This window comes from Spermophilus citellus (assembly GCF_964194105.1).
Source record: "Spermophilus citellus genome assembly, chromosome: 10".
Lineage (NCBI taxonomy): Eukaryota > Metazoa > Chordata > Mammalia > Rodentia > Sciuridae > Spermophilus > Spermophilus citellus.
In genome coordinates, this window is record NC_138197.1 from 105,958,305 (window position 1) to 106,102,483 (window position 144,179).

At 36.6% G+C, this 144,179-nt stretch overlaps 1 protein-coding gene across 2 annotated transcripts; it reads right to left on the reverse strand.

The window, feature by feature from the left end:
* Nucleotides 1-23,914: 23,914 nt before the first annotated feature.
* On the reverse strand, nt 23,915-109,308 carry KITLG (KIT ligand). Of its 2 annotated transcripts, XM_081311062.1 has the most exons (10): nt 108,955-109,304; nt 74,145-74,258; nt 62,690-62,752; nt 49,348-49,518; nt 46,809-46,965; nt 46,025-46,108; nt 37,181-37,290; nt 36,462-36,529; nt 35,298-35,374; nt 23,915-28,360 (listed from the first exon to the last, which is right to left on the reverse strand). In XM_081311062.1, exons 1-9 carry the CDS (start codon nt 108,967-108,969, stop codon nt 35,335-35,337), a joined length of 822 nt encoding a protein of 273 aa, XP_081167188.1. In that variant the 5' UTR covers nt 108,970-109,304; the 3' UTR covers nt 23,915-28,360; nt 35,298-35,334. The 2 variants fall into 2 exon arrangements, with proteins under 2 accessions (XP_081167188.1, XP_081167189.1); XM_081311063.1 differs by lacking the exon at nt 46,025-46,108 and having other exon boundaries at nt 108,955-109,308.
* Between the last annotated feature and the right edge of the window lie 34,871 nt (nt 109,309-144,179).

Below are 144,179 nucleotides of genomic sequence, written 5' to 3' on the forward strand. Positions count from 1 at the left end.
GAAGGTTATGACTCAGGAAAAATGCTTAGCTTATGGCATCCAGGAAGGGGAAAGAGAGAGAGGGAAGAAAGGTACAGAGATGGATATGGTACAAGGGCACACCCCCAGTGACCTACTTCTTCCAATCATACCCCACCTGCCTATTGTTAACATCTAGTAGTCCATTCATATTATTAACCCATCAAGTGGACTCATCCAGTTATGAGATTATACCTTTTAGAAACCAATCTTTTCACCTCTGAACATTGTCATATTGCCTAACATACATCCTCTTGGGTGGACATTTTTAGCTAATAAACTGTAATACCAATAATCATCTATTTCACAAATCATTGCTAAGTTCCTGCATATGCCATGACTTCTCAATAAGTTTGGGATATGCAAAGGAAAAAAATAGTTTAAAACCCCTGTGCTAGGACACATTCTATTATGAGGGATGGTGATGGAGAAAGTACCTGATAATTCACCTAGTAAGTAAGTACATAATATGTTGATCCTTGGTTCCCAAACTATATGCCAAGATATCCTAATATATTGTAGCAAAATTACAAGATTATTTGAATTTTATTTAAATTTTCAGTGGTCTGAATGTTGGTGCCCTCCCCCAATTCATATTTGGGGTCTTTTGAGAAACTGTTAAGTCTTAAGAAGCCAACCCTCACAAATGGGGTCAGTGCCCTTATAAATGTAAATCAGTGTGTTTGTCCTTTTTGTTCTTTCCTCCATGTAAAGACACAGCTAGCAGGTACCATCTGAGAAGAATGGGCTGTCACCAGATACCAAATCTGCCAGTTCCTTGACCTTGAACTTCCTACTCTGTACAACTGTGAGCAAAAAAAAAAAAATCTGTTATTGATAAATTATCTAGACTAAGGTATTTTGTTATATATATATATATATATATATATATATATATATATATATATATAGCATATGGTATATTTGTCTCTCAGACAAACACAAAACTAACTAAACTAACTTAACTAAAATACCCATTCATTTCTAGTTGAGATGGCTCATACTTTCAACATTTGATTGTGCTGAATTTTTTTCAGCAACATCTTTTCAAAGCCTGTGTTTTAGTGCTTATGATAACAAGGAAGTACCACACAAAAATCAATGTGCATTAGGAAATGAAGAGTGTATTGTCTATTTTGATTCTAAGCATTGAAAAGCTATTCAGTGCCTAGCAGGCACATACATCCTATTAGTAAGCAATTGTCATCATTTCAGAATAAAGTATAGATATTATTTTCTTTCAAATATGTGTATTGTTTCTTCAAATGACTATTAAGTTGTTAGGACAAAAATGATTCTAAATTTGTATAGACCTAATTATTTAATAAATAGGATAGTTAGATATTTCTTTAAGCCAGAAGTAATGTGAAAAAAATTGAAAGAAAAGTGGCAGCATGATAAAATTTGAGATCATCCCTGCAGGAAGGTGATGAATATTGTGACCAAAAAAAAAAAAAAAAAAAACCCAAACTAGAACACAGTAAATTGGTCGGATAGGGGTTGTTTTGCTATTTTAAATTAGGTATATAGATTGGTCTTCACTAAGAAGATGACAAGATTTAGAGAAGTGAGAGAGCGAGTCATGTAGGTAGCTGGAGGGAGAATGTTCCCAGCTGAGAGCAGTTGGTGCAAATACCCCAAGATGGGAGCATATTACGACCCCCAAGGAGACCAACATAGCTAGAGCAGAGTGAGTCAAAGAGAAAGTGGAAGAAGGTGAAGTCAGACAGGTCATTAAAAGAACTTTGGCTTTTGGTCTGAGCAAAATACAGTCATATTTTAAAATAGTATTTTTTAGTGCATCAAAGTCTGAAATGATTGGATATTTAGTTAAAAACCACTGACATTTTAATATTCGGATAACTCAATAAATTTGATACCTTATAGACTTAAAATATAGAAAGTCTGAAGTACTATTGTATATATTTCAAAATGTACTTTTTATATAAATGACTGTGTTTGTTTTAGAATACTTAACCTTCTACCTTTGAAGTGCATCATTTAATGATTTCATTAGGACAAAGTGCTCCTTCAGAGTATTATAGGCTACAAACGAAAGCTTCATTGCTCTCTTTCTGTCCCTTCAAAAGAAGCACTTCCTGTAGGTTAGCTCAACCTTAAATTAAAAAAACAGTTGTGCATAAAGAGTAGAGGAAGACAATTTTATTTCACAGTAGTTTTCACCAGCAAATATCTGAAATATTATAGTGAGTGAGTTATTCTTAAACAGAGATATTTAAGGCTATATCATTTTCTAAAAGCATTTAGGAGGAATATGATATGAATATATTTTAAAAGATTTTGTAGGACAAGTATTTTACATTATATAAAATTATATGAAGTTGCTAATTGCATATGTAATTTCCTTTTCCTTGACATTAAAATCCTATAGAATATTCTTGATTCCACATAAGCATGGTACCTTGAGTGCTTTTCAGAATGAAAATTAGAATATTTGTAGATATACAAGTACTAAATTAACTATTTTCTGAAAAGATCATTATACCTTTAGATACACTTAAGTCACAGTACAAATATTGATTATTTGTATAAATATTTTACTGTTGAATAAATATTTTTTAAAGTTTATATGAGATGCACTTTAACTGATACATAAAAACATAAAAATTGTACATGTAATAAAAATATACCATGTGATATTTTGATACATATATATCTTGTGTAAAACTTAAATCAGGTTAAACACCTATTTCTTCAAACTTATTTCTTTATAGAAAAAACATTCAAGATCCTTTCTTCTAGAGTTTTGAAATTTATACTGCATTATTACTTACAGTTAACCTACTGTTCTGTACACTGAAACTTTTAGCTCCTAAGTAATTGTAGCTTAATACTCATTAATTGAGTTTTCCTTATCTCCCCATAAATAATTTTTAACTATAGAAATTAATACTAGCAATAGTATTTTTCAATTAGGAGAAGTGTATATCTAGGCTATAATTCTTAATATTTCAAGGATGTCATTTGGATAATTAGCATCAATTGACTCTAAGAAATTGAATCAAATAGGGGTTTTGTTCTTTCTTGGTTCACTTTTGGTTCTTTCACACTTCCGTCTGTTTTGGATGCTAAGTTTGAGGTAACACTCATGTTCAAGAGGAGAAGGTCTAGGCTAGATTGGGTGTACTCATCATATCTGTTTCATTCCAACACAACAGACTGAATATCACCAGGAAACATGTATGCTGAAAGCTGAAGAAAGTCAATAACTGAGTACCAAGCGCTCCAACACAGATAACTGAGGATAAGGAAGGAAACAAGGGACAGCCTGAAATTACTAAGTAAGATAAAGCAAGAATAAGAAAGTGTATCATGGAAAGCACAGGAACTGAACACACAGAATTGCCCACTGGAATTAATTACATGGAGATCTTGATGAACAGTTTCAAGAATAATGGAAATGAAAACTGGTTGGGTTTAACAAAGGATTTGAGATGGAGAGGATTTCAGTTCTAAAAATCCCAATAGATAAATTGTGTCAACCCTCTGGATAAAATGTTGCTGCCAACACATCTCTATAACAATCATTTTCTTCTTTGTGCCTGCATACTCTTTTATTATATCTAAATATGAAAATTACTTTATATCTTATATAGAAATATAATTCAATATTCCCATCATTGCACCACTAGCACTGATCAAGTTTTTTTTAAATTATCTGTTCTTTTTAGATATACATTATAGAAGAGTATATTTTGACATAATATAGACACATGGAGTATAACTTCCCATTCTTGTGGTTGTACAGGATGTGGAGTTACACTGGTTATGTACCATCTATGAACATAGGAAAGTTATGTCTAATTCATTCTATTGTCTTTCCTATTCCCATCCTCCTCCCTTTCCTTCTTTCCCCTTTGTTTATTCCAATGAACTTCTATTCCCGCCTTCCTGCTGTTGTGTGTTAGCATCTGCATAACACTGATCAACTTTTTTTTTAACTATTAGTAATGTAGAAAGTTTCATCTTCACAGTTCATTTTGTCACTGTTATAAGAATTTATAGAATTGTCGGATTGGTGGAAACCTCTGTAAAGTTTTGTCTTTCCTCTACATGTAAGTTGTAAGATTTTAGGACATTTATTCTTTTATTGTGATTAATTTCAAATATGTGTTGTATTGATGACACTCCTTAACCAGTTTAGAGCTGATACTTTTGTTGTGGAGATGCATTATGAGTTTATGTTGTTTTCCTTCAATGTAATATTTTGTATCATGTTAGTAAAAAATTTAAGATATTTGCCATTGTGTTCTAGTGATCCATTTTTTTCATTAATTTGATTGTAAATCAATTTAAATGTCTGCTCATAACTCCAACTGGAAAGTTCTCTTTTCCTGTTGGCAAATTATAGCTTTTGATGTGATATATTTTTTTGTTACTGTTTGATTCTTAGTGTAAGAATAATTTAATTTCCTCAATTATTTTTTACTGATTTTTTTCATATCTACTTATTTTTTATCTAAATATTATCTTGGCCCTTTAATAAATAAATATAAAGATGACATAGATTTATCCTTTTTATTCATTTTATAAGTTATAATCAGGAGTTTTTGTAATTTTTCAATTATTTTTATGAAACATTTCAAAATAGCTTTCCAAATTGTAGTTAAATGCATATGACTTTTGCCAACTTTTACTTCTCATGTGTTTTGGTTTTTTTGTTTTGTATCTTTAAAAATGTATTTTAGAAACTGAAAATGTCATTAGATTGCTGGGCTTTAAGAGCACAAAGCATCTCATCACACAAAAACTTGAAAATCCAACTTTGCAAGTGTTTGAATACTCTATCAACAAGGAAAAACAAAGAGGAAAATGGGGCAGGTGCAAAAATACAATAATCAAGTTCAGGTACTGTGGAAACTTTTTTCTTCAATGAGATTATGGAATGAATTAATAAGAGATGTACTCTGTTCTTACATGACATTTTTTTTTCCTTAATGCTTGCAGCTGCTCTGTGAAAACATTGTTAGGAGAATGAAAAGACAAGCCACAGACTGGGATAAAGTATGTGCAAAACACATATCTAACAATGAGCTTGTATTCAAAATATACAAAGAACTCTTAAAACTCAACCATGAGAAAACAAACTAGCAAATTTAAAAGTAGACAAAAGATTTGAACAGAAACCTTACCAAAGATATACAGATGGCAAATAAGCATATGAAAAGGTGCTCAACATCATTTGTCACTAAGGAATTGAAACAATAATGATATACTATTACCCACCTATTAGAATGGCTAAAATCCAAAAAATCGACAATAACAATTGCTGGCAAAGATGAGGAGCAGCAGGAACTCTCATTTACAGCTGCTGGATTACAAAATGGCACAGCCACTGGGGAAGACTGGCAGTCTCTATCAAACTTAAACATAGTCTTACCATGTAATCCAGCAATTATGCTTGATTTGGAAACATGTCCACACAAAAATCTTCACAGTAATGCTTAAAGCAGTTTTGTGACTATTCATCAAAAATTGGAGCTAACCAACATGTCCTTCACATAGGTGACTGTATGAACAAACTGTGATATACATTCAGAAATGAGCTACCCAGTCATAAAAGACAGATGAATCTTACATACATATTGTAAAATGAAATAAACCTCTTTGAAAAGGTTATATATTCTATGATTTCATTTATATAATATTCTGGAAAAAGTTAAAGCTATAAAGAGAAAAAAGTGAAAAACAGCAGCAACAACAAAAAACCCAAAACAAAAACAAACAACAACAACAACAAAAAACAACAAAAAACCCCAATGATTTCCAGAAGTTTGGGGGAAGTAAGATCATTGAGTATATGAACAAAAGATTTTTAGGGCAATTAAACAAGTCTATAGAATGCTACAATGATAGATAAACTTCATTATGATTTGTCAAGCTAGGACATTAAGAAGCATAAAACATATAAGCTCAGATACAGAGTTTCTGGCTCTACAAACAAAGCAATTTCATTAAATTTTTTTTCTTCACCATTAACAGAAAAAAAAGTATAGTTTGTTTATAAGTGTACATAATTGGCCCTTGTTTTAGTAAGTTTTTTCATTGCTGTGCCCCCCTAACAAAAAAATCTGACAAGAATAATTAGAGGAGGAAAACTTTTTCTGAGGCTCAGGGTTTCAGAGGTCCCAGTCTATAGATGGCTGACTCTATTGCTCTGGGCCCTAGATGAGGCAGACCATCATGGCAAAGGAAATGGCAAAGGAAAGCACTCAGCACATGGCAATCAGAACAAGCCCTGGGAACTTCTGGGCTTGAGGGTATAGCGCAGTGGTAGAGTGTGTACTTAACATGCACAGGGCCCTGGTTTTAATCCCCAGTGCTGCCACTCCTTCAAAATTTCTAAAAGCTTAGGGAAACTCTTTTATTATTTCAATTTTTGATGTAAAATAGCCATCAAGATTATTATCTCAGAGTAAGAATGGGGAATGAGGTTAATATTTTGGAAGAGGAAATAATGTATGAAATAGCTTTGAGAAGAAACAAATGAGCTAGGGAAATAAAATATAGTTGCTTAGTGGCAACAGTATTCCTTAAAATTCATAGGAAGTAACTTATAAAGAAATCAGTAGGCATGATGATGTATTGTGCTCCAAGTGTAGGCAAAGATAAATGGAAAGTTGAATTTGAGTAGGGGTACGGTTATTTGACAAGCAAAAATTAGGAAAGGAGAGGTATCAAGGGAGTAGAAGATGTATCCACGGGAATTATCATAATGCTGGATCATGGATTTTTTAACAGCTATCTAAGGAGAAAAAAGAGGACATCAAAGGTTGACAACTAGTGTGAAATGGTAGAATCAATCGATTGACAGGCCCAGTAGGTCAATGAATTGTTGGGGTAGAAAATGTTTGAAGGGGCAAACTGAAAAGATATAATTGGTGGTCAGAGATGGAATACGTGCAATTGAGATGTGAATGGGTTGCAGTTCATGGCAGTAATGTCGAAAGGATAGCCACAAAACAGACTGGCTAAAATAGGGTTGAGGAAAAGGAAAAGGAAAAGTTCAAAGACCTAAAAAGGGCAAGATTTTGAAAAGGTCGTTTATGTATGTATTAAAATTCCCAGGAATTAAGACAGAGTAAAATGAATCAAGAGGCAGTGATCTAGATGCCAAAACCAATAAGAAACCAGATGGGAAAACCTGGGAATTAGTACATGCAAGGAACAAGAAGTGACATTGGATATGGAATCTGATAATAGGAGATTCAAATCTACAAGGGTCTGAAGACCAGAAAAGATGACCCCCTGAATGGCAATGAGGAATGGAGACTCCATCTTCAGACCCAGTGATAGCCGTGTAGGGGAACATGGCCAACAAATGAGAGGGATAAGAGGCTCCTATGTCAGAGTCATTTTGTGAAGATGATGAAGAAGAAGTTCTTACTATGATGGATTTTTGCTGATTATGGGCTGGAATGCCAAAAGGCACACATCGTATTACAACTTTCATACCATCTATAATTTCCTAGTTGCTATGTTATAATGGATAAAGGTTTATCTGGACCAATGTTCCATATTCTTCTAAAAATTGGAAAACACAAAGTAGAGACTTAACAGTGCGTATATATGTATATATCGGGTTTTTTTTTAAAAAAAAAAAAACTTCTAGAAGATAGCAAGATACAGTTATCAGTGATGCCTATGTGCCTATGGCAGTAGTTAAATTTAATGTTGAAGGGAGAATTTTCCTGTACTTTATACCAGCTTTAGAGCAGTGTTGCAGTGTATAACATGAAACAACTAAAATACTGTTAGCCCTTATCAGCAGGTTCCACATTGGTGGATTCAACAAACTGTGAATGTAAAATATTAGGTGGGGGGGAAATTGTATCTGTACTGACCATGTGTTGAATTTTTTTCTTTGTTATTCCCTAGACAATATAGTTTAACAACGCTTCAAGGGGCATTTACATTGTATTAGATCAAATAATTTTAGATATTTTCCTAAAAATAATATGAAAGGGAAGTGGTAAAGAGGTAGAGATGCAAAATTTAGATTAAAAAAATATTATCCAGGAGCAGAGAAAAGTTGAAGCATAATGAGGTTTACAAGTGAATTTTTATATGGTCTTTTCTATTTCTGCATATATTTCAAATTGTCCATAATAACGTTTTAAGAAATAACTTTTAATTTATCAGGCAGTATAATCAGTGATTGCTATTTAGTTAGCTTGTTTCAATTCAATTCCACAAATTGTTTGCACTAATAAGTATTTATGGACCCAGACCTAATTTTGCTCATGGCTTAGAAGACAAACAGCAGTCCAAAAACAAGCCAAAAAGAAATTATGAGATGGACCAAGGAGGACCTTTTTAAGACATGTTGAGGAATTTGCATTTTATCCTGAAAATGGAAGCCATTTAAGTCTTTTAATTTGAGAAAACTGTCATTGGATTTCTTCATATTATTCACCACACATGAAAAAGAACTAAGGCAAAGGAGTATAATCAAGTAGGAGGCTATTGCAGTAGTCATCTGGGTTTATATTGGTGAAAGCTTGCAATATGAAGCAGGGAAAGAGGAAGAATCTGCAAGTAGCTCTAAAAAGAAATAGTGGATAAATAAGTATTGTGTCATAAAGGGTTTTCAAGATGGCGGAATACAAGATGGCAGAACAGAGAAGGTTGCTTTCCTGGCTACTCCATAGAGTGAAACCAAGGAAGCAGACAGGCAGCTTCTCAGTAAGATGGATGAACCAAAAAAAAAAAAAAAAAAAAAGGAGGGAAACATTACTGGAATTTAAAACTGGAACTGGACATTCAAAGAATACCTAGGATACAGGAGGTTGGATATAATAATATAAGGAAGAAATCCCTGACAGCATAATCACGTCCATGGCCAGACCAGAAGCTCTAGCCAGACCTGTTCCTCCATGAGTGAAGTAGAGGGATAAAGGAATTAAAGGAACCTTCATTTTTAGAAAAATTGAGGTGTTTCTGAGTTCAGAGCATTTAGAGATCTAGAACATTGTGTGACTAAACAGAAAGTCATGCTGAACAATATTCTTGTGCAGGAAAGAAGCTGCTGCCTCTCCAAGCAGGGTGTGGAAGAAAAAAGAAGGAACTATTTTGCAGGTGTGGAGAGTAGGCCGGCAGCTGAAGAAGCTAATTCCTGGAAAACCTGAGTTTGCACCAAAATACAGGCCCAGTAAACACACATTGTATGCTACACAGTGTGCTTAAGTGATGAGGAGAAAATCAAACATGGAGAGAATTGTACACAGGGGACAACTGGTCATGGAAACCCACCTAGCTCTACCCCTTCTCCTACAATCTGGCTGCTTGCAGGACCTGCTGGAGGAGACACATCTGGCCAGGAACTTAGAAGGGCAAGGGAAGGAGCGATTGAGTTTGAAGACTGAACACAAGACCAGGCAATGTGAGGGCTGCAGGTGACATAGGGGACTAAGAATGGCTCCTCCACCACATGAGTGGAACTCAGGAGAGATCCCTAGGGTACAGCCTTCTATCATGGACTAGCAATTACTGGACCTTGAAGATGCACTGATTTAAAATCTCCAGACTAACTGGCATTCAGCAAAAAGCCTGGAGGCCACCTAAGCCTAAACCCCACCTCTAGGAATTCTGCCTATGTGATTACCTCTCTCACTCCATCAATACAGAGGGTGGAGTATCACACTCCAGACAACCCCACCTAAAACTGCTGAAGAGAAGCTGAGAATCTTTTGAACTCCAGTGGAAAGAATTATTTAATTTTTCATTGAGTTTTTTTCTTTTCCTTTTCTCTGTTTAATTATGACCTTAATGGTACATGGACATTTATACATACTCACATTTATTTTGTTTCTCATTTCTAGCATTTTTGAAGCCAATTATTTTTCCTGGATCAGTGTTTTGCAGACTAGGATGTTTGATTAGCATATCTTAGTTTTTTTTGTATTCTTGTATTTTTATTTTTAATATTTTTTAAAATTTTCACTTTATACATATATTTTTTCTCTTGCCTGTTTTCTTTGATTCTCTTTCTCTTTTTCTTCCACTAACAGTCAATCTTTTTCTCTCTTTCACTCTTTCTTCTATCCGCCTCCCTCATAATCATCACATTCTATATCACTTCTATTCTCTCCCTGTCCACCATCTGAAATTGTAAACCCCTTTGCAAACTTGCTGTTCTTACTATAGGCAATAACTGATCACATCATTTCTGTTTATTATGATAATTAACATTATAGAAACCACAATATGAGCTATTTGATTTAATACCATATACTTTTTGCATTGGTTGTTATTATTTGTCTCTCCTTAACTGTCTCCCCCTAACTGGAAATCTTCAGGGACACCACAAGTCCATTGGATAAAACTCTACTACCTTAGATTATACTGCTAGATGGGTAGACACACAAATTACATGAAAAAGCAAAGAAACACATCATCTCAAACCAAGATACTTCAATAATAGAATCAAATGACACCACAAAAGAAATGTCAGAGAAGGAATTTAGAATGTACATAGTCAAACTGATCTGCAAAGTAAAGAACAACCTAAGGAGTGAAATCAGAAACAAAAAAAAATACAGGAAGTGAAAGATTTCTTCAATAAAGATATAGAGGTTCTGAAAACAAATCAAGCAAGAAATTCTTGCAGTGAAGAAATCAATAAGCCAAATTATGAATTCAATAAAAAGCATCACCAACAGACTAGACCACATGGAAGAGAGTTTCAGTCACTGAAGACAAAATATATAATCTTGAAAACAAAGTCAACCATGTAGAAAAGATGTTAAGAAACCATGAATGCAACTTTTTAGAAATATGTTTGTTTGTTTGGGGCATAAATATTTATGATTGTTATATCTTATTGGTGTATAATTCCCTTAGGCAGTATGAAATGTCCTTCTGTCCCTTCAAGTTACTCACCTTATAAGTAAAGACACCCCCAGACTAAAGGTGAAAGGATGGGAAAAAAAACATATTCACATGGATCTTGTAAACAAGCAAGGATTTCTATCCTCATATCAGATAAAGTGGACTTCAAGTCAGAGTTAATCAGAAGGGACAGAAGGACATTCTACATCCTTCCTGCCCCCATACCTTCTCCCCTCATTCACTCCTCACTACCTAATCTAAAGTAACTCTATTCTTCTCTAGCTTTTCACCATTATTGTTAATTAGCATCTGTATATTAGAGAAAAATATTTAGCTTTTTTATTGGCTTATTTTACTTAGCACGATATTCTCTGGCTCCATCCATTTGCTGGCAAATACCATAATTTCATTCTTCGTTAAGGCTCAGTAATATTCCATTGTGTATATATACCACATTTTCTTTATCCATTCGTCTGTTGAAGGGCACCTAGGTTGGCTTGTGACACAGTTTAGCTATTGTGAGTTGAGCTGTTATTAACATTGATGTGGCTGCATCACTGTAAAATGCTGATTTTAAGTCCTTCTGTTATAAACTGAAGAGTGGGATAACTGGGTCAAATGGTAGTTTAATTCCAAGTTTTCTGAGAAATTTCCAAACTGCTTTCCAGAGTGTTTGCACCAATCTTCAGTCCCTATCTCCTAAATAGCTCATGTCCTTCTCATAGAGAAAGATGAATTCGTTTATCTCCAAGAGTCTTATAGTCTCAACATCTCTGGAATTTCCCAAAAGTCCAGTCAAAGCCCAAGTCTTTCTTGAAACTCAAGACAAATTCTTGGATGTGATCCCCTGTAAAAATCAAAACACCATTTCATATATTCCAACTACAGTGGCACAGAATAATCATTATCATTTCAAAATGAAGAAATAGGGCACAGAAGAAGGACTGGGTCAAAAATAAGACCAAGATCCAGCTAGGCAAAGAGACCCCCTGAGTCCACCTATAGTAACCAGGACGCTTGACTCTGAGGTATTACTTCCTAAGGGCTTGGTTGCAGTGCACATGGTTTCTGTTTTGGCCTGGTGGTCTCTGCAGCCTCCAGCTTTGCTCAGCTGACACTCCATGTTACTGGCAACTTTTACTTTCGGGGGCCTCTGTCCTGGCTTCAGCTCCACCTTTACAACTTTAAGCACTGATCTCTCAGGGATAGCCCACAGGGAATTTCACCCAGCAACACTTTACCTGGCCTCCAGGTCTTCCTTTGAAATCTGGATGGAAGCCTTCATGACTCCTTATATATTTGTCAAAAAAGAGGCATGGGATCAAGCTCGCCTGAACATACACACACACACACACACACACACACACACACACACACACACACACCCCTTATATAATAGTAGAACAAAACTAAGAAATGAAGCTATCTTACCTAAAAGAACCTCAGCTCACTGGGATCTGTCAGTTTTGTAAGATCTTTCCCAAATATTTGTCTCTATTTTCATTCAATAAGATAGTACTTAAAGTTTGTCATGATTTTCTTACATTTTTCACTATTGACTGGTCTTAAATTTCTAGATTCTGTTCAAAAAGATTGTTGTAGTTGGCTCTGTTTCAGAATTTTCATGGCATGATGTAAGAAATAGGCAGAGCTGGTTGGGGAGAAACACCTACTAAGAGATGCAGCCTGGCAAGTGCCCACAGGCTTCCCCAGCTGCCATGAGTGATCACAGCCTCCCTAGGTATATGCAGGGTCTGGTGCTGATTTCCACATTCCCACATTCCATGTGTTAGTTTCTTTTATCCTTAAAGAACCTGTCAGCTAAGTCTCATTGTTTGACTCATTTTAGAGAAGAACATGTAACATGTGCAGTCAGATAACTGGCTTACATTCCCACACCATAACCTCAGGAACCTGGATTCAGAGGCAATTTAGCTTCATTGCCCCAACACCTAACCTCCACACATCTCCATCTCTGGGGAACTGAGCACCCACCTCCTTACTGAGGACTGCTGGGAGAGCTAACCCAGTCCACAATTAAACCCGTTTGCTGGTTCCTTGGAAGATACTCCCCTTGGAAGAACTTCATGCCCCATGGGCCAAGGAAGAGGAGAATTAATGATACAATTAAGTATTTTTTGAGCATGCTTAGGATGTGCTAGACACCATGCTGAGTACTTTATACCCAATAACTTGCAAATGCTTTTAACCCTAAATTTGATGTGGAAGTTGAGGCATAGATCATTCAGAAAGTTTTCTGAGTTTAGAAAGGCAGTAAGTGGCAGAATCAATACTCAAACTGAGGGAGTTTTGGTTTATAGTCTTCATGTTTAACCATTGTACAACACTGCCTTTTACTAGCCTGCTAGCTATTCTAGTTTATTAGTCTACTAAATTTACTAATATGTTAATTTTTGACACTTTTCTTATTTGTTATCACCTCTACATGGATAGATGTAAAAGTTCCCTCTATTTGTATTCATCCTTAACCACCTCCTAGACTAGTACTTTCCAACCTAGACTTGTACTTTCCAACCAAGCAATGGTTTTCTCTACACCCTAAAAATCACTCAAGATTCATCCCCCTCCCCCAAGGAGTCACCAGTGGTTCACAGGGGATTCCACAGTACTGGAATCTGTATTTTATATACAAATATGTTGTTGTCCTTGGTATTCTTTCTTACTACTGGTATTATCTTGGTATCTGTTATTACCATGCATTCTGTATTTGCTAAGTAGATGGTAATCTCTTCCAAGCAAGGCTCTGTGTTCTTCATTTATTTTACAATCCCTTCTTGGTTGTAACTGAGACTATGATGGTCTTTGCCCACTTAATATATTTAGATATATGCTTGCTGCATGAATTAACAAAAGAAAAAAAGAAATAAAAAACAACCTTTTTATTTCCTCTCAGAGTCAGAAGGCAGAAACCATGGCCACTGTGCTGGAAATGTCTGCTCTATGTGAGAATTTTTTTTATGACAGATATGATATTTCCAAACCAGAGAAGAAAACTAATTACTTATAAGGAAAATAATACTAAAAAATAAATTACAAATAAATACCTAAATGTTTTTAGATTTGTTTAAAAAATACAATAGTTTTATGTCCTTAGACTTAGAAGAAAAATGAAAATAGAAAAATGGTGTATTAAACTATGTCAAAACACAAAACTATCATATGAAAAAAGGCATCATAATGACAGCTAAAAAAACAGGGACAAATTTGAAAAGAAAATATTTATAATATATTATATAGAAATGAATATTATCTAGGACATGTAAAAATATGAATAAGTAAGAAACATTCTAGTTGGTGGGGATGTAAAATGGTATAGAGCACTATGGAAAACAGAATGAAGATAACTCAAAAAACTATTAATAGAATTACTGTATGGATCCAGTAATCCCACTTCTTGTTATATATTTTGAAGAATGGAAAGCAAGCTCTCAAAGTGCTAATTGTAGCACTAGTCATAATAGCCAAAAAGTGGGAGCAAACTAAATGTCCTCTGGTAGATGAATGGATGAAGAAAATATGGTGTATACATGTGGAATATTATTCCACCTTGAAAAATAAGAAAACCCTGTCCCATGCTACAACATAATGAACCTTGAGGATACTATGTCAAATAAAATAAGCTAGCCACAAAGAGAGATACTCCATGATTCCTCTTAGATCAGGCAACTAAAGTAATCAAATCCACAGAATCAAAAGGTTGGATGGTGGTCACTTAGGGGTAGAGATAGGGGGAATGGATGAGTTGTTGTTCAGTGTGTATAGAGTTTTAGTTTTAGTTTTGCAAGATTAAAAAGCTATGGAGCTCTGCTGCACAATAACACGAATATACTTAACAGTACAGGACTGTACAATTACAAAAGTTTAAGGGAAATAATCTGTGTTTTATATAACCATAAATTTTAAAAACCTAGAGCTTTAAATCTCAGCTGGAAGCTTTATATGTAAACATGCCAGGAAGAGGAAAACAATTGATTTAAATTCACTCATAGCTGAATTTAGGGGAAATGTAATGGTCGGCTCCTGAATTTATTCTACTAGCAGGTCTTCATAGCAGGATGGATTACTGAGACCTTGAAATTTCAGTGCTTTTGAAGGGGCAGAGTGGGTGCAACAAATGCAGATGAAGATGTAAGGTCCCTGGGGTTCTGTGATGGTACAGAGGTGTGTGAAAAGAGGCATTCACCAATATAAGTTTGATTGGCAGAACATGTGCAAACCAAATTTTTCAAGGAGTCCAAGCATGATTGGTAAATAAATTTCTAGTGGCATCCTATATTTATTTAATGAGGTGAGAAACTTCTTTTGAAGATTTATATTGTATATTTGTGCTGTGAAAAGCTAAAAACATAGGTATTCATCATGATGAAATTAGTAGCAATTGTTTTGTCCTGATTTTTAAAAAAAAAAAAAACCTGTAGTCGCCTGACTTGCCAAAAGCAAAAATTTTTTAAAAATCTTTTTATTTGTTATTGTTATACGTGAGAGAATGCATTTTGACACATGATACATAGAAGAAGTATAACTTCTCATTTTTCTGGTTGTGCATGATGTAGAATTATGAGATCAGAGAGTAGGAAGAGGACATTAGTGGAAGAACTGGGGCAATTCCAGTATTGCCCTTGTCTTAGTTAATGGTATTGCACCAAAGTTCACATCCTGGTCTGCTTATTGTGCTAGTTGTGTAAGATGTCAACATTGGAGCTGAGAGCTGTGGGATACATGAATTCCATGTGTATAACTTCCAAATTCTCTGGAAGTTTAAACTGAGTCAAGATAAAAAAGGTATAAGAAAAATACATTAAAAATGGAAAATGATATAATAAAAATTGAGATTGTCAGGCCCTAACATTTTGCCATATTTAATTCATTATTTTTTAATAAGAGTACATTATAGATAAAATCTAGGCCCATGTTTTCCCTCTTTGCTATTCCCTTTGTGTCTCACATCTCTCACAAGCATTATTCTCAACTTAATGTTTACTTTATGCATGCTTTAATGCTATTTTATATTAATATATTGCTTTGCTTTGGGGATAAAACATATGGACATAGGGATATAAACAATACATCTGAATTGCACACAAAAAATGATTGAAGTGGTAGGATTTATATGTATTTCTACAATAAAAGAATGCAGGGAAAAAAATACCAATATAATGGATTTTATGTGATGCTTTAGATGAAAACTTTCAAAATCAACCCTCCCATGTTGAATTATTCTTGACCTTCCTATACCTGCTACAGACTACTCTCACCCACAATCCATTACAGTCATGTTTACATGGATTTAACTCTTAATAAGGAACCCTTTGAGCCCAAAGATCCAGATATCTTTTTTGGTATGTTCAGCTAGTGAGGTTTCTATGTGCTCAATGTCTGTGGAAGGCAGGAAGGAGATAAGGAGAGTGAAACTGAGGAAAGGAAGATCTTTAAGACTAAATACTCAGGCTTTTCACAATATGAACAATGAAGGTCACCAGGGTATAGTACAAGCTGGAAGAGGAGCACCTTTAAGGGAACCTGTGGGTGAGTGAGGAAGATGATGGTGGCCATGGGAGGGGCATGAATTGGCAACACAGGGAGTCAGCAAAAAGGATGAGTCCAAGCTTCTTCAAAGAAGTTGACCTGTGGGGACAATTTTAATGATACTTGCAAAGGAATTTCAGAGAGCACAGTGCAATAGGTTGAGAGAAGACTTGGATAAATCAAGATCTTCTGAAAACCTTACGTTTTGGTCAAATGGCTTTAGTGCAGGAAATCGCTCCATGAGAGTTGACTCCAAATCTTTCTGTTGGCTACATCTTGATTTTTTTTTTGAAATTAAAATGCTGTTTATTGTTTTCAAACATAATTTAAGAGCATCTCCTACTGCTTCATTGCTCTTCTAATGTTACAAAGCTATTTTTATCTTCATGAATGACATTGTATTCATTCTGGTCTTAGTATTAGGTAATTCTTTAAATTCTTCCCCAAAGATAGGGAGTATTGGACTTTTTTTTTTTAATTGCTTTTATTTTTTAAATACACGACAGCAGAATGCATCACAATTCTTATTACACATATAGAACACAATTTTTCATATCTCTGTTTGTATATAAAATATGCTCACACCAATTCATGTCTTCATACATGTAAAGCTGCTTTTTCCTTTTTTTTTTTTGATAGAATGCTAGAATTCAATCTATATTAAGAAAAATCTGGATTACAGAGGTAACTTTCATCCTCTTAAATCAATAACTTATCATTATTTTTTTTGTTGGTTGTTCAAAACATTACATAGTTCTTGATATATCATATTTCACAGTTTGATTCAAGTGGGTTATGAACTCCCATTTTTACCCCGTATACAGATTGCTGAATCACATCATTTACACTTCCATTGATCTACACATTGCCATTCTAGTGTCTGTTGTATTCTGCTGCCTTTCCTATCCTCTACTATCCCCCCTCCCTTCCCCTCCCCTCCCCTCTTCTCTCTCTACCCCCTCTACTGTAAATCATTTCTTCCACTTGTATTATTCTTCCCTTACCCCTCACTTCCTCTTGTATGTAATTTTGTATAACCCTGAGGATCACCTTCCATTTCCATACAATTTCCCTTCTCTCTCCCTTTCCCTCCCACCTCTCATCCCTGTTTAATGTTAATCTTCTTCTCATGCTCTTCGTCCCTACTCTGTCCTTAGTTACTCCCCTTATATCAAAGCAGACATTTGGCATTTGTTTTTTAGGGATTGGCTAGCTTCACTTAGCATGATCTGCTCTAATGCCATCCATTTCCCTCCAAATTCTATGATTTTGTCATTTTTTAATGCAGAGTAATACTCCATTGTGTATAAATGCCACATTTTTTTTTTTATCCATTCGTCTATTGAAGGGCATCTAGGTTGGTTCCACAATCTTGCTATCGTGAATTGTGCTGCTATGAACATTGATGTAGCAGTGTCCCTGTAGCATGCTCTTATTAGGTCTTTAGGGAATAGACCGAGAAGGGGAATAGCTGGGTCAAATGGTGGTTCCATTCCCAGCTTTCCAAGAAATCTCCATACTGCTTTCCAAATTAGCTGCACCAATTTGCAGTCCCACCAACAATGAACAAGTGTACCCTTTTCCCCACATCCTCGCCAGCACTTGTTGTTTGACTGCATAATGGCTGCCAATCTTACTGGAGTGAGATGGTATCTTAGGGTGGTTTTGATTTGCATTTCTCTGACTGCTAGCGATGGTGAGCATTTTTTCATGTACTTGTTGATTGATTGTATGTCCTCCTCTGAGAAATGTCTGTTCAGGTCCTTGGCCCATTTGTTGATTGGGTTGTTTGTTATCTTATTGTCTAATTTTTTGAGTTCTTTGTATACTCTGGATATTAGGGCTCTATCTGAAGTGTGAGGAGTAAAGATTTGTTCCCAGGATGTAGGCTCCCTATTTACCTCTCTTATTGTTTCTTTTGCTGAGAAAAAACTTTTTAGTTTGAGTAAGTCCCATTTGTTGATTCTAGTTATTAACTCTTGCGCTATGGGTGTCCTATTGAGGAATTTGGAGCCCGACCCCACAGTATGTAGATCATAGCCTACTTTTTCTTCTATCAGACGCCATGTCTCTGATTTGATATCAAGCTCCTTGATCCATTTTGAGTTAACTTTTGTGCATGGGGAGAGAAAGGGATTCAGTTTCATTTTGATGCAAATGGATTTCCAGTTTTCCCAGCACCATTTGTTGAAGATGCTATCCTTCCTCCATTGCATGCTTTTATTGTTGGCTACATCTTGAATCACATCTTCCTGGGAGATCCTCAGGAACACCACCACCACAGCCAGAAACCACAGTATTTATCAAGGGCTTCCTTGATCTCATTCCTTCTCCCAACAACCCTCCGAGGTCTTGGGTACCATCTCCCTCATCTTAGGAAGGAAGAAAGCCAGACCTAGGGTGGTGCAGTAGCATCTACAGTCCTTACCTTCCTCCTCCATGGGCCACTTATGCCAGCCAACTTGCTAGAACCAATCAACATGCCAGAACATTTTAGAATAACATGCTAGAACCAGTCTGATTCCCCAGGGTCATCAGAACTGCTTTCTGAGAGTCTGAACACTATTGCTTCAAGTGAACTTCCCAGGGACTCACTACCTGCTGCCACTTGCTCAAGGCCCAGAAGTTCCACCAATACCATCCTGCCATGGGGGAGTCACAGTTGTCCTGCTCCCTTCTGGCAGTGTAGGTACGAGTTAATGATAAAAGAGGTTAAATGCATGAAATAATAGACCAAATGGGGGGAAATACAATAAGAAGGGGTACAGGGAGAAAGAAAAAAATCTTGCCTTCTGTTTAGGAAAAATAATACTACCTAAAATGTCCTGAGAATGAATTTCGATCTTCTAGACAACATACCTACTTTCAACCTGGGCCCAGATGTTATGCTAGAAGAGGAGGAAGAAAGGAATAACAAGAACACTTGTTGTGTTTATTGGGAAATCATAAAACCATGGTAATTGTACAGTAGGGGCTATCAAAAGGATTAAAATTCTGGGTATATAGGGTTTCCTAACTACAGAGATTCTTGAGATTGGACTTTATTGCCTCCAAATAAATGTCTTCTCTTTAGTGTCAGCAGAATGGGAGTGCTTTCTCCCTGGTAGGGAGGAGACCACTCGCTTCTTGAGCCAGTGGGAGCCAAACCCGAAATTCAGACAGCATGTTTTCTTCGTCTGAAGGCACGTCCCCCTCCTTCAAAGACTCTGATGAGACTGAGGAAGTCTCTGCAGTGCTGGTTACCTGGCTTTCCATCTGCCAAGACAAAGAGGATGAGTTAGAGACTTACAACAACAACAGCAATGGTGTGGGGAGCCATTCTGACACGTGATTGGGTGACTCCCGTTAAGGGCCTGAGGCGCTCTGGCTGTGTTGGAGCTTTCCCGACCCTTTCCTGATGAGAGAGCCCATCCGTGTGGGGGTGTGCGTGACCACTGACCCTGGAGACCCAATCACTGACCCTGACCTTGGAGTGCAGCCCCCCCTCAACCTTCATTGGATGGAATTCTCCCCTGAATCTCTTGTCCCCCAAATAAAAGGCTACTCCCCGGCGTGTTCTCTCTCTCTCTCTCCTGCTAGCCCAGAGTAATCCTCGCTGCCCTGCTGGGCGGCTGGAGGCGGGAATCAGGGAGGCGAGCCGTCTCGGACCTAGCAATATAAAATAAGGTACTGTCTGTGTGTTTTATTTTGATCTCTTCTAACTAACTTAATGCCAGAACCTCATTAATGAAACCACTGCGCAGGCCGCGTGGTAGACAATGGAATCAATATTGATTCATTTATGGATATCTGATTTATATTTTTAACAAAAGAGCCAACTGTAATTGCAAAGTTTCAGTACTCATTAATCATTAAACACACACACACACACACACACTCACACACGTTTGTGTTATCATTAGTCCTCCTCTTTGTTGCTCCCCTCTCTTTTCTCTCGCAGTGCTCCTTGGCATTTCCCCCACACTGCTGCTGTCCTTCTCCCACTGCTCATCTGCTCAGACACTGGGGTCCACCTCTGTCTCAGAGTAGGTACAGTGACTCCATGCTGTCCAGTCTGGCACCCCCACCAGGTCTAACCCTTGCTCTGCGGTGAGACAGCTCTGTGCTCACCTCAGCAATTTCATCATCTTCAATCCCAGGAGGCATTTCTAGGAACTGGTTCATGTTTCCATTTTCTGGTGGTTTACACTTGGGCAAGTTCTAACAAGCTTCAAGTTCCTGATGACTGACCTCACACATATGAGGAGAGACACTGCTGGACGGCTGGAGATCCTCCTCCTGAGGGGCACCAGAGAGCACAGGATCGTCATTGCCTTGGTCATCTTTCGGATTGTCCAGAATGCTTAAGATTTTTTATTAGATCATTCAGGTCCCGAGGGTCTGGATTATCCTCTTCTGGGGGAACTTGTCCACCTTCTGGTACTCTTCCTTTGGAGCCCAATTAGCTACTGAGTCTTCATGGTGCCAGACAGATAGGCATCCAAGACCTTGATGGCTTCTCTGCCAAGCTTCTCTGGGTTGTCCTGAATTTGATTTCGTCTCCCCAGGGGTCTCCTTACACTTTTGGTTCCCCTGACCCCTTGGACAGGAGGGAGGAAGTGGTAGGAAGAACCCTCAGAAGTCACATCTTCACAGGGTATGCTATCCTCATAGTCAATGCTGTCCTCATAGGGGAAACAGACTACAGAGAGGCTCTGGTTGGATTTGGATTCTGAAATGCATTGCTCCATGTCAGGGAAGTTGGTGCTGGAGGATGAGTCTTCCGTGGAGTCCAAGGACTCAAATGCCCAGTCTCTCTCAACACCGGAAACTTCAAAACAAAAACATTAGCAGGTGATATTGGGAAGAGAGTCAGGTACTTTAGCAAATCATATCTTTTCCTTTTTCCACTCATAACTATCCTATATTTGCACTCTCCAGTCAAGGGCAGAAAAAGCAGTTCTTCCCCTTTAAAAACTTATTTTATTGTATAATAACCCTCTGCACTGAGTATCACCAGCTGATACGTCTCTTGCTTTGTCTTCTTACTACAGTTGAAAGAAGTACCTATCATAAAAGATAGTTCTATAAAACATGAAAAATATCATTCCACCATCCAGGGGGAATGATAACCATCAGGAAAACAGTTTCATGAATTCATTTATAATCTTCTTTTTCTTTATATATACACATGTGTACAAATTATACATGTATGCCCACATCCATATATATATTGATGTCAAAGAAAGTGAGATATAACTTTTATGGCACAGCCTGCAGGAAACACTTATATGGCTATTTCATAATTCTTAATCACTTTCTCATGAATTCTTTTTGGTGAATACTTATTATTGATCATTAATTGAGGTGACCTATGACCCTTAGATTTTTAAGACCATTAACAATAGTCTCATTAATAATAGTAAACCCCCTTATGCTCAAATTTCTTCCTCTTTTAATAGTCCTATAGGCTGGGCTATTGAATTAAAAATTACAAATATATTAAAGTTATGATATTTGATACTAAATTACTTTCTAGAAAAGATGCAGCTGTTTAAATGTTTGTCCTCCCATCATCTGATGGCATCTTTAGTCCAGAATTTCCTATGATACACCAGTAGGTCACTGGGGAAGAGAATACACACAAATGACTCTCTCTCTCTCTCTCTCTCTCACACACACACACACACACACACACACACACACAAATTGGAGACTCTGTCAAGTCTGGCTTTTCTGACTTCCTGTGGGAAAGAGATGCTGCCAACTCCTGAGGCAGACACAGGCTACATCAAGTCCTTCAGATCCTGAGTCCAGTGACTAAGACGAACTGTCAGAAGTCTGTATTCTGAAACTGTTGGCTACCGTGGCAACAGAGGAACCAAATTAGAACCAGAAGTGTGCAAGGAGAAAAAGGGGATAGAAAACCAAAGAACCTCTGTCTTAGCCACGTTTTTAAAAATTTGTTTTAATTAGTTATACATAACAGATATTATGAGTTGAGCTGCTATAAACTTTAATGTGACCACATCACTGTAATATGCTGATTTTAAATCCTTTGGGTATAAACTGAATAGTGGGATAATTGAGTTAAATGGTAGTGCCATTTTTAGTTTCTCAAGAAATCTCCACACTGCTTTTCACAGTGGCTACACAAATTTGCAGTCCCACTAGCAATGTATAAGGGTTCCCTTTCCCCCACATCCTTGCCAACACTTTTTGTTGCTTATATTCTTGATAATTGCCATTCTGACTGGAGTGAGATAAAATCTCAAGTGTAGTTTTGATTTGCATTTCATTAATTGCTTAAGATGTTGAATATATTTTTCATATATTTGTTGATTGTATTTCTTCTTCTGTGAAGTGTCTGTTCAGTTTCTTAGCCCATTTGTTGATTGGGTTATCTGTTTTTTTTGGTGTTAAGTTTTTTTGAGTTCTTTTTGTATCCTGGAGATGAATGCTCTATCTGAGGTGCATGGGGTAAAGATTTCCTCCCATTCTGTAGACTCTCTCTCCATGCTATTGTTTCCTTTGCCAAGAAGATTTTTGTTTTGAATCCATCCCATTTATTGAAGGCGATGATTTCTAGTGTAATAAATCATGCAGGAAACAAAGGCCACATGATTTCAAATTCAAAAAAGTAATGGAAATTTTTTTTTTAATCTTGATTGTGTTGGTTACAGAGATGTCAAAACTGATTGGATTCTATACTTCAAATATGTGCATTTTATTGTACTTCAACTTTACTTCAATAATACTATGAAAAAAAAGTAAGTAAGGTGTCATAAAGATGCAGGATGTGGTCTTCAGAGTCATATACCAACTAGGGGTTAAGCAGGATGTTTACTGCCACAGAAGTCATAATGGGTTTTGGTCTTGCCATTCCTTTTCTCAGTAACACACATTCTTTTGAACCCTAAGATAGCGTCTGCATTTCTTTTTGTGGCATCCAAGGGTCTGCTCTTATCTCTTTATACAGTATATGCTCAAGACAGGGCTGTTTGAGGTGATGGAATAAGGTGAGAAATTTTACAAGTTTTGCTTTGGAAAATGCTACTAAGACTAGCGTTAATTTTCATTTTCTATCAAAATTTGTAGTTAGAGTTATCCTCATAAGACTGAGCCTGAACACCAACTTTGTCACATGTCTCCCCAATTCTGCATCGTTTTTCCTTCTTTTGTGTCCCCCGGCACATAAACTGGGTCTCAGTTTTGCATGTAAGTGGTCACTTCAGTGTGACCTCATTTGTATTACATTGATTTTCATATATTTTCCCCAATTGTTATAAAACTCTTGAGATCAAGTGTTAAAACACCTTTATCTTCCTGGATTACTTTTGTTTACTTTAATGACTTTATTGAATTACAATTTCTTATCCATATTTCTACAAGATGTAGATTGACGACAAAGATTTACACAGAAAATATGGAATTCAGTTTGTAAGCTGAATATAAGTGAGATACCCAGCCACGCTGTGAACATGTGTGATCTCCTTAAGATATTAAATGACAGGGCAAATTTACCATAGTGCATAAAATTCTTTATTTAGAACAATAAAGTATATGTATATATAATGTAATTTCAAAGTCAAACCTGTATAAAAAAGGGTCAGGACACATACCTATTTTAAAAAGTACACATACAGTATATACACATACACATCACATTTTACAACCTTTTTTATTTAATTAGACTTCAGTCATAATAAAACTATTTAGAATAGTGTTGACATACATTTACATTACAATATGCAAACTCCAATCTATGACTGAACTAGAGATACATCTGTGCATCCATCTAAATATCTGAATACTTTTCAAGTCCAATGATTTAGAAAACAGTGGCAAGTGGACACTATAATCACACATTGATCCTTAGAGTACAGGAAATAGGCTATTTCGATTGGAAAATTACATTAAGTCTTACAGGTCAGAAATCAAGTAAATGAAAACACCATGGTTTTTATTTTCAACAATTATTATCTTAATTTTATTAAAAAATAATATTATAAAATGTAGCTGGAGATGGCAGTTTTACATTTTTACAATGCTTAGCAAACATTTTAGGATCATAAGCATCCATTTTAATATGGATTATTTCTGAAACACCTTGCTATAAAATGAAAGTACCATTATTTGTCTTTAAAAAGGCATTTCAAGATTCGTTAATGGAAAGCAGCAACCCTATTAATTGTGTGATCAAACTCCACAAATAAAGCATTTTAAAGCCAATTTCAAAATAATGTTATTTCAAAGATAAGCTGGGTCACTTTAAAATTCTTGTCCCACCGTCCAAATCTAAAATGTAATTTATGGATTATCCTTTTATATATTGGTCCTAAAATATCTTTTGGCATGTATAAACTTTATGAGCATCTTACATCTTCTACTGTGAGCTTTCAGTAAAATAAGGACATTTAAAGGCTTAATTTGGTGTATTTCCAAAAGTTATATGCATCTCCTTTTATCTCTTCCTTACTAAAATGTACTACTTGTTTTCATTCCTCAGAGGTGATCCAAAATATTTATTTAAGCAAAGATAAAAGCCATCTCTCATGTAAATGGTTACCCAATTCACCCTACTTGAGACTGAATTTCACTTTTACTAATGGACCCTATTTACATTAGAAAAAAAAAAAAAAACAACAGCAATGACTTTTTAAGGTCAAGATGCTTACTCAGAGATTAGAGTTGGATGTTTTGTATGGGAGAGTTTCTGTTCTATTTTCTGCTTTGTCCATCATAAGCAATAAGGACTCACCCTCAGAGAAGAGAAGCAACCTCCAAGTTTACCGTACAGATGAATAGAAAAATGAGATCCAAAGAAGGAAGGTCATTTGCCACAAAGGCAGAGTGGAGGCTCCTGAAAACCTTTTCCAACATCCATACCACTATACCAAACTGCCTTTATGAAGAATCCATTTCTGAATGAAGAATAGATACGGAATGACTAGAAGCTCCATATTAGAATTAGATCTTGAAACCAAAACCTAGCTGCAGAAGGACATTAGGAAATATCCATTTATTTCAGAATAGATTTTTCCGTTCATTTCTAACCCCAATTAGAATTAGAATAGCAAAATAATGCCACAAAGTTTCTCTAGATACCTTAATGCTCAGTGAAATGTGTCTGTCTAGTTCTTACTAAAAGCAAATACTTCATTGTGGACATATACTTGTTCATATTTTCATTTTTTCACAAAAGTAATCCTTTTTAAAGAGCTAGTTTACTTGTTCTATTATTGTAATAAAAAATCAATTTGCCTTTGACTCATTAAAAGTGGCAGTGTGGCAAGCACATTAGATTATAAAACCATATCTAAGAAGATCACTTCACTAGCACTGGGCAGGCAGGCCCCATTTATCACAGAGCCTGTTTTACTACAGACGTGGTTTCTACCAAAGAGGTGCAGAGCTTTCAGTATAATTGAGAATCTGCAGACATATGAGATCATTTTAATTAAAAGACAATTTTGAAATATTACAAGAGAGAACTATTAGATACATGGCACCAATTTCAAAGGTGATTTCATGGTTTATCATCTCAGTGTAAGTTTTCCATAATTTATAATAAAGAATATTTGAACACATATGGGATAAAATAAGCAAAGATATATATATTTATATATCTACATATATGTAATTTTTAATCTCAAAGCAGATATGACATAGTTAATGTCCAAGCAGCTAGCATCCAAAATAATGTTGAGCATTTTTCTATTATTCATGCGTTTTATTATACTTTAGTGTTTCAAAAATTGGCAATCCATGTAACTCTCAATGAACCAACACATTTAATAGACAGGATACACTCTTCCCTCTTTACCATGTCAGATTTCATAACTTGCTAAGTTTGTTTACTTAGCTCTATTGATTACTACCATGTCCTTCAGTGTTTTAAAATCCAACTACTAGCTTTGAGAACAAAACTAGATTTAAGGAACTCTCAAGCTAGGAAATAGCATTTTCACATGCCCAAGAAAACTGAAACCACTGGATAAATAAATCAAGCTATTAGACTGAGAAGTATCAATCTTTTCCATCTATATACCACCTACACCTAAAACTCATGTTAACCTATGTTTATTTTCCTCAAAACAATCAATGCTACACACTGAGCTAGGTCCTTTCAGCAATTAAACTGATCTCTAATTTTATTACTAATCATTTGTACCACGGGGTATCTGAGGGCCTGAACAAGTTAATGCAGCTTCCCAATGCACTTGGATTGTATCTTAAAGAAATGGCCTGCACTTGAGGAAGCACAGCACGTTGGACAAGAAAGGGACCCTAGAAATCAGCTGAGCTCTTTGGTATAAAAAAAGAGCAAAGGCCACATACTGAAACTGCATGTAGATTAGCTGTGAAGACGAGCTAAAATCCAACTACACTAGAAATTCTTGGACCTTTGAAATCAAAGGAAAGCTAGCAGTTAATTTTTCATGCCCTTTTGTATAACTACATTGAAAATGGTCAGCTTATGGTTATAGTACATGGCACTGGTGTTATCACAAGGATTTAGAATGAAAAGCTTTGGATTCTTTTATGTATTTGTTCATGATCTGCTAGAAGAACCTTATCAAAGTAAAAACTCTAAGAAAAATCACTCTTTGACTTTAGTCAGAAGTTCTTTCAACTATTAAAAAATTGACCAGGAGAATTAACATAATGTCTTACAAATTCTGGCTTAAAAGTACAATTTACATATTGGGAATTCTGCCGATTTCACTCTTAACATGACAAACGCCATCACACATTTTAAATAGCAAACTGACATGCATAACTACATAAAGCTCTCTTTTTGTTTATTTTTAGTCCATAAACCTTAATGAATATAGAGTGCCTGATTTTAAATAAATGGTTCCTTTAAACAGATAATGGTGATTATACTATAAATAAAGTTTCCTGATTCCTTGCATTCTTGTAAAAGCCAAGTAACCTAGTTTTTCAATACCCATTTAGCATGTGGGTATGGTTTTCTAACCTTAGATGCTAAATATCATAATTTACTTTTTACTCTCTCCCATGGTGGAAATTGAAAATGGGACCTTCGTACATTCAGCATTTTCTCTCAAGTCCATTTACACAACTGTGTGATAGTTTTAGAATATAAGCCTGTCATAGTATATTTTGCAAACACAATTTACATGCTATAGAATGGTCAAGAGAAAAGGCCGACTTCATGAGGGGTGCCAAAGATCCTCCTGGGAACATTCTTCTGCTGGGCAGTGTTCATAGATTCTTCCTGGGGCGATGCTGAGAGTCTTCCCTATGCCAAGGCATTACGGTTCTAATTCAGCACTGGCTCCCCTGCATCGATAGAACCAGCCAGCCACCATGTCCGTGAATCTAGTGGGATATGGGTGTGCATGTCTGTGTCAGAAGAGATCAGGACCAGACCCTTCTTTTTCATCAGGAACTACAAGACTGATAACACCTGTTCCAACCCCTCTGTTCCCACGGCTTCCCACACCTGACTGTAGCTGATACTACTGAGATTTTACTCTTTTTTTTTTTAAGATAGTTTTCTAGATCCCTTTTAGAAAAAAAATGTATTCCCCCTACTATCCCGGCTGACATCTACTTGCAGAGACCAGAACGACTACAGGCTTCAGGTGGTAACTGTAGAGTAAAGCCGTGTGGTTTCTCAGCATTTCTGGAGCCTCGAAAATGGTGCCTGCAGTCTGGGACACATGCTTTCTTGCCCATCATCACTTGCAAGTTCTGAATGAGACCACAAGACCCCCAGGTCCTGAAATAAGAGTCCTGCTCCATGCAAGTTCTTCTTTATAGATGATTAATGCAGTGCCAGTTTCACAGTAAAACACTCTGTTCCAATTTCTGAATCATCCATATAAAGTCATGGGTAGCAAGAACAGATAAAGATGAGGTCTGTCACTTCAGACAGAATAGGAATTTGTTTAAAGCTGCTTCATTAATGAAGCAAACATGAACTGTTACCAGCCTAGAGGGAAAGGGAATAAAAAAGAGAGAGATTATGGTGTGTTTTCTTTCTGCCTTCTTTTTTCAATAGCTAAATTCATACAAAGCCCCAGAATGAATAACAGATTTATAATCTGTTACACTTCACCTTAAAGAAATGGATAAATTGTTTTCTTAGCTGTAGTGATCAGCCTACCCTCTCTGATCTCCCTGGGAACACTTAACATTATCTGAAATGATCTTATTTATTGCCTACATCCTTCCATTAGAATATAAACTCCATAAAGGCAGGGAACTGTCTATCTTTTTTTACTGTTTTGTCTCAACTTCTATTAACAGTGGCCTGATACATAGTATACACTCAGTAAATATTTGTTGAACATAAAAATGGATCCATGAGTTCCCTTTGGCTTTCTTACCACCAATTTATCTCAGGGACACCACCAGTTATCTCAGTTTGTGATGAGAGATTTATCAGTCTCTTTAGGTCGGAGTTTCTCTAGCAAGGCTACAAAAGGTAATAGACCAATGATGTGGGGAGAAGCAGTGAAGAACTAAGCAAAGTCTGGAGAATGAAGAGTGGAGAAGTCTAGATAGAGGAAATAGCATGAAACAGATACCTGGGACAGGTAGAGAAGCAGGTCAGAGGCCACCAACAACTAACAGCTTCATAGCCACTAAGCAGCTTCAGTATCCTGACCATCTAGTTAGGTTCTACAAATCATTTCTCCCAACAGAGGAAATATCAGCACCAATATCTCCTTTAATATTTCCACTCAAAAAAAAAAAGAAATCCTGGCACTACACACTGACAATGGCCCGGGAGAGTTTCATTTTGGCATCACTACAACCTATTATATTTAGGGAAGCACAAAATGACATACTGTGTTTTATCTGTTCAGTGGCGGGAAACCACTGAGCTTCCAGGATTTTCAATTTTCCAGTAAAGTTTTTGTACATCCTTATCTATTTTTTAAAAAATTTAGAGTGCCTTCATTTTTATCCTCAATCACATCTGCTAAATAAATTGTTTTGCATTTCTCTTCTGCCCTACATACTCTCTTTTCTTACTTTTGTGCTTATTAAGCAATTCTAAACCCAACGACCACTGGTTTCAAAATATTGCGATCATTACACAAAATATATACAAAATTTCATAGTGTGAAGAATAATAATTGCAGTACTTTTAGTATTTTTGTCATACATCTAAAAAGCTATATTATTTCATATTAATTTACCAGAGAGGTCTAGAAACTAGAGAAGTGGTATGTAAGAAAGCAGAATTCAATCCAAAGAGAAAAATTAAGAGACTTTAAAACTTCAGAAAATCAAAATATAGAAGATATTTTAAAAATAAAGCATGTTAGAAAAGCAAAAGGGAATCTAAAAAATCAAAAGACTATTTTTTAAAGGTCTAAAAAATTTTAGATTCTAGAGTTAATTAAATGTAAAGAAGTAAGATTGAAAATCTATTTTTGATTTTGTCCCTGGGTCCCCTAGTAAAGAAAACAAACTTCAAGGCTGAAAACTGCTTTCACATAGAACTAAACTACAATTTTTGTAATGATACCCTGAATTTTTTTATAACAACCTCATGCAATAAGCAGGATGAGTATTATTATCCTCTCATGATATAGTGATGTGTTGCTTAATGATGGGGATATGTTCCGAGAAATGAGTCATTAGGTGGTTTTGTTGTTGTGCAAATATCATAGAGCATATTTGTATCAACCAAGATGGCATAGCCTGCTGCACACCTAGGCTTATTATAATCTTATGGGACCACCATCAAATATGTGGTACATTGTTGACCAAATATCAAAGTGATCTCTGACCGCAGTTTGTAGGGTTTTTTTTTTTTTTTCTGATTTAGTTTATGCCATTTTTAGTATATGAGAAACCAAGGGTTAAAAGACATTGACTGGCTTACCTAAGATCCTATAATTAGTTAAGCTACAGATCCAAGACTTGGACTCAGGTCTAACCCTTTCTAATACTCTACTTTTTAATGTGGCTGTGAAAGAAAGCTCAAAAACAACATTCCCAAAGCTCAAGAAACTTTTAGAAAATCTCTGGTAAAGAGTCAGAGATCTTGATAACTGGGAATCTACCATTCCCAAGTCCTGTGACCTAAAGGTCCAGACTTGACTTGAGCTTGTCCTTATTCCATTTCTAAGATCTACTTTCTCATGTTAGCTTGCTTTTTTTTTTTTTTTTTAAATGAATCTCTCCACATGCCTTACCTACAATGAGAATGTATTTCTCCACTTACCAGGCTGTGTAAGTCAAGAAACTGCTAACTGAGTACATGCTGCATTTATTATAAACTGGACTGGACCTTTTCTGTAACCTGAGTTACAGAGACCTGAGTCCTACTCTCAAGGTCTCAAGAAATTTTGTAGATGATTCCCAAATTCCAAATCTCAACTGACACATTTGGCCACTGGTCAGTTTCAACAATATGTATCAACACCTTCTCCTGACCTCCCTTTTTCTTTTAATAACACTGCTAGCTGCTAGGACAGATCATTGTTGGATCCTGTCAAACTTCAAATACCATTTGAAGCTAGGATTTGTTTATGAATCATTTATTGCAATATCTCCAAAACTGTCTATACTTTCCTATGTCCACTCAGGTAGTCATTTTCTTACATCCAACTGGAAGACAGGGCCTCTTAGATAGTCTTCTATCCTCCACTTAAATATTCCCATCCTGGCTACACCTCTCAATTACTTTTCCTAAGCCTTTGCTGTGACTTCGTCACCTACCTCTTTTCTAACCCCTCAAACAACTCTTTAGATTGTCTGATGGAACATAAGCTATAGTACTAGAATTAAAGCCATCTTTCAAAATGATGCCCACCTTTTCTTCTCAGCATTTTAATCTTTTATGTGTGACCAGCTGTACAAAGTGACCTTTAAACACAGTTTGTACTTTTGGGCCTTCCTGACTTAGTTTATGCCATTTGCAGTATCTAGGTGAACCTTTCTTAGAACCAATAAAATCTTACCAATCATCCAAGACCTAATGCCACCTCCATCACTGACAAAACAAAGTCCTTTTGTTCCTCGTGATTTCTCTGTCCCTTTCAATAAGGTGAGCCATATATGCTTGTGTATGGCACAATTCTAAGGGATGCCATCCACACCAACATCTAGAGTTGAGTTCACACCGTGTACAACCATAGGCAGAAGCCCCAACTCTGATCTCTGGTGGCATTTTGTCAACTTCCTTAGTTATCTTCTAAACTTCATAATCTTATAGTTTACTTTTAGAACTGGTTAATATACATATGTCTTATTGCCTTTTGTAGGCTATACAATTTGACATAACTAGATCCCATTAAGCTTTGTGTCCACCAATACGCATATGAAAGTTTGTTATAATCACATTTGTGGAAGAATAAAGAGCGAAACTTTCCCAGAGCATACTAATATAAATGCAGCTTTTAATGTCAAGTTATTTAGATTTTCTTTCTTTTAAATTGTGCTACATACAACCGAATACATGAAGAGTTCTTGTACACAGCCACATATGGATATTGGCATTAGCCAGGTGAAAAAAGTAGATCCTTAATTTCTCGTGTAAATGTTTTCATGTTTGATGTCAAATAAACACAATTTCAGTAGACCTTTTCTTAGAAGCCACTATTTTTTTTCTAGTTCATTACTTAGTTCCTTCCATTTTCTTTCCTTATATTTCAATATTAGATCCTTCTAACCTTTTGTTTCCAAATTATGGGTTATTTCCTTTGGAGAATTAACTATTCCATATGATTTATATTTTAGTGTTCAATGTTTGTCTTGATTTGCTTTTAGTTAGTGAAACTTCTATTTCAAGGAGAAATCCTTATCATAAACTTGAGCCATTCCCTGTGTTTCCCTTTTCTCGTTAACTAAGAGAGCAATTTAAAATCTAAATTACAACTAATTTTTAAAAATAAATAATTACAATTCCACATTTTTCTATCTTGATACTTTTTACTATGTTTATTATTACTGGATGATTTCCGGTTCTGCCACATCATATTTTGCTCTCTGGAGCATTTCCCTGTATCACAAACTTACCTAAGTAGACTTAAAGACCCCTGGAGTGTTTTTCACCCGAACTGGCACAAGGCCACGGTGCAGGCTTTACTGTATACCATGGGTAGTCAATAAGTTCTTAAAAATGATATACACACATTTTGACTTTGGGATTTGTAGGTTCGTGGTGACGAGATGCTTCCCTGCCCTAACTATACCCTACTTTTCCCTCAGCACTTGAATTCTTATTTAACCACATAAATACTCAAGTTTGTCTTTTTATTTCCATAAGTGTTATGCTCACATTATTATTACCATTCTTTGAGATATTCATTCATCTCTTCATTCATTTATTCAACAAGAATTTATTCACTACTTATATGTACAAAGTATAAGTAATATGATTTAGTGGAATTCCAAAATTAAAAGAAACAAATACTGCTCTCTGAGAGCTTATGGTTTCAAGAAGACACAAAATGTCTAAGTAACCATGATGCCCTACCATGAGTCATGTGAAATGTAACCTGAGTCACAATAGAGATTCCTTATAGTGGGAAGTTTTGGGGGTGGGGGTATCCACACTGGGCCTTGAGAGGGCTTTGTAGAGATGGAGTAAAGGACTATATGAAGGAGAATCCAGTCACTGACTTATTACAACCACCATCCATTTTACATTAACTGCTCAGTAGGTGTGACAAGTTTATTACTGAACAATTTGGGTTATTTTAACTTGTCTAATTTGATTTATTATATCTACAAGTAATATTTCATACTTTTAAGGAAAATAAAATTAACAGTAGATTTCTCATATGACTACATTCCTCCTTGCTGTGCACATCTTACTGTCCCATTGACCAAAACCAGTAAAGTAAACACACACATATATACACAGACACAAGATAGAAACAAGCCTTACTTCAGAACTATCTACCTTACCACTCAGTTAAATTTTTATATAGGCCTCATTCATTCACTCATTCATTCAGTCTCTCATTTAGCAAACATTTATCAAGTGTCCACAATGCACAAACAACAAATTTTTGCTGAGGATATAGCAAGAGCCAGGCAGATCCAGCTCCTGTCCCTGCATGCTATCTGACTAGTAGAAATATGCATAAGTTTTTTGACTATGTTGTTTTAAAATGCCTTCTTTCTGGGCTGGGGTTGTGGCTCAGCGGTATAGCGCTCACCTAGCATGTGCGAGGCCCTGGGTTGGATCCTCAGCATCACATAAAAATAAATACATAAAATAAAAGTATTGAATCCAACTACAACTAAAAAATAAATTTAAAAAAAATTCCTTCTTTCTTCCTCCTAAACAGGTGGCCTGGGTTTCCCGGTCATAACTCATTCTCCAAATGTCACAGGACAAATGCCACAATTAAAGTCACATGACTGAAAATCTGTGTGCCCGAACAGAATCCCCATAATGCCATCCAAATCCAAACAACAGAGGTCAGTAATTGAGCTTTTATGAACCAATGAGCCATTTAATATGTGGTTTGTGGATATCTTGCTTAAGAGAACTGAAAGGGCAGGAAAGAAATAATGAGGCTTGAGTTGGGATTAAAGGACAGAGAAAAGGGCTGCCAAGAAAAACAATGATTTCTGGTTGGTTAATATTGCTCTAGAAAATAGAAAGGGTCCAGTAAAGAATAGAAAAAAAAAATGAGCCAAGAAAGAAGCTAAGATGGGAATAGAAAAGAAAAAGTGCTATCCATGCTTTGGATGCTTTGGACACAGGGATTGACACTACGATTGAAGGAAAATAAAGAAGTGTTTGCAGCAACAGGATTAAGTGTTCAAGAAATAGGCTCAGTAATTACAATATCATATTATGTTGAGTAGCTGAAGAATGATCTTTTAAAACAATAAAAGTGAGTTCCTAGAGGAAGCAAGAGACTTTAGCCCAGCTCCCTGGGGGGAAGACTCAATCTGGAGATAAATGTCTGAATCTGGGATAGAAGTGAAAGCTGGAAGGTCAGTAAGGAAGAGGAAGGCTCAGCACAGACAGCATTGAGAACAAGCTCCAAGAGTGCACGGTCATCTGAGACCAGACAGTGCAGGGAGGAATCAAGGTCCTTCGTATACCACTGTGGTAGATGTGCTCAGGATTCAAGGAGCAAGAGCACACTTAGAGCCAGGCAGCAGAAATGGAAGGTGGGGAGGGCATGAATTGATACTGGATCAAGCTAATGCCATTGGGGTGTCCCCTAACTATATCTATAGCTTGGGAGCAGGGAAAGAAGACAGGTCAGGAGATGATGAGCATTAGGTCCTTCGGGCCAAGCCTTACTCTCCTTCCTTGCACAGTCCCACTCCATACCACACAAGCACAGCAGGTATCTGTCACTGGTTTATCCTCAGTGCATCCTGCTCTCTGGATTGCAATGAGCCATACTTATTACCAGTCATGTGACAAGTGGCTCTTTCTTTTGATAGTTTTACTCTGCTGATTGTACAATATTTTTACTTTTTCTCCTCTTCCTTAAAGTGGCAGAGAAACATTTTTTGGTTTTCTCTTCTTTAGCACCTAACAAATGTTGACACTGTCATGTTATGGTGGTTCCACCTAAATGAAATTGGTTTTATTTATTTTTCCTCTACTAATCATATTTTATTTTACTCCTAATTTGCTCTATTTCTTTTGTCTAGTTTTTTTAACCTCAAATACACTCCAAGTAAATGTCAGCTGTTAATTTTTTTGTATATCTCTCATATAAGATGAATCAGGACTAACCCTGCTTTATCTCTGAAAACTTGAGAATACACAAAGAGTAAGATATGCACAACTCAATTATGTTACAACTTCCGTTAAAATACTGACATCTGCTTGATAGAGGATATAACAATAAAGTTTGTTTCTAAATTTTGGCCTCTAAGATGTTATATAGTTTTTACTAAATATTTCAGCCTGAATTGTACAAACTTACCAATGTATGAAGGTAACAGTGTTGATACAAGCCACGTTTACACTTCTTGAAACTCTCTCTCTTTTTCTTGCAACATACTGAAAAACAAGAAAAATGCTTTATGTGCTTTTAGTCAGAGTTTCTGAAGTATGGTATAATCTGGGCATTGTAAAAGGCTATTTATCTGTAAATAAAGTAGCAAAACACTGCAAAATTGGGTGGGGAACCTTAACTTCAGAAATACAACTACAGGAAAGAAGATAACTTTATCTGTCTCAACAGTCTTCCCAAGAAGATAAAAAAAAAAAAAAACTCTTTTAAGTACATACTAAAGATGCTTATGTGCACTTAATATGTGTGTACATAGACACAGACACAATGAGAGAAAGTAACATGTTGAAACTGCTGGGCACGTTGGCTTTCATATCAACTATTTGGGAGGTGGAGGGAGGAGGATCTCAAGATCAAGGCCAGCCCGTACAATTTACTGAGACCCTGTGTCAAAATAAAATATAAAAAGGGTTGGGATGTAGCTGGTAGAACATTGACTAGCATGGCAAGGCCTTGGGTTTGACCCACAGTACAACATACACACAAAAATCCATTTCGAAAATTATAACCACAGGTAAATAAAAATGAAATATTATTCCTGGGAGATATGGGGTATGGTACAAGAGTTATCAAGGTCAGCTATAATAATGCATGTTGAGAAAAGTTAAAGGCTCTGAAAATCAGAGTGACATAAAACATATAAAGTAAGCCAGAGAAAGTCAATGAAAACATTTTGAAGAGGAAGTGACATTTTAGACAAGGATTTAAGGAAGAATATAACAAAGACTGAATTTAGAAGGGCTAGAGATTCTGTGGCAACAATTTAGACAACAAATAATACAGAGTGACAAAGATGACTCGGCCAAAGAACTGTATTTCTTTGTGATAGTGTAGAAAAGAAAGAATAAGCAAAGGTACCTAAGAGATAATTATGAGAAGGTGTTATACAGGTAAATAATGTAAGGCTGAAGAGACAGTAAAAGGTCAGAGTCATAGAAGAGGATTTGGGACACATCACGAACCTTCATCATAAGATTAACAACTTCTCAAAGATGTAATGAGCATGTGCATGCACAATACCTAGTAATGACAATGTCGAGCCTGCTTGTGAACACATTTAACAAAACACAATACCTTATCTCATTATCCTCTTCGTTAATCTGCATATTTTCACCTGCCCTTGTAAGATTTGGTTGTCTCTTCTGGAAAAAAGAGCAAAGACATATATTATAAAAATGAAGTTAAGAGGTAGGTGGTCATTTATCTTAATATCAATAGTTCTGTAACAGTTTTTTCAGCATGCAAAATATTTTTGCAGCAAAAAGTTATGAAAAGTGCTTGTGATATCAACTCAACATTTTTAGGATGTTGGGGTGAAAGAGTAAAAAAAGAAACTGTCAGATTTGAGCAGTAATCAAATTCAAAAGACATTTCTAAAAGCGGAGTCATAATGATTTAGCACATTTTATAATTTCAGACAGGCTTCAATAAGAGAACAAAAGAGCACTAATGCAAATGGCATTTATTTGGTTTTTACGCATATTGTATGATTCCCATCATATTTTCTTCCTTTTTATATTTAGTTCAACTCTTAAGCCCGATCCTGATCCTGTTCTTTAAGCATTGTGCTGTAGACTACGGGTGTTCTTAGCCAGAGGGATTATCTCCAAAGCATGAGGAACAGTGAAAACTTCTCTAAAATTTAAATTTTGTTGAGACTATAAGTTAAGGTAAGATGCATTGTTTTCTCAACAGGATCTTTTTTTGGAAAAGGGAAGACTGCTAGTGATATGTATATAAAGTATGAACAAATAAATATGTGAAATTGATCAAGAGGAAAATAGCAAACTTACCTTCCAGTATAAGGCTCCAAAAGCAAAGCCAATTACAAGAGAAAAGAATGCTGGCAAAGCCATGGCTGCCCATTGCAGGCTGGGGTCTTCGATGGAATTTGCTGCTTTCCCTGTGATTTAAAGAACATAGTCGTGAATCCAGAGGATCCATCCTACAGGTTTTCCTCTTATCCTGTGGTTGTTCCCAAGTGTTTCCATATGTACTCTTGACCTCTATCTGCTTAAAGTATTCAAAAGTCTTGATTTTTTTTTCTCTTGAGTTTTATTTTTGCAAGACAATGTAAGTCCATTAATCTCCAAAAGATGAATGCATTTTAAAAAGAAAGAAACCACACAGAGAGAAAGAGATTTAAGTTGGTTAATGTTCATGCACATGGAACACAGCCTTGGCATACTTCCAGGGGTGAAAGGGTTCTCTATCAAACAATTCTATCTATGTCTTTATCTTCTAATGTCTTTTCACTTTCTCACTCTTGCCATCTTATGCCCAGATTTTAAAGATAACATTTTAAAAGCTGGACTAGGGTCTGCATACACTCAGTGAAGTCTACCTGGCTGAAACTCTTAAAGTCATTAAATGTATACTGTAGTTGTAGTAATTTGGGTACTTCATGCTTATAATTATGGTTATTTGCTCATTCATACCTTCAACACACACTTACTGAATGCCAACTACTATGGATGGTCTACTGGTTGAATTTTTCACTTTTTACATGGGAAAGCTTGAAACAATATAACAGAGAATGGTTGAAGCCACCAGGGTCACCTTGTACTAAGTATGTCAAAATAAGTAACTTAGTGACAAAGAAGACACACAGGATTGGCTTGGGACAACTTTCATGATCCTGCCTCCCTTTTCTGTGATAGGCAGAGTGATTCATGAATTAAATAAAACATAAATAAAATTTTGACAGATTTTTCTGGATGCCTGCTTACAAAGATCAAATTGTTTGGAAACACACATATTTGTTGGTTTGTAAGAGTTAAATTTGATGTTTTCTTTCAAAGAATTTAGAAATTATAAATTTCCCAATCATTATATGATCAAAATGTAAACTAACTCAAGGTAAAGTAACTCTTTCTAGTTGATTTTTCACTAGTATTTGGGTCAGCATCGAGCGCACCTAAAACACCTAATACAAATACTGTGTGTGCTACTCAGTGTCTACAGGGGGAGAAAGATAAACTCATGGATTTTATCTAAGAGGTAGCATATAGGTATTATCTACTGTAGTGAGAACAGGAATTGCCCATTTCCTCCCACCTCCCACTCCCTAGCATCTGTGAGCTGGGAGCAGAAAATTTCCTGATCACATGACTCCTGTTTCCAAAGAGACCCTGTTGATAAGATGTTTGCATGTGTGCTCACATGCATGTGTGGTTGTTGGAGGGGAGAGGATGGTGAGGAATATGCATGTAGTATTAAGTACCTGGGGTTGGATAGGGATGTATAGCAAGTGGGGTCCTCATTTACCTAATCAAGAATCCCCTCCTTGAGACTGAACTAATAGTTCTTCTGGCCTACTCCAGATTTGTCCCACAAATCTTATAGTCCCACAAATGCTGTTTCAGGCACCTCAAATTAGACCTCAATATACATTTTCTCACCAAAATACACTTGAATGATAAAATGAGACTTGGTACAATTGAAGTACAATTTGGTACTGATTATCACATTAATTTAGTTATTTTAAGGAAGATTACCCTCCTTAAAATAGTCTGGGATGTAAGTACCATTTATAAAAGTGTTTTCTATGAGAAAATAGATTCAGGCTTAAAGCAATTACTACCATTTTAGGAATTTTAATATTAATATCTAAAATAATTTGGTTCTTTGTTCCTGGGAAGCTCCTTGGTGAACAGCCTGCTGTGGTCTCCACTGTCCATTGGGATTGTTGAGTGCATAATAATGACGAATTTGATTAGGTGACTTCCTGCAGAGACCCTAACCAATGTACCGAGAATGAACAAAGGAAGTTATTGATACTCTGCCCCCAAACCAGTGGAAAATTCCACTAAGGTAAGATGCTGTTAAGGAGAGCTCCATGACTAATCCTTGGTTAACCAGATGTTGGTATCAAGGCAGCCTAGCATCCTGTCCTCCTATTCTATCCAAAGGCCAAACCAGTGTCTTGGATTTTACCACTCAGACCAGGAGAAAGACCAGGCTCACTAGAAAAGGCATAGAGACATTACCAGATGGTGAGCTGTTCTAGAACTCACTACCTTGAGCCTTTCTCAGGTAGGTTGAAGGGGCTAAAGGAGAGGCTTCAAACTCAGCCACGAGGGAGTCCTTGCTAAGGAAAGCATACGTTCCTCTCTGTAGTGCGGTGACTTCTATCAGTTGACAGTTCCATCCCTAGGCTATGGGCTAATACAGCAGCAACAGTCTTCCTAGAAGACAGGGGAAAGGACAGGGACTCTAAAAACAGGGAGAAGAATGAATTGACAGCTACTGAGTGGTGCCTTCTATTTCCAATAGAGGTCAATGTTACCCTTACTTTTGTTATTTCAGTCATGAATGCATAGGGCTTCAGTTCTGCAGGGATACTAGGTCCCTTTTGCAGAGACAGAAAAAAAACCAAACACTTTATCATAAAAGGCTTGCTTACCCCTCAGGGAGGACTCCTACTCTTGCCACCAGGAATTGATGAGGTTAAAATTGCTTGCCTTAAAGCCCATATGAAGGGGATTTGGATTCAAAACCCAAATGGTGGTAGCAAAGATTTACTTTTATCCAAAGACTGGTTGCAGAGACTTTGTGGAGAGGGAGAGCTCATCTGGACAAGATTTGAGTAATCCGAAACTACTGGGTTATTACTGTATTAATTGTGTCTCATTATTACTGAGACTGTCCACTGTTCAAACTGCTTAAGAACTCACTTGTCTAATTTGATTAATAATAATTGAAAACTAGAAAAATAGAACACGCAAAACAAATAGTGCTGTGGCCAGGTGTGTTGATGAAAACCTCTAATCCCAGCTATCTGGGAGGCTGAGACAGGAGGATCACATATTGGAGGCCAGCCCGTGCAACTTAGTGAGACCCTGTCTCAAAGATAAAAATTAAAAAGTGCTGAGGATATGGCTCAGTGGTAGAGGGCCCCAGTTTGACAATCTTGCTAAACTTCTTTTTAGAGTAAGCCTGCTTAGGAACTCCACACCAATGAACATGGGTCTTTTGGTGCTTAGGAAACAGGCAAATCCTTCTAGATGAAGATCCCAAACCAAGTGCTTATAATAATTACTGATCTGAGGTCTTACTGCATCAAATCATTCTCATAATCACTGATGAACTCTTAACTAGATGACAGGCAAGCCTCTAACACCTCTAACACATGAACAAACTCATTTACAACTCAGAAACTCTGTGAAGTAGGTGTCATCACCTGCCAATTGACTGAGAAGTCAGAGGGTTTAAGTAATTTGTTTAAGGTCACACAGCAAGCCAAGAGCTATGGGCACCATGTGAGTCCAGGTGGTTGGGTTCAAAACTATTTGTAGAAGATGTACAGGGTAATGTCAAGGTAAGGATTTCTTTCCATATAATTTACACAGTTTGTAAGGAGCTCAAACTTAAACAACTCTTAGACACACTTTTACTTGGCATAAAGGATGTTACTATTACATTGTACATGTAATTCTCTTTGTATAAATAGTATGCTTGTTTATTATCCCATGAGTCTCCCTTATATACTCTCACCTTTCATATGCCCTGACCCTCTCTCATGGCCAGGTTTTAAGTCTTCTCCCTAAAAACTATCATGCCTTTTTCAAATTTCTCTGACCCTTCCCTACCCCCCCAAAAATCCCATCTCCTTTATTCTTCAAGTAAAAAAAATTATAGAATTTGTTTGTTATACATATCATTTACCCTACTAGACATTTTATTTACATCTCTGCTGTTTAGAATGTGAACACAACAAATGTTGACTTGTGCATTGGTGTCTAAGTGGCACATTTATGAGTGACATTATACCCAGCCAAAAGCTGTTGACAATGCAAGATCCATATTTTTTAAAAAAGGAAAAAAAAAAGCACAACAAATTAAAAAACAAAACAAACCAAAAAAAGGCTATCCATTCATCTTGCAATTTAAAAAAGTACCTTCAGGCTCAGGGGCTCAGGATTGAATAGAATTTTTACATTCAGTTTCTTTCAAAGTCAATAGGAAAGACTTTTGCTTCCACCCATGATGGTAGTGGGCTAGCCTTCCCAACATAAGTAATTATAATTCTGGACAAATTTTACGAAGCAATTTTTTTCAGAAATCAGCTGACATGAAGTCCAAAAGTGTAATTCCTAGGAGGAAAAATATATAAAGTAAGATCCATGAGAGTCCTGGCTCTCTGGATTTTGGCACTCCTAGCTGGGAGGCACCTTCAAATTGAGAGGCCCAAGATAGTGCCCAAGTCTCAATGAGCTCACCAAGATAGGGAGTTAGAGGTTCAAGTTCAGGTTTGTTGATACTGCCATGGCCATAGAGCTAGGTTATTTGCAAGAAGAGAGCTGTGCAAAGTGGCACCACTGATCTCTAGACAAGTTTCCTTCAGCTACTTGTCAGATAATAAGTTATACATGCACAGGGAGAGACATCATAAAACGAGGCAAAAACACAACTCCTAGGAAGCTATAATTGCTATGATCTTACTAGAGACCTTGACAGTCACAAACCAATGGGGAAAAGGAGTTCTGACAAGTAAAATTGTTGAGATTTTTCTTAGTAGTCTAGAAATGTCTCAGAAATCCAGAGTCTCAAAAATAAGGCTACTAAAACAGGCACAGAGGCACAAACCTGTAATCCCAGTGATTTAAGAGACTGAGGTAGGAAGAATGCAAGTTAGAGGCTAGACTCAGCAACTTAGCAAGACCCTGAGCAATTCAGTGAGACCCTGTCTCAAAAGGGCTAAGGATATAGCTTAGTTGCAAAGCACTTGCCTGGCATGTGTGAGGCCCTGGGTTCCCAGAACCACTCCCCCCCCCCCCCCACAAGTTAAAATAAGACTACTAGCTGCTCCCTCTCTCCAAGAAAGTTTAAAAACAAGCCTGGAAGGAAGATAAAGCTCATCTATATAAGTAAGTGAACCTCCTATCAGAACAAAACATAATGGCCTTTAAGGAAATGCTACAAAATCAGGAAGATGCTTAACAATAGAGTTTCCATAATATTTAGCATATATTCAAAAATTACTAATCATTTAAAGAGAGAAAAAGGCAAAAGAGACTAAAGCTAAGATGGTCTACACATTGAAATTTGGAGACAGGAACTTTATAACAGCTCTTGTAATGTTTAAGGAACAAAAAAAGAAAATATTATCATAATAAATATGTAGATGGAAAATATCAGCAAAATATAAAAATAATTAAATGGAAATTCTAGAACACAAATTATAAATTAAGAAAAAAATTCACTTGATGAAGAATTTAGCACTTTTATGGATGGCAGAAGAAAAATCTAATGAACTAGAAAACAAGACAAGTGAAAAGTACTCAGAACAACAGAGAGAAAAGAGGATAAAAGATGAACAGAACTTCTGCAACCTATGATGCAGTGTCAAACTGCCTAAATGTATGTGATTGGTATTACAGAAGAAGAAGTACTTCCAGGTTTGGTGGTGCTGCCTCTAATCCCAGAAGTTTGGGAGGCTGAGGCAGGAAGATTCAAAGCCAACCTCAGCAACTTAGTGAGGCCCTAAGAAACTCAGTTAAGACTCTGTCTCTAAATAAAATATTATATGAATTTTAATATAATATTTTTTAAAAGGAGGGCAGGGTATGGTTCAGTGGTTAAGCATGTTGGGTTCAATCCCCTATACCAAAAAAAAAAAAAAAAAAAAAAAAAAAAAGTTCAAGAGAAAGAGCAGAAGATAAGTGCAAAAATTAGGGCCAAATTTTTCCTGTTTGGGGAGAAAATAAACTTATGGACTCAAAAAGCTCTACAAATCCCAAGAAAGATAAATACAAAGTAGAACACTTCTCATAGGCATATACTAGTTAAACTGCTAAAAAAAACAAAAACAAAAAAACTTGAAAGGAGGGAAAAAAAAGATGTAGTACACACGAAGAAATATAATACAAATGATGGCTACTTTTATGCGCGCACACACACACACACACACGTGTGTGCGCCATAGGAAGACAATGTAATGATATTTTTAAAGAACTGAGAGGAAAAAAAATTCTGTTAACACAGATCTTGATATCTAGTAAAAAGTATCTGCACCATGCAAGACAAAATCAAGAAAATATTTTCCAATTAAAAGAAAAAAGAGTATTTGTTGCCAGCATTTCTGTACTTAATGGTAAAGGGAGCTTGGAAGAAATTAACACTAGACAGAAACTTGAATTTCCAAGAAAGAATTAAAAGTAAAAAAATGTAATCAATGTGGATGGAAGAGGAAATACATTTTTTTCTCTTGCTTCCTATAAAAGACATATAATTGTGTGTGCAACAATTTCAAGACTGTATTATAGAATTTAGAAATCACATAGATATAAATAGATATAAAAATGGGTATGGATACATTTTTTATATATTTTTTGAAATGGGACAATATTAACTTAGAATATTACAAGTTAATATATACATTTTAACTGCTGAAACAACTACAAAAGAGGTGTGACTTAAAAGCAAATCATAATTTCAGTGGAATGCTAAGAAGAAGCATTAACTCAACAAAAGGTTGAAAGAAGGAACAGACTATCAGTAAAAATGGGTCAAATAGCAAATAAGTAACCAAAGAGCATATTTAAGTCCAACCATACCAATAATTTATTACATATATCGATGAATGAAACACTTTAGTTAAAAATCATATGTAGACCAGACAAAATAAAAAGGCCAAGCTACAGTGCTCTTTTTTTCTATTATAAATATACATTAAAATTAAAGACAATAGATTGGAAATAAAGAAACAAAACATACTAAGTGTGGGAGTATGAATATGTAACAATGAATCCCACTGTTATGTATAATTACAACTCAGCAATAAAAAGGGGGGAAAATATTCACTACAAAATCCCTAAGCATAAGAAAGATTGGCTTTACTATATATCTGATAGTGGGTATATGTATACATGTATATATACACACTATGTGTTGAGGAATATTTCAATAAGATCAAAGGGTCAGTAAATTAGGGAAGATAATCAATAATAAATGTGTATGCACATAATGATATAGCTTCAAAAATATATGAAGCAAAAAACTAAGAACCAGAGAATCAGTCAAACCCACAATCAAAAAGAAATTTAATTCATCTTTCTCAGTAACTGATAAAAAATAAGTAAAACATTTAGTAAGAAATGCAAGATACGAACAAAGGTATCAAACCACTTTGGCAGTATTTGAAAATGTTCTACCAAGTAGTTGAATAACACATGTAATTCTCAATAAATTTCAAAATATTACAGAATATCTTCTCTGACAATCACAGAATTAATTTAGAAACCAATAACAATAAGATATCTAGAAAAATTTTACAATTTTAGACTTTATAAAGTCACCCACTTTTATACTACCTATAAATCAAAAAAAAAATCACAAAAATTTAAAAGTATTGAAAAAAATTAAAATGAAAACACAACATGTAAAAATGTGTGGGATGTGGCAAAAGCTGTGCTTATAAGGAAATATATACCTTCAAGAAATTAGAAAAAAAATAGTTTAAAAATGATCACATTTTCTCACCTTCAGAAGCTAAAATAAGTTGAGTAAATTAAACCCAAACCAAGTAGAAGGAAGGAAAAAATAAAGACTAAAAATCAATGAAATATAAACAGAATTCAAGAAGCTAAAAGTTGCTTCTTTGAAGACTACCCATAGTTAGTACAAAAGGCCTACATTGACACAGACATGTGAATCTCCGGTTCTTTTTTGAAGCTTTTCACATCCGATGTGTTATATATGTAATTCAGAATTTTAGATTTTAGAAGATTCTGTTCTGCAAATATTATATATTGTAGACTACTCCCAGTGAGTTCTGGGCAGCATCCTACAATCAAGCATGTTATTACTTCTGTATTGAAATATATAAATGTTAATTTTTAGGATAGGTAACTTCATCTCAGTTCAGGTCAAATTTTGATGGGAAATATTCTATACTGTAGACAAGCTATTGTGAATTTGTAATAAATCACTTCTTTTTGTATATAAAGGTCTCCTCGTCCATGAACAAAGGACAGTGGTCCATTTATAAATCTTAGAGATGACTGTTATTTTCTTTCTGCAGTTTCCATGGGGCTACAGCATATTTGCAAATCCAATAACTTTTATAACAATCTTTGCCTGGATTTGAAAAGAGCAAATAGTCTCCTAGAAACCTGGATTCATGGCCAAAGAGGAAAAGAATTTCAGGGAAAGAAGTATATTTTCCAACATATACATTTATGTTAAAATAACAAAATCACCAAATTTCCAAACACACAATAGTGAATACTGATACACAGATAATACAACACTGAAAATATCCTTGGAATTCTATATCACCAGCATTTGTACTTTCTATTTTAAAATTCCATTTTGTCAGGCCCATTATCCACAAAATATATTTTAAGTCTGCAATGATAAGTCTAAATCATATTTCTAAAATTAACTTCATGCCTTATTTAAAATAATATTAACAGAAAATTTATTGGCCCTGTTCTCTAAACATTTTCTCAAGCTCTAGGGAAACCCAATTCTACAAACCAAATATTTAATTCTCAGGAAGACCATAAGAGGAATAATAGTAACAGAAAGGTATTAATGATACTAATTCTATAAATTTCCTTTAAAGCCCATGCAATACTCCTATAGAGGCTAATTGGAGCCATGCATGCATTAAGTCAGATACATGTACTTACTATTACTGCTACTGCTGTCATTCCTAAGGGAGCTGGCTGCAACAGGGGGTAACATAAATGGTTTTGTGACACTGACTCTGGAATCTAAATAGAAAGCAATAATGTGTCAGTGTTACATGGTGATTTATATAAATTACAGAGTCCCTAAAAGGTGAAGTACAATACCAAGTACCAGTGCCAGGTCCACTTCCCAAATCTAGATCATTCGGATCCTATTTATTTCCTATGGAGTCCTCCTCTTCTATTTTATTAAGAAATTCACCAGAGGAATTATAGAACAAATATTGATTACATTGCATACATACGTGATCAATGTGAATGACAAGTTGTTGCAATTTGTCATTTAAAAAAGGAAATCAATGAAATTGGGGTTTTGTTATAGGGACCCAAGGGTAGAATCAAAAGAGTATCTATTCAGAGTAACTGGTGAGGATCACAATTCATGACTCAGAGTTTTAGGTTCTTAAGGGAAAGATTTGAGAAGGGAACATTAAAAAAACTGAAGGTGAAGAATAATATAATTGTACACTATCAGCAAATAATCGGGTAAGAAAAAAATATGAGCAATTATCTCATATATTATTTACTCACAAACAATTCTTTAATTTAAAAATGACTAAATACTGTTTTCCTTTAGAAACCAACAAAGCTACAATCATTAATTTCTTTAATGCCATCAATATTTGCTTTAGCTACACATATATTTGGTTCACAAGTAGATTCTTACTCATACAAAGTTCAAGCATGCTATTTACATTTAGATTGGAGATGCAGTGTGTCTCACCTTTTTCAGGACTTAACGTTGAAGAAAGCACACAATCACTAGTTTCAGATGCCACCATAAAGTCCTTGAAGGCATCAATGGATCTATTAAAAATCCTAAAGAATTCTTCAGGAGTAAAGAGCCTGGGTTCTGGCCTCTTAGATGATTCTTTTACATTCTAGAGGGAAAAAAAATCAAAACAATAAAACCAAGATTATATTTTTCATATAGTATACAGACTTAACTGAGGTCAAGATAATAGATTACAAATAGGTCCTTCATAGATTCAAGTATATGAATTCTAAAAGCTAACACTTTTAAACAGTTCTTTGTACATAATGCAATTAGGTAAGGTAGGATAGTGAACCATCAGGCCTGTTTGGGACTTGACTCATGACCACAGCAATGGAAGGAGAGGGAGGGGGACAATGAACACAGTATACTATCAGTGAAATAATCCTGAAACAAACAGGACTTTTTGTATAGATGCTCATTAAAAATACTTGTATTGATTTTTTAAAAGACCCCTCTATAACACATGATCCAATATCCAAAGATAAAAGTCTGATACTAACTATGTAAAATGTAAAGATTAGGTTGTTAGTATGATATGGAATGAAAAAACTTTTATATTCCCTAGTGAAACTCTTGCACATATGCACCATCAGACATGAAAGTTATATAGAAAGTTCCTAGCTTCAATGTTTGTAACCCTTATGCCAAGCAAGAGTGGCTTAATAAATTGTGGTATATTGAATCAATGGAATGGTCTATGAGCAGTAAAAAAATTAACAATGGCTATAGGCATCAAAGTTGATACATAAGTTGATACATAAAAGAAAGTCATAAAAGAATAAGAACTGTATGATTAATTTATTCATAAAGGCAAATCAAAACTACATTTTAGGGAAGTATAAATGGATGGTTGTCTGCAAAGAAAAATAGGTAATAATAACAAACACTTCTACATCACTTACTGTGCTATTCTCTGTGCCTTATACATGTTAGTTTAATCTCCAAAACAACTGAGAAATGCCATGTAAAATCTCCATGCCATCTGCAATGTCCTTGGTTCCAGCCAAAAATGCCACAATTGGTAAATGCATTTTCTTCATTATTTGTAATACTCTTCACAACATTTCCATTTATTGAACACCTAACTCATCTTTAAAGCTCCAATATATGTGTTGTTTTCTGACACCTTGTATAATATACCCTCCTTTTGTGATCTTTGCTTCTTATGAATGTCATTAGCACACTATTATAAAAAAAAAGATGCTAGTGCTAAGGTAGACGATGACAGTTACATTCTGGCTTCAGAAAATACAAAGTGAGGCAACAGAAACAATAAAATGTAAAGATTAGGTTGTTAGTATGATAAATATTTTAAGATTGGGAAGCATTAAGTGGCACTGACATTAGGTCTTAGAGAGTAGCTGGAATCTGGATGGGAGAGTAGAGAGGGCATCTAGATATTAAGAAACAGATTCATGTTTAAAACTTTGAGTTTAGCTAGGCATGGTGGCCTATACCTGTCATTCCAGTAACTTGGGAAGCTGAGAAAGAAGGATCACAAGTTCAAGGCCAGCCTTGTCAATTTAGTGAGACCCTATTTCAAAATAAAAACTAAAAAAGGCTAGGGGCTCAGTTATAAAGTGTCCCTAGATTCGACCATGAGTACTGCAAAGCAAACCAAAAATAATAACAAAACAATCCTTTGGGTTTAAGCTTCTAGAAATCTGGAAGGTTAAACTTTGACCAGTTGAGCTCTACAGCAAAGCAGGTTTCTTAGAAAGCCCTAGTGTATCATAGAAACAGCGCGATAAACAACAATGATGTCAAAATTTATTAACATTTATTTTCCAGATATGGTGTTAAAGCTCGTATCACAGATCCTATAATGTCAACCTTTAGGACAGGTTTCTGCCACTATCCACATTTTAGGCATACAGAAAGCAAGGCGTAGAGAAGGTAGGTACACAAAGTCAATTAGTGAGAGACTTGGAATTTGGACCAACATCTAATTTCTTAAGTTTTGGGGTACATTCCCTATCCCTTATGCTTAGAAGTCAAAGTAATGTCATGCCCACATCCTGAGGTTGGTGATGACTCATTATCCAATGACTCTAATGGACCAAAATACACTTTTTTGTTGTGACATATGAGGTAGTTACATTATGGATACAAGAGCAAGTGTAAGCCTTCATAACAGAAATTTCCCATTTAAATAAACTTTGGAACCTAATAGGAAGGTTTTGTAAATTTCGTATGAAATAAAAGTAAAGGAAGAGCTGAATTTACATTATAGTATAAAGAAATCTTATTTTTATATTAGGTGACAATATTTAGCATGAATGTACATCTTGTTACCGAAATATAAATACAAACATTTGTTTTCTATGCTTAACTTAAAATGTTTTTAAACACAAAGTTTATAAGTTCAAAATAACACAAAATCAAGATGCCCCTTTTTCCTCAAAACCATCAATTGGCATAGGTTTTAGAGAAGAATAACAACAACAACAACAAAAAAAAACAATCTCAATGAAGACAGAAGTACCTTAGGTGAGTTTTCTTCCACACACTCCACAAGGTCATCCACTATTTTCCCAAGTTTGTCTATGATAGAATAATTACTCAAGCCTTCAGAAATATTTGAAAACTTGTCCAGAAGATTAGTCAGGCTGACTGACAACTGTATTACCATCTCGTGTAACCAACAATGGCTAGGCTGGAAGACACAGAGGGGAGACAAAGCATCTGTTTTAATAAATGCTGTGAACTTGGAGTCCTCCTCAGAAGTCAAAGAATTTCCTCATAGAAGAACAGGTCAATTCTTGGATTTTGCTCAACACAGATCTAATATCCCGTTTCAAAATTGACAAATGCAAAAAGACCAGAGAAAAACCACTGATGGTAACAATGTGTTCTCTGCTGTGGAAGAAAATTAAGGTAATAGAGAGCCAATCCTTACCATTGGGAAAGTTCAAATTTTAATGGAACTTCATGGCTTACTGACTGTGTTCTCAGAAGAGTGTTAGATGCAGAATAAATACAAAATATTGATGTGGGAGAGAGTCTAGGCCCTCAAAGAATTCCCTGTCCTTTTGTTGACTGAAATATAAAATAATTGATTAATAATACCTTATAATTCTAAAGAACTTGATAGATTTCAAGGCTTCTAAGTAGATATATTTGTGTAGGATTGTAAAAAAAAAAAAAAAAAAAAACCCAAAAAACCTAGCCCTGGCAGGAATGTGATCTGAGATCTGAATAGAAGCACTTTTGCCTAGTGGTAGGACCAGCTATGTTATTTCTGGGATCCAGTGCAAAATGAAAATGTATTCATTGTTCAAAAGCTTGCATTCAAAACCTTGTTCAAACACTATTAAGAATTTCAAGATTGTGATAGTAGAACATTAAACCAAGCATGGAGCCTACCTAGCCTGGGAAGCCACTTTTGCCCATTGGTTAGATCAATGCTCAAGACCTGGAATCAGGCATTCTCGGGCTTAATTCTGGTTGAGAAACTCCAGGCAAGCTATGTAATAAGCTCTCTGAACTGCACATTGCCTGTGTATGAAATGAGAAAAATGAAACCTTCCATGAAGCATAGTTGTGAGGAGATAATGTAGATAATATGAATATAAGTTGCATGAGGGCAGCATATTTTTAAAAGAAAACTTGTTCCCTGTGGTATTCCCAATGCCTTGAAAAGAAGCACGAGTAAAAAAAAAAAAAAAAAAAAAAAAAAAGTGAATGAGAACAAATACATCCAGCACACATTTCCATAAGATTTTTATTGCAAAATTCAAAATTTAACAACATTAATAGATGAATATGATTTTTTGCATAATAAAACCTTTGCAATATAGGTCTACCAATGAGAAAAATGTAATGCTTTGTTTTGGGTTAACATTTTGCTCAAAGTCAGCATTCTGTATCATTAGAAAAGAGTACAAAGCCATGCAAAATGAATCATCACTAAACCTTATTTCTTTACTTACCAACAGAATACCTGTGTAAGGAAAGTCAAGTAATTTACTTAATTCTAAATTACACAAGGGAGTTATTTTATATGCATTTAGCAGACATATTACATATTACAACCAGAAAAAAAACTGGTTTATCTATAGATAGGTAAGCTCTAAGTCCTAGAAAAGTTAAATATTATTCAAAATGTTTAGGATTATTGGCTCTGGCTTCAGATAAGAATGATTAAAAAAAGAAAAAAGAAAAAAAAAACCCAATGGGAAATTAAGACAAGCAGCTGATTCGACCCCTAACCAAGTTCTCCAAGGACTATGCTTCCAAAGAAGTTCAGAAAAGATTCTTTGTTAAAGAACCACTTATCTTAAGCACATGCAAGTTCATACATGCGTCATTAACAAGTCTTTCAAATCTGTCAGTCGACCCTTGGGTGCTGAATTGCTCTGCAGGTTTCTCTCCTACTAGGAGGTGTTAGTTTCTTGTTAGTAGTCATCCCTACAAGTAAGGTCTGACAGGGTATGGAATGCTGCATATACTATAATACTGTTTGAATAGTATTTATATGGTAGGACAAATATCTTCACCAGATATCATTCAACTATAACTGTGAAAATTTTTCTATAACAAATAAATTTCATGCATTCATTTCTTAAAACTTTCTTTGTTCCACATTATAAATATCATTGTCTATCTTTCTCCTTGATCATCTGAATAATAAGTGCCCAAATCAAATTCTCTTGTTTTGAATTAAGACTCTCCTTTTGATTCTATGTTTATTGCTCTAAATGAATGGGTCGCTTTTTACAATCCTTCCTTTCTTTTTTCTCTCTCTCTCTCTCTCTCTTTCTCTCTTTCTGTGTGTGTGTGTGTGTGTGTGTGTGTGTGTGTGTGTGTGTGTGCATGCGTGTGTCTCATCCTTTCTCTTGCTACTTTCTTTGTGGTTAAAGTAGAAAATATTTTTTTTTGTTTCTTATTTTCATGCTGGGAAATTCTGGAGTATCTACAGCCACTTCTATTTATGTTTATTTCCAACTGAACTTTATGTTTATATTTTGTGTTCTACTTTCCATTTAGCTATAACCCTTCCTTTCCCCATTTTCACATACTTAAATCAACATTCTGAACAACCAACTTTTTTTCAGTAAAATATTCAACACCAATCCTGTGATGTCGTATAGTTAGGTCACAGAAATCCTAGAATCTAATCCTACCCCAAAGTTTATCCTTCTAAAGATATGGACAATTTATTGACAATTGATGTGAACTTCTTAACTACACCACTGAAAAAACATATTTCTAAGACCCTTTATTCATTTTTAATCCTTGCTTGCAACACAATTTCCTTGGAAAAGACTGTGTCATCAAAGTTCTATCTTTTCATTTAGTTTGTTTAACCAGCTATGTATTTGCTTTTTAAGATTCTCAGATGCATTAAAGATAAAACCAAGGTAAACAAATAATATTAAATGTCAGCCTGTTTTGACCTGCCTGACTCAAAGAGAGGAAACCAGTTTTGACTAGAACATCAAGCGCTTTCATTTTTTTTTTCATTAAATATAGTCAAATGATTCGTGAAGAGAACAAAACACAATGAAGTAGGCATTTCATTTGTTGAGATGTAAGGAGCCTTTCTGTTTCTCAATTCTTCCAAGATTGTGATTATGAAATAGATGATTAAATGTTGTCAAATTCATGCATGCAATTTTGTGTTTGTCTTAATAAATAGCATTATCATGATTTCTTTCAGAGACCATTTTAAACTTTAGTTTTAGATAAATATTAACTAACCACATTTATTATAAGAACATAAGATACAATGTTTTGTCTTTTGCTGGAAGAATGGCAGGGATTAGGAAAATTAATAGTCACATGAGGTGTCAATGAAACGACATAGAAAAGAGTTTTTGATCTCCTTAAGCACACGGAACTTGATATTTTATTCATCCTGATGCACAATTTCCGAAAGAAGAAATATAGACTGTTTTCAATGGAAAATCTGCTTGGATGTTTCCTTAACTCCACATAATTTCTAACCATTGTTCTCAAGTTAGTTAGGGTAGTCCTGTCTAGAACTACTAGAACACATGAGCTTTTTATTCCTATGTATTTAGGATACATATTATTCTAGAATGTTAATGGACTCCATGATATTGAACCAGTAACTCTGACCTTCTGGCAAGTCACTACCACTGATGATTTTGTTAAAAATTATTAATTTCCTTAGTGGTTTTAAAATACCATGAGCACTGAATCCATGATTTTTCGAAATGATTGCATAAAAAATACAATGAAAATCAAATATAATTAAAAGTATCCTAAACACAACTAGGAATATGGCCAAAGGGAAACCACATAAGTATCCATGCACATTCCAAGACTAAACCAAAATTATAAAAATATGTTAAATGAATTCCACAATATGTGTGATGTAACACCTTTATAATCCCAGAACTGGTCAATTTGAGACCCCGAATAAAATTAACCATGCGCTTTAAAAAACGTCCTGGGGATTGGCCAAGTCTGGTGAGCTTTCTCCTCTCCACTCCCTATTTCATTTATTAGTTGAAAGAAATTTGACACAGGATTCCACATCAGTGTTAGAAGCAGAGAGAATGTCTAAGTGTAGTCACTAAAAGATTTATGTTATTAAAAGCTAATAGCGGACAATATATCTGTAATATTTGTTCATTGGTGTGCTTCATACTACTTTCCATTTGGCAGCTGTTCATAGAGATTCCTATGTGATTTCTGATTGGGTTTGAAGTTGGTATTGACCAGTGAGAGTTCTCTCTGAAGGAGCTGAGGGGAAATACTAACCAGAGACTCTGAGGGAAATAAGCCCTGTATTGTGACCTTTGCATGATATTCACAAGGAATATTCACCCAGGCTCCAATCCAACTAATCTCAAAAGCTTGATCGCTTTTGTTTTCTTGTGTCAAACCGCAGTCTTACCAGAATTAGAAGAATGTGCCCAGGGAATGAAGCCTTCCTTTCTTACTTATGCTTTCAGTATCAACCCCAGGCTGAGCAGTCGGACTCATCTGGAGCCTTGTCATTAGAATTCCAGTATCTGGAAGGAATGCCTGAGAGCATCTGGTTCCGTCCCATCCATTTCTGAGAGTAGTCAACTGGTTTGTCCATGGTTTCATCAGAAACATTAGAAACCAGGATTCTCATGCACTCACCTAGAACTTCTAGCAGTGAGAAGGGCCACAGTGCAAACACTTAGAACCCGTTTCCTACTGGGTTCACTGCCACTCGGTTCCCACATCTGAACCAGACACACTAGCTCTAAGGTGCAATGAAGAAATCTCTTGAAAATGGAAATGGCTCTTTCTGTCTTGTTTCCATGAATCCAGTCATACAAGGAAATGCAATTTTCTCCATGTCGTTGAGGGGAAATGCCGACTGCCAATTGCCAGTAGTGACTTTCTTCACTCTCCTTCTGGTTCTTACGCGGTGGCCTGCTACTCTCAAACCTTCCATGGGTGAGAAATTCAAAACTTCCTCTAAAAGCATTCGGCAAAACATTGTGCATTCACATTGCTAATGGAGACCTTCTGAAATGTTGACTTTTGGGTTTACTAACAATTTATTTCAGTTCTCTTCCTAAACAATTCATTTGGATCTTTCTGTATTCACTTTTTAGTAGGCTAACTGTATTTTCCTGTTTGAATTATAGTGATTTAAAAATCTCCAGCTGATTAAGATGCTAATCAACCCAAGCACTATAAATCCATGCTATTTCCCAGGGCAGGTCTAAAAATGGCCCCTGAGGCAGACCTAAAATAGCACAGTAAAGGGACATCATGGGAGTGAGGGCAACAATGATTAATAGACCAGAGGCTTGGACTTGAGTCTCAAATCTGTCAACTGACTTTGTGATTTTAGGGAGGTCACTTAATCTATTTAGGGCTTCAGTTTCTTCATCTATAAAATAAAGGGGTTGATCTAATCTGTTCAGGTCAGTATGGGAGTTACTACTCACGTACAATAACTTGTCACTCAAAACAAGGCTGAGGCAATAGAATTTTAACTTTACTAAACTATGAATCTATTTAATTTCTTTGTATTTAAAAACCAATAACTGGAAACTTTTTAAAGTATATTTGGAAAAACTTAGGTATGTGAATCTGCATCTTTCAGCACTGAATTTTATAAAGATCTAAATATGAAGTAAATATTTCTGATGAAAACTCAGTGTCTGAACTGGAATAAGACACAGGTGTAAAATCTACAGTTGACTTTGAATAATATACAAAAAATTCCATTAATGATTTTTATATTAACTAGAAGGTTAAGTGATTATATTTGTGCATATTAAGCCAACCAAAATGTATCATACTTAATTGCACTGTTCCTTTTTGCTTTTTAAATGTGGCTACTGAAAAAATTTAAGATTATGTTTGTGGCTCCCTTTGTATTTCTATCAGACAATAATGGCCTGGATGTTCTGAACAGTGTTTTTACTATATCATTTTTAAGATGGGCTCCTGTACTGTAGTTTGAGTATACAAAGCACTGATTGAAAAAAGTACTTAATGTCCTATTTTATTCATTTTATGCTTATTTCTTTAAGACTCTTTATTATTACATGGGAGGCAGACAAGCAGATTTGCTTACTGGGCTTCTTTTTCTATAGGAAGTATAAGTATTTTACATCATAGGGATGGACCGTCAGGATGCATCTTACAGTGCAAAATGCATAGCCAATTGGATAACACTAGATACACGATCAATAGGTCAATCAGAAAGTCCCTGCCCAAAGTCCCTGATAATAGTGATAGGAACTGCAATTAGTCTCTGAGCAGAGATGAAACTATAAGGTGAATTTTGGAGTTCTGGGGCAGTTACATTCTCCTGGGTAACCTGAACAAAGAAGAACACTTCTGTACAGATATAAGAAAAATCTGGAAAGACTCAAAGATGAGGAAAGCAAAACCTGACAGCTTTCTAATCCTGGTTCCAGTCCTGTCCATATTCTAAACTTGGGTGGCATACTATTCTTACCATCCCTGTAAAAGTAGGACTGTGTGTGTGCACATGTGTGTACATGTGTGGGGTTAGCTTCAGTTCATTATTATTACCAAGAACAACAGAGTAAATTACTCAGATGAGCTCCATCAATACTTGGAGATCTGATATTTTTTTCTACTAGTTAAAATGCATATTGGTAAGTAGCTTCTGAGTAGCTACTATATGCAGTGGGTTGTCCAAACAAGTGAGGAAATAGAAAGAAGTAAACAATTTCATCCCTGCTCTTTAGATAACTAAGATATAGTAAAAAAGAGAAAACATAACAAAAATAATATTAATGCCATCAGGCAATTACTATATGCATAACATACTTGAGGTTTTTTTATATCTTATTTCTCACAATAAAACTTTTAGATGCACAGTATATACAATACTAAGCTGTGATTTAAGCTTGAACCTAAGTGAATAGATTCTGAACAAACTCTACAGAAATTAGAAGATAACTATAAAGTTAGGTCCCTATGATGGGTATAGTATTAGTGTTGCTAACCATGGTGTCTCTAACATCAAGCAAAATGCTCCATACAGAGTAGGTATGACACAAGGTCTCCCTGGCCAAACATATATAGAGAGGAGGGAAAGCATATTCCAGAAAAACAGAAAAGAGCCTTATAAGAAAGACAGACCTTAAGATGATCTTGGAGGAGATAGCCACTAGAATATGTTCAACTCCAAGGTATGCCATGATCTTATGGATAGAATTTGGATGAACAGATGAGAGAATAAAGGACATCCTTGGCAAGGGGAGGCAGTCCCCAGCAAAGCCCTGGAGTTGTAATATGCATGGTAATTTCAAGAGGCAGAGATGCATCTAGCTCAGATGGTAAGTTTGTGTTGGGGAATGGCGTATGCTATTGGAGCATATACTCATATACTAGATGAGATGGTTAGGGTGAGGCTAGATGATGGGGAGTCAAAATCATCAGGTTCAGGAATTTGGCTTTCAGTCTTCAGTAAACGGGAACAATGGGAAGATTCTTACATACAGAAGTGACTCAATAAAGAATAGCAGAACAGAAAGCTCAAGAAAATCATGATTCCTTGAAATTGCATAATACAACACTTATATCCAAGAGCCTCCATTAAATCCCACTTATCTGAAAGAAGATAACAATAATAATGTTGAAGTGCAGATACTGCAGGATGAGTTTTAGGCACTTCGTCAGAATAATCTTCTGTACTCTGTTCAGTTCCAATGTGCATCTCAAGGAAATTACAAGTAACTGTACATCAGGGGACTGTCCCTCTTTCTTCCTTTATTCACTTCCTTTCAGAAAATATTTACTAAGGGCATACCATCCATTAGGCACTGACAGAAGACAGAGCAAAAAGAAAATAACCCCCATCATGAAGTTTACAGGTAGGTGGAAGATTACCAATGAAATAATCCCACAACAGATAGGAAACTGATACTCTAAGGAGTGCCCTGAAAAGAGTTTAATAGGACGGGCTGGTGTTGTTGAGGAGGTGGGGGAAACAGGGGAAGCTGAACTAGGAAAGAGTCAGGAGTCATATAGACATGGGACCACGCAGAATTCCAGGTACAAAGAAAGCCACACACATGGAAATGGAAGAAGATGTGAGGGAACATGTGAGGACCAGAGACTGAAAAAGGATATGAAGAGGTGCGTCATGGAGGCCTTGCTGAAGGAAAGTCCTTCCCCTGTTTCTAAGGACTGGTGGGAAGTCATTTGAGACATGCCAAGAAGGAGGGGGAGGTGTGAAATGATGAAATGTATTATTATTATTATTTTTAAGTTACTCTTTTTACTTAGTGCAAGTCAAAATGTCAACAGATCATGGATGGCAGGAGGGCCAGACAAATGAAGGTGGACAAGCCCAGAAATGAAGCCTTACGTACGTACTGGAGGAAGGACGCAGCAGAGGGAAGAAGGCTGGAAGGTTTATTGTTTGAGCAGTATTATATGTGGCCATTCACCTCCCCATTTAGTCATATCTTTAAGAAATAGTATCAGAAAAAAAATTAAAAATCTTAATTAAAAATAGATATAAGATCTGACAGTATAAGCTCCATCAATCAAAGACCTGAAGGAGACACTTTACCAAAAGGAGGTCTGTCTCATTCAAAAACTTCAATGGCATATCCACATGACCTATTAATTTCCTACTGCTGTTATAACAGTTCACCACAAAATTGGTGGCTTAAAAGAACACACATTTCTATTTAATAGTTCTTCAGGTGAGAGATACAAAATAGGTCTTAGAAGGCTGAAATCAAGCTGGGCACAGAGGCACATGCCTATAATCCCTGTGTTCAGGAGGCTGAGGAAGGAGGATGGCAAATTCAAAGCCAGCCTCAGCAACTTAGCGAGGGCTTAAACAATTTGACAAGACCTTGTCTCAAAATAAAATATAAATAGGGTTGGGGATGTGGCTTCATGATTAAGTGACCCTGGGTTCAATCCCTGGTACAAAAAAAAAAAAATTGAAGTGCTTCATTGTAGTTATGTATTTTCTAAAGGTGCTAAAGGAACTTTTTTTTCCAGTTTTTGTAGCCTACCAATGTTCCTTGGCTTATTATGGTCCCTTCCTCCTTAAAATCCATAAGAGTAACATTTTCAAATCTCCCTTTTCAGCTCTGATATACCTACCATCCTTTATAAAGATTCTCCTGTAAATTAGACTAGAACCACCCAGATAATCCAGAATAATATTCCTCTAACAACACTCTAAGTCACATCTGCAAACTCCCATTTGCCATAAAAGGTGATATATTCATAGGAGAAGACATTTTTGAGGAGCCATCATTATGCTGATACTCACGTGCAAATGATCCCAGACTGGATCTTGTACCAGAAGAAAATAAATTTTTATAAAAGGGAGATAAAACTGAAAAACAGTCAATAGACTAAAGTATTATAATTATTGCTAAGTTTACTAAAGTTGCAAATCTACTGTAACTCAGAGAATCATTCATTACTTAGGAAATCTATACTGGAGTGTAAGAGGTAAATGGCCATGATGGACACAATTTATTCAAGGGGTTCAGGAAAAGAATAATACACGTGCACACACCAGAAAACAGTAGCTGATAAAGTAAATGAGGCAGAATGTTAAAAACAGGTGAATCTGGATTAAAGGGTATATGATACCCTTTGTATATGCTTGCAACTTTTCTGTAAATTTAAAATTATTTCCAAGTAGAAAGGTAAAAGAAAACTGTGTGTATATAATTTACTTTAATTTTAAAAAGTAATTAAAAATTTACTTTAATTAAAAAAAGAATTTTGACTCAAACAAGCAACTCATAGTTTATTTTGTGTTACAGACAACAGAATGAAATGCAGATGGGTGGAACAAATTCAGCAACTCAATTTTTGTTCTTTCTACGATAACATTACTGGTAAATGAAAAGGCTAAGAAATGTTTAGATACTTTTAAGGTTCAGAAGTTAAAGGGAATCCTAACCACCTAGTAATATTATAGTTTTGAAGATTTTAAAATAGAATTGGTAATTATCATTGGATTTAAATACCAACTGGTTGATCACAACCTGTTATTTGCCAGAGGGAATCTGCTAGGTCATTTTCTAAGAAAGTCCTTAGGAAAGTAGAGTCCCCCTTTCAGCAGTACTTACCTGATTTTTAAAAGTAAAAGTTAACTGTATTCTATTCAAGTGCTTTTTTTCTGTCTAGTGCCTAAGGCAAAATTTTACTGCTTTGGCCCCAGGGAATCTTTCTGGCACCCATTCCCACTCCACCCTCTATTGTTTCAAGACAAAAGATAGGGCAGCAGCTGGGACTCTGACCACTGACAAATAATCAGAGGCCTCTCCACTGGGAAACTCCTCTGGTCTTGGCAGAAATGAACAGTTTTAAATGAAGGTAAAATAAAGGGTGAGACCCCAGTTTCTGCCCAAAGCCCTATGCACGGGCATGTTTTTCCTGCCAATTATGGTGGCCAAGAACAATGTTTCTGCAGTAGTTCCAGGACAGCATGCCAAGATCAAATAATAGCGGACTTTTCTCAATTACAGAAACATGCACAAAAATATGTGGCCATAAATCGGCTTTATTTTTACAACTCTGGTTCTTGCTATCACCAGCCAACACTAAAATCTATGATTTAGCACCATCTACGATTATAGCAGCACAAAATAATCTATGTAGTTATTTTGCGGTTTAACAGTTATTTTGCAAAGAACTGCAGGATTGTTTGAGTAAATTTGGCAATTGCCATCTTAACCGCTGCTGTAATCGGGAGCAGGGATGGTTCTTTGTGACCTAGAACCTTCTCTCCCAGCACTTTCCTCAGCATTTTTTGAAATTGTTCGGATCCTCACTTTCTGCATCCCAGGGTTAAGGATCAGAAGGACTGGCTGGGGTTTCTTTCCAAGACTGTCACTTTCTAGTTGTGTAACCTTAGGCAAAATACAAACCTCCCAGTGTATCACTTATAAAATAGGAATAATAATAGGATTCTACCTAGTTCACAGGGTTTTTCTAATCATCCAGGGAGAAAATGTGTGAAATCATTTTGCAAATGGAAAAGACCAGGTAATCCCCACTCCCATCTCCAATATAACCAAATTTTTCAAGCTTATAAGGTCATTGCCTAATTGATGTATGTGTGTTTCTTAAAGTGTCCAGCAAAGTGCTGGCTCTGTAGTTTTCCTTAACAAAACACTTGCTGAGCGAGTGATCAAAGGTCTGAACTAATAAACTTTCAGAATGCCATAATTCTACACCTCTATTTCCAGAGAACTCTCCCTGCTTCAACAGACTTGGAGCTAGGTTTAAGGGTAACAATTTTCCACATGAAGACTCATGTTCTAAAGAGTTCTAAAGAACTTCAGGCATTTCATGCTAAAATGCTTACTAATTAAATGTTTTTTAATTAGTAAATTATGTATATAGTAATTAATTAGTAATCGTGTGTGTGTGTGTGTGTGTGTGTGTGTGTGTGTGTGTGTGTGTGTAGCCATGAACACTGGCTACACGATATCACTGTAGGGTCTGAAGGCATTTAAAAGCACATAGTAATGTGTTTTTAAATTGCTAAATAATTTTGATTGATCCACAAAAGTTACTCAAAATATAAAACAACTTATACAAAGCCCATATACATTAAGTATTTGGTAAATTATGGAAAGATGAGAGTTGCAGAGAAGAGAGTAGCCCAAATGGTTTTAAATTTTCTCCAAGAACCCAAATGAATGAACATAAAACAACATGTTAAAAGCATGATGAAAAATATAAGTGGCAACTTTTAAATATCATTAACTTTATGTGTGTATGTGGTACTGCGAATTAAAACCAGGGCCCTGCAAGCTCTCTATCACTAAGCTACAATCCTTAGCCCCTACATTGAATTTCACTGTTATTGTTTTTACTTTGTTTTGTTTAGTTATACATGATAGTAGAATCAATTTTGACACAATTATAAAAACATGGAATATATCTTGTCCTAACTCAGACCCCATTTACTCTCCTTCCCCTTCCCTCTCCCCACCCTCTTTCCCTTCCCTCTCTATTGATGTTTCTGCCACCTACCCATAGTTATTGTTTTTGAAATTAATTTTTTTTGTGCTTATACACAATGGCAAAATTCACTGTGGCATATTCATATATGTGCATAGGAAAGTTAGGTCAGGTTCATTCCACTGTCTTTTCCTTTTCCCACCAGCTCTCCCTTCTTTTCATTCTCCTTTGTCTACTCCACTGAACTTCTATTTTTCCCCCCACTCCAATCTTATTGTGGGTTACCTTCCACATATCAGATAAAACATTCAACCTTTGGTTTTTCGGGATTGGCTTAATATATGAAAAGCTCTATAGCTTATGTACGGATGCATACTTTTCAGTAAAGCATAAGAGCAGGCAGGGTTACTTATTTATATCTTTCACACAACTCCAGGGATGGTGTGCTTGGCCCAACATGGGAAAACATTCACTGAAATGAAAAATTCTAACTCAGAATAATTGTTATCACTAAGAAAAAGTTGGAAGTCATGGTGCAGGGAAAAAGCATACACAGGCTTTCGTGATTATGTTTCCTCAAGGGGAAATCTATTTGAAGCCAATATTGCACAATGGGTAGGTCTGATAAGCTCTGTATATATATATATATATATATATATATATATATATATATATATTATATGTGTGTGTGTGTGTAATGCTGTTCTTTCTGCTTGAAAAATTTCTTAATGTACACAACAAAATTTTTAAATTTCAGTAATAATGTATTACAATCATAAGCACATACTTTTAAGATTCAAAGAATCTACTGTACTGCTAATATGTTCAGAAATAAAATGTTTCATATTCTCAAATTAAATAGGAATGAGAGAGATTTATATAAGACTCTTCAGGTAAGAAAACCATGATATAATTTTACACTCAAACCTTTTTGAGAGAAGATCAGGGAAAAGAATTATATGGCCAGACCTAAAGAAGGTGACCTTATTTCCTCTATATACAGGTCTAAGGCATGTGTGCTGAAATGATCACTGATAAAGGTTAGCAGTTGCATAAGGAAAAAAAAAGTGTTTTGTTTTTTTTTTATAAATTTTTTTTTAAAAGAGAGAGTGAGAGAGGAGAGAGAGAGAGAGAATTTTTAATATTTATTTTTTAGTTCTCGGCGGACACAACATCTTTGTTGGTATGTGGTGCTGAGGATCGAACCCGGGCCGCACGCATGCCAGGCGAGCGCGCTACCGCTTGAGCCAATCCCCAGCCCAAAAAAAAATGTTTTGAAAGTCAAATTTTGAAGATACTTTTTTTCCAGTCATGACAATTAGCAAAGCCCTAAACAGCAGGCAATTTCTTATCTGATTTCCTATCTGACACAAAGGATCCCATATCTTCTTTCAGTTACCAAAATGAGACTTGGAGATGTACAGCTTACATACCAAAACGTCCATCCCGGTGACATAGTTGAGGGTTATCAGATAGTCTTTTGGAAGATTTGCCACCTACAGAAATAAAAAGAGAGAAAGAGAGAGATTTCAAACACATCAATTAGTCGTATTATTTATCCTCCATTTCTCTTTGTAGTCAAACACACTCTCCAAAAAACAAATTCAGTTATGGGTAACTAGACCTACTGAGTTTTGGAAACATAATACAAATTTCAACTTCCATTTGTAGTCTTGGAATTCTCATCTAGAACTAGTTTCTAACTTATTCCTCCATAGAATTAATAATAAAGTATGCCCTTTAGTGAGTGATTCTCAAAGCAAGAGCTCAAAATAAAATCTTACCATGAACAGGAAGCTGCTAGAAATGCAAATTTGGGGGTCATATCAGACTACTGAATTGTAACAGGTCCTGCATTCATTCTGGTGGATGCTCAAGTTGGAAGAACTACGTCAATAATTTAGAAAAAAATGAATTTTAAAACATAACTACATATACTTACTTTGGGTTGAACACTTGAGATGTCACAAATGTTTGCCTAGTTACTTTCAAAGGTTTTAAAAATCATGGCATTTGCAGGTAAATGGATGGAACTGAAGAATATAATGCTACATGAAATTAGCCAATCCCAAAAAATCAAATGCCAAATAATTTTCTCTGATTTAAGGATGCTGATCCATAATATTCTGTGGGGGTGGGGGGATGGGAGGATTAAATGAACTCTAGATAGGGTAAAGGGAAAAAGAGAGGAAGTGGGCATAGGGGTAGGAAAGACGGTGGAATTCGATAGTCATCATTACCCGAAGTACATGTATGAAGACACGAAGGATGTGACTCTACTTTGTGTACAACCAGAGATATGAAAAATTCTGCTGTTTATGTATAACATGAATTGTAATGCATCCTGTTGTCATATATAACAAATTAAAATTTAAAAAAATAAGAAAATGATAATGTCAAATGTAGTATTGACATTAGTCATTCTAGAATAAGTGAAAACACAACAGGATTTGGGACCAGAGAATTTATAACTAATCTAATCTCTCTGTACCTTGGTTTCTCTCAATTGTAAAATGGAGATCCAGTTACCTATGTCAAATGATCATTTAATAGGTGAATGTGCCAAAAATATTTTAAATATTCGATCATGCTTTTTACTGAGAGTTAGACAGACAAATGATTTTGAAGACATCTGACCCCATCGGCCTGTCTCTCAAGATGTCTTTTCCGCACAGGAAGCTGAGATCATATGCATGTTTGCAGGACTAGGTCATCTCTTACAAGTCTTTCACAACATAAGCCATACGCTCCATTTTGGCTTTGCCAATAGCTTCTAGAATCTGAGAACAACTTGGTAAGACAACCATACAGGTAAAGGCATTAGGAGTCAGAGGGGAGCCAAAATAGGAACTGGTTCCACTGTACTCCCATCATCCAACTGCCAGTGGTACCAACTCACACTCATTTTACTGTTGCACCGATACACCTGGTTGTTGGCTCCTTCTTCAGTTCACTTAATGATACAATAGTAAAAGTGTCTTTATTGAATATTTCCTGTGTGCCAAGCACTTTAAGCTGCTTTAACAAAGATGAAGAAACAGGTTCAACGAGGTCAAGTAATTTGAATAAAGTTACATGGCCACCAGGCATTAAGTTGGGACTAAAATTCAGGTCCCCCAATAGCAGAGCCTCCTGTGCCTCACTATACAACTTCATCATCTCTCTAGACACCTGCCCTGAGTATATGCCACTGTGAAGTCTCCACCATTATCTCTCTTCATGTCATCCCCAGTAAAAGAGTAGAATCCTTCGTGCCTATTGGAAACATATCTAGGTGGCTACAGAACCTGGCTTTGTTTTAGGCATTGTCTTTCTTGCCCTTTGCACTTAATTTTCTTCCTATTAATCAATCAGCTTCCTGCCATTCTTTCATACTTCCTTTTGTCTTCTGAAGCTCTATCCCCACCTTTGAAAAGTGAAATGACCTAGTCATTTTACATAAGCACTGGTAGCAAAGACACAATGGACACCTTTGCAGGTGTGAAAGCTGGAATATGAGACTGAGCAGCAATATGCTTTTTCGTTAGGAACCAACCATGTAAACTAAAGCCATGCCACATGCAGCAGGAAGGAGCAGGGATTCTGAATGAACATGAGCTGTCAACCACCTAGCCTGTTCTAAAGCACAATTTACACTATGTAAAAAATCTAAATATACAATCAATTGAGTAAATATTACTAAAACTTAGATTCAGCATACATTTCTAAAAGGAGGAAAAAATATAAAGAATATGCTAGATAATTCCATTTGGTGAGTAATTTATATACAAAATTTGATTCAAAGAAGCCAAAGACAGTTTACAAGAAGTTTTCTGACCATGATGCTGAATTCTCCACACTGTTATCATTTGGGGGATGTTTCTGAATGAAGCTGATTCATTGACATTTAATTTGTAGTGGGATTTCAGAAAATACTATTTTTGAAAAGTGCTTTACTATTTATAAATTTTCATATATAGTCTCTACTACAACCCACATGACTTATCTTACTAAGTTTATATTACAAATGAGGACAGAGAGCCGGAGAGGTTATCTGGCATCTCCAAGGTCATAGGCATCAGGAGTAACTACTAGAAGCAGGATGTAAACTTGGCTTTATGAGCTGGTGCCCTGCACACTGAGCTACAGAGTAGTTTCCCTGTAACGACTTTCTTAGCTTTCATTGGTTCGTTTCCAATTATATTTGGAAGAGAACTTAGAAAGTCAAACTGTAGATATTTATGGTCATTTCACATATTAATATATTACTTTCTAAGCACTTACAGTATGTCAAATAGCATTCAGAAAGCACAAATAACCTTGCTATAAATTCAGCTTCTCTGAGGTATATTGATCACTGTGCAAAGTTTTATAGAGTAGAGGGAGACTTTAGCATGGCACTTAGAAGATGTTCCTTAGAAGCATTATTTGATGTTGGGGCTGACAGCACAGGTTCTGAAAACAAACTGCTTATACTGGATCCTAGTGTTGCTACATGCTAACTCAGAAGTCTTGGGCAAGTTCTTCATCTATGTTAACCTCATTTTCCACATGTATGAAATAGAAATTATAAAAGAATCTATCCAATAGTTCTATAAGGATTAAATAACCTTCATGAAAAGAATGGATATAAGTGTCAATGAGTATTAAATGCAATGATGTAGGATATTCTAAATAAAGGTCATGTGCAAAGGCAATGAATTAAAAGCTCATGATGTGTTTGGGGCCAACTAGATAAGATCTAGGAAATACACCAGGGGGTTGGGGATGTAGCTCAGTGCTTTCCTAGCATGCACAAGGCTCTGGGTTCAGTATTTAAAAAAAAAAGAATCAGTCGGGCATAGTAGTGTACACCTAGTATCCCAGCCACTCAGGAAGCTGAGGCAGGAAGACAGGAGGATCACAAGTTCAAGGCCAGCCTTGACAATTTAGAAAGACTTTGTCTTAAAAAGGGGAAAGGTACTGTGGGTGTAGCTCAGAGATAGAACCCTCCTGGGTTCAATCCCCTGTAAAAAATAAATGAAGAAAGAAAAGAAAGAAACTATATTAAGTTAAGTCCCGTAACTATATTAGAGAGAGGCTTACAGAATGCTGGCCTAAGGGGATCAAATGGGAGGTTTTGAGATTCACTAGGAACAGTTCTAATATTGGGACTGGAGAGCAAGTTCCTCAGCCTTAGGCACATCACATTGCCTCTTTGGACCTTCTGCTCCTTTCTGTACAACAAAGAAAGTGAACTAGATAATTACTAAAATTCAGTCTGGTTTAACTTTGTTCTAAAAGGACAGTGCCACACTGAATGTGGCAGGCAGAGAAAAAGCATGACAGCAATATTTAGGAAGATTAGTCTGGAAGGATGGATTGAAGGTCGAGAGAGAACAGAGATAGGCAGAAAGTTAACAAACTACTAGTAAAGTGCTAGAAATGTGTTAAATCTTGATACAGTGACTAGAAGTCTCTAGAAAAGCAGAACGTGGCCTGCATTCCATGGAGATACCCTGTTGATAGATTTAAATAGCTAAGTAACTAAAGCTACATATTTAAATCTACTCTATTAAATTAAGTTCAGGGTTAAAAATGGGGGAGTGATTTAATTGAAGAAGTTAATTAATAGGAAATTTTACCAAAGGTCAAAATTATTCCAAATGGCTTTGATTTGGAGCACAAGGATGTCAGTATTATGCCAGACTATAAAATCTATAAAATTGCAGAAACAAGTTACTTGATGATGGGCTAACTTTATTAGAAGGGCCCCATTTGCTATCTTCTTTGGATGTTGGAGGTTCTGAGGATTGACCATACTCAGTGATACTGGGAAAAAAAAAAAAAAAAACTGAAAACAAGAGCAGAGTTCAGAAAATGCTAGAAACTCATCCAAGAAAACTTCTTTGTGAGACAAATTAGCACTGGCTGCATATCAAACCCTACAGGTATCTGGACACAAGAGAAAAAAAATCAAAAGTCAGAAGGCTTAACTCCCTCTCCTTCTCTTGAGGTCACTGATCTAAAAATCTTTGGATCTCAGTGATTTCAATGTCATTAAGGTCCTTAAGTCTCATGAAATCAGCAGCCACATGGACATCTGTGGCAAGACCTTTACTAATCTCAGTTGTCACTCATAAGCCCAAGGGAGGAATCAAAATGTAGTAGTGACTCATGATCCTCTTGACACTGTTTATGAAATGTTAAGTGTTATCTCAACCTTTAGGGAAATGAGTTCACATTTCACAGTCTCATCAGACCAAGCAACATTTGTGGATGTAGAGGAGAAAAAAAAACTTAACACTTCTATCTAAATATATAGTTCACTTATGTAAAGCAGCTAACTACAATTATGATGGTCTAGGCTTTAGAATTAACATAGGAAAATGCTTTTTTTGTTTGTTTCTCTTGAGAAATTATTTCCCATTAATACTGACGAAAGCATCTAACTTACTAGGCAAATCATCTGTAGTTTTCAAAGGTATCTGGATAGGGTTTTTTTTTTTTTCCTTTTTTGAAAGGTAACTCAGTGATTTAAAAGAATATTAAAATGACAACTTCAAAAGACTTGTTTCAGTGAGAAATGCCTAGTTTCTTATCAAATAGAAGATTAAAAACTTTTAAAAAAGATTTTTCGTCTATTTCATAGTGCTATGGGTTAAACAAGGTTTATTCCCTCTGAAACTTATGCTGAAATTTAATCTCCATTATGAGATACTAAGAGGTGGGACCTGGGGGACCTTCAAAAGGTGGTTAGGACTCTGCTCTCAGGGAATGAATTAATTTATTTGTGTAATTAATGAGTTAATGGGTGACCTTAAAAATGGGTCTACTATAAAAGCCAGTTTGATGAGGTCTGGCTCTGGCTCCCTGTCTCTTATCATGTGACACACTGTTGCCCAGGGACTCTACCACAAGAAGGCATCACCAGATGTGGCCCTTCAATCTTGTGCTAGAACTTTGAGCCAAAGTAAATCTTTTTGTAACTTACCAAGGCTGTGGCATTTTCTTATTAACAAGAAGAAATAAGACAATATATACAACTTATGATAATGACTACAATTAAGTAGTATTAACAGAGCTTCTACAATATGATAGCTTCCTAATCACAATAAGGTAATTATTACTCTGGAAATATAAATCAATATATTACAATGGTAGTTCATAAAACACAGTTTAAACTTTCATCTCAGTGTACTGGGAATGCATTATAATAGAAACTGAGTTCTTGTGCTTCAAAGACAAGGAGGTCTTAGGCACACCAGGTTCAAGCCCTTATTCACCTTTCTGTTAACCAGGTGATGATGCCAGGTTACTAATCATCACTAGATCTCAGCTTCCTAACTAGGAGTGAAATTACCTGATAAGATTGTGAAAACCAAAGGCTACAATCCATGGTATATTTTATTAATATATGACCTTGGAGAGTAAAATGACCTTTGCCTGGCACCTGGATCCTCACAGCATTACTACCACTTTAAAAAGGCATGGAGCAGCAAGAAATAGCATCAAGTGTTTTATCATATGGAGGAAAATAAAAATTTTATTTTCTCGTGATGAGATTTATGTGAATGGTAAGATAGCAAGACACCTAGATAGTTTTTATCAATATTTTTAAAAATATTTTTGTCAAAGTATTAGAAGTCTTGAAATGAGCTTTAAATAAACTTATACTCACTACAGTAGCAGAAATTGAAATGTTAAATATTACAATCCAACAAAAATAAACTTCAAAAACTATTCATTTAACAAACTATTGCTCTTCAAAGATCAAACCACAGTATATGAGACCTCTACTTTTAAAAAGAAGACATGCTTATGTCATTTGAAGAAAGGCTTAGAATTTCACCTAGAAATCCTTCACTAGAATGCAAAGGCAATTCAATTTGAAAAACATACTATTTGAAGAAAAATAAAAATCAAAGTTAATCACAATAGTCCAAAGTGTTAAAATTGGCTATGTGAGGATATATTATCACTTCTCATTATGTTAATCTCCAAAGTCATGTACTGATATAATCAACTTAAAATAAGAGTCTACCACAAGACCAGGAAAACTATGGGCTCTTTTGTTCCAATTCTAGGCTACTGACTTGTAGGCTGACCTTGAAGACAGTAATTCAACTTCACCTTTATAATATGGTGATGGAACAGCAACCTACTTTTAAGAACATTTTGAGAAAGACAAATACATCATTCGACAGATATTTAAAGACAATTTTTTAAAAGTAAGCCACATTTAATTAAATTCCCCCAAAATGAAGAAAAAACATCACAAACAAAAGAAAGAGTAGGGAAAACTAATTTCAACTATTTCAATATTTGGATTCCTCTCTACATGAACACTGACAAGTATTAAAAGCTGTACCCTAACTATACATAGACACAACTTTTTAACATTTGATTCATCCTCTTCCCAGATACTTGACTCTTTCCTTAGGTTGGTCTGAGTTTGCCATTTAAAACAAGTCTTGCAACATATTTCAGAAACAAAGCAAAATGTTCTGTAAATAGATGAACTATTATGCTAAGTAAACATGCCAGAAGGATTTCAAATAAAAACCATGGGGACTGTAGGGGCAGTACAAAGTGTCCAAGAAGAAATTAAAAAAAAAATGTAAAGCCATAAATCATGTGCTTCAGTGACATGAGAATCACCCCAAGCAAACAAACTTAAGGTTTGTGGGGTACAGTACAAGTTGTCACCTAATTCAAGGGCAGAACTGGTAGAGAATGCAAAGAAATGAGCACAGTTGAAGAAATTACTGTAAGCACAAGGAAAAACATTACTGGAAGCTTTCCCGCAAATAAAATGTACCAAGGTTATGCCTGCAGAACAAATTCCTCTTATTCTGTACAACCTCCTTCAGTCCAGGCATTACTGAACTATGCCAAGAAGTACACCATTATGAAGAAATACCATTACAGGATGAGATTATTTAAAGCTGAGTGTTCTCTAATTTAGTAGTTTTCCTCTTCTCTGCAGTCCCGGACTTCTCTGAGATTTAATGAAAGGGACACTCTCTTTCCTCATAATGAAGTTTACAAGACCTAGATTAAGAATTATTGATCATGTCCATGTTCCTAATTTTAAAACTCAGGAAACTGAATCTTAGAGAGGATCAGTCATCTTTCTGAAGTCTGACAGTCAGGTAATCCTGCAGAGGCAGTATTCAAATAACCTGCTATTCCTGACTTCATCAAGATGCTTTGCCCTTCCATTCTTCAGAGAAATGCTAGGACAGGGGCCACATACCTCAACAGTCATGCATGTTATTGTTTGAATTAGTAAAATGAATGAGTTAGGATGGGAGCACTAACTTATGAGCAAATTATTGTCTTGTGGGGTGCTCGTTGGAAGCATCAAAGTTCCTACAGCCTGTCTTCACAAGGTGACATTCAGTATTTCTGCAGTAGTGTCCTTGTAGCTGTATTTAAATAAGTACCTAAGAGACTGTGATTGGATGATTCTTGAGTGATATCTGACTAACTCTGGTTAAAGAGGAACTGTCATGCATTCTTAAACTTGAATCTTTTTTCATACCAAGTCTTATTTGGAAACTGTCATACATAAACAAAAGGTGAATAGCTCTAGTAGCCAGTTTGAAAACTACTCTTCCTGCAGACAGCACTGGATATGGGACCAGGAGCTGGGTTTCACAACCCTTGGGTCTCAGTTTCTTTCTTTCTTTATAAAGAAGATTGTTTAGATTATCTCTAAATTGGCTTCCAGATCCAATATCCTGTGATCTTACAAATACCACCACTATTACTACCATTGTGAATAGCTAAGATTTGGAGGGCACTTAACTATGTTTCAGCTACTGTTCTTCTGACTTAATTCTCACAATTACTCTATAAGATTAAGTATTATTAATCTCTCTATCATAACTGAGAAGGAAACAGAGGCACAAAGAGAACATGTGATCAACATATTAAACATATTTTATTGAGAAGGCTTATCTCCTAGTGCCCTGGGCTCAAAGGATTTTTTTTATACTTTTCTACATCCTCCTCTACAAAACACAGGCTGTGAATTGTGTAGGTCTTTAGTCAATGACAAGTGTTCTTCTGAACCCTATTTTTTATTAACTTGACTTATTTTCAAGTGACTTATTTAAAAATATTGCACAAAGAAAACATAATATTTTTTTACTAGAGAAACTCTTAAAATTGTTTTCCCCTGAGTCAACTGCTAGGAGGAAATCCCCATCTTTATTTTTTTTTAATCTTATTGATTTGACATTTGCCCTTGGAGTAAGGAATATTATAGTTTACTGTCAGTGTTAATTAAGATCCCTTTATGGGCACTCCTTTCTCATCTTATGAATGTTTCTTACCATTTCTTATTTTATCGGCCGATTGGTAACAGGTTGATAATAAGCAGATGGTTAAAGACAAGAATAGAAAATTTTGCAAGATGCTTGTAATACCTACCTATGCTACCTGAAAATATCAGTTTGACATTTCATAGGAAGTAGTGCTTATTAAGTCATATTCCTGAAATACTTTGAAAATAATAATGCCTGACAGCAATTTTTCTTAAGTATCATGTTAGTCCCGAATATGTTCAGTCTGTGGTGAGATACATCATCATCTTCACCTATGCCTCACTGGACCCTAAATTCATGAAATTTGCTCCTTAGGACAGAGCAATTCTCCTCAGCTCATTCTCAGTTCCAAGGTTATACAGGCTGCTCCACAAAAGTTGCAATTTCCCAGTGACCTACTTTAGGCATACTTCGGAGTTTTGCATTACCCTGACATTCTTATGAATCTATGCAATACAGGAGTAACTGGCCATAATACCAACTCAGGTTAATTTAGGGTTGAGATGCATTTTGTTCTCTAAACTTGACAGAATAGACCATCTATAGCAATGCTTCTTAAATCTCCTTTCAAAAAGTCATGAAAAATGTAGATGCCTGAAATCTTTCCTAGACTTGTGGACTCAGTTTCAGTTCCTTGGAGTAGGGCCTAGGTACCTGTAATTTTTTTTTTTTTTTTTTTGGCAGGGGTAACCAGGAATTAAACTCAGGGGCACTCAACCACTGCGCACTTCCCCAGCCCTATTTTATATTTTATTTAGAGACAGGGTCTCACTGAGTTGCTTAGCACCTTGCTGTTGCTAAGGCTGGCTTTGAACTCATGATTCTCCTGCCTCAGCCTCCCAAGCCACTGGGATTACAGGCATTGCCACTGTGCCCAGCTGCCTGTAAGTTTAATAAGCACTCAGATGCCATTGATGCTCAAGGTGGAGTCCATCACATCCACATTCATCCAAGCATTCAATTATCACCTTCTAACAGACAAAAAACTTAGAATATAAATACATATTATCTGTTTAGTATTGTTTCTTGGGTGATAAACTAACAAGAAACTTAAAGGAGAGGATCATCAACTATGGTTTTAAAACTCGCTTTCCCCTTGCTAGGCATGATGGTGTACTACTATAATCTTGGTAACTTGGGAGGCTGAGGCAGAAAAATCATGAGTTTGAGGCCAACTAGTGTAACTTAGTGACATCCCATGTCAAAATAAAAAATAAATATAAAAGGACTGAAGATGTAGTTCAGTGGTAAAGTGTCCCCGGGTTCAATCCCCAGTACAAAATTCAATCCCCAGTACAAAATGAACAAATATACAAACTGATCTCCAAACAAACAAACAAAAAACCCCACTTTCCCTCATTCCTGTCCTTAATACCTAGCTGCATATATAGTAGGCAAAAGTTATATTGTTTTGCTTGCCAGTCCATCAAGTAAACATATGGATACATCTTCAGCAGCTGCATGAAACAACACATCTATGTATCTATCTATATATTTTGTAGTGCTGGGGATTGAACCTGGGGCTACATGCATGCTAGACAAAGAATGCTTTTAAGCCTAGACAGTCTGGGCATCCTAGGTATTGTGTGTGTGTGTGTGTGTGTGTGTGTGTGTGTTATTTTTCTAATTCTGAATTAAGACTAAGCAAGTCAGACTTCTGTTTATAAGTTTTAGTATAAACCCTAAATAAAACACATAAGCCAGGAATGTATATCGAAAGCAAGAAGGATAAACAAAGCCCCCTCTATTTTGTAGACTATTATCTCAGTATGTATACTTTCTTTCTTTTCTCCATACAACAATCCTCATTTCTTCCCTATTGTCACACTAACTATGTTCTCTAGTCAATAGCAGACTGGTCCCTAACTGGCTATTTTGAACCAGGAATTTACAGAAATGCTTCTCAAACCTTGTTCATCTTAACTCATACACTGTAGTCCAAATGAGTATGCCCTCCATCAAGAGAGTTGGAAGCATGCACTCCAGATGTGCTATGCTCTCTCTAGCTGGAGTCTTAAAAGCAGCAAAGCAGAAAGCTGGCAGTGCCCAAGGGGCACCAGTGCACAAAGACTCTTGCTGAGGGAAGAGTTCTAGTATGACAAAAGTGGGAAGGGACTCTGTTCCATATGTGGCAATAAATCATCGTTCCTCCAGGTCCAACTGAAGAGGAGCGAACATCGCCCATATGTGACAGTGTTTTCTTCATGCCAAACAGGGGAGAGTGGCCACCTCAGATCTATTGTTAGAGAAGAGCAGAAAGGCATATGGAAAAGACAGACAATGAGGAGCCCACTCAAGAGATAATGGACAAACTGGGGCTGGACCTCAGCACATAGTGACCTCTCAAGGATCCTTTGCTGCCACTGACTGAGGAGACAAAACTAGCAAAGAAATCACCATTATGGTATACAAGGGCCAACTGAACTACCAAATCCTCCTTGAGTATTTCCCTATTTGCTCTCTAGAAGGCCTTCAGAATAACTCGATGATTCCTTTTCTTGTTAGAAAAATATAAAATTGAGACAAGAAAAACAAAATCTCTGATTGACAAGCACCAATCACAGATAATTAAAAGCACACCCTATGTCTTACTTACCAATTTTGTGATGTCTTTTACATTATCAGTCACAGGATTCCCACAGATCCCTTTAGTTTTGACCAGAGGATTAAACAGGAGCAGTTGAAGATAAATGCAAGTGATAATCCAAGTCTAAACAAAAACAGAAACATTTCTTGGTGACTATCAGTTAAAATTCTGTAATCACATAAACTATTTCTATTTACATATTATGCCTTGATGTGGACAAGGTCAATCTACCATATATATTTGTTTAAAAAGCTATTGGCATAAATGAAATTAAATGCTAAGCATTCAAACTATTCTCACCAAACTAAAATGCAAAACAAACAAACAAACAAAAAACCTCCCAGTTAAAATCTTGTTTGAATTACTCTTTCAACGACATTACTGTTAATTTGTCAAAAGCTCTCTACAGCCAATTTCCTAATGGCAATTAGGAATTAACTTATAGCAACATGTGAAGGACTTATCACTTAGGATGACTTCTAAAAACCAGGGAATGTATAAAATTCATACCTTAAGGCACTGAAAGAAACCTTCTCTTTTGACTTTAAATGTACAGTATTTGGCAAGTAGAAGCATAACCCCTGATCAGGGCTTTGATGCAATTGTCTACAATAGCACACCAAACTAAAGTGAGGAAGAGCATATTTTTAGATCTCATACAGTCAACCAAATTTCTGAGACAGCAAAAGAATTACTGTGTGGATTCAGATTTTTGAGTCATTTAACAAGGGAAAATATTCCCTTAGCCAATAGGAAGATCTTTTTGAAAACTGGCAGGAAGCAATCACATAAGCATGCACACACATATACACCCCAGTGAAAATAACATTTTCTACCATGTATCACATTTACTTTTATGTGTGATTTATTTTTTTCCTTATTTAAACTATATCGAGCAGTTTTAAGAACTTGGGCCTCTTATTTATTTCTTTAAAACAAATGACATAGTTCCTTGCATATAAAAAGCCCTTAATAAATACTTGCTGGATGAATCAATGGCTGTGGTAACAATATTCCAATTCTCTAATTCAATGACCATTTAGTGAACATGTATCATGGGACAAGAACAGGGACTGTGCCAGGCACTAGGGAAACAAAGATGAAGATGCTCTTGGAACTCAGAGGCAGGTAAATACATAACCTCCACACCCTGTGATAAATGCTTTGGGAACACAGAGAAGAAAGCGATTTATCAATTGACCTAAAAGGGGAGAACCCACGGCAGGAAGGCAATGCCAGGAAAGCCTGGATTTGGGGGGAGGGGGGCAAGGAGGAGTTTGCATACATCAATAAAGAAAAAAATGACCATTCCAGGAAAAAAATAAATAGCATGAGCAACGGCATGGAGATGGGAAGATATTTTAAAATATGTGTGATTGCTTTTATGAGCTAACATTCATCTATGGCATTTGAAATTACACAAAAGCCCAGATGCTCCTGGCTAGAAATCTTTCTTATTGATGTAGCTAGCCATATGTTAAAAGGAGCCGAATAATTATTTTCAATTAATATCTGCACACTACTGAATCATTCTGTTGGACCAAACGATGACGATTTACTAAAATTTCCAATGCAACAATGCTATCTATGTGAACAAAAAGAAAAAGAAAATTAAAACCCTTTTATTCTTTTACTGTTGTATTCTATTTTATCGGTAACTCTACTTGGTTTTATTTAAGGTTACAATGAGCACTGTGGGGCCATGTTCCTCCCAGTACCATGTCTCTTGGACCACAAAGAAGATCAAATTGTGCATATAATTTGTTTAGGGGACCTCATTTTGGGGGCAATCCTAACATAAAATTTCTCCCAATAACAAAGTCCTACTATTAAATTCTAACTTCCATTCATCTTGTCATTGCTAAGATGTAACTCCTCTTGAAACATATTTCTTCAAGGCACTCTTTCCTGACATGGCTTGGGAAACCACCTTAAGGATTTTTGTAGCTAGCCAATTTCACTATTAATCATACTCATATTCTAGTTTCTAGGAAACACAGAGGTGCGAATTCCATTACTAGTCTTTATCACGTCTAATGTCTGGCATTGAATGGACATCAAAAAATAAATCTGTTCACTCATTCATTCAACAAATTTTATGGAGTAACTGGTGTGTGCCAGGCATTCTAGTAAGGGAAGACAAACCATGAACAAACACAGATATCTAGATTATATGGTATGTCAAAAAAAAAAAAATCTGAGCCTGGTAAAGGGGGTTGGGATTAAAATGCCTACTTTGATCTATTAGCAGTAGTGAACTCAGGTCACACTCATGAGACACCAAACATTGCACCCAGTATTTGTGTTCTGCTTAACTGCACTTTGCAGATATTATGGTTTTTACAAATTTTGAAGGGTTGTGGCAACCCTGTATTGATCAAATCTATTGGTACTAACTTTTCCAACAGCTCAGATGATTATTTGCACTTTTTAGCAATAAAGTATTTTTAATTAAGGTATGAACATTGCTTACTTTGAAATGATGTTTTGCACACTTACTAGTCTACAGTATTGTTTTGGTCAGCTTTTTCACTGCTGTGACCAAAAAAAACCAGATGAGAACAATTTTAAGAAAAGTTTATTTGGGGCTCACAGTTTCAGAAGTCTCAGTCTATAGATAGATGACTCCACAGGTCTGGGCCCAATGTGAGGCAGAACATCAGGGCAGAAAGGTATGGAGGAGGAAAGCAGCTTGGGACATGGAAATCAGGAAACAGAGAGGGCATTTTGCTCAATAGGGACAAAATACATATTCCAAAGGCAAGCCCCTAGTTACCTACCTCCTGCAGCCACACTACACCCATCTACAGTTACCAGCTGGTTAACCCATTCAAGTAGATTAAGGATTAGGTTAAGGCTGTCCTAAGCCAATGGTTTCACCTCTAAACTTTCTTGCATTGTCTTAAACATGAGCTTTTGGGAAACACCTCATATCTCAACCACAGCAAGTACAGTAAAAACACAACTTTTATATGAACTGGGAAATGGAAAAAAACGTAAAATGACTCACTTTGCCATGTTTGCTTTAGTGCAGGGGTCTGGAACTGACCCACACAATCTTCCCCCAAACCAGCATGTACTCTACCAACAGAACAGATGTTTCATGACTTCCAAGCCATCTCTCATGTCCACTAATCAATGCCCACTGGAGGCATGGGTAATAATGACAGATATCGTTAGGTCTGCAGGACCACCCCTTTGGCTTAAATCTTGCTAGTTAAGTAGTCCTTCAAGGGCATGTGATGAGCTTCCTTTCATTTTCCACAGTGGCTATCCACCACCAGGACCAGTCTCAACAATAAAGTACATCTTGGTGCTTGCTCTGGTACCAAGCTAGATTCTCTTGGATTGAAAAGCTTTACTGTATAAATTTCTTGAATTCTTGTTGCAAGCAGGATTATAGGAAGGATCAAATCCCCAGGCATCCTTGAATCTAAAGAGAAAGCCCAGAGCTAGCCTTTATCTCTTTCCTTCTATAAACTACAGTATGTGGGAAAACAGTATGGAATTTTTAATAGAGGCATTGGTGGGTATTCAAATGAGAAGGAATATTTTACTAAAGACTGGATGGAGCTAGGAAGATGATCCACACAGATACCTGTGGGAACAATACTGTAAGCAGAGAGAAAAGCTGATGCCAAGGTCTGTAAGATCTATTTAAGAAAACCTTCTTTATTCACAGGTCAGCAAGAGTAACCATGGAGCCAAAGATGATGTCAGAGGGAGAATAGGGAGGTTAGAGGGTATTGCAGTCTATTAATCAGACTTGATTTCTACTACAATTGAAAGAGCATTTCTTACAGGATTTTGAGCAAAGGAAGGATAGGAAGACTTCAAAATAAAGTAGAAGACCATTCTTACTGTTGTAGTAAAACTATACTTTAGGATAAAAAAAGAAGTAGAAAAAGGAGAGAAACCAGTTAAGAATTACTGTTATAATCAAATCAAGAAAGAACTGTAGCAATGTATTGAGTGGAAATGGTGAGATCCCGACATCTTCTGTAGGCTGAGCCAGGAGGGTTTCCTGACAGCTAGAGTGTGATCTGAAAGAAAGTCAAAGACAGCCAGTTGCGGTGGTGCATGCCTATAATCTCAGAGGATTGGGAGGCGGAGGCAGGAGGATCATGGGTTCAAAGCCAGCCTCAGCAAAAGCACTAGGCAATTCAGTGAGACCCTGTGTCTAAATCAAATACAAAATTGGGCTGGGGATATGGCTCAGTGGGTGAGTGCCCCTCAGTTCAATCCTTAATAACCCCCCCCCCCAAAAAAAAAGAGTCAAAGACAACTTCAAGAATTTGAGTACGAATGACTGGAAGGTCAGTTGTTGTCACCAACTGAAATGGGGAAGCTAGGGGTGAAGAAGGTTTATGGAATAGGTCAGAAGTTTTGAGTATGTAAGTTTCTAAATGTCTTTGAGTTCTTCCAGTGATGATACCAGATCAGGACATTTCAATCTGGATTTAGGAGGAAGGTTTCACCTAGACACATAAATATGATTGCCTTTGATATATAAATGAGATTTTTAAGCAAAAGAATGGGTGAGATCACTAGAGGAGTGACTCTAAATAAAAGAACAAAGCATCTTACAGTGCTTCAATCTTCAGAGGTCTGGCAGAAGTGTTAAAGCCCAGAAAGGAATGGGAGGGAAGATATTGGATCCAGCAAGATGGAGGTTACAGAAGACATCAACAAGAACATTTTTATTGAAGCAGTATGAGAAAAGGCCAGTCTGAAGTGGGTTTAAGAAAGATAAGAAAAGAGTAACTAGAAATAGTGAGCACAGACAGCTCTTCTGAAGAGTTTCCTTCAAGGGAGAGCAAATGGGGTGGTAGCTATCAAGGAAGTGGGGGTGAAGACTTTTATTTGTGTGATGGTAGAAATACAAGGACGTCTCTATGCCTCTGGGAATGATCCAGCAGGAGATCCACGGTGATGCAGATCAGAAGAGAGAGAACTGCTGGAGCACATCCTTGAGTAGACAAGGGGTGAGATCAGGTTCTCAAAGTGGAGCGCCTGGCTTTAAGTACAAGTGCAGTTCATCAGGAGCCCACAGAACGACACTGGAATGTGAGTGCCTGTACTGAACTTTTTGTTTGTTTAAGCAACAGAGTGAATAAAGCTAAAATTTTTGAACATGTACTATGTATCAAGCATTCTTCACATTTACTAACAAAATTTAAAACTTTCAAATATACTGATTTTAAAGATGAGGAAATACAAGTACAAAGAGATTTGAAGATTTCTGCATGAGGAAATCCGGATATATACTCAGGGCTGTCCAATTCTAGTTCCTGTCCTTTTAACTACCCGAGACCGTCCCAGCACTCCCAGAAATCTGTTAGATCATTTGTGAGGACTTTAATAGCATTATCTCTAGAACTTTAATAATCTTGCAAATACCAAGCATATGGAGGCAAGTTTGTTCCATATTCTATGCACAGCTGAATATTCTACATTATCCAGATGATCATATTTTTTTAGAATATGTCCTTTGATAGTTTCTTGAAATATATTATCACAGATTTGTTATAATAATTGCAAAATAATTTCACCTGGACAGCCTCAATTTTTTGGTGTCAGTGAAATACAAATACCTATAAAGATAGGATGTTGTCATTTTTCTTGGAACACACTTGGTCAGGGCCAAAATTAAATCTATTCTAACTTCATAATACTCTAATATCCCTGAAAAAAAAATGGTAGTTATAGAAATGCTCTATTTTAAAGCCAATATAAATAAACTCGTGTTGTAATTTTACTTTGCATACACGCTGCTACCATTAAGAAAGATTCCCCTTTTTAAAAATTCAACCATTCATTCTAGCACAGCTAAACATTAGGAGAGAGGAGAAATCAAATTAGAAACACTGAAGGTTCTGCAGAGCAGTAGTAAAACTTTCCTGGTGTCCTCCGGACTGGGCAGAAACACAGCGCTTACTTCTTTATATGGAAGTTTCAGTATTAATTATCCTATACAGAAAGCTTTATAATATATAGCCCACACAGGTCCCTGGTCTCTTAAACAGTGGGCAGAAATATTAAACTCTGCTTTCCTTTGATGATGTGAGTTCATCAAATAAAAGGCAGACTGGCAAAGCATCACAGTTGTGCTGTTGTGACTGTTCTCCTCCAATTTCAGTTGTTCCAAATTACTGTACTTGTTTGAATGACTGTTTTTAAAATTTTATTTTGGATTTTGTTTGTTTCGTAGTTTTCCTGTTTCCCCTAGACTGTCAGGTCATCACTTGTAGCATATTCTTATTGCCGACATGCCTATTTCTAGCCTGCCACAGACTTTCTTGATGAGAATAACACATGGCCCAGCCATTATGGGTTCTTTGGCAGGGGGGCGCGGGGGGGGGGGGGGAGGCAGCATCATAATAGCTCTAGAGATGCCCAGGTGTGACTCTGCTAACTTGTGCTAACTTGTGAATAAACTATCTTACAGGAAAAAAAAAAATGCACTTTGCGGATGTGATGACCTTAAGGAACTAGAAATGGGGACACTTCTGGATTGTGGGAGCCTAATCTTTTCACCTGGGTCCTTAAAAATGGAGAAACTTGCCAGGCTGTAATCAGACCTATAATAGAAGGGTCAGGAAACAGAACATGAGAACTTGTCACCAATGGCACTGAAAACAGAGGAAAGCTGCCAGGAGTCAGGAATGCAGGCAGCTTATAGAAGCTGGAAAAGGGACAGAGACAGATTCTCCCCTAGTGTCTTTTTTAAAGAGATGTGGTCCCACTGACACCTTGGTGTTAGCCTAGTACGCCCCTGTTTGGACTTCTGATCTCCAAAACCACAATACAATACATTTGTGTTTTAAGTCATTGAATTTGTGGCCACTTGTTACAGCAGCAATAGAAGAATAAAATGGAAACCTCAATGAACACACTTTCCGAATGAATGAATGAGTGAAGAGCAGAGTGTAGTGATATACAAGCTATCCCGGGTGAAGAAAGTGAGCTGCCCTCCCAGAATTCTGCGCCCCAACCCCATATTTTTAGCAAAGAAGCCCAGCTTTTGTTCTGTTTTATTTGTTCATGCCTCCAAGTAAGATTTTGTTTGAACAAAGGTTTCCAAGGGCAAAAGGGGGAAAAAACCTCCAACACACATGCTTTTGGAAACCATGGGCAGAACACGGATCTGAAAGCCTCTGAGCTCTTACTGAGTGACCCTCGAACAATCCGTTCATCCCCCTGAGTATCCATTTATCAGCCCATAAAAAAAAAGAGTAAGAAATTCTTGCTTCACCCGTCTCATGACCTTCGGGTGGGAATCAAATGAAAAACTATTAGAATCAGAGGGGCTAGGCAATGATTCGTTGTGTGGTTTATGAGGCTTTGGATTCACTAGGAAACCAGGGAGAAAAGGACTTCAGAAATGCTTGTGTAAAACAGCCTCAGAAAGGGTTTTATAGAGTGAACCCTCCACACAAAGAGTATATATGACCTTTATTTTTTAATTTATTTTTAAAAATTGACAGGTTAACTTACATGTACCATGCACAACATATTGTTTTGAAGTGTGTGTACTCTGTGGAAGGAAAGCATGACCCTCAGTCATACGGATAATTTACACTGAGAACTTGTCACCAATGTCACTGAAAACAGAGGGTTCTGATGCCTTTGTCAATTCACTTCTTAGTTTTTAACTGTGTTTAGTGTAGCTGCAGTTAATAGACAACTGGACTTCCAATCAAGTGAAGTGTGCTAATATATCAACAAAATGTTTATCTTTGTTTTCTCTCTCTCTTCCTCTTTCTCCAACTTCTGTAAACTTCACCAAGGGTATGTGGGTACCTAACTGCGTGGGTGTGCCCACAGACGCATGCACACACCCCAGTGGAGATACAGTGCTGAAGCAAAATGTCCCTTCTTTGTGACTTCTGCTCTAAATTGTATCTTTTCTGTTAGGGTAATCATCTCACTGTTTTTTCTGCAACATTCTCCGTGTCTGCAGATGACATTTTTCTTTGGCTACTTTGTTTTAGCATCGTACAACTGTTCTCTCTAGGTCACACTCGTTGTATGATAACCTCTCATTTCAAGATAACCTTTCATTGCAGACACATAACTAATCTTACTGATGGCAGCTCTCCACTTTCTTTCTTATTTAGAGGCATAGATCAAAAGTGCCCCCCACATACTCCCCACAAAACAGAAAACTGCAATAATCCTTCCATTACTAACAGTTGCTTTCAAATTACTTGGATGATGAGGGGGAAACACTAATAAGGAATCTGTATGCGCTGTTAGGACTGAATCATGCAACAGAAACAGCCTGGTAGAGAGAGGTGAAAGTGTCTAAAAGTCATACTCCATTGAAAGTGACAGATATCAGGTCCTTTCCTAGGAGCAGGTTTTTAACAGTGGCAGATAATACTAGAAGAGCACTTAAAAGAGTGGGGAAAGTCACAGGAAGACGAGGTTCAAGGCCCGGAAGACAAAGGCCTTAACTAATTCTCATTTTGGTTGAGCACCAACCTCAGCAGTCTCCAGTGGAATATTCACCCAATCACCAGCCCCTCCTGAACACAGCACTTTTCTTACAGTGAAAAGCCACATGCCAGGAGCAGGAGCTGCAAAGTTCCCCTAAAGCAAACTATTTAGCTGTTCTGCACATGTTGTGTAACACAAGAAGTCATACTATAGACTCCACTGCAGGGGTAGAAATGGACATGCACAAACATCAGGGGAAGACAGGCTGTCTCAGAAACCAGAATATTCCAATTTTTAAAATTTCAAAACAAAACAGAACAAAACCCCCTTTTCTATGTATGTGAGCAGTAATTTTAAAATATACATAACCAAAGTCCACGGACACCAAGTCAAAAAGGCAGTGGAGTGTAGCACATTTTTATTTATGCAGAGACCTACAAAGTGATATTAGAACTGCCCAGAACAAAACAGCAGCTGCTGCCAAAAACATTCATTTCTTCTTTAATCTCACATTCCAGCTATGGAAGCAGGCGGTTCCCTTGTATCCCAAATGTGCTTTGGAAAACAGCCAACTGGCTTAGCTACCTGGAGCCAGCAAAGTAAGTTATCCAGATGCAGGTAAGGCTGTTCATTCTAAGTTCAGGTCTTTTGAGGTCATATGAACCATATCCTTGAAAAAAACCATAAATACAATTTGTGTGGTGCTGAGGATGAAATTCAGCACTTCATGCATGCTAGAAAAGTACTCTGCCACTGAGTCATAACCTCCAGCCCTTCAAAAATATTCTTGAAGTAAACCAACAATAGAATTCTAATTGGGGGAATAACAATTTAATTATGACTTTTTTCAGAATTTTTTATTGCTGAAAAAAAAAAAACAACCATTTAACATTATAAAGAAAGCACCTAATCATCCTACAGAGACTCAAATTTCTTCTGTAACTGTTGACCAGTAATCTCAAAGGGACAAAGGAAACATTTAGCAGATTTGTTTGTTTGTTAAAATTTACTGCTATCAGTAAAGCAGATGTCAATAGGATAGCCAAGTGAAACTCAATGAAGCTCGAAGTCCAAATTGATGTGCTAAAATCTTGGAAAGATAATTCTTCTACCTCTTCGCATACTTTTGAAAAGATGTGAAATAAAAATATGTTGAGCTGGGGATGTGGCTCAGTGGCAAATGCTTGCCTGGCATACATGAGGCACTGGGTTCAAATCCCCCAGCACCAAAAAAAAAAAAAAAAAAAAAAATGTTGAAGTATAGGTGATCACTAAAATATGTGGTAAATGAAGTTGTATAACAAAAAAAAAAAAAAATACATCCTAGAATGGAACTCCTTATAAAGAAAAAAAAGGAAAAAAATGTCTTTAATGTAATAAGGAACTTTAAAAATTATATTTGATCTATGGGAAAAAAATCATCCTATGGTAGTCAGGCTTCGTTATATATGTAAACACTACTTAAAAAGGAAATAAGTTGGGCTGGAGATATAGCTCAATTGGTAGAGTGCTTGCCTCATATGCGCAAGGCCCGGGGTCCAATCCCCAGTAACACACATACACACACACAGAGAAATAACAACAAATATTGACTCCTAAGGATCACACATAGGATGAGTGATTGAGAGACATTACTTCATATTATCACCCTATTCTGCTGGTGAATAGAATAGGATTCTGAAAGATGAAGTAACTTCCTTACAGCCACTTTGTTAGTGAATCCCTAAGTTGGGTTTAAATCAAGACCTACATTATGCTGGAAAGAAAAATGCTGAGCCAGTAAGATACCATAACTGATTTCATTTACATTTAAAGAACTACTACATTTTATTTAAAAGTCTATTTTGTGGAAGGCATACAGTTCCATTAAACTGAATCAGTCTCTAACTGAAACCACAATATTAAGTCACTACTAGGTTGAAATAAATAACTAGTGCAGGTAAATCAAATTACATTAAACTGTAGCTTTAAAAAAAAATTACACAAGGGGCTGAGAACATAGCTCAGTTGGTGGAGTGCCTGCCTTGAATGTACAAGGTCCTGGGTTCAATCCCCAACACCATAAAATTAAAAAAAAAAAGAAGAAGAAGAAAAATTACACAGCTAGAGGGAGGGAAGAAACCCCAAATGAATGTGATAAATTGTTCCTTTTGATAAAAGGAAACTGGGTGCTTTTAGATTATCCCAAAGCCACTTACCCAAAAAACATAATTAAAGTTCTGATGAGTACATAAGATAAAGACAGAGAAGTCTGGTGATCATCCTCAGGAAGCTCTGGCTACTGGAGAACACTCTGAGAGAGGAAAGACCCAGGAGGTACAGCTAAACCTGTCCTGAGTTGGGGGCAATGGACCTCCAATTAAACCAGGTGTTCAATATTTGAACAAATTATTTTGTGGGAGAGGTTCAAAGATAGCTTCTGGGAGAGGAAGCTTCTTCAAACACAAGTCCAAAAGAGCTGGCAGAATAGCAGGTGTCCACAGTAGTGAGGGAACAAGAATTCCATGTTTGTAATACGACTGGAGAGTTGATTTCAAATAATATGCAGTAATGGTTGGTTGAGACTAGGGGGACATGCAGAAGCCCTCCATACTGTGCTCACTGACCTTGATTATCTTAGAGGGGTTAAAGTGTCAATGCAGGATTTAAGCATGGAATGTCCAGATCTAATTTATTTTTGAAAGGTTTATCAGGTATCAGAATGAAAAATGCAATCGGTGGGGTGGGGAACAAACCAAGAGGCAGGAGGCCAATTAGGAGGTCACTGATGTCATCCAGAGTTGGCAAGACAAGGGCCTCTGTTAGTGAAGTGCCAGTCAGAATGGAAAGAAATGGACAAGTTCAAGAGTAGGAAAAAGAATGGGAAGCCCTGTTGACTGACAGAAAGTGGGTGGGGTGGAAAAGAGACACAAATAGCTGGCTCCCAGGTTATAATTTGGGTGACAAGGTTAAAAGTGGTATTATTCACTGAGCCAGATATGCAACTTGAGAAAGGGATTATCACCAAATAAGGAAGGTCTTGCCTCATGAATCAGCTACACAGGAACTAAGAGAATGGGATGCTGAATGCATGAGGGGCAAACCAGTTGACTGCAGCCAATGGAAAACAAAGATCTAAAGGGAGGATACGATGAATACACCTGGCACTGGAAGTCAACACTATCGTTCCTGCAGAGCACCTAGCAGAGCTGGCTTTGAAGATATGAATGTCCACAGAGTGTCTGGAGTGACAGAACTGAAATCAGACCCCAGTGGACAGACCACAGCAGGGAAGCAGTGGGAGGGACCTGCAAAGGGCTGCTAGAATAGTTCACCCCTCAGGACAAGGAGAATGAGTAATATCTGGAAAGGGAGGAAAGTTCACTTCCGTCTTGAAAGGGAAGCAGCAGGTTGGGCTAATGTGGCAAACTCAGCATTTCTCTTTCTCAAACAATCTAGGCATAGGGGATGACTCACCTGTGACTAATGAGTGGCCAGGTCCCGGTGTGAAAACTCCTCAAAAGGACTTGTTATTTTTAAAAGAAACATTCATGCCATCAGTACAGATCATTTCATTAATAATGATAGAAACATAGGCCATTAGCTATTCATAAACATATACCAAAGCAGAGTAGGCAACTCCCTCTGCACAGTGAAACCCACTTTATCTAAGGAAGAAGCTAGTTAATGGCTAATTCTAATCAACTTTATGGTGATGATAATAACTAACAAACTGAAGTACTTTAGAAAACGGATGGATGCTACCTAAATTTTGAACACAGAATTACATATCTGTTGCTGACTCTTTTTGCTATAAATGTGTATATTCAAAAAAATAGAGGAACAGGTCTAATACTGGCCACACTATGGAAATGTACTTCATGACAAGTCAGGCACGGTAGCACTTGCCTGTAATCCCAGTGGCTCAGGAGGCTGAGGCAGGAGGATGGCTAGTTCAAAGCCAGCCTCAGCAAAAGTGAAGCATTAAGCAACTCAGTGAGACCTGTCTCTAAATAAAATACAAAATAGGGCTGGGGATGTGGCTCAGTGGTCGAGTACCCCTGAGTTCAATCCCCAGTACCAATTTATCCCCAGTACCAAACCAAACAATCAAAAATTTCATGTCAGTTCTGAAAACTACATACCCCTCTCCAGAACTTCATGGACACTGGTTTTCTTTGAATGGTGTTATTTTCATGCCAGTTAGTTTTAAATTTGAAGCACCACAATATGCAAAATTCTGAGGACTGTAGCTGTCCAAAAACAGCTAAAGTGCAATTTATACTCTTCCAAATATGCGACTCATTTCCCAAAGTGTGATCTCATGTAAATCAAAAGCCTACAATTCTTCAAAATCTGTAAAATCTTTTGAACTCCAAACAATTCAGTGACGAAAAATGAGTACAGGCTCCCGTCTGCCATCTGATCCCAAATGCCAAATCTGAAAATTAGTGCCTGAACTTCCTAGAACCTCTTATTTATTTATTTTGTTAATGGATGCAATTAAGTGTGTTCAGATGCATTATCAGATCAGCTTGAAAGTCTGACAAGTATGGTTTCACAGGGCATTTCAATTTCTAAAAAAAAAAAAAAAAAAAAAAAAAAACTGTAATCTGAGGAAGCAGCAGCTCAGGCAGTCTCAAACAAATTTGTGGGTTCCTCCCCCAACCCCAAATTTAGGGTTTTTACCAGATTAAAATAAACTAACTCTTTATATTCTGCTGTAACTGCTTCCAAATATCAAAAACCAGTGGGGTTAAAGGCATGAGCTCAAAGAACATGCACAATCTTGATCATTTTCTCCATCACATCAGATGACAAGCCTGATTTGCAAAGGTCACGGAGCTAGCTTTCCAGATTATGCAATGTGTGCTGGACACACCAACTGCTTTTTACTGAACTGAATAAACGCTGAAATCCTCCCCTCTTTCACTGAAGGTGCCCCAAAGGAAAAGAGGGGAGTTGCCATCTTGTGTTTAGAGGAAAGTGTAATCATTTGGAGTGCTTCCTTAAAAATAATCTGGGATGCAGATTCCTGGGTGCCACAGGGTATTCAAATTTCTCAGGGTGCATCTCAGGATTGCGTATTTTTAACAGGCGCTCCACTAGCTCTTATGTACTCTAAAGTCTGAGACCTACTATTTTCAGTAGCTCAACAGAGCTATGTGGCTAGAGAAAAAAAAAACATAAACAAAAGTGTCTAAAAAGGTATCAAAGGTTGCATTTTGTTCAAGGACTATCCATTAGATGCTTCTGATTTCGAGTAACTTGATATAAGAGAAGTAAGCATAGTGGGTGTGGATGATAAGGTGAATTTGCTCTTTCAAATCCCATTCCATTTCTGTTCTAGCTTATGTTCCTATACTGTAGTGACTTGAAAGCTAAAAGCTCCATTTCTCATTTCAATCCTAGGATTGCAGAAGTGAGGTTCTGCCAAGCAGGCAAAACTTTGCAAGGTTTCTATTGGGAAGGGAAATACTTGAGAAGAGAGGCTGGATGCTGGGCCTTCATTTTGCTAGCCTGGGTGTATGGGGCATCAAGACTTGCAATCAGCAGCACTAACAGATTCCTGCACCAGCCAAAACAACTTTAGTGACTGCAGTGGACTTAATTGGGTTCTGAGTGCTGGGAGCATTCAGCAAGTTCAGCTTTCTGCTCCTGCCTGCAATTCATCCAATGGTTGCATAAGGCATCCAATACATTCCAATGTACCCCTTTCTTTTTTAAATCAACTACTAGGATTGTACTGTTTGCATTGAAGCAAAAAAAAAAAAAAAAAAATCGAGAGAAAAGGACAAAGTTATTAAGTATTTACTTTTCGTAAAGTTTGGTCTCAGGAATTTCACAGTTCACAACTTGTAAAATAAGGATTGTTTTAAATTTTTTAAAAAAGCAATTTTTGATTGCTAATCCATAAGAGTTTTAATACACTTCTACCAAAGCAAAGCAAAATATTTACTATGTTTGGCATGCCTTGGACATGCCCTTCTGGTAACAATGCACCTAAACTGCAGATTCATTGACACACCTGGTGTTTCCCTGATACACTTCAATTGCAGATTCCTTGATGTTGATGTTTACAACAAAAGAACATTATCAAAGCAAAACCAGGATTCAAATCTTGGTTCTGTCACTTACATTCTTAAACCCTAAACAAATGATGTCACTTCTCTGCATCTCAATCTTCTTGTGGTAATGTCTTTGGGTTTTTGAGAAGATTAAGACAATGTTATGTAAAGTACCCACAAGTGGACTGGCTGATAAAGGAGGTCATTAGGTGACTCTGAATGCTAGCTGTTGTTTTACCAGTAGCATTAATCCCTGAATGGTGGAATCCTAAAAGTTGTGCGGTGAAGGACACACTTTCCCGTATTCTCTGTCTTTCCCATAGATTAGAGACCAAATAGAAAGGTCATAAAAGAGGTTGTGAAATTGCTCCCTGGGCTTGGATTCAGATCAGCTCTTCCAAAGTAGAGGGAGGCTCATTTCTACCTGGTGAAAAAGCAAGGCCAAATTGTTTGGGCAATAGGTGAATGTTAACCTAAATAGTAGAGTTTCAAAAGTCAACTTTAGCTTCAGTAATACATCCAAAACAGCTGCAGAAAACCAAGTGTATGGCGCTCATGCACAGAGAAGTGAGATAGAGTGGACTGGGGAGGCGGCTAGAAGGCATTCACTAAAGTTAGACTGCCCAAATTTTCATCTCTATTCAGCCCTGACTAGCCTCGTGGCCTTTAGAAGTTATTTGATCTTTCTGTGCTTCAGTTTCCTCATCTATAACATGGGCATAATAAAAGAATCTGCTTAACACATTTGTTAAGGATTAAAAGAAATGATGGACGTAAGAACCTAATATATTACCTGGCAAATGTCTTATGAGTGTTATAGATCTTTTCAATTCTGTCTTTTCAACCATATGTAGAATAAGCACCCCCAACAATGTCACTTCCAAATTTGAAAGATGACGATTCAAGCCAAAAATATGGGCATCAACCTTGATTATTTTTGGTCCCATTTCCACATCTGGTCTGTCAAGTCCTACCATATTCTCTACCAGCAGTATAAAGCTCAAAACATGCACTTCTTGGGGCTGGGGATGTGGCTCAAGTGGTAGCACGCTCGCCTGGCATGCGTGCGGCCCGGGTTCGATCCTCAGCACCACATAAAAAAACAAAGATGTTGTGACCACCGAGAACTGAAAAATAAATATTAAATCTCTCTCTCTCTCTCTCTCTCTCTCTCTCTCCTCTCTCTCTCTTAAAAAAAAAAAAAAAAAAAAAAAAAAAAAAAAACATGCACTTCTTGAGATTTCATCTTGTACAAGTAAAGCTTCTTCCAGGCTTCATCACTGAAGGACTATGAAGACCTGAAAATAGCCTTTTTTTGCTTCTAAGGTTGATAGGTACAATAGTGTGTCTGGGAATGTAAAACATCATTGCCTGCTTGAACTCTCCATTTCCATTATACTTACTGTAAGACTTGAACTATGGACCAAGGCCTACAGAACACAGACTGGACCATCTCTACACCAACCCCTTGGCAAGGCCTCTCTCTGCACGATGCTGTAGCCATGCAGGCCTCCCTTGTTTTCCTGAATCCCCCTAAATATGTTGCTGCCTCAAACCCTTGGTACTTACTGCCAACACCATGTGCTTCTTATCATTCAGGACTCATCTGGAACATCACCTTCTCAGGGAAACCTTCCCAGGTAACCTGCCTTACAGAGCTGTTCTTGTCATATCATATCATATCAGTTTTATTTCCATCAAAATGAATTTTTTAAAAAATTTGTAGTTGCAGATGGACAGAACACCTTTATGTTATTTGTTCATTTTTATGTGGTACTAAGGATGGAACCCAGTGCCTCACCCATGCATGCTAGGCAAGAGCTCTGCCACTAAGCTACAGCCCCAGCCCTCCATCAACTCGATTTTTTATTCTCAAAAATTACCTCGATAACCCAACTAACTTACTAATTGTTTGTTCCTCCTGATAGAAATGTAAATGGTGTGAAAATGAGGATTGTATTATTATTACCCACTATTATTATCTCTCACACCTTGACCCCATCTTTATTCAGGGTATATATACACTGTGAATTGTATGCATAGCTCACGGTGACTAAATGACTCATAAGAATTCTACAACAATCAAATTCTCTTCTAAATAGTACAGACCATTGGTGGTGGCAATATCTAAATCACTTGTCTTGAGAATAAACTCGGATATATAAAATGGGGCAGAGAGGAAGTCTGGATAATGTACAGTTCGATCCTCAGCAGATGGTGTTCATATTTACACAATGGAATTACAACATCACCAACCAGCTTTGCTTATCTGTCTCCTGCACTTAAGTGTAAGCACCATAAAGGGAGGGACTTTCAGTCCCCCTCTGTTAAGTCCCTAGTGGTTAGAGTAGTGCTGGGTTTGGAGAAGCCCCTTGTAAATATTTTTAGAATGAATGAATGAAGAAAGATAAACAGAAGGGTTTACTTAAGCAACTGGGTATAAACCATTGTTAAATTTCTTACTCTTGGAATGAGTAACTACCAAATCCTAACAGTTAGCTAATCAAATAACTAAATGGTTCTCAGTTTGAATTTCTAATTTTCTTGCTACTTTGAATACTTTTCTAGGTCCATGTAAATGGAAAAATAGGATCTAAAACCTAGGTTAAACTATAAGCTCTATGAAGATCAGGGACAATGTAACTGTTTTGCTTATCATTGTATCTCTGGCCTCTAGCACATAGCCTCCTTGATTATAATAAATACTAAATAATTTTTAATGAATAAGCAACCACTGGAAAATGCCTCTCCTGGTAGATGGTGCCAAAGTGTGATAAGTTAAAGTGCTGACCTGGCAGTAAAGTCTCCAGAGCTCCCTTTCTGAAGGAGCTAGATAAGTATAATAAAGTGGAGTTATTTTCTTTTATTAGTCTTATGGAGGCATATTAAAAAGAAAAAAAGGGGGGGGGAAACAACATCAAAAAGACTAAAAATACCTCACAGGGGTAGATCTTAGACACTGTGTATGCAGATCTCCTAGAAGTCTACAATTCCATGCAATTATAAATTTCCCCCAGTCACCCCAATGAACTGCAATTGATCAAAATTTCTAAACCAGCCATTCATAAAAATAATGCATGGTGAATTCTGTGCTGGGAATGAACATGTAGAATAAGATTTCACTTAGGATCAGACACATCCAGAAGTGATGACATAGGCTAAGCTTTTAAATGCTAATATTATCTCTTGCCAAAACATTGGTTGACCCTTATCTGTCTGTTATCCCCCCCATAAAGCCCACATAAAAGGGCTTAGAGAACTGAAGCCTTTTTATGTCAGCTTGACAGACCCATTCCTACTTCCACAAAACAAAACCAGCTACCCTTCCTTCAAAGTGACTCTGGTATAGTGATGATGCTGTCCTCTCCTGTGACTTGTGTGCCAGAAACAGAAAGCCGTGGGACTACACATGTGCAGACTCAATGACATCTCACATCTCCACACCAAATAAGTAGATAATATATAAATAGGCTACCTTATTGCTTTTTCATTGCTCTAAGAAGCACAATTAAGTGGCAAGATTTTTATTCTGATTTTTAAACAAGATCTATGAAGTTATGCCTAGTATTCTCTATAACAAGATTCTTTAAGAGCCTCTAAATTCATTAACGAAAAGAAGAGGTACATCAGAAATTTTAAAAATGGAGATGATTTTTTTTTTACAATGTATCAGGATAGGAATGTATCAGGATAGGAGCACTAGCATTATTAGTTGTTATTATAAAGGTTTTCAGTTAATCTTGTAAATACATTTTTTTTCTTTGTTCTGAAATTTGTCCTCATGGATGGCTTTGGGAAGGCTATCAACTCACCTTCCAAGTGTAAAAAGAAACAAAAGAGGAATATGGAAAATGTACTTCAAGGCCTCAAATCCTATTCTAAATAATACTAGGGGAAAGAAGAAATGAACTTTGCCTTCTGGGCAGCAGAAACAGTAAATGGGTAACCATCTCAAGATAATCCTTTGGTCTTCTTTTCAAAGCAGCTGTTTTGCTGAGGAATCAAAAGAGGATGGAGAAATAAATGTAAACAGGACTGTTTGGAAAGCAAAGAGACTGTCTCACCATATGGGAGAGAATAGAGATCTATTTCCTCAGGAAATGAAGAGAGGGGCTCATGAGCAGAGCATCCAACTAAATGAGATTGGAATGATATGCTTCAGCTGCTGTATATTTAAATTGCCAGATCCACACAAACCTTTCTGCACATCTCCTTCATTGCTCAATTTTTGTATATTTTCTTCTCATTTATGGTCTTTTTTGGAGCCTTTGTTTGCAAATTGATGCAGGAGGTATACTTTGTTCTTTGTGATAGAACTATCATGAAACTTGAAAAGTTTTATTGGTTTTAGAAATGTTAACTTTTAAGTTCTTTGCTGAATGAAGCTTACCTGACTAGAAAGAAAAAAAAAAAAGGAAGAAAAAAAGAGGAACATAGTCCATATTACAAGGTTGCATAATTTTATCACTTTAGAATTTTGAAAACTTGGCAAATAAGATAGTATTCCCCCAAAATGAACTTTCAAAGTACACAAAATATGGGCAATATTATTTTAAAGCATGATATCAGGAAATAGTATTTTTGTCTTGAGTCACTCAGGTGGTGTCTTCTAATTACACATGAAATCTGAAAAATATCACCCCTGGTTAATACCTTCTCCAAGTTTCTTTCTCCACACTTAAATAAATGATTGTAAGTAGTGAAACATTATTTTTTGCCAAACTTATTAACTCTGTCTTCAATCTACAAATGTAATTCAAATGGAACCACTAAAACTTGTCACATAGTCATAAATTCTGTCCTTTAGCACCTTCTAGACAGAAATTACATGCATCGGTATCCGAAACTACACAACATCCTGTGCCTGCCTACTGCACTGGCTACCTATTAACCAGCACAATCTATGACTTTATGCCTGCTGATCTCAGTTGACACCAAGGAGAGTGAGGAGGAACTTATTAAAGGAAGCATTTTCAATGTTGGTAATCTGGGGAGGAAGAATCCATTTACTGCACTTATAATAATTCTGTATCAAGAAAAATATTTTTGTTTAACATTTTATTTAAGCAAGAGAAGATGATCTAACTAATAGCAAGCAAGAGATTAGGAGCAGATCAAGTTTGGTGACTGACACTTATGAAATGCTGAGAAACTTGCTCAACTTCTCTGAGCCCACATTTATCTTCCATAGAATAGAATAATCCCACTATCACCCTCAAAGATGGGAAGGATTAGGGGAGATAAAGTAAGTAATATGCTTAGCTCATAGTTCAAGACCTGGCACATGAAATGAATATTTTCTGTCTTGAAATCCTTTCTGGCTTGTAATCCCTCTATGTATCTTGAATTAGCAAGTTTCAATAGGTACTTGCCATGTAAGCTATTGTATTACTTTCTTTAAAAAGGTGAAGCAGGGCTGGGGATGTGGCTCAAGCGGTAGCGCGCTCGCCTGGCATGCGTGCGGCCCGGGTTCGATCCTCAGCACCACATACCAACAAAGATGTTGTGTCCGCTGAGAACTAAAAATAAACATTAAAATTTCTCTCTCTCTCTCTAAAAAAAAAAAAAAAAAAAAAAAGGTGAAGCAACTGCCTCACCCTCTTCTTTTTAATTCACTCTACCCACTATCTTCTACCATCCCAAGTGGCTCATTTATCACTTTTTTTCTCTAAAGAGAATTATGTATGTACATTTATGCAAAGTGCTGCCGTGTACACAGTTGTGTCTCCAACTGACTCCAATGCCTAACAGTGATGTTTAAAGTTCCTCCTCACTCTCCTTGGTGTCAATGGAGATCAGCAGGCATAAAACCATTGAAAGCCAGATCCATGCTTAAAATGTTGATAGTTGGATGTTTTCCCTCAAAGATACGTCTGGTATGATTCATTAAACTCAAAATCTTTGCCAAGATTTTGGCATAGTATCACGAGCTAGGGATAGGAACATGAGGTAATTTAACAAGGTAAGTAAAAAATAGTAAATATAATTTCAGTATAACATAAGCAGTGATATATATATGTATATATATATATATATTTTTTACTGCTGTAGGAGTTCAGGGTGAGATTAGGAGTGCAGCTGAGGAAGAAGGCAAACAGGAAACAGGGAGAAGGCTTCCTGGAGGAGGAACCATCTGAGCTAGGCAAAGGAAGGGCCTGTCAGGTATCAGGGCCTTAGAGACCAAGTGCAGTGTGGTGGGCATGTCTCTGGACATAGTGAGATGACACGGAATGAAATCTACCACTTGGGGAGTGGTGGAGATAAGCAACATCTAAGCCACAGAGTACGCTGTATGGTATGCTGAGAATTTGGACTTTATCCTACAGGTAATACAGTTAGTGGAGAATGTGAGCCAGCCTAGTGGCATGGTCTGACTTCCCTTCATTCTGCATTGTGTGCACTAGTAGGAATCTTTAAAGTCACAGAGAAGGAGATGAATTGGACATCCTCACAGGCATAAAACCATAGACCAACCAAGATACCTGAATTTAGAACATGGATCTCTTGCGCCGTCACCAAGTACTTGTTCTGATTTTCCTGCTTTATCCCTCAAATACTAGGACCAAACAAAGCTTCAGGGAAAACTACAAAACTAAACTCTTTTGAAATCTAACTCTGCTCCTAAGCAATGTGCAAACATAATACATGTCAATGCTTCCTCCCTCTTTCTCTTTCTCCTCCTCCTTTGGACCTTAAAAGAATAGACGTTTGCTTTTTTTTTTTTTCTTTTTCCATACCTAAAAGATTCTACATCAGTTTTGTCTTGGTTAAGTTTTTTTGTTAGATCCTCCTCTGAACTGAACTCAAATTTACTTCACACATTTCCAGTTTGGTAAATTAATCACTGAGGTATCCATATGCAAAGATTCAGCAAGAAGCCAGGTGCAGTGGTGCACACCTGTAATCCCAGCGGCTCAGGAGGCTGAGGCAGGAGGATTACGAGTTCAAAGTCAGTCTCAGCAACTTAGCGAGGCACTTAGCAACTTAGTGAGACCCTGTCTCCAAATAAAATAGGTGGGAATGTGACTCAGTGGGTTGAGCACCCTTAGGTGCAATTCTCAGTACCTAAAAAATCAGATTTAGACAAGAATCCTTTAGAAACAACTTTGGATTATAGAATATTAGAAAATGGGAGCTATTTTCTCTTTTTCTGAAGTGCCTTGAACAAGTCAGCACTCCATCAAAGGAATATAACAGTTTAATGTTCTGTCAAAGAACAGAATGCTTATTTACCTGAAGAAATGCACTGATAAAAGTAACTCGCGTCTGTCTTGACTGATACAAAGCTTACTGGAAGATTAACCTGGACAATTAAGCTCTTAAACTCTAAACAAAATTACTGACAAGGGAGTGGCTCAATGGTAGAGCATGTGCTTAGCATGCTCGGTTCCATTCCTAGCAAAAAAAAAAAAAAAAAAAAAAACAACTTAAAAAAAATCACTGAAAAGAAAATAGTACCCAAATTCATAATGGAAACTTTTCCAAATTGTTAATTCTACACCTATTAAATAAATGTTTAAAAAGTAATAAAACCACAACCTTTGAATGCAAAATTCATTTTACTTGAAAGCAACTAACCTTTTCCCAGGTTTTCTGGTATCTGTCTTGGTGCTAGCCCTTTTCATGCATTAGCTTATTTAATCCTCAGAACTACCTTAGGAATTAGACTTTACTATAAGCCTTATTTTACAAAAGAGAAAATCCAAGGATAAGAATTAAATGACTCAAAACCATACAAGAGGTGCCTCCATATCTGAGTCTCCATAGCTATTAACAATCATACTATTAAAAGTAGTTTGAGGTTCATACTGGAAGACATTAATTAATGTCAAGTTTTTGGGTATTTGGAAAGTTTAAATTTCTCATCACTGTAGGTTTAGAATAATATGACCCTGGGCTTCTGAACAGAATAGGACAGTCTTCTAACTTGTTTTGGGGCCCACTGTTACTTGCTGCCTCTCTTGACTCTTAGCACTTATGAGGTAGCCAAGATTTGTATAAGCATCCTTAGTTACACAGGTCCAGATCCTTCATGGATCTCAGTTCACAGTTACACAATCCCATTTCCTATAACTGCCCATATCTTGCTTTCGTTCTTAATGACAATATGTTTTAAATTCTTATAGCATCCTACAAATGGAATAAACTGACACGGAGTCCACAGGCTAATGCATACTGATCTGTTTGCTGGCATAAACCTTTCCCTAAGGATTTAGAGATACCACTTATTGAGCATCACTTCTGGGTCAGGAAATTTTGCTATATTATCTCATTTTAATCTTTTTATTCTCCAAACTATGTACTATCACCCCTATTGCCCTGATCAAAATTAAGATATTAAGGCCTAGAGAAAGAAAGTAAATAACATAACTATGATCTTAGTGAACAACACTTAATTAAGCCAGTATTGGGATTTAAGCCTCATTCTATCTTATTGCAACATGCATGTTCCTTCTACTCTACATGAGGACAATGAGTCAAATACTTTGCACAGATATAATTTAGTAGTTAATGATATGATAGGAAAATATGACTTAAATCTGAAAAATACTTCATATGATAACACAATTCTGTGTCTGTCACATTAAGCACACAACATATCATTTCTAGGGTAAAAAAAAAAAAGGAAAGAAAGGTTTAAAAAGAACAAAGGATGGAAAGAGAAAACCTGCAAAGGATTACTTCTCCATTTTATAGAAGGTTAAGAAAAGGTTAAGCAAAGTTAAATAAATTGCCTAAGATCCCACTGCAAACTAGACTCAGGAGTCAGAGGTAAAACCTAGGGATATGTGTGTTTGTGTGTGTGTGTGTGTGTGTGTGTGTTTCCCCCAGTACTGGAGACTGAACCCAGGGCCTTACACATGCTAGGCAAGTGTTCTAAACTGAGCTCCACCCTCAGCCTAAGTGCTTTTGACATGAAAGCAATGCTCTTTTCCTTCTTCCTGACAATTGACTGTATTTCTTTGGATGCTCCCAGATGGAAAAATGTAGGGAAGCACACACTGTATCAAAAAGGGAAGAATTTATGTCCTGTTTCCCCAATTCCAGTTATTGCACTGAGCTGAGGAATGCAGTCTTCAGACCCAGAATTTCTAGTTCATGAGCCAGCAGCACCATGGATTAACTCTGTGACCTTGGACACAGGGCAGAAAGAAGTAACTTTGCTCTAGGTAAACTCTCTTGAGATTATAATGCTAAATATTTTAGGCTTCTTGTTTTTTTTTTTTTTTTTTTTGTCCAGTTTCTACTAAAGAAATAAAAACAATTAAATTACTCCAGACTAAAATTAATCAGAGCTCTACATTATTTTGATAAATTGCTCCAACTTTCCCTTTCACTGTGGCAGTGATGACTCGGCATTTATTGTCATTTCCCTTAAGAAAGCAGTACTCACTACGGATGAGCATTATATTCCAGTTTTTGCCATATTAGTAACAACCTAAAATATTTATTTAGTCCTTCCTTTGTGTCAGGCACTGGACTAAATGCTTTTTGTGGATCACTTCATTTAGCAACCTTATAGGAGAATCTACCTATAAGAAATGTACAATTCTTCACTGTTTGGTGGATGGGGAAACTGAGGCTCAGATGTTTGCCTGCTTAGCCATCCAAAGAAGAGGATCAGTCTGCAGCATCAAGTCCAGTAAGCTTCTCTTCACCTTTCCCTAAAATGCTGATGGGTCATTTCCAAGGGAATGCTTTTGCTATGGGTGCTCCAATAGTCATTTGTTTAAAAAAATCTTAATTTTAATGCAGAAGATAATTTCGTATTATGAATACTGTTGCAGTGATGTGGAATTACAAAGGAAAGACTGCAACACAAATGACTGGGAGACTTTAAATCCCAGACATAATCAAAGACAATATTAAATAGTTTTCTAAACAACAGCATACAAATAAGGTCCAAAAAAAATGATAAAAGTAATCTCTGATGCATCTTTCTTTTTCCACGAAATTATTTTGAAATACAATTTTTAAATATTTTAGGACTGGAGATGCAGCTCAGTAGCAGAGTGATTTCTTAGCAAGTGTGAGACCTAGGGTCCAATCCCCAACACTGCAAAAAAATTAAAATTAAAATTAAAAAAAAATTAAAATTGGCCCTCTGCCAACCAAGGACCACTTTATTTGAAAGATACCAAGGGTTCTGGCAGTAACTCTTATTTCCATCTAGAAAAACGGCATTTTTACAGTTCACAACAGTCAGATGAATCTGGAATGAAGTTTCCATTTGGAGGCTCAGGAGACTGAAGTGGGAGGGGCTGCTGATGCAGGTCAGGCTCCCTGACTTGCTAGAGTGATGCTCTTCCACAACCACTTATGCTTCTGGGCAACACTGAAGTGTTAAGGATCCGAAGCAACCTGTCACTCAACTGGAAGCCTAAGCTTTGCTTGCTTTCAGGTTTCCCTGGTATATGAGCAAAACCCATGATCACCTCTAAATACAATTTTTTTAAAAAAAAGTAATTTAAGCCTTACAGGTTATCTTACTCAGTTTTCCACCACTGTGACAAAAATCCTGAGACAATCATTTTATAAGAAACTAAGGGTTATTTTTGGCACTTGGTTTCAGAGGTTGCAGTCTGGGGTCACTTGGCCCCATCAGTTTGGGCCTGCAGTGGCACAGTACATCCTGGCAAGAGTGTGATAGAGAACACTTTTTCACCTCATAGAAGTCAGGAAGCCAAAAGAAAAAAGGAGAGGCCAGGGTCCCAGTATCTCCATTTGAAAGCCCACACCTAGTGACCCAGCTTCTTTCCACTAACCTCCACTTCCTCAAGGTTTCACCACCTCCCAATGACACCACAGGTTGGGGACCACGCCCCCTCAATATGTGGGTCTTCAGAGAATGGTTCAGATCCCCAAAATAGCACAAGTTGAATAGGGATGCCCTGAACTGCAATGATTAAGAGGAATCTAGGCTTTGGAATTCAACAGACCAGGCTTCAAACCCAAGATCTGCTCCTTGTTTGCTCTTTTTCTTTTAATCTTGGGCAAATTTTCCTAATGTCTCTGAACTTTAGTTCCCCTATTTGTTTAAGAAAAAGAGGGGGGAAGAAAAAAAGGAGGTATCATGTCATTATAGTATGTACTTTATCACATTTTTGCTAGAATCAAATGAGATAAAGCTGCACAGTTTGTAGTATAGCTCCTCATTCATGGTATATAATCAATGGATACTCACTTGATAACTAGTCTTATTATTTTCTTATTCAATAAGCTGTAAGCTGCTCTCTTACTTCTAACTTGTTTTTGGGCCCAGTTTGTGTAATTGTTCCCTTTCATAGAAAGGGGAGAAAGATAAAGGAAATCAATTTTGGGGCAACATTTTTTAATCTACTAAGATTGTTTAGGAAAGTTAAAGAAGATAGATGATGTATTAGTCTCTAAGGATTATTTTAATTCATCTGTGCATGTAAGCCTTATAGCCAAAGCCAGGAATTACTAACAGTGAATTGACTTCTTATAGCATATGAGTGCTACTAAAATGTTCTGTGATTTGCTATTCTGGCAGAGGAGGAAATGATTATCTATCAAGTGCCAGTTGCTGTGATATTAGTGTATCTCATCTAATCACCACCAGCACTGTCACTAGGTATTTCTGTGCCCATTTTAAAGATTAGGAAAATGAAGGTCTGTAAGAAAAGCTTACTGAGGTCACATAGAGCTTGTAAGTGGCAGAACCTGTACTGTTATTCATTTGTAACTCTAATACTTTCTCTTCACCCACATCATCTTTAGTTTCACTTAGTAATAAATGAATTGCATGTTCACTGAAAATGAAAGCTGTAAATGGTGAAAAAAGTAGCCTGTCTAATCAACTGAACTCATCTGTATAGATAATATACTAGTACAGTTGTTTGTGGGGAAAAAAATGGATCAGCAGCTAATGACGTGAATCAAGCATACATTTGTTCCACAACATTCCATGCATATTTACTGAGCATCTAGGATGAGTTACTCTACTAAGCAATAGCAATTGTGAAATTTTTGTTATCCAGATTCTAATACAGGCAGCTGTTGTGACTATCTGAATTGCATTTGGTTTTGGTTTAATGTTCTTGCAGCCAGATCTCTGAAGTACTGAATAAGCCAGGTTGATACACACTGCACAAGCCCAATCTCTTGGGTGACAATCTTTGTGACAAATACCTAGAGTTGGCAGGGGCAACAAGTCCTTATCTTGGTTTCCTCATCTGTGAAATGGGAGTCTAAAAAAATAATAATACCTACCTCCCAGGAGAGAAGTTCAATGAATTAATTAACCTTGGAAGTGTTTTCTACCAAGTGCCATTCTGGCATGCTCTACTGTCAGGATGGTTTAATTTGATAAAACAATGGTTGAAACTATTTTAAATAACTACCTATTCAAATGTCAAACACTTCATCTGTATAATAGTAAATTCATTCCTTCAAGCTGAATCAATTACATGTGACATTTGTACAGAAGTGTAAACAACAAATGGTCAAGTCAGCTTTGGATTTAAAAAGTCTATCTAACTGTTTAAAATTGTAAGAAGTAAATAAATATAAAACTGCAAAGGTCTTATAACAGGTTCTCATTGTGAGCATTAGATTAAAAAAAGCTTGCTATTATGTCTACAGTGAAATATAAATGTACATGAAATAAAAACAACCAAGTTTAATAAAAGATGTAAAAGAAAGAAAGAAAGACCCAACATTCAAATAGAAAAGAGTTCCACTGTTTTCTAAATATTGCTAAGGCACAGAGTACTATGGCTTTGGTGCATTCATGATAAACAAAGTGTACTAAAGTTTGAAAAACACTTTTCTTGAGCAGGACTTAAAAATCTTAAAATTAAAAAAAAAGACAACATAATTTGTTACAAAAACAAGGGAATAATTATATATACCCTATTTTGTAGTTCTGTCCTATTCTCATAGAATTAATTTCATCCAAATATTTAAAACACTATGCCAATTACCTCTTTAATTATTCCCTAACCCCTTTATCATCCCTGCCAATTACCTCTTTGATTGTTCCCTAACCCCTTTATCATCCCTGCATTTCAGTTCTCAGTGTGGAACACCTGGAAGCAGAAAGTAGCATCCATTCCCCTGTATCGTGATAATTTATCTTTCCAACAAATAAATAGCAGAATGACTTATGTGTTAGGGTCATTCTTCTGTCTAAGAGAACACACCAAAGATCTCTGGGTAGGGCCCAGCAAATACAGAAGCTTTCTAAAACCACCAGAGACCCAGGCCAAAACAATCACTGACGTCTTAGGTGGTTATCATCAAAAATGGAAAGACCTAATGTGCTTACTATTTTGGAAGTGTTAAATTGTGGATTTACAATGAAGCATAAATAATGGCTCTACGTGGGATGACTGAGGTTTGTTTTGTAATCCTCAGGTTTTCTAGAATGTGTTATAAACTATTTTATATGGAAACATCTCTATGCTCCCTTCCCCCAGCTCTTCCATCTAATATTCTGCCCTGAATATGAATTTTAACAGGCAGTACATCCACACGGACAACACATCCCAGGAGCCCGGCAAGCCCTTTATAACAAAGCACACTCTCTCTGTAGCTCTAAGGCAGTATAGAGAAAGGAACCCCCAGGACACAGCAGTGCGCTAGCTCAGCAGAGTCCCAAGAGGTTTCTTCACAATAGTCAACCACTATTCCGTGGTGATTATTAGAGGCAACAATAGTCGTGACCCCTGGAACATACACCTTTAGAGAAAAGGAGCCGGTAACGAGATGCAATTCAGCAATTCAGCCGTGGAGTTTAGGGAAGACCCAGAAATGGCAAGGTCATTTGCTTCAGATTTTATGTCAAGGTGAAAAAGAGACAGAAGTTCTAAGCACCCACGGGGCTTTAGTTCCCAGGATGAACTTCAGCTCCTGGAAGAAAACACAATAATGTGTATACAAGACAAATGCAACACATCCCTAGGGTTTGCACAGGGAAACAATTATGCAGTGGAATTGCCTTTTCTGCAAAGGTGACTGAGGCCCTAAAGCAGGCATTGGATGGATGGGTTTGCTGTCATCTTTTCACACCCTTTTGTGTGGTCACCCTAAAGAGCAAAGACATTCTTTGCAAGACAACTGGGGGGCTTTTGATCTGCTGCCTGTGTACTGGGAATACAGAAAGGGCAACCCAATTGCCCCCTCCCATTATGGCCATGCTCTAATCTGCCCTCAAGGGCCCTAAGGTCAAGGCTAACAGCTACAGATGAACAGTCAAGTGCTGAATTCCTGCATTCAGATAACGTGTTGTTCTTCTGTTGTTGTTGTTTGTATGTTTGCTTAATTGATGGGAGGATTGCCTAAAGCTGAACTTAGTTTTAACCAGTACTTCACTAGACTTCACCAGGCTCAGCAGACCATCACCATCACAGTCACAACCCTATTTTCAGAAGAACCCTGTGATCTCTTGGCTGGAGGAAGGTCCAGCTGGTCTCTTTGAATATTCGCATGTCAACAAAAAGAAAAAGACAGCTATGGCTTCTGATTCTAAGAAAAAGCTGCTGTGGATACTGGACTTGCTGTCAGCTAAGGAAAGGATGGACATGGGTAAGAGAAGTTCCAGGATGGTACTGGACTCTAGCAAAAGCCAAAGCAACTGGGGACTTGGCAAAGAATCATTCACAGGAACCCTCTCCCAAGGTCCCCTCCTCTTTCCCTCTCTGTGTCCCCAGCTGCAGTGTCTCGTCTTCACGATCCTCTCAGGATTAACTTCTGGATATAATTCAGAGATACTAGGACTCGGTGATTTGCCCAAGGTCACAAACCTGAAGGCAAAGCCAAATGCAGAGCCATTTCCTCTAATTCTCCCAACTAAAGTTTTTCTATTATGTCATCAGATTCCTCCTTGGTTTGTTCTCTCCATTCCAACTCCATGCACACAGACATTGGAGACTTCAGGGGCAGAAAAGACAGGCAAATACAGGAAAGCATTACCTTGTTAATTTATCTCCTTGGGCTGATTTTGCCTCAGGATTCTTCCTCACTCATAGAACTTAAAAAGACTAGTAGAGAGAAACCAAAGGTCCTCTTCAACCATGGATTTTGCTAAAATAGGAAAGTATAAACGCTGCTCTTGTTACAGAGAAATATCAAGTAGTAGGTGAAATGGCTAAAAGTAGAACAGTCTAAATTTAAATCTCCTTAATTTCTTCCTATGGGATGGTTTATAATCCTAAAACAATGGCTATCATTTATTTTATATTAAAACAATGGCTATCATTTATTTTATATTGAAGCAATGGCTACATAAACCTCAGAATTAAAGGAAGCTTAAATGACATCTGGTTCAAATTTTTATTTTACTAGTATTTTAGAAATAGAGAATTTTAGAACTGGAAGGCACTTAGAAATCACCTAGTCCTACTTTCTCATTTTTCAATTGGGTGAACAGATTTGGAGAGGTTCAAATGATTTGTCAAAGTCATACAACTCACTATTCAGGTTAATAAAAGAACAGTCTCCTAATACCCAAGCCAATATGGCAGCCTAGAAAAAAACAGGAAAATGTAGCAAAGGACAAAGAGAGCTACATAAAGAACAGCTTTCCTGTAGATGACACACATTATGATTTTAAAAAAAGAACCATGAGGCCTAATTATAAGAAAATCACCCCCACCCCTTCTTTTTTTTTCCTGGACAGACAGAAATAGATAGGGATAGGATAATGATAATTCTCTCAAATTCCCAGCCCTGTAAATAGTTTTTAGTGTGCCCATAATTAAGTGAAAAGGCAAAAACATCTTGCTGCATCTATAAATCAGTAAGGCTACAGTCAATGGTTTCCATGAAACAAAGTCTATACAAAACAGCTCTGAAAGCAGCATATATTATAAAAGTATCTTGGTGTTCTCTCAATTTGTTTTATAAATTGTTCTGACTACACAGGTGACTAAGACCAAAAACAGAGTTCCTGCAGCTGCTCATGATTCATGTACTAGAAAAGAAAGATAAAAGATCCCTGCTCAGAGATTTATATCCAAATGCCTTACCCTAATTTACTTTAAGGTAATGGAGAAAATGGGGTTGGGGGGCGGGAAGAGTCCCAAACTTGGATAATAAGAAAAAAAAAATGTCACTGCATGTTGCCTGGTAAGGACAACAAAGACACCCTGCAGAAATGAATGCATGGCCTCACTCAGCAGATCAAGTGCAAGACCAGGGGTAGGAAGCTGACTAAGTTCTTTAGTCTAAAATAAAATTCAGAAAGCAAGAGTATTGACAATAAGGAACTGAATCAGAGACAGTATTTCCATTTCTGTTTCTATGTTGTGTTATGATTCTCTCATTCATATTTACTTTTAAAGAAAAACCTAAGAACTTCACATGACTCATGTCCATATATCACCTTCATTTTCACACATTCCTGGTTTGTCATGTGTTAATTACAGTCCACAGTTAGATAACAGCCTACAATGGGAGGCACTGAATTGAAGGATCCTTACTTAGGCAAACTTGGGTCTCTGCTTTGTTGGTTAAACATCATCTACTTGCAATGACCAGTTTTTCCTCTGGCCTATAAAAGTTAGCAGGCAGGCAATTCTCAGAAACAACAATTTCAGACTGGAACTACAGTCAGCCACAGTGCTGGGATAGAGACATCTATGCAATCTCCTTCAGTCTGTACAGCTACCATCTGAGAAGAATCTTTATAACTATTTTATAATCAGACAGATTACAAAACGGAAATCCCAAGAAGCTTAACCATTTCATTTGCCTAAGGTCATCTGTTTCTAGTGGTAAAACAGGAATTGGAATCTAAGTCCTCAGAGGCTGTAGGCAAAGCTCCCACAACATTGTAGGTGCTCCCAGACAGGGAAAAACCAGGGGCACATGTAGTGGGATTCCCACCCCTTGCAAGAAACCTCCAAAACTCATAGGTATCTGGGCAGGGAATTTTTTTTAATGTTATTAAAGGTGTGGTACAAGTTGTATCACCTATCATTAAAGAACAAATCTGACTCTCAATTTGCTATCTTCAAATCAGCAGTTAAATAAAATTTAGCAATTTTAATTGGTTTGGCACAAAACTTCAGATTTCCATATGGTTATTTTCCCTGTTTTATGTTAAATGTAATAGACTTAGCACTTGAGTTTTAAACTCTTGGCAGAATGTGTCAATTAAAAACTACATAAATTAGGATTATTCAAAGCACACTTTCCAAGTTGAGTGATCATAAGGACAAGATGTAAAAATGCTCTTTTCACAAATTTTTTTTCTATAAAGTAAACTTGCATTGTTACTCACATGGCAAACTTCATATAGAAAAAAAAAGGGAAAAATAAAGAAAAGGATTTTTTTTCTAGTGAACGCTAACATTATATTTGCCTCTTCCCTGAGAGCTTTAGCGTATCTAAAATGGCTTTTTCTACACCATTTGCAAGACAATTTTTTCCTATCTCAGTATTACTGAAACTGACAGCAGTCATGACAACTCTCAAAACCTGTAAAGAAACTAAAATGCAAGTGTAACATCAATAAACGTGGCACTGAGCACATTAAACTGACAGCACTTTTAACCAGATTTTCACTGGTGCTGTGAAATATGGCTTCCCAATTGTTATTTAATATATCAGACTATAATGTTTAAGAAAATGGTTATATATTGAAAGAGATGCTCTTTCTTAGCCAAGGCCACAATTTCCGTTGGGAACTGTAAAAATCACACAGCATGGATAAAAAAACAAGCAAACAAAAATCTGAAAAATGAAAAAACACTACATTTCTTCAGACTTATAATTAAATTTATTGTCACTATTACACATGATTATTGCCTTATAATTATTTTCCAAATATGAAGCATATCACAGGTGCTAAGTAAATGAAAGAATCATTCATCAAACCCCAAGTGGTTGTTGATGGAATTTTCACACTTATTTAGCTTGACTGAAAGGCCGAAATGCCTGGTGTCCCCATGATTCTTGGAGAACTGTGTAATTCAAATTAACATATGTAAAAAATAATACTAAATTATCTTTTCATTTGTGGTTAATGAGAGAGTGTAGAACCAGTTGGCCTATACTGGAACTCTGCCATGTGTATAAGTAACTATTTAAACAACTGTATACTAATAGATACAAAGATAACATTAGATTAATGTTAGTGTCCAATTTCCTTATGTTATTCTTCATCTATGCAGAGCTACACTGAAAACTTCTAACTTTTGGGTTAGAAAATTTGACATGAAGCTGGATCTAATCCCTTCCTTTAATGCCATGGATTATTTTATTGATTCTGTGCTATCTCCAGGGACCCCTTTTTCAGTGACAGAAATGTAGAATTGTTAAAAGTATCCTTAAAGGAAACCTTGAAGGTCATAAGATCCTAGGCAATGAATGCCTTCATTCAACAAGAGCACTGCCCTCTTTTGCTTGCAAGCCCTTTAACATCAGCAAGTCCCCCCAAAGGGCCTGCACTTTAACTTGGTCTGAACAGGTCACATTTCTAAAATACTTAGCTGTCTCAAATATCTCTGGTCGGCAGCACTGAGTCACTGAGGCCACAGGCACAATGTTCAGGCTAGACTGACCTCTTTCTAGTTTTCAATGGAATTATTCCATGTAATCCTATTGACACAGCCATTTAATCAAAGCGAGAAAGGAGATTACAGAGCTCACATTTGTTTTGCAAAGCAAGGGTGCAAGGATCATCCATCCTTGGAACTCTCAAAGTGACTTGATAGTGACTTGATAGCCTGTCTTTGGAGTGTTGGACATTAACCTGATCTGTCTCCTGTTTTCTTGTTTAAATAGGAAGGTTTGGCTCTTCCTGAACTAGAAGCTAGCTGCTTCTCCACCCAGATCTCACCATCACCATTCAAGCCAGCAGATGCTACTATAAAAAGCAATAAAAACAATAGGTTCCCCACCCTTGCTTATTATTCTACAAAGCAGAAAACACCGATACATCAAGAGATTACAATAAAACTTTTCTTGTTGCAAGAATCCTTAATATTTGCATTTCAACAGCACACTATGGTGATTCCAGGTGTGGTGTCCAGTGCAAAGCCTAAAAACAACCGGCTTGCAAAAGAGGAGATAGGCACTCCACTTCTCTTCCTCATTTTAGAGACTCTGGGAGAATGTTCTGGTGACTACTTCTTTTTCACCAGGCACTATCTCTCCGTCCTGCCCTTTTCCACACAGGTGGAAGGGGCTTTATTCTTGCTACTTCCGTCCTTATGTGTACATCTCCAAGACTAGGCATCTATTTAAAGCATGATGTTAAGCGGGTTGTTTAATCAAGCATTTTCAACACACTGTTGCCTTCATTCTAAACTACCGATTTGCATAAATCCTCAATTTCCCTTTTCCCCCACCACTTCCATCCCTCCACACATTTCAGAAATGCAATCTCCTATAGAACCTCTGGGGGGTGAAAGGGCAGCCTTACCCAACCCTCCGCAAATACCAGAACAATTCTGAAAGGAAGAAGTAAGAAAAGGTAGGAACCGTCAGTGGTTCAAAGAACTGTGGATGGGGGTACAGTGGCGTCCCTTTCTAGACGTCCAGGCAGATATTTGTTTCAAGGCGGGCGGGGAGGTCTCTAATTGTACCTCCGGGCAGTGCTTTTACCCACAGTGTTTCATGTACAAAGCACAATTTAGCAACACTGGGTATTATCTCAATAACTATCATTAGATGTGCCCATTTAAAAAAAGAAGAACTTTTTCTCTTTTGTAATGGAAGAAGGTGCATGCACTGTGGAGGCGTTACTTCATCTCTAGCTCTCTGGAGGGCCCACCCAGAGCTGCAAACTAGGCAAACGCCACATGAAGCCAAGTTTCCGCACGCGGCCGGGCAGGTTCCCCGCCCCGGGGAGCGCGGCCACTTTGGTGCTCAGTGTTGGGTTCATTCCCGCCGCTGCACCCGCGTCCGCGGCTCGACCCGCGCCCACCTAGGACTGCACAAATAAATCTGGGTTCCAGCGAGCAAGGATGGCACGTGGAGAGCTGTTTCATAATCTCCCGGAATCCACGGGAAAACGGCTCCCGTGCAAAGACATGCTTTCCCGTGATAACTGAAACTCCCAGGCCAAAGAACCGAACCTTCCATCGGATGCAGTTTCCGACTGACAGCTGCAAACTTAACTGCTGCGGCTCCAAACTTGACACCGACTCCCTCTCATCACTCCCACTCCTCTCCGATCCTCCAGGCTGGGTGGCTCTGGCTTGCACGCCACACCAGCCTCCCCCGCACCCTCTAGGCTCTCCCGGCAGGCGCAACCCTGCATATACCGGTTACCGGTCCCAAGGAGTGCCGGCCTCCTCGGGGCTTTGGGGCACGATTTTCTTGGAAAGCCAGTGAGCTCCCGGGCATGCCCTACTCACTTGTGTCTTCTTCATAAGGAAAGGCAGCGCTGCGATCCAGCCCAGGCAGCGATGTGGCGACTCCGTTTAGCTGTTCTGGGGCTCCAGCATATTGCACGAGCAGCGGCGGCAGATAGTCCAAGCATTGGGCAGCCCGAGCGCAGCGCCCTCTCTACAGCCCGTGCTTCCCGCAGCGCTCCCGGTCCCAGCGCGAGGCGGCGAGTGAAGCCCGGGCCACCGCGCCGCCAGCGCTTTTATATAGATCCCTCCCGCCCGCTCTGGACACGCCTCCTTCCCTTCCGGAGCCCCGGGGAGGAGAGACGCTGGCAAGGGCAAGGCGGAGACCCGGGAGGGCGGCCAGAGTGCGGTGAATGCCCCAGAAGTTGGACGGGTTAGGCCAAGCGCGTACCCAGCCTGGGGGCCTAGGCGCGCACCAGCGAGCTGCCACGAGGGTGTGGGGGCGCTTTGGGAGAAGCTTAGCAACCTGCGGCCGCCGCGCTCAGCCGTGTGCAGGGCGCTGCGAGTCCCAGCTTGGCCTCCGGGCTTCGCCGGGACTCACCTGGCACCGCCTGAGGACAGACGAAATTCCTCGCGGTTGGGGAGAGCTGGGAGCTTGGTCTTTTACTCGGAGGCAGAACGCGAGAGGACGCTGAAAGCAGTGCGCGAGAGGAGTTCGCTTCACCACACCTCGCCTTAGGGAAATTAAAAAAAAAAAAAAGTTTAATTAGGATCCGTAGTTATGCCAATGTCTTACCCCCTTGATTTTTTTAAAAACAATTACTTTAGTGAATGAATATTTAATATTAAAGGAATTATTGACGCAGGGTTAAGTATTGCTAAGAGAGATGCTATTTTCAGAATGATTTACTGCATTGTCTTTAGAAACCAAAATTGAAAGAAAAATGGTAGATTATTAAACGTGCAGATCGTTAACACAACACAGGTTTTGAAAGCTTTACTTTTTTTTAGAGAAGTTTTTGGATTCAGAAAGATAATGCAACAGTAATAGTAATAGCTAACACCAGTATGCGATGCCCCGATTTCCTGTGTACCAGGCTAAGAACTTTAACATAAATTCTCTCATTAAATCTTTCCCACAAACCGATTGTATAGATTGATCCTTTATTTTAAATTTCCATTTCACGGATGGTGAAACACGGCCAGATGATTTTCCTAAACAACCTAGTAAATGGCAGAGTGCTAATTTAAATCTCGAGCCCTTTCAATCCCAGGACACACACAAAAAATAAAAATAAATCTAGAGCCTTGGCTATACTGCCTTCTAAAAATACTTTGAGCAGATATCTATTTGATTATCCAAAAGGCTTCAATATTTATTCTTAAAACTGAAGAACATTAAAAAGCATTTTGTTAGCTTGATAATGAAAATGTTAGATATTAACCTCAATGATCTTTTGGAGCGAGCATTATATATGAATTCGGGAATTAGTTATTTTCTTAAGACTGTAAGATTCCAAATTTGCCTTAATTAGTTCACTTGCCTTTGTTAAAAATAAATATGCCAAATCTGTAGTGAGAGGAAAACCTAGATAAAGTTTGAAGTTCACCATGTTAGTTTTCTTTTGCTGCTGTAAAAAAAAAAAAAAAAAAAACCACCATAAATGAAATGGCTTAAAGCTCACAAATTCATCTTAGAGTTGGAGGTCAAAAGTCCAAAACGGTCTCTTTGGGCTAAAACCAAGCTGTTGGCAGGATTGCATTCCTTTCTGGAGACTATGAGAGAGTTTCCCTGCCTTTCGGAGTTTATCTAGAGTTTGTCCACAAAACTGCCAGCAATGCTACATTGAGTCCTCACCTCAAACAATTCTCACCTTCTCCCCCACCCCCCCTCTCTCTTCTGTTCCCTATTACACTTCTAAGGACCTTTGTGATTACATTGAACCTACCTGGATAATCCAGGATAATCTCCCCATTTTAAGGTCAATTGTTTACCAAACTCAATCCTATCTATGGCCTATTTATCCCTTGTCATGGAACATGGCATTCACAGCTTCTGGGGATAATGACATAGATCTCTTTGGGGGACTATTAGTCTACTGTACTTAACAACAAACAAGTTCAGGGAGAACAGAAACAGATATGAGTTCAGTACATCACTGCATCCCTCCTCAATTGCTTCACCCTGTGGGCACACCCAGCTAGAAGAGTTTCCTCCTCCATAGCTACAAAAACAAATTTTTGAGAAAAGAACCACAAAAGTTGAAAGCATTAAATAATTGCTTTTACTTTCAATCGGAAAGGTGCTACAAACCATTTTGAAAAGGGGTGGAAAGAAGGTGGAAGACAACAAATATTATATTAGAAAATCATTTTACTGAATGATTTTTCCCTGGTAATCCTAATTTTAAATAACCAGCCATCTGTATCATTTTGCTTTAAGAGTCTTCCAAACAGCTGCCTATCTACCAGGTACAAAGAAGCTGTGTTCCTGAAACTTACCCTGTTATGTCTCATGAAAAGAGAAATGGTTTTGAGGAAGGTTGGTTCTGCTTCAGATTTACTGCAGGCCAGAAGACTTTGCCTCAAAGATTTAGCAGTGAAACATCCATAACTATAAATGTTCCCTAGATGACTTTAGGTGGTACACAGATGAACTTGTTTGCTTATAAAGTAGATATATATTAAAATGTCTATTTTAAAATATATTTAGATAGCATATAAAACATGATGCAAAGTTGGTAATAGCTTAAATTTGTGTGTGTGTGTGTGTGTGTGTGTGTGTGTGTGTGTGTGTGTAGCCTTTATCAAAAATTAGGCCGGCATGATGGTATAGCGCGATAATCTCCGCAGGAGGCTGGGGCCAGAGGATTCAAGTTCCAGGCCAGCCTCAGCAGCTTAGGGAAGCCCTAAGAAACTCAGTGAGACTCTGAATCTAAATAAACTACAAAAGGGGCTGGGGGTATGGCTCAGTGGTTAAGTGCCCCTGGGTTTAATAACTGCTACCCCAAAAAAATAGTATAAATACATTATATATCAAATTTAAAATGGTTGCTTAATTTTAATAATTGAAGTTTAGCAAATATTTGTTTCTTTATTAAGCTGTTTTTTTTAAATCAAGTATTTTATTTTCCCCTGTTTTATTAAGATATAATTGACAAATAAAAATACATATTTTTGCCATGTGCAGTGTAATGTCTGATTGTACATTGGGAAATTTTAAATAATGATGATTAACATTTATCACTTGGCATACTTATTTGTGGGAATGAGAACACTTAGAATCTACTTTTTAAAGAAGTTTTCAAGTATACTTTCCATTAATATTAACTATAGTTAACATGCTGTACAGTAAGTCTCCAGAACTTATTCATCTGAAGCTTTGTACCATTTAACCAACATATCCCTATTCCTCTTAGAAAAAAAAGTTTCAATTTAAACTGAATTTAATGTGTGACATTAAGTAAATAATAAATAGTAGTAAAGGAAAATGAATATGACAAAAATCATGATGACACTTAATGAAGTCTGGGAAGCATAAATCATACTAATTTTATGAGACCAATAGGAAAGAATGACCTAATAATTGGGCTAGGTAAAGAAACCAGACAGTGGATCTATCGGAAATTTAGTTCAATTTCTTTTTATTGGCATGTTCTATTCATCTTACACAATGCACTTACTCTCCTTTCTCCTTCCCTTCTTTTACCTCTCATTTACCTGTTTCTCTTCCCATCTATACCACTCCGAAGCTCTAGCCATATTAATATCATTGCTACTTTCCCCTTCCATAACTCTTGTCTTAGCCCCTTTTATTTTTCTAGAACAAAACAACACACACTGAGTTAATTTATGAAGAACAGAGGTTTATTTAAGTCATCATTCTTAGCTAGAGCTAAGAGAATGGCCCTGTCATTTGCTTGGCATCCAGTGAGGGCCTTCTTGCTACATCATAACATAGTGGAAGGTATCACATGGTTCAATAGCAAGCATGCCAGAGAGTTCACTTTGATAACACAGTCACTCCCATGATATCCCATAGGATTCATCCAGTCTTGATTGCAAAGCACTCATGACCCAATCACCCTGCAAAAGTACCCCTTCAGCACAGCTGGACTGAATACCAAGTTTCCAGCCATGAATTCCAAGGGACATACTCACCCCATAGCAACTCTGATATTTTGTTTCCTTTGTACTGCCGCTTTACAGTTTTGTTGCATAATCAGGTTATTTGAAATTAAGTCAAAGGAATTTAAAGAAGATATCAAAGGGATTAAAAAGAGCTGGTATGCAAATCAAAGATTGTAGATAAATTCATCCAGAGGTTAAAAGTGGGTCAGAAAAAAACAGACTTTAAAGCTTGCTTTTGAGAGAAGACACAAGCCAGCATTCAGTTCCTTAGCCGAAGAGGACCAGGGAGCTACTTAAAAAGTTAACATGAGGCAGGGCTATGTCCCCAAGAGACAGAAGGCATGGGGATGTTTTCTCACGGAAGCAGTATAGTCCTATTATACAGGTCAGGGAGTTTAGCATTTAAAACCTTGTGCAGAAAGTCTTCTCATGATAATCTAATCTTTATGTGCATACTTTTTGCGCTGGTTAGTCATTCATGCTTTTTTTTGATTAATTGTTGGAAAACTTTAAAATTCTTTTTGAGCTTTATTGTTTTTGTTGTTGTAAGAAGCATGACTGATTTAGTAAATACATCTTCTTAGGTCTTGCTTTGTGCATGTGAAACATCTTGTGTTCATTTACCACTTGCAGCACTCCTCTTTTAGACATAGATTGTTTTCATTATCCTTCTTTTGAAATAATGTCACCCTAAACTGAAACTGGTATTATGTGACCAAAACAGATTAGAAGGATGGCGTCCACTTCTGATTTTGGATGACTAAGGAAGATTTTTTTTTTTAAAAAAGATAAGAATCACTCTTTAATTATGTCACTTCCTCTGCTGATAACTCCATTATGGCTTCTTGTTGTTCTTAGGATAAGAAGTCAGCACCTTGACTAAGCTTTAGAGCTTCTTGGATTTGGTCCCTCCCTGCAGCTTCAAATTCAACTCCTTCTGAGCTCCTTGTGCAGAGGAGAAGACTTTTCTCTATGTTTTTCATAACTTCCTTCCATCACAGAGCATTTCCTTCTGCCTTTCCTTGAATCACTTTGCCTAGTAAATATCTGCTCATCATTTAGAGCTCAACTCCATCAATATGCCCTATATTTTCTTCCTCAGGGAGGCTTTGGTCAACTCATCAGAAACTCAAGCATGCATTCCCTCTCTTATACAAAACAGTGCAGTTTTATATTTAGTTGAGTGGTTATTTGGTTAAAGTCACTGATTATGTCTGTCTTTGCTCATTATTTTATCTTCAATAGCTAGAACGCTTTGCAGAAAACAATGAGTCTCTTAAATATTGGTCTGATTAGTTGTTGATGCTACAGCTTTGCCAGGAATTGGGATAAGCCCCTAGTTTATACTATGTCACTAACTTCTCACAACAATATTGTGAGGGAGATCACTTTTATACTCTATAAATAGGGAAACTGAAGATCAACAAAGTAAAGTGTTTTGCTCAACATCTTTCAATTGGTAAGTAGAACAAACAATATCTAACCCAGACAAATGGACAATGGTTAAGATTATTTTTCTCTGCCTAAAAGAATTCCTATCACTCTTCTTCCATTATGAGCATCCTTGTTTTCATTTTGAGAATTACTATATGCTGTATCTTTCGGTAGGGCCCATCATTCACCAAGTGTTTTCTGACTCCTCTCAGCTCCCTGTTAGGGCTGATTTAGAAGCAAATCTATTCAATCCACTGATTGGTTAAAGGATAGGAAAGTCACTCCTGGTAGGCCAATGAGAATTCACTGTGACACTTAAATATTCTAGTAGAAATGTGAGGGGAAATAAACATGATGCATCTTTTCAAAAAATTATTAAATGTTTGGCACTACATTAAAATAAAGAAGCTCCAAATTACATACAAATCAAAGGAATAAGAAACAATAAATAGATACTTGGCAAAACGCCTCTCCAAAACACCCAGCAGCAAGGTAGCCAAGGCTCTCCATACTGCTGGGGCAAGAGGCCTTAGATTTCCATCCTCGCTCTCCAAGGATAGCTAGAGAAGGTCGTATGTCCACCCCTTCCACAGCAAGTTTCCTGAGCAGTAGAACTCTCATTTATTACCATTCCACTCTTCACCACATTTTCACATACAGGAAACACACCACAATGTAGATATTAATAAGCCAAGAGCTTCAATGATGCAGCAAGCACTTAGCAATGAACTCAAGAGAGTCTGCATCTGCCGCCTTCTTTGGAAAGGCAGGGTGTATGTACAAACTCTCTTGGCTTTTCCAACTTTAAAAACAAAACAACAACAACAACAACAAAACTCACCTTTTTTGTGGTAGCCACTGGATCTGTACCTGGTCAAATCATCCCTCCACCATTTTAAACAGGTAGCAATGTGAGTACACCTGACCAGCACTGGTCAGCCACTTTGTGGACCCTCAGATGTCAGTTCTGCATTATTTGGTAGATAAAGGCAGAATCTTCAGGCTTTCATATCCTGCAAAGCATTTAGGAAACGATGATTTCTCCCTCTACCTCTAAAATTAAATACATCTCAGTGGATTTGTGTGTTGAAATACTTAATTGGGAGCTTGTAGGAAGAAGATTCATTATCAACCCCCTTCTTCACCTTCCTGGGCATCCAAAATTCTTCTCAAGTAACATAAGTCTTTTTTTTTTTTTAACAGTCTTTCTTGCTGTAAGAACTCTTATAATGGAGCCTCTTACAGCTAAGGCCTCCTCATGCCACCCAAGTAACACTGCCTTGCTATTTTCTGTGAATTTCTCAAACGCTCTCCTGCTGGTCTTTCCTGCTTGTCCATGAATTTGTTCTGGTGAAACTCATGGATGTCCAACAGATGGAAGTGCAAGGACAACCTGTTGTGGACGGTAGGAGTGGCAGGAGCTCAGAGCCACTCAGCCTGGTCAGCTCCCAGCCCAGTGTATCTTGGAGAATTTTCTGGTACACTTCAAAACTACTAATTCAACTTTGCAGAAATAACTCCTGTTATTTATTCATAAATCCATTTGCTTGGCAAATTTTTGAATACCTCCAGATAGTGCTAGTGACTTTCTCTAAAATTAACATTTTCTCTAAAACACATTATGTCCTCCAAGAAATTTATTAATAATTTGTCAATAACTAATTCCCTCCAAAACATTATTTTTAACATGTTTAATAATTTCTTCCCAAGCATGTCATTCATTCCTGTTATCACTGTCCTACTTCAGTTTTATGAATATCACCTTAACTATTCCCAGACAAGTGGTCTTCTTGTCTTTTGGTTCACTTCAAACTTGCTGCCAAAATTAGAGTTGCTCACAGAAAAATTTCATCATACCACTTCACTGCCTATAAATATATTTTTAATCTTGGTACCTAGGGAATAGAATCTAAGAATCCTTGCAATTTTGCCACAATATTTATAGCTACCAAGCTCATCTATTTTACTATCCACCTCCTTCCAAATGCCTGTATTGGACATCTCAACATTTCCTCTTTGATACCTTTGTTCCTGTGCTTACATTGTTCCTTTAGCATGGAATAGTTTTTCTTCTATTTTCTGCCTGAAATCTCCTTTTCATTATTGAAAGCCCGTTTCAAATATCACTTCCTCTTTGAAGCAGAGTAGTTGCTCATTCCTTACAACCTTAATTAGGTTTACTGTTAATGGGAAAATTAATTTGTAAAACACAAGCCTCCTTTCAGTGAAGGGGAGAAGGATGTTGCTCAAAATGTACTGAGTTAAATAAAATGAGTCCTGGAAATCTGATGAGAAAAACAATATGCAGCCAGGACTTGATAAAAGTTAGCTATGCTTTCATTTATTTTTTATTATTAAAGTTTAAGATAATTGGGCACAGAGATGCATGCCTATAATCCTAGCTACTTGGGAGGTTGAAGCAGGAGTATAGCAAACTTGAGGTCTGCTCAAGCAATCTATGAATACTCTGTCTCAAAATAAAGTAAAATGGTGCTGGGAATATTGCTCAGAGTGTGAGGTTCTGGGTTCAATTCTTAGTACTCCAAAAATCAAATTAATTAATTGATTAATTAACATAACTATTTTTTACTTAAAATTTATTTTTGGATAAAAGAAATGATCATTTTATTTAACTTATATAAGCACTTTCATTTGTCTTTTCCTAATCCTCAGATATTTCAGAAATTTTAACATTTTATGAACATGAGTTTTAAAACTGAAAGAGAATTTGGGTTAAAATGTGGTTACACAACCAATCTGCTGATTAAAATATTGAGGTCCCGGTTGATGGTAGTATGTGGGATAGAATCCCTATTTCCACACTTAACTTATGAAAAATGTTCCAGATATTCCAGAAGCAGTACTGCAAAAGCAGCAAGATCAAAAAGTAAAAATATATATTAATTCTGAAGGAGGTAAAAAGAATTTTTGTTTTCTTGTTTGAGATGGGGTCTTCCTACATTGGCAGTGTGGTCTTAACCACTTCTGTTTAAGTGATCAGTCTCACAAGTAGCTGAGAAAAAAAGGTGTACCACCACACTCAGCTACAAGTGATTTATTCTTAATGCAACAATGATTTTAAGACAATTCAGAGAAGAATTTCTAGAGAAGAGGAAAAGGTGAAATTGATTTTTCTCAATAATATCTATATGCTGGGAATTTACTTTTCTATATTCTGTATTCTTAGAATGGAAGAGGTTTGAATACATGTATTTTAGATGCTTAAATACTTCATAGTACTAAAACTTTTATATATTTTACCACATGCCCCTCTTCTCCATAACCATTTAAAACATATCATATGATGCACATTTTTGCATAATTTTAGATTATGACTTTCATGTATGTCTCATAAATTTCATGTGTATTAGATAAATTAATTTAGGTCAGTGTTTTTGGCGATGATGTTATCCCTTTCAGTTATTTGCTTTTAAGGGAGATTTGTGGCTCCAACTGTGGTAATGTTCTTTTTTATATTCTGCTTTTGAAATGTGTGTCCCCTAATGAATCATTTAAATGAGAAGTTTCTAGAGCATGGCTTATTTTTTCCCATTAGACATATTTGTTCTGTACGACTCTTGAAATGGCAAAGTTAATAAAGAGTGCACGAGTATAGAAAAATGTAGTATTTTGAAAAGTTCTATCACAACATGTAATGCAACTCCCCTTGTTATCTCTTCCTATAAAGATTATAAACAGGAATGATGGGGGGGGGGTATGGAATAGGCCTGTCATTGAGGCAGATAGGAAATAGATAAGATTTATTATTGTGGGTTCTGCAGTTGAAATAGTCACTGCAGATACTTTATTTATTTATTTATTTATTTATTTATTTATTTATTTATTTATTTTGTAGTGGATGTGCAACTTGCTCATACAAGTAGCAGATTTTTCATGTCTCCCTTCAGCGTCATCAGACCACTTATCAGGTTTGGATAAAAGACATTTGTTAACAATGTTCCTCATTGTTTGTGTTTTCTCTCAGCTAGAAACTGCCTGTTTGCAGTGACCCCATCTTTAGAGGTTATGGGGATCTTGACCAGTTTTCAACCTATTCTCCAGAAGCCTTGAGGGCTTTTGGAATTTAGAGATCCAAACTTTGAGTGGCTAGTCAACCTCTGAGATTGTTGTCATGAGCCCTACACACCCCTCACTCTTACTCATCTTTCTTTTCTTTATTCTGCTTCCATCCTAGGCTGTTCACTCCGTGTTATAGAGGCCCCCATGGTCATCTCAGATACCATCTCAGAACTATACCCAAGGTGAGACAGTTGTCATACTGTAACATTGTCACAACCATTGGCTTTTTAAATATGTAGGGTTTTTTTTTAATTATAAAGAATGCATGCTTATATTAGATTGATTAAAGCTATTATCATACCTTTTGTTTCCCTTAATATATGCAGTGGAATTCTGCTTGTGCTATTTGAATGAGGCTATTTCCCAAGTGTTGTAAGCATTTAAGAATTTCAGTCTAAAGGTAGACACCAAGTGTCTTTAACTAGAAGTTTCATGCCTTAGAGGGTACTAATGCAAGCACTTATGATATTAAAATCTAAATCACCCATATATAGCTTATACATGAATGTTGGAACTACATTAGCAATAAGAATGTTTGTTCTTATTCATAAAGAGCATACTATACAGGAAAATAGGGTTTTTTTTGGTGGTGAAGATACTGGCTTATTGATCATCATCAACATAAGAAGAGAAGTCTCATTGGTAAAATTAAAACTCTTCGGAATATATGGATTAGCTAATATTAGTTTGGAAACATAAACATGAGAATGGTATAAGAATTGAAGGAGGCCCAAATATTTTAACAGTGGAAATAATACTAGGGACTTCAGTCCTAAACAGACAGGTTCCAGCTATTGATTCAGGCAGGTTTCTAATGATGTGTTTGTTGTGAGTGAATATTTCATGCAAGAAGTTAATGGTAGCATCTCATCATATCAAGAGTGGAACTTAAGCTTTAAAGAATACTTTCTATGGCCTGATTTGTGTATACATGTCAGTGTATTATTAGTAATGTCTATGTATGTGGCAAAACTTGATGTGTAATTTACTTTCCATGTGATCCAGGGCCACATAACCATGAAGAGCCTAAGAGATGTGCATACAAAATGGGTTTGAGGTCATTTTATAATTGTTTTGCTGACCAAGTGCTAAGTAGTTTACGTATATTATTTAATATCTACTATATTCTATACATTAATACTTACAACGCTCCTGCTATTCTTTGTTTGGTTGTGGTAAGTCATTTGTGTGTAGTGTGGTCATTATTTAGAGAAAGAGAAGTAGGATAGTCAAATCCATCTGTGAGGTGGGTACAGTTACCTTATTTTACAGATGAGGAAACCGAGCCATAGGGTAGTAAATGATGGCTCATGTCACAAAGCTAGGCTTGGTCAATTTGGGATTTGACCTATGTTTCAGTGACTCTAAAAGCCCACCCTTTTAAATCATGATGTTTCACTGTATCCTTTAATAATTCTTTGCAGTTCAATAGACACATTCGTGGACTGAGAAATGAGTAAAGTATCTCTGATACTACAGTATTTACATTGCAGGGTTTTCTCATGTGGTTGAAAGGTAAAAAAGCAACTTGTCAAGTGCTAGGGCATGCTGGGTAGCTCCCAGGGCTACAGGATAATTAGACACCTTTCAAAGCAGTATGCTCAGCGTGGAAAATGTCCTTAAGGACTTTGATTCAAATGGCTGATTTCATGACAATGAAGGGCTCCTAAAGCGGAACAAGGTTCTTTTATGTAGAGCAAAGGAAATAGTTAGGCTAGCACTGAGCTTTTTTGGGGCAAACACTGGAAGCGGAAAATTATCTGAGCTGTTTTTTCCCTTAATCCCTGTTATTGGGTTTCTGGTTACCGACCTTAGTATAGGTTGTACAATATCATCTCTGTAACCTTTGTGTTTGTCGGTTTATCTTGATCAACTATCAGTGCAAAGTGAGAAGCTGCCTTCATCTGGTTTCCAAGGGTGCTCACTAGAAAAAGAGAAAGTAAAAAGTTTGCATTGAACAGAAATAAGATATGAAAGCACCTACAGTGAACCCAAAGACAGTATTTGAAGAAGGAAGGATTCCTAGGGAGAAGGTTCACTATAGAACAGCCTGCACCCTGGGACACTGTGAACAAAGAGTATTGGCTAAAAACTTGATTATTTGCAGTGGCACAAAGTTTTTCTATTTGAACTTCACACTAAAGAGTTTTTGTCAGTTCATCCTTATGCCAAAGATGTCCTCCTAAATCTAATACATCAAAGATCTAGCATTGTTAAGGAAGATAATCCTTGAACTCAGCAACATAAGGAGAGCTGGTAAAAAGAAAAGAAAAAGAAAGTAATGCTACACATACCTTCCCCTGTGGAAACAAAATAGAACAGGTTTGACTTTTGGAGACCAGTTGGATTAGATAGAAGAACAGAGAAAGGGCTTCTTAGCTGGGTGTGTGGGGGTGGAGAGTGGGGGAGTGAACCAGGAAGTTGTAAAACACAAAATGATTTATTTTACAACTGTTTATTAAACGAAAGGAGGAGGTGCGACTCACTTATCTAACCTAGATTCTTTTATACTGTTGTAGTAGAAAGAACATCAGCTTTGCATTCAGCAGACCTGGGTTTAAATCCTGGCTCCACCACTTCCTGCCTGGGACCTTTAGAAGAGCATCTTTAACCTTCTTGAGTCTGGGTTTCTCCATAGGTTGAATGGAACTCCAAGTAACTTTCTCAGGACAGTGTTATTGTCTGCCTTTGTCTGTTACTAGCCTTCTGTCTGACTTTGGGCAACTCAAGGTCTAAGCCTCAGAAGCACCATCTATAAACTGGAAATAATAAAATTTCCTGGCTGTAGCCTGAAAACATTTTACTGCCCATAGGGACAAAACATATAGGATTGATGCTCTTAGTAATTCTGTTCTCTCAATGAGGTTAATAATCTCTATCTAGTAGTGGCATTTTATTCCATTTTATTTGTGGTACTGGGGTTAAACCCAGGGGCTCTTGACCACTGGGCTACAACTCCAGTCCCTTTTTCAGAAATTTTTTTTTTTTTAATTTTCAGACATGGTCTCCTTAAGTTGCCCAGGCAGGCCTTGAGCTTGTAATTCTCTGTCTCAGCTTCCCAAGTCACTCAGATTACACAAGGGTGCCACTGCACCCAGTAAGTAGTGGCATTTTAAAGATTAAGCTGTAATGTATTTAAGATCTCTAGTTTTTTTTTTCAGTTAGGCAATAAATGGTACATAGTAGGCATGCAGTAAATATTAGAATCACATTATTAAATCCTTGTAGGATTTATTGATAGTATTTGATAACAGTTATTTTTATAGAGAAAAACATATGCCACAGTAGACATAACATGTAGCAATAATATCTCATATTTGATTGTTTTCATTTTTACAAAGCATAATCATACCCTCATCAGGAAGGACATACATACATCATGTATCTCATAAGTCCCATTTTCCAGAAAAAAGAGGCTGAGATCTAGAAAAACTTAGGGTATTTATCAGAAAAATGATTTTAAGCAGTGGAGATTTTGAATCCCTAAATTTTGTCCCCATTACACAACATTCCTGCTGTTCTATGATTGTGGCATCTCTTTATATCGATCCTTTGGATGAACCTGGAGGAACAAGAAACAATCAAAATGGGCTTTCCTATTATGAATTTATGATGGGCTGATATCCTTGGCTTATTGTTTCAGGTTTTTAAATGTTAAAAAAAGATGAATTTTCTGTAACATTTGGAGAAGAACAAAGAGAACACCGTTGTGTTAAATTGAAAGTATTTGTACCACTATCAGCTTTGAGCTTTGAATTGATTTCAGATCTTTGGAGTTGAAAATTAGCAAATTGTTCTGCTATTCTCAGAAGTAAAAGATCACAATCAAATGAATATACTCTAGATAATTAAGGAAAAAATAAATATTTTGGTCAACAAAGTAAACTGGAATTTTAAAAAATATTAAATTTTCTTTGAAAGATGTCTATTTAGAAGAGAAAATGATTACCGATAACATGTTGTTAAAAAACATTTGAGTTTCACTCCTCAGTCTATACCCAATAGACTTAAAAACAGCATACTACAGGAATAAAGCCATATCAATGTTCATAGCAGCTCAATTCACAATAGCTAAACTGTGGAACCAACCTAGATGCCCTTCATTTGATGAATGGATAAAGAAAATGTGATATATATATATATATATATATATATATATATATATATATATATATATATATATATACACACACACACACACACACATACACAATGGAATATTATTCATCATTAAAAGAGAATAAAATCATGGCATTTGAAGGTAAATAGATGGAGTTAGAGAATACAGTGCTAAGTGAATGTTTTCTCTGATAAAGGATGCTGATTCATAATGGGGTTGGGGGAGCATGGGAAGATTAGACGAACTCTAGATAGGACAGGGGTGGAAAGGGAAGGGAGGGAGCAAGAGGGTAGAAAAGACAGTGAAATGAGATGGACATCATTACCCCAAGTACATGTATGAAGATATGAATTGTGTGAATATACTTTGTGTACAACCAGAGATATGAAAAATTGTGTTCTATATGTGTAATATGAATTGTAATGCATTCTGCTGTCATATATAACAAGTTAGAATAAAAAAGCACTGAAGTTTTAAATACATGTTATTAGATGTAAAAATAAAATTCAAATGAAACAAAACAAAACATTGTGTTTACCATAGAAGAATAAGCTTGAGTGGACTTTGATTCATTAATATATTAATTTTTCCCTGGTTAAATACTTCAATATCTGTTTATAAATATTTTGTTGGTAATATTAAAATATTTTTAAAAAGTGATGAAAATGCAGCATTGAGCAAAGTTCAGTATAACTCGATTAATCAATTTAGTTCAGTATAACTCAATTCAGACCAGAGAACTCACTCAGAGCCTACACTGCCAGATATGACATGGTCCTGAGGTAACCACAGTCTCTCTGTGAGGGATCCAACGTATGAGCTTTATGGTAAAAAGCGCTTATAGTGGCTAACTTTTATTGAGCTTGTGTTACTCTGCTAACAGTTTTACACACGTTTTCTTATTTAATCGCCTCCTTCAAGTCCTTTGAAGTTAGTATTTTATTAGCTTAGTTTATAGATGAGGGAACAGTGGCTTAGATTAAGGAATTTACCCACGGTCACACAGTTAATAAATGGTTTGATCAATTCGCTTAATTGACATACCAACCAAAGTCAGCATGCATTTACAAATATCCAAACACAAATATTTTCAGATTTTTACAAAAACATTGTATAAATATACTTTACCTTCTTTAATTGAAATAAAATGTTTACTATTGTTTCTCCTACCACTTTATATCTAAATATTGATTATGTGACAGTAGCATTGACATTGGGCAGAAAGGGCAATGCATCCATAATCATGAGTGCGAAAGATCTTCATGGCTACTAACTCAATCTCACATGCTCTATCACTGACACCATAGCCTTGTTCTGTTTATTTTTTTTTCTTTAAGATTAATTATAACCAAAATGATATTTAAACTTCAGGTAGACTTCATAATAAAACATCTATTCTTGGATCATACTTGTGATTTTCCAAGGACACTTATGTAATAAGAAATATTACTTAAACTTAGAACTATATTTCATAAAAAGTATCTCATACACACAAGGCCAGAGATTTTAGGCATGAGCCCATGAGGGGCACAAATGTAGGTAGAAGATTCAGGAAAATAAGACTCTAAAAAGAATAGACTTCACATCGATTCACTTAGCCTTTGGTATAGAAAATTCTTAATACAATAATTAGAAGATATTAGAAATATATACTTTCACTCATCTACTTAAATAGTAGCCTGAGACTGTATTAGTTTGCTAAGGCTGCCATAACAAATACCACAGACTGGATGACTTACACAAAATAAATTAATTTTCTCACAGTTTTGGAGGCTGACAATTCAAGATCAAATTGCTGCCAGTTCTTCTGAAACCCTCTCTTCTTCATTTGTCCTCTTGCTGCCTTGTCACACTGTGCATACACACCCCTGGAGTCTCTATGTTCTCAGATTTCCTCATCTTATAAGGACACTAGTCAGATTGGATAAGACCCCCTCACCAATAGCCTCATTTGTAGAATGGACACAATATCTTTATTTTATTTATTTATCTTTACATGGTACTGAGGATCGAACCCAGCGCCTCACACGTGCTAAGCAAGCATCTACCACTGAGCTATAACCCCAAACCTAAATGTTTTCTTTTTTAAAGTGTACATGACTAAGTTTCCCTTCTAAATTAATCTACCATTTCATTTATACATTCAATATGGATTTTTAGATCCATTTAAATAGATTAACTTAATTGCAGCAGAACCATGAGTTAAAATTGCCATCTCAGTTATATTCAGCAAGCTAATAGCTAATAGTTATATTCAGCAAGAGACCTACTGCTGTGGATTGTATTTTCCAAAAATGGCTGCAAGAATATTTCCAGTCCCGCAGACCCTCAGAACTTCCCTGCCAAGTGGTGGAATCTATGTCTCCCTCCTCTTGCACATACCCCTTTAAAACTTGAGGAGCCTTTGTAAATGACTCAATGTATAGAATGTAGCACAACTAATCCTATGGTACTTCTAAGTAGAAGAGGTCATAGAAGGCCATCTGAATTTTGCCCCTGCCATCCGCTCTTCATTCTGGAATCCTGAGCAACCATGTTGGCACTCTGGCTAGCATGTTGCCACAATACTGTAGAGACTACATGGAGAAGTGATGCAGAGAGAGATTCTCAAGGAACCCCAGTTGGCCTAGCTTTTAGTTGTTTGCTTTTCTAGGCCAAAGTCCAGACATATGAAAAGAGAAGGCAATAAGGTGACCCCAGCCTCAGTCACCTGCAACCATGTAGAGACTATCAACCAGAATCACCCAATGGAACTGCTCCTGAACTCTTGACTATATAAACCATCTATAAATGGCAAATGGTGGTTTTCTTTAAATGTATGATAGAATCTGTCTACTCTCTGCTTCTAGAATTTTCCTTCTGGGAAAGTTTTTAACTGTAAATTCAGCTTCTTGGTCGATATAGGACAATTCAGGTTATGTATGGTTTTTTTTTTTTTTGAATAAGGTTTGAGAGTTTGTGTTTTTTAAGAAATTTTCCCATTTCACCTAAATGGTAGAATTCATGGAATAAGTTTTCCACCCAATAGTCTCTCAGTACTCTATGGATAGTTACAGGATCTGTAGAGATGTTACTTCCTCATTTCTGATGTTAGTAATTTGTGTCTTCTCTTTTCTTCTTGGTGACTCTGGCTAATAGTTAATCAATGTTATTGATCATTTCAATGAACCCAGCTTTTGACTTTATTTTCTCTTAGTTTCTACTCTGCATTATTAACTTCTTTTTGTTTGTTTTAGGGCTAGTTTTCTTAAATTGTTTCTTAAGGTAGAAATTTAAGAAATTAATTTGAGGTAGTTCTTCTTTTTTAATGTGAACATTTGATGGTACAAATTTTTTCCTAAGTGATGTTTTCACTATATCCCATATATTTTAATATGCTATGTTTTCATATTTATTTAATTAAAATTTGTTATATCTTCCTTTGTGACTTCTTTTTCTTTATATGAGTTGTGTGTGTGTGTGTGTGTGTGTGTGTGTGTGTGTGTGTATGGGTATGTGTGTGTGTTTGACATAATACTTTTATTTTATTTATTTTTTAATGTGATTTCCCCTAAATTTTTTATGTAGTTCTGAGGTTCAAACACAGTGTCTCACATGTGCTAGGCAAGTGCTCCACCACTTAGCTACAAGCCCTGCCCCTATACATGAGTTATTAAGAGCTGTGCATTTTGACCAGCAATTTATGGGAGTTTCTGTTGCTCTACATCTTTACTTTACCTTATGGTTGGTATTATATTTTTCTTTTAGCCATTATAAAAAGTATGTTAGTCAGATTTTCATTACTGTGACAAAAAACAAAACAAAACAAAACAAAAACAAGATAAACAACTTAAAAGGAGGAAAGATGAATAACTTAAAAGTTATAGAGATTTCAGTCCATGTTCACTTGACCTGGTAGCTTTTGGGCCTATAGTGAGGCAGAACATCATGGCAGGAAATGTATGGCAAATGAAAGCTGCTCACCTCATGGAGGTCAGGGAGTACTAAGAGAGGAAAAAGAGACGGAAGAGGTAAGGACAAGATACACCACCCTTCAAAGGCACAACCCAATAACTTACTTCTTCCAACTGGGCCCTCTGTCCTAAAATTTCTACCACTTCCCAATGGAGCCATTATCTGGAGACCAAGCCTTCAACACATGTCCTTTAGAGGAACATTTAAGATCCAAACCATAACAAACGGTATCTCAATATGATTTTAGTTTAATTTCCTAAGGGTCTAACATGATGCTTAACCTTATGTATCAAGTTGGCTATGCTATAGGACCCAGTTGTTTGAGCAAACACTAGTGAGATGTTTAAGTCATATAATATAAAAAGTATGTTAGTCATATAATATGACTTAAACATCTCACTTCTGTGTATTTATCCTAAAGAAATGAAAACTCCTCTTTATATTCCTGTACCTTCTCACTTTTCTTCAATATCTTACTATTATTAATTTAACTGTATGTATTAGTGATTTACAGTAATATGCCACGTAGCAATGTTTCTGACAATGATGGGCCACATATACAATAATGGTCCTCTGTTGCCTAGTGCTGCTATAGATGCCTTAGTTAAGCATTCTCTGTGATGTTTTCATAATGATAAACCACCTCATGATGCATCTCTCAGAACGTATCCTTGTCACTAAGTGATATGTGACTGTACATATTTTTCTGTTGATAACATGTAAAGCTCAGGAATTTTGCTTGTCCTGTGACATATCTTTAGTACCCAGAGGGGTACACAGTAGATGTACAACATGTATCCATGTAATAAGTAAATAAATTTGTGAATCTATTGAGTATGGAAGTGGTATGTTTAAACTTTCCCCTAAATTGTGTTCCTGCTCAATTTTCCTACTTTTCCTAACAGTTTTTCTTATATTTACATACACAGACCCACTCAAATTTACTAAAGCGTAATTTAAATACAAAAATTTAACTAATTTGAAGTGTATGGTGTAATGAATTTTTTAAAATGTGTAAGTTAGCCACCACCACAATTCTGACCTAAAACTTTTTCTTTGCCCCCTCCCGTCCAAATTTTCTGTGTCCCTATGCATCCCTGTCAAATAATGATCAGTTTTCTATCATTATAACTTTACCTTATCTAGAATTTTTGTAAACTAATTTATATTCTATAGTCTTTGCATCTTATTTCTTTAATTCTACATGTTTCAAGATTAGTTTTTTCATGAATCAAAAAAAAAATTAATTTTAAAGTAGTTGGAATGTAGTGAGTGTTCATACCCCCTCAAAATTCATATATTAAAATTTTAACCCCCCCAATATGATGGTATTAGGAGGTAAGTAAATAAGAGTAGACAGTTATGAACTTTCTTTTCACCATGTGAACATGTACCAAGAAGACAGTCTGCAACCAGGGAGAGGGTCCTCATGGACACCTGACCATGATGTGTGATCCTGATTTTAGAACTCTTGTGTCTGGAACTGTTAGAAATAAATTCCTATAGTTCATAAGCCACCTAGTTGATGGTAAGTAATTATAATAGCCCAAACCAACTGCGACAGTAGTATCTATCATATGGATATACAACAATTTCTTCATCCACTCATTCATAAGCTAATGAGCATTTGGGTGTTTCCACACACTTTAAAACTGTTTTAATTGATATAGGCTATGTGGTAACTTTATAGGTTATTATGTCTTAATAAATAAATAAATAAAACTATGCACTTTAACTCTTATTAACACAATGTCCTTCAATTTCATCCATCTTACTGCTTATAAAATTTCAGTATTCCATATACATATATATATATATATATATATATATATGTGTGTGTGTGTGTAATTACTGTTATTTTGCCCCTTTCTCAATTTTATCTGTGCTTTTATTTTCCGAAAGTTTGCCTGTTTTATCCTTTCTCAATTAAATAACTTAATTTTAATTTTTTATTTTAAAATTATCAAACATTTATTTTGTTTATTTTCTATTCCTTTTTACTTACCTTAATCACATATTATCTTTATTTTTAAAGGCTAAATTCTTAACTCATTTACTTTCTTTATTTCTTTTAAATATTAAAAGCAGGCAAGATCATGGCCTCACCTTTGTGTTTTGCTATGGGACTTCCCAGAGATCTTGATCTGCAAATGCGATTTTCTCTTGAATAACCTGGTCTCTCACTGTTTCTCAGTAAGCCCTGCAACTATTTGGGTGAGGCTTCTTGTTTGTTTGCCTTTTTTTTCTTCTAAATATTTTAGAGTAGAAGTAGACTTAGTTATTCTGAAAAAGAGGACAGAAAAGATCATGGAACTAAATCAGAGTTATGAAGCTGGGCTAGTAGAATCAGTATGAAAAAAAATCTAAGAATGGTAGCTGATTTTAGTAGATAGGAATAATTTGAACAAGGAGTAAACTAATTAAGGAAAATAAAAGATGTTTCATATGATGTATTTCTTAGTTTATTCATACTAGGTAATTGGTGTGGGAATCAGTATAACCATTTGAGAACTAAAACATGTATAATAAAGTTATAATAATTAACCTTATCCTATAGTCTTATTACAGTATTTTATTGCAGGATTTTAAAGATATACCTGTAGAATGAAAAGTATTTTTATGGTTATTTTTATTTTGATTAGTTGACTATGTTTAGTTATATACTATAAACATGTTTGATCTTTTTGCTATACATGGTTCAAAATTTTAATGTCTTGAAAATGGCTTATGAAAGAAATATTGATATTCTCATGTAATATGTCTATATATCTATTTGTTATTCTGTAAAGAATAGCCACCTGTTTAAATTCTGGAGCTGATGTGTTGTCAATCTTAAATTGTTCTATCTATTGTCTAAACTGTAGCTTAAACCAACATAACACTGTATAGTGAAAGGATTATTTATAATCTCAGCCTTTCTGTTATTAACCATCTGTATTTTGCTCCTAGACCAATTTCCTCATTTATTAATAAAAAGCAGTGGTTATATCAAATTATATTTTTCAAACAGTGTGACCACAAAACTTCCCAAGATACTTGTTATAGGTTCTTAAATTCCTTCCAGTAGACATCTTAAATCTGTAGGTTGAGGAGGGACTGAGGTGCCTCATTCATTCATTCTTTCATTCATTTTCAACAAAAATCTGATATGATTTCTATGGTCAAGGAAGTTTTGGCATAATTTCCTATTATGCAATTCTTTAATACATGAAGATTTCAAACAAAGTAAAAATTTGCTAACTTCATAATTCATCATTAATGAGAAAAAGATGTTAATACTTCAAAAGAGTGAATAATCCTCAGATTTTGCAGTTTGGGATTCCAAATAAGTTTTATATTATTTTGTGTATGGTTGTGTAGCCCTAATTTTTTTTCACAAAGATTTATCCTTATAATTTATACAGTTCCATCAAAAAGTTTTTGAAAGATAAACCTATTTTCTATATGAGTCCAACATTCCATTTGTCAGTATTTTCCCAAGAGAAATGAAGGTAGATATTCATACAAAGCTTATACACAAATGTCAACAGCCTTTTTATTTATCATAGCCAAATAACGAAAACAACCCAAATTTTTAACAGGTAGATGGATAAGTCATTGTATATATTATACAATGTAATTCTACTCAATAATCAACAGACACCAGCTAGTAATAAAAAATATGGATCAATCTAAAAATAATTATATGGAGTGAAAAGAGTATGCAATATATAACTCCATTGTAGCATATATTAATTAATCTATAATATTAAAAAACCAGATCACTGGTTGTCTGTGAACATAGACAAAAGTATACGCATGGTGAGTGTAGTTAATAAGAGTATTGTGCATTTTAAAATTGTTAAGAGTACATTTTGAAATGTTCACCAAAAATCAACAAAAAAGGTGAAATATTTGAGGTGAAAGGTGTGCTAATCTGCTTAATTTAATATTCCATATTGTGTTTATAAGTCACAACAGCATGTTGTTCCCCAGAAATGTATGCAATTATACTTTGACAATGAATAATTAAAAAGCATATGAGAAAATTTCAGTGCACTAAATGTTAATCATCTTGATTAGGCTGGAGGGTTTATGAGTATACACTTGTATTGATACTCATTTTGCTTCAAAACATTTTTGAAAATCACATAAAAACCTTTTAAAACAACAAAAACTATGCATAAGATATTGCAAAGAAATTTTTAAGACTTCAAAAAAATGTCTGGCTCCCAGCAGATCAAGAGGCTGAGGCAGGAGAATTGAAAGTTCAAAGCCAGTCTCAGCAACTTAGTGAGATCCAGTATCAAAATTTCAAAATAAATAAATATCTTAAAAGGAATGGGAATGTGGCTCAGTGGTTAAGCACCCCTGGGTTCAATCCTTGGTACCAAAATTTATATACGTGTGTGTGTGTGTGCATACATGTGTGTATGTATTATATATATACACACACATAATGTATATGATAATCTGTGAAGCATTTTATTAAATTCTAAGCAGAATATTTATGCCTCTATGGTGCATCCTCATATATCCATTTCAAATTTTATAATCATATATTTAAATAATTTTTACACTGATTTTACATTAGTTTAAGGATAAAAATATTTGGATAACAAATATGAATATGTTCTTATAATATGTAATAATATGCAATTTGATCATAATAATATTTTAAATTCCAGGTAGATATACAATATTGTTACCACTACAGAATTATTCAGTTTTCTCTCTTGCTAAAGATTGTGGTTTTTCTAATCTGATTTGCTGCCAGTCACTCAGATTCAAACATTTTTTAAAATTTTTATTTTGGTGGTAATAGGGATTGAACTGCTCACACTGAACTAAAACCCTAAACTTTTTTTTATTTTTTATTTTGATAAAAGGTCTTGCTAAGTTGCTGAGAGTGACCTCAAACTTGCAATCCTTCTGCTTCAATCACCTGAGTTGCTAGGATTACAGGCATATACCACTATGCCTGACTCAGATTCAGATTCACATTTGACCCAACACTATGATGTAAGTTATGGATGGTGCAGTAATAAGTAAGAATCAGAAAAATTGAAGTCAGGTAAAGGTATTAAAATGCAAGTAGCTATAACAGAAATTATTAAATTCCTTCAGAAAGTTACTTAGAAAAAAAAACCCAAAGCAAGTAGTCACTTCTTTGGATATGTATTGCAATCCTACAAATCACTTGTATTGAAGGAAGACCATTGAGTTTGAAGGTAAAAGTTTGAGATAACTTTGAAGGGAAGACAGAATTTGAATGGAAGGATACGATGTGAAGAAAGAACATTCCAAATGAAGGGAACTGTGTGTATAAAAACAAAGATGGCTAAAAATGCCAGATCTCTGTAGAACAATTTGACTAGTTAGGCCAGTTTGAATGTTACTGTGTGAAGGCTAGTACCTGGATTGGAGTCAAAAAGCCAAATTGGAATTCTGTTAGAATCCAAACATTGTTCTGATGAGGTTAGACCTGAGTTGGCAAACTATATGGAATCATCAAAGGTGTTAAGTATATTTATGTCATTATAAGATCTGCATTTCAGGAAAATAATTCTGATAACAGAGCATAGGAGAAATTGAAGGAAAGAGCATCAGGAGGTAGAAATATCTTTTACTAGTTTCCGATAAGAAATAATGAAGACATAAACTTGGCAACACTGAAACAGTGAGGATGATTGTGAAAAATAGTAAAGGGTTAATATGCACAAAACTAGGAAACTACTCAGTATGGAATGCAAGATCAAGGATGACTTCCTTCTAACAATGCAGTTCTTTTCCTTTGTCACGAATTGGATGGAGCATCATTACTTGGAGCATTCTCTGCCTTATCCACATGCAGTTTAAAGTGAGGAATTATTTATAGTTGTTTAGGTTTATTTTGAAACTACTTGGAGTGGATCAGAGATGATCAAGATCATAGATGTAGAATAATGAATTATGAAGAATCAATCCTAAATTGTCACTTGGTATGTTCTAAAATATCTTCTTAGAGGACTATCACTCAAAAGTCTTGCTTCTCTGGCTCAATCAATGCTTAATATTCTTCTGTGCTTAAGTTACTTATGTACAGTAATTTACTTAACTATTCTCTATATCTCAGCTGGGAGCATTCATTTATTAATCAGGATTCCCCAGAGAAACTGGACCATCAGGAGACAGAAAGAAAGACAGATACATGTATAGATGACAGATACATACATACATACATACGTATATACATACATACGTATATATTATGAGATATTGGCTCAGGTGATTATAGAGGCTAAGTCCTATGATCTCTTTTTTTTAATATTTGTTTTTTAGTTCTCAGTGGACACAACATCTTTGTTTGTAGGTGGTGCTGAGGATCGAACCTGGGCCGCACGCATGCCAGGCGAGCGCGCTACCGCTTGAGCCACATCCCCAGCCCAAGTCCTATGATCTCTTATCTGTAAGCTTAAGGTTCAAAAAAGCCTATGATGTAATTCTCTTCCAAGTTGAAAGGATTGAGAGCCAAGGGATCTGGTGGTGTAAATTCCAGTCTAAGGGCAGAAGAAGACTGATGACTCCGCTCAAGTAGGCAGAAAGGAAGGAAAGAATCCTCCTTTTGTTTTTTCTTCTCTTCAAACTTGTAATGATTAACCTGAATTGTCAACTTGATTGGATTAAGAGATACTGAAGATTAAGGGGCTTCTGGATGTGTCAATGAGGGTGTGCCTAGGAATGATCAGCATGTGGGATAGGAAGCTGAAGTGGACACCCTCTTGGAAGCACTGACCAATAGGTTAGAGTCTTAGATGGAATAAAAGTTGAAAGAACAAGGAAGGAGCAGCAGATGCAAGCTCCATTCTTGAATGGGTTTTTTATTGCTGCTGCTATCTCTTGAGGACATCAGACTTTCACTCCTTCACTCTTCCAAAGCTGACTCTGCTAGTGATTCTCCAGAGAGTTTTCAGAAGCCTTTGATCTCAGAGTAGGTAGCATCCTTGATGCCTCTTGTTCTGAGGCTTCAGCACAGCTACTGGTTTCTCCGGCTTTCCGGCCTTCAGACAGGCATTGTGGACTATTAGCTTCTGGTTGTGTAAGCCAATCTTATAAATCCCTTTTTTTTATAATCATACCTCCTGTTATTTCTGTTCCTCTAGAGAACCCTGACTAATACAATACTAATCAATGGATTGGATGACATTTGCTCACACTGGAGAGCACAGACTGTCTTACTGAGAGCACTGATTCAAATACTAACTCCACCTAGAGGACCACGCAGAAACACACCTGGAGATCATGTTTAATCTGGGCACAATATGGCTAGTCCCATGACATATAAAAATAACCACCACAGCACTTATGATCATAAAGGAATGCACTGGGTTTTGTACGGGGTTCTATGGTAATAATTCCACTTGCTGTCACTAAAAATTATGACTAATGTAAAATAAAGCCATGTATTAAACTTTTAAAAATAGTGTATGGGTTTCACCCACTGCCAGAACAGACACTTGAATGTAACCTTCAATACTGTCTCTTTGCTCTTCTTATTATTATCAGACATAATATTTTTCTGGTGCAACATTATTGTTCTTGCCTGTTAGATAATTTGGGGATTTTTTTGGACTTAAGGATATTTGCAAATAATTTAATATGCTCAATATTTTACTCATATCTGCAAAATTTTTATAAGCAGAGTTTTACTTTTCACATTTGGCATTCCTTACAGCATATAGAATCTACGAAAGGAAAGATCAGTACCATATTAACAAATTCTGAGCCCTGCTAGTGAAAATATCTCTAAAATTAATAAATATTTGCTTAGATAATTTTTAGCTGTTTTTTTAAAATCAGACTTGCAACTTTTTAACTCTGAAAAGTTAAAAATAATAATTAATTTCTTCTAGTTTATTTTCCACCCATATGCTATATTTTGTTCCTCTCTCCACACCTTCTTACAGACAAAGAATTTAAAAAGCTACAAATTCCTTTCTAGAATTCTGTGGAAACTCAGGAGGAATCTCACATGTGTACCAGCTTTATGCATCGATTATTAAGAGCATTTACTTTTTCTTGGCTCTTTAGTTCTAGGTCCCTTTACCAGTAACTCTGGTGTTTATTAGACATTGCTACCTGTGCTGAGCACTATTGCTTCTTGTATCAGCTTCTTCTCCTTTAATGTTAATCAGAAAATAGGACTGGTTCTTCTGATGACTTATCACATCACTGTGATACCTTGGTGTTATGGTTGGGACATGAAGTGTCCCCAAAAGCTCTGTTGATACAAAAAATACTCAAAGGTAAAAGGTTGTATTATGAGAGCTACAAATGAATCAATCTATTCTACTTTGAATGGATTGACTGGATGGTAACTAAAGGCAGGTGGGGCATGGCTGAAGGAGGTAGGTCATTGGGTGCATGCCCTGAAGGGTTCATCTGCACTGTGGGCCCTTCCCCCTTCTCTATCACCATGAGGTAAGTAGCATTCTTCCATGCCCTTCCACCATGATGTTCTGCCTTACCTTGTGCCCAAAGCAATGGACTAGGGCCACCATGACTAAATCTCTAAAACCGTGAGCCAAAATAAACTTTCACTAAGTTGTTCTTTTCAGGTATTTTAGTCACAATGATAAAGAGCTAACACAATTTTTCTCTTTGTGGATACCATGCTCTCTCACTAAACTCAACTGCCTCCTGCCATACATGGGCCTCTATGGTGCTTTCAGTGTTAAGGTTGAGTGTTTTGTTATAAAACCTTCAATTGTTAGAACATATCTATAGATGAGAGGAAATGGGAGGAGTGGAGAGAACAAATATAAAAGGGAAGCTCTACTACTTTGGTCCTACTTGATAATGTCTAAATTTTTTTTTTAAGAAATTTGATTGTCTTGGGTTCTGTCTTTGTCTGTTTGGGTTACTATAAAAAAACTGTCATAGACTAGGTAGCTTATATACATTAAAATTTTATTTCTCACAGTTCTGGAGGCTGGAAAGTACCAGATCAAGATAATGGCAGACCTGATGTCAGGCAAGGGCCTTCTTTCTGGTTCATAGGTGGTGACTTCTAGCCACTTCCTTGTATAATGGAAGGGGCAAGGAAGCTCTCTGGGGTTCTCTTCATAGGGAACTAATCCTCTGCTCTCATGACCTAATCACCTCCCAAGGGCTCCACCTCCTGATACCACCACAAAATGATTAGGTTTTCAACATGTGAATTTTGGGAGACAGAAATGTTCAGATCATAGTAGGTTCCTCTGTAATGAATCCTAGCATCTCACTAGTAAAGTCTTCTACAATCAAAACTGTCTCTGTTTTTATTGCTTCTCGTGTCCCTCCTGGAATATGGGATTAAGGAAACAAATTGAAACTGGTTATTGTAATGACAGGATGTAGGATAGGAACAACTACATAATGATGTACAGTTACCTGCAAACTGAACTATTTGATGAGAGCAGTAGCACAAAATCTTGTGTGAAATCATTGAAACAGATATATATATATATGTATATGTATGTGTGTGTGTATATATATATATATATATATATATATATATATATATATATAATTTTTTTCCAGAAAACTTGAAAAGGGGCAAAATTTAAATTTATGAAATGGATAGGCTCAGACATTCTTCTCTAATTCCTAGACTCTGCCTCACGCCTTGTCTGAATTCATCTGGGATAACCTTCATTTAAAGTAAAGCAGGTTTGGTACAAGGGAAGCCCATAGTGCCTAGTTTTCTCTTCCCTGAGAGCCAGTTGTCTCCCAGTAGGCTCTGTAGGATTTCTTGTGAAGAAGCTTCTAGCAGATCACCCCACTAGCTCAAAAAATGTGCACACATGGAACTAAATTTCCACAACGGATATAACTCAGGCCCAAGGTGAGTCCCTTGATTGAGTCTTTTTAAAATTTTTTAAATAAGTAAATTGTGTGTGTGAGTGTGTGCTTATTCCAAAGAATTTTTCTCCTGAAATGGTCACCTACACTGCTATAAGAAAACTTTATTAAGCAGATAGCATGTTTTCTCTATTAGGGATGCCAAGGAAGAACAGGGATTTGTTAAAAATGAAATGAGGTCGTTAAAGAGCTGTGGAATGTACAATCCACTTGGTAGACTCAAAGGTGCACAAATACTCTAAACCCAGATCTACTGTAGACATGAAAGCTAAGTGTAACACCATGGGAGCTTGTTTTAGCAAAGGATACTCCCATGTTAAGATGTGGACAGCTGCAGGAAAAGGCAAGTTAAAAAGCGCACCACAAAAACCTTCCAGATAAGGGATTCTGAGGTATGTGCACATATTTGTGGAAACAAGAGAAATTATCAGCATGTGAATTCTCTAAGTTGAACCAGGAAGTGGGTTAGAGAGCACTGATGCACTGGTAGTATTTAACAGTTGCTCTCTTGGTGAGGGGGGAAGTTGGGGGAGTAGCAGGATGAGAGAAGAAAAACCTTGATTTGTAATGTTGCCAGTTTCCCTGGTGTGAGTACTTCTACTAGGACCAATTTCAAGCTACCCAAGTGAAAAAAAAAAAAAAAAAACTCACAACATTTTTGAAACCATTCTTGTGGGCCAGAATGAGCCAGCCTTAGCCTGCAGCTAGTATACTCACAGAGCTTCATATAGGCAGGGACAATGGACTGGGTATTAGGGATTTAGAAAAGAGAGTGAGGGAGAAGTTGTCTGAATCCAGGCAAAGAAATGTGGGAGACATGGGAACTCAGCAAGAAAAAGACAGCAAGGCTAGATGTAGTTCAGTGGCAGAGTATTTGTCTAACATGTGCAAGTCCATCATCTTCTGTTCAAAAACAAATAATTAAGACAGACAGAGAGAGAGAGAGAGAGAGAGAGAGAGAGAGAGAGAGAGAGAGAAAGAGAGAAAGGTAGGAAGGAAAGATGGAAGAAACCCAGTATATTACTGAAAATCATTTGAGCCCTGGCCTCTATCTGTTCCTTCTGTTAAAATCTTGAACTAGTGTCTCTGTGGAGATAAGTCAGAGACAGAGGCAAGTTAGAATATGTGCCAGCGTGTAAGCAAGGGGTCTAAGAAGCATTTTTTTCATTTCTTTCTCCTGAGTAAATCTGGGGTTCCGGTCCATTAGCAGGGGCTTGGCTCCTTTCTTTGATCAGCATGTATTCTGAAACCTACAGCTTGACAGGTATAGCTAAAGGTAGTCACAGATAGCACTTCTTCAAGCATGGGTAGTCAATTGCCTGCTTCTAATTAGCTTCAGGAATGGAATAATCTACACAAATCTCAATCTCTCTTTCCCTCTCTCCCTCCACCCACCCTCTCTCTTATAAATATTCTGTGTTACATGAAGAGACCTTTCAATTCCAAGTGACATCATTCACAAATAATCTATTACATGAATACTCTTTCGTTCACAGTCGAGTATAGGAGGTTTAAATCTGCATATAATATATGCCTCTTATTTTATATCATCTTATTTCCGAAAGAAATTTGTGTCCTCAATAGTAGTGAAAAGAATTTCAGAATGGCATGATGATTATAGTTTTCATCAGTTAATAAATTCTTCCAAAATAGCTGTTCTTAGGATGCCAACTCCTTTGTAAGTCTGGCCTTTGGATACAGACTGAGTAATTTAAAAAGTGGTACTTCCATTAATAATTTCTGTCAATTATTTACTAGGTAAGAGAAGCCCAGGGAAGCCCTCCAGGAAGACAATAAAATAATTACGTTTGACATTTAATGACCCCAGATTTTATTACAGAATGAAACAAAAAGTTCTTTATTAAAATATCCTCTTTCCTCTCAAATGATTTTTGTTTGCTGTAACTAAATCTCAGTATGTCTCTAATTCTGGAAATAGAGGTCACTAAAGATGTATTTCAATCTTAACACTATAAAAAATTATTGATGCAATTTAATGTGTTTATTACAAAATTATTATGCAAAAACATTGGAATTCATAGAATTAGAACAGTTTATAATTGGGTTCTGTGTCTCTTGTTTGTTGTAAAAGGATATAAATAAATAAAAATTAAAATCATTAATTTAAAGGCATCCTGCCCAAGCTTACTGTCCATTTCCAGAACCCTTGGCCCTGGCCTACTGCTTTTGCATGTTGCCAAGCTTCCTCAGCCTAATTGGAGTGTCCAGGCCTCCGCCTGTCCCTGATGATTTACTTGGGCCTCTTCTCAACAGTTTCCCACAAGAGCCCAGAGCTTTAAAGTTTTTTTTTTCTTATAAAGTTCTGAGGCTCTCCCAAGAGAAATGTGAATCAATAACTGAATCTCCTGGCCCATAACATTCCTTTCCATTCATATTCCTTAGGAATCCAGAGCACGTAGTAGAGAGATGCAGGCCACTCTGGATTCTAAACCAGTACATACAATTTACTCTCCCTGTATATTCTTTTCTAAGAAGACATTTGGTAGATTGGGCACCCTATTTTCCCTGGATTCTGTTGGAAGATGTCTCTAGTATAAAAAAGAATTATGCTACCTAAACTATTTTTTAGCTGCTCTACATGGAAACTACTGTAACTACCATCATCAACCATACTCCCAATATTTTTATCCCTGATTTTGCTTTATTTTATTCCCTAACATTCACCAATGCCTGGATCAAGACTTAGTCTCCTTTTTATAAGGGTATATTTTTTAAAATGAACTATTAATTTTAATATACTCTGCCCAAACTTACTGCCCATTTTATTTCTTGTTCAGAACCCTTAACCCTGATCTATTTGTCTATTGTGTCTGTTTTTACCACTGGAATATAAATAGGAGGTTAAGGTTTTTGTTTGTCCTGTTTCACTTTCCTGTCCCTAACACCTAGAGCCATATCTGGCACACAGTAGGTATTTAATAGTTATTGAATACTTAAACAAATACAAGAACAAACTAATGAAATCAATAAGATAGAATTCAAAGTTGGTAATGGGGTTCAAAACTGTGACTTTTAGCAATGAATTTAATAAGAAGAGAAATAAAGATAATTTTGACACTGGTATACTGTTAATTGGAATTATAATTTTCATTAATTTAACATCAAATGATTGTTGAGAACTTTTGGTGTACTGGGCATTATACACTACAAGATGGAGGCCCGAGCAGAGTCCCCAGCTTAGTAGGTCTACCAGGATGAGCAGGGTTCAGAATTGATGTGTGTTGTTACAATATGTTGTCATGGGTGCTTGCTAACATGATGGCTTAAGGAATGTGTGAATGAAAGAGGAAGTGTCCAGACAGGGGTAGCTGCACAGTGGAACACAGAAAGAGGAAGTCCTGCCTTTGAGGAGGCTGTAGAGAGCTGTGGCCAGGCATGGATGGACAGGAGAAAGCATTTGTCTTACACTCTAAAGGAATCAACAGCAGAGGAAACTCCAAGGCTGAGGAAATTGAGCAGTCAAAAACAGAGCAGAGCAAGATCCATGTGTCTTGTGGAATTTCTTATTTGTGATAAGAAATGAGGTCAGAAATATAATGTAGGGCAGAATTGGAAAATATCAATGATTTTAAATTTCTAAACTAGAAGTTATGGATAATTAAGGTTATTCATCAGGGGTGATATAATGCATCAAATGTTTGAGAAGCATAAGCATTTTTTGGTGAAGAATATTTGGAATTGAAGGAGCAAAGAGATTTCTTATAGAGATATGGGCTAAAGGGTCATTACCTTGGTCCCAGTGGAGAGGATGAGATGGTAATAGTAATGGGAACAGAAGAGGCCACAGAATAGGTGAATATTTCCAGCATGAACTTCGTAGACTTTGACAATTGATTGATGTACGGAATAGGAGGAAGAAAGAAATGAGGAATGACAACAGTTTCTAATGCAGGGAACTAACATTGATACTTAACTGGTACCAGTGATGCATGGGATGGAGACCACAGGCGTGGTGTTAGACATACCCCGTTTGAGTTGCCAGAGGCTATGCAGAAGGTGGACCTTGGGCTCAATGTCCTATAGGGCTGTAGAAGCAGATTTGGGTGTCATTTCTGAGACTGGAATTTTATTCAGCTCCATCTGGGGGAGATTGATGGAGAATATAGGGCCAGCACAAAAGCATTCAGGATAAGAATATTAAAGAGAAATTGGTAAAAACAAAATAAATAGTTCTTCACTTCAGAAAAGGGGAAAAAGATGAGGAATCTTTGTAGAAGAAAGAAATGGCCAACTTAACAAATGTTGTCAAGGTCAAGAAGATGCAGTTCAGCAATCAGGAGTCTTGGATGACCAGCACAAGAGCCATTTTGATGGGGTGCTGAGGATGACAGCTGGAATGCAGGGCTTCCATGGTGAGATGGCAGGCTGAGTGCTGTGAATTTACATGAGTGCTTCACAGCATCCCCCATGGTACCCTCAGCCCCAGCTTCTCAGGGGATCAGCTTCTCAGTCATGCCACGTGCAAGACAACGAGAGTTAATTAAGCACCTTGTGTTAGAGCAAGGACCCTGTAATAGAGTTCACGAGTTTGCACGATGTGACTGTCAGTCTTTCCCTCTTCCTTCAGCATCCTCACACATGCTTCTTCTTCTTCTTCTTTTTTTTTTTTAATGTGACTGCAGAACATCACTTATTGACCAAAATAAGGAGGTGAATGAGGTCCAGGAAGTCGGCATTTCTAAAAAGGTCAGAAGAGGACAGCCTTAGGTGTCTTGATTTAAGTTTGATTGCTTCTATGCTGGTAACAGCATCCTCTGTCACCTGTATGATGGGGGAAGAATGCCTCAATCCTTTAGTAAGCAGAACTTTTCAAAAACAAAGGACGAAAATCACACACACAGCAACACTCACATCTATGTTTGTTATTTTATTGAAAATCTGAAGATGATGAACCCAACAGTTAGCAGTGAGCAACTCTAAGGAAGAGTGAGTCAGGGACCTGTCTCATGTTTTAATCCATCTTCTTCTGCACTGTTTATATTTTTCAACGAGCTTATATTCAGGCATACATCAAGCAGCTCTTTAAAAGATTTAGCATCACCTCATGTGAGGAACCATCTATTCTATGCCACCATCCCTACAATATACTGCATTAAATTTATAATGCACCTGAGGGTTCAAACATGCTTTCCTCTTGTGGACAAATTAGTCTTAAACTTGAGCCTGTTCGTAGAAGGAGAAATGTGAGAAGTTAAGCAAGGAAAGAATGAAAGTGTGTATAAATACTGTGAGGAAAATTTGGTGTTCTTGTCAGCAACCAGATGGTGTGGTATGCTTGCATTCGAATCTCTGAGTGTAGTTCAAGTGCATCTGAATTCCTGTGGGAGCCCAGCAGCAATAGATTTCCAGATTCTACTCTTGATCTAACAAACTGAATTCTGGCTGGGTGATACAGAGGAGCTTGCACTTTAAAAGAGCACTGTTGGACAGGCTGGGGTTGTGGCTTAGGGGTAGAGTGCTTCCCTAGCATGTGTGAGGGCGGTACTGGGTTCGATCCTCAGTGCCACATAAAAACAAATAAAGGTATTGTGTGCACCTAAAACTTAAAAAGTAAATATATATATATATATATATATATATATATATATATATATATATATATATATATATATATTTTTTAAAGAGCACTGGTGAAGGAAATTTTAAGTCTTTCTAATCATTTAGAACATATAGCCACATTTGGAAGATTGCTGTTACACATAAAAGATTACTCACTTGGGAATCAGGAGGCCTGATTGTTAGTCCTGACACTAAGCATTTATGTGTCCTTGGACCAATCACTTATTCTCTCTGAGTTCTAGGATTTGTGATTTGAGTTCTAGGAATCTGTGATTTCGTATGATTATAAATGTGACATAGCAACAGGAAGAAGAAACTTTCCTCCAAATAAATCTTGTAATCATGTTTATATTTATGTCTGGTTCTGTCAAATAAAAGGAATCCTTTACTGAAGTGCTGTTTTATTGAAAGCAAATGTAAGTTCCTAATTTCTTCATCTGAACACCCCAAACCCTCAGGTACCCATCTCTTATGGGAATTTCTGCTGCTAATGGTCACAGGTGTGGTTCATGGGGGAGGGGAATCCTTGCAAGTGTGACAAGAACACAGCTGCCATGAAGATTTATCCCATCTCTTCCTAACTGGCAAACATTTAGACAGTTGGGACAAAAGATGGAGTTGGAAGAGGAGAGGGAGACTCAGTCATAAAGAAGGTCTATTCCTTTTACACCAAGCTCATTGAAATACAAAATTGCCATTTTTGTGCTCACTTTTTTTCTAGGTTTACTGACTGGATAATTAGGACACACACAGGTAGACTTGCTTTGCTTCTGTTCTGGCACTTTGGACCTGATCCTCCTTGTCTACTGGCAACAGAATGATATAGGGTTAAGCTGGCGAAATGGCCTTGGAGTTACACACTAATGTGAGGAAGCTGGGCCAAGCACCTGGAGAATATCAGGTTGGAGATTCTTTGTTCTGGCCTTTGCTCTGCTTCTAACCTAGAAAAGAAGATGAAAGTTTGCTGTAGTTTGTTATTTTACTGTATGAAAATTCATAAGAATCTTTTTCTTTTTTATTCCATTACAGTTGATAGGATTACATTCCAGGAAGTCCAGTCCAGTGAAAGGAATAGACACGTAAACTTATCATTATAAAAAGTGAATGATTGGACAGATATAGAAGTAGATCTCCATGAGCATTTCTTACATTTCTTTAAAATTACAGTTGTTAAGGACATAAAATGTGGTTTTATTGTGATATATTATACTCTGCTGAATTCAGCACAGCTGGTATATCAAAACCACAGTTAAAATAACCACACACACACACACACACACACACACACACACACACACTCCTGAAATTTCCTAATGGCATGTAGGATATCAAAGTCCCAGTTGTATTTTGCAAACTTCATGCCCCTTCTTTGCTATTTCCTTTTTATTTCCAGTTCTAGAACTACTTTCCTCTCTGTCTTCCTCTGTCCCTGTCTCCTTTCCTTTCTTTGTACTTTGTCAAAAATTAACACATCTTAAACAGTTGAGTCTCAGTAGCACTTTTCATAGTTTGCAGGAATTTAATTCATGTACAGCAGTAAGATACCATTTTAAAATGCACAACTATTTATGAATTCTGTCTTGGGAGGTGGATGGGGAAAGTAAGATTCAGATTTAAGTGGAGACTCTCCTCTTGGGAAAATCACCTTAATAGGATCATTGCTTAGGAAAGGGTAAAACATTCAGAGAAAGCCTGATGAAATGATTTACATAAAGAAGACAAAAATTACTCTGTTTAACCAGGAAAAAGACGGTGTTCTTTGACTAATCAGGGGATTCTGAGAGATTATTAGGCCAACTCCTTGCTTCTTCTGGATGCTGGATGATAGGGATGGATAACAAGGGTCATAATGGGACAGGAAAAGACAGAGTAAAAGACCATGATTTGCAGAGGTCTGGTACTCCACTCAAGGGTTCAATGGAAAGGAAGGGAGGTGACAAGTAGAGAACTTCTCACAAAAAGGCATGGCAAATGATCATTAGGAACACTAATAACATTAGACCTTTAATTTTTTTTTCTTTTTTGGGATTCCTTTATTTACAGTTGGTCCTCTGTATTTGCAGGCGTGGGATCTACAGATTCAACCAATTGCAGGTCAAAAATATTTGGCAAAAACCTTTCTATATTG

Bases quoted from the DNA above. Each gene is read 5' to 3' on its own strand.
- KITLG (XM_081311062.1), bottom strand. The intron at 49,519-62,689 runs GTATGTAAGCTG...TGTGTCTTCCAG, and splicing joins TCACCGGGATGGACGTTTTG to CCTAGCCATTGTTGGTTACA. The intron at 46,966-49,347 runs GTACTTCTGTCT...TTTTCCCTCTAG, and splicing joins TGGAAGAAAACTCACCTAAG to AATGTAAAAGAATCATCTAA.